The sequence below is a fragment of the Osmerus mordax genome, chromosome 18 (assembly GCF_038355195.1).
Source record: "Osmerus mordax isolate fOsmMor3 chromosome 18, fOsmMor3.pri, whole genome shotgun sequence".
In the NCBI taxonomy this organism is placed as follows: domain Eukaryota; kingdom Metazoa; phylum Chordata; class Actinopteri; order Osmeriformes; family Osmeridae; genus Osmerus; species Osmerus mordax.
Window position 1 is genome coordinate 10575406 of NC_090067.1, and position 136971 is coordinate 10712376.

General features: G+C 43.8%; 14 protein-coding genes across 32 annotated transcripts in view; 7 read left to right on the top strand and 7 right to left on the bottom strand.

The window, feature by feature from the left end:
• The window catches only part of LOC136962634 (juxtaposed with another zinc finger protein 1-like), an 11434-nt gene extending 10865 nt beyond the window's left edge, over positions 1-569 (bottom strand). Inside the window, exon 1 of the mRNA XM_067256469.1 lies at positions 365-569. Within this exon, the coding sequence (XP_067112570.1) occupies positions 365-479 (115 nt within the window). The 5' untranslated portion in view covers positions 480-569. The remainder of the gene's footprint in view (positions 1-364) is intronic.
• Positions 570-3496: 2927 nt separating this feature from the next.
• On the top strand, positions 3497-15203 carry LOC136962420 (cyclic AMP-responsive element-binding protein 5-like). Of its 4 annotated transcripts, none has more exons than XM_067256200.1 (11): positions 3497-3620; positions 6431-6497; positions 6597-6690; positions 7909-8018; positions 8505-8722; positions 10150-10276; positions 10656-10727; positions 12611-12937; positions 13042-13293; positions 13464-13572; positions 14250-15203. In XM_067256200.1, exons 2-11 carry the CDS (start codon positions 6444-6446, stop codon positions 14396-14398), a joined length of 1512 nt encoding a protein of 503 aa, XP_067112301.1. In that variant the 5' UTR covers positions 3497-3620; positions 6431-6443; the 3' UTR covers positions 14399-15203. The 4 variants fall into 4 exon arrangements, with proteins under 4 accessions (XP_067112301.1, XP_067112300.1, XP_067112298.1 ...); XM_067256199.1 differs by lacking the exon at positions 3497-3620 and adding an exon at positions 3736-4423 and having other exon boundaries at positions 13072-13293; XM_067256197.1 differs by lacking the exon at positions 3497-3620 and adding an exon at positions 3819-4423.
• Positions 15204-15520: 317 nt separating this feature from the next.
• Positions 15521-18657, bottom strand: tril (TLR4 interactor with leucine-rich repeats). Its single transcript, XM_067255908.1, has one exon. It carries the CDS (start codon positions 18637-18639, stop codon positions 16162-16164), a length of 2478 nt encoding a protein of 825 aa, XP_067112009.1. The 5' UTR covers positions 18640-18657; the 3' UTR covers positions 15521-16161.
• A 7935-nt stretch (positions 18658-26592) lies between these two features.
• On the top strand, positions 26593-38981 carry osbpl3a (oxysterol binding protein-like 3a). Of its 4 annotated transcripts, XM_067256466.1 has the most exons (22): positions 26593-26689; positions 30997-31192; positions 31338-31454; positions 32067-32120; positions 32204-32317; positions 32399-32551; positions 32712-32802; positions 33068-33171; positions 33377-33478; positions 33648-33816; positions 33929-34053; positions 34159-34290; positions 34460-34553; positions 34735-34982; positions 35061-35198; positions 35478-35541; positions 35711-35789; positions 35882-36026; positions 36619-36763; positions 37087-37213; positions 37605-37727; positions 38129-38977. In XM_067256466.1, exons 2-22 carry the CDS (start codon positions 31025-31027, stop codon positions 38223-38225), a joined length of 2589 nt encoding a protein of 862 aa, XP_067112567.1. In that variant the 5' UTR covers positions 26593-26689; positions 30997-31024; the 3' UTR covers positions 38226-38977. The 4 variants fall into 4 exon arrangements, with proteins under 4 accessions (XP_067112567.1, XP_067112564.1, XP_067112566.1 ...); XM_067256463.1 differs by having other exon boundaries at positions 33929-34290; positions 38129-38980; XM_067256465.1 differs by having other exon boundaries at positions 26670-26689; positions 31002-31192; positions 33929-34290; positions 38129-38981.
• A 586-nt stretch (positions 38982-39567) lies between these two features.
• On the top strand, positions 39568-49865 carry gsdmea (gasdermin Ea). Its single transcript, XM_067256301.1, has 21 exons — positions 39568-39671; positions 41075-41314; positions 41404-41596; positions 41767-41935; positions 42039-42159; positions 42262-42420; positions 42797-42924; positions 43127-43298; positions 43380-43450; positions 43577-43803; positions 43997-44052; positions 44524-44670; positions 45664-45888; positions 46100-46295; positions 46540-46705; positions 46878-46956; positions 47047-47151; positions 47330-47460; positions 47644-47767; positions 48040-48110; positions 48386-49865. The coding sequence occupies exons 2-21, from the start codon at positions 41104-41106 to the stop codon at positions 48608-48610; spliced, it is 2976 nt and encodes a 991-aa protein (XP_067112402.1). The 5' UTR covers positions 39568-39671; positions 41075-41103; the 3' UTR covers positions 48611-49865.
• Positions 49866-51296: 1431 nt separating this feature from the next.
• Positions 51297-55549, top strand: LOC136962633 (uncharacterized). Its single transcript, XM_067256468.1, has 10 exons — positions 51297-51352; positions 52339-52560; positions 52784-52979; positions 53217-53382; positions 53496-53574; positions 53679-53783; positions 53961-54091; positions 54264-54387; positions 54692-54762; positions 55038-55549. Exons 2-10 carry the CDS (start codon positions 52353-52355, stop codon positions 55260-55262), a joined length of 1305 nt encoding a protein of 434 aa, XP_067112569.1. The 5' UTR covers positions 51297-51352; positions 52339-52352; the 3' UTR covers positions 55263-55549.
• Positions 55550-55921: 372 nt separating this feature from the next.
• pals2b (protein associated with LIN7 2, MAGUK p55 family member b) lies at positions 55922-72854 on the bottom strand. 3 transcript variants are annotated; one of them, XM_067255470.1, is made up of 14 exons: positions 72790-72854; positions 67858-67930; positions 65627-65906; positions 62711-62811; positions 61745-61897; positions 61286-61438; positions 60827-61054; positions 59899-60030; positions 59576-59672; positions 58877-58945; positions 58598-58759; positions 58150-58352; positions 57603-57731; positions 55922-57403 (listed from the first exon to the last, which is right to left on the bottom strand). In XM_067255470.1, exons 3-14 carry the CDS (start codon positions 65760-65762, stop codon positions 57227-57229), a joined length of 1740 nt encoding a protein of 579 aa, XP_067111571.1. In that variant the 5' UTR covers positions 65763-65906; positions 67858-67930; positions 72790-72854; the 3' UTR covers positions 55922-57226. The 3 variants fall into 3 exon arrangements, with proteins under 3 accessions (XP_067111571.1, XP_067111572.1, XP_067111573.1); XM_067255471.1 differs by lacking the exon at positions 65627-65906 and adding an exon at positions 67556-67589; XM_067255472.1 differs by lacking the exon at positions 65627-65906.
• A 1224-nt stretch (positions 72855-74078) lies between these two features.
• On the bottom strand, positions 74079-75248 carry npy (neuropeptide Y). The gene is made up of 3 exons (XM_067255483.1): positions 75061-75248; positions 74218-74307; positions 74079-74103 (listed from the first exon to the last, which is right to left on the bottom strand). Exons 1-3 carry the CDS (start codon positions 75246-75248, stop codon positions 74079-74081), a joined length of 303 nt encoding a protein of 100 aa, XP_067111584.1.
• Positions 75249-82994: 7746 nt separating this feature from the next.
• fam221a (family with sequence similarity 221 member A) lies at positions 82995-85092 on the bottom strand. The gene is made up of 7 exons (XM_067256302.1): positions 85028-85092; positions 84528-84701; positions 84137-84327; positions 83957-84030; positions 83715-83847; positions 83546-83599; positions 82995-83107 (listed from the first exon to the last, which is right to left on the bottom strand). Exons 1-7 carry the CDS (start codon positions 85090-85092, stop codon positions 82995-82997), a joined length of 804 nt encoding a protein of 267 aa, XP_067112403.1.
• An 816-nt stretch (positions 85093-85908) lies between these two features.
• On the top strand, positions 85909-90045 carry ccdc126 (coiled-coil domain containing 126). Of its 3 annotated transcripts, XM_067255849.1 has the most exons (4): positions 85918-86213; positions 88000-88167; positions 88319-88580; positions 88745-90045. In XM_067255849.1, the coding sequence occupies exons 3-4, from the start codon at positions 88343-88345 to the stop codon at positions 88987-88989; spliced, it is 483 nt and encodes a 160-aa protein (XP_067111950.1). In that variant the 5' UTR covers positions 85918-86213; positions 88000-88167; positions 88319-88342; the 3' UTR covers positions 88990-90045. The 3 variants fall into 3 exon arrangements, with proteins under 3 accessions (XP_067111949.1, XP_067111950.1, XP_067111951.1); XM_067255848.1 differs by having other exon boundaries at positions 85909-86213; positions 88000-88580; XM_067255850.1 differs by lacking the exon at positions 88000-88167.
• Positions 90046-90247: 202 nt separating this feature from the next.
• On the top strand, positions 90248-95898 carry tra2a (transformer 2 alpha homolog). Its single transcript, XM_067256224.1, has 9 exons — positions 90248-90416; positions 92383-92516; positions 92622-92787; positions 93253-93312; positions 93738-93926; positions 94470-94585; positions 94745-94978; positions 95087-95157; positions 95291-95898. The coding sequence occupies exons 1-9, from the start codon at positions 90381-90383 to the stop codon at positions 95299-95301; spliced, it is 1017 nt and encodes a 338-aa protein (XP_067112325.1). The 5' UTR covers positions 90248-90380; the 3' UTR covers positions 95302-95898.
• A 5876-nt stretch (positions 95899-101774) lies between these two features.
• Positions 101775-116160, top strand: igf2bp3 (insulin-like growth factor 2 mRNA binding protein 3). 9 transcript variants are annotated; one of them, XM_067255557.1, is made up of 16 exons: positions 101775-102022; positions 102818-102878; positions 107887-107935; positions 109571-109640; positions 110220-110283; positions 110880-111158; positions 111396-111530; positions 111650-111772; positions 111880-112015; positions 112172-112303; positions 112619-112690; positions 113767-113889; positions 114133-114207; positions 114576-114707; positions 114817-114930; positions 115228-116160. In XM_067255557.1, the coding sequence occupies exons 1-16, from the start codon at positions 101848-101850 to the stop codon at positions 115327-115329; spliced, it is 1842 nt and encodes a 613-aa protein (XP_067111658.1). In that variant the 5' UTR covers positions 101775-101847; the 3' UTR covers positions 115330-116160. The 9 variants fall into 9 exon arrangements, with proteins under 9 accessions (XP_067111658.1, XP_067111663.1, XP_067111657.1 ...); XM_067255562.1 differs by lacking the exon at positions 112619-112690 and adding an exon at positions 112471-112476 and having other exon boundaries at positions 109589-109640; positions 113770-113889; XM_067255556.1 differs by having other exon boundaries at positions 109589-109640.
• A 2418-nt stretch (positions 116161-118578) lies between these two features.
• Positions 118579-123407, bottom strand: gpnmb (glycoprotein (transmembrane) nmb). Its single transcript, XM_067256048.1, has 12 exons — positions 123333-123407; positions 122368-122505; positions 122076-122234; positions 121623-121796; positions 121352-121513; positions 120918-121235; positions 120653-120712; positions 120363-120575; positions 120094-120199; positions 119734-119951; positions 119447-119537; positions 118579-119304 (listed from the first exon to the last, which is right to left on the bottom strand). Exons 1-12 carry the CDS (start codon positions 123400-123402, stop codon positions 119151-119153), a joined length of 1863 nt encoding a protein of 620 aa, XP_067112149.1. The 5' UTR covers positions 123403-123407; the 3' UTR covers positions 118579-119150.
• Positions 123408-124630: 1223 nt separating this feature from the next.
• Positions 124631-127262, bottom strand: LOC136962587 (uncharacterized). The gene is made up of 4 exons (XM_067256394.1): positions 127159-127262; positions 125693-126850; positions 125196-125364; positions 124631-124955 (listed from the first exon to the last, which is right to left on the bottom strand). The coding sequence occupies exons 1-4, from the start codon at positions 127172-127174 to the stop codon at positions 124826-124828; spliced, it is 1473 nt and encodes a 490-aa protein (XP_067112495.1). The 5' UTR covers positions 127175-127262; the 3' UTR covers positions 124631-124825.
• Positions 127263-136971: the final 9709 nt, after the last annotated feature.

A 136971-nucleotide genomic window follows, 5' to 3' on the forward strand; every position in this document is an offset into this window, starting at 1 on the left:
ACACTGCCTCGTCTCCTTGCAAAAAACGCTACCAGCTAGAAGCGAGCTAAAGCTTAGTTTACCACTTTGAGACATTATGCACCCATGTCAAACAATATTAGCAGAAGAACAATGCAAAATACACACATAATGTTCGAGCCTCGTACCAATTGTAGCTATCTAGCTAATTAGCAAATAATTTTGACGCAGCGAGTCAGGCTGGTCCGTAGTCTAGCTAGCTAGCGGAATGCAGTTTAGACAGTCGGTAGTTTGTTGCCGTGCCCTAGCGTAATTTCGCCTAGCATTAGCCTCCGTTTATTAGCTACGGTGCGTATCAAGCTAGCCACCTAGCTAGAAACCTCCCTCTCACCCCCTTCAGACTCACCGATGTGATTGTCCTCGATATGGACGATGAGCTCGGCCAGAGACTCGAACTGGAGACCGCAACCCCCGAACCTGCAGGAGTTGGAGAAGAACGACGCAGCGGCGATGCCTGTCATATTTGCAAGCTAGTGCATCCACTGGAGTTCGGTAGCCGGGGCGGTGCAAGGGAGGCTTTGGGTCTGGGGTAAGAGTGGGGCAGAGCGGGGACCAGCAGAGCAGACACCGGGCAGCCAGACAGGACAGCGGCGGACGCAGCTGGAGCAGGCGGGACTGTGGGGGTGGGGAAGGTTGGGAGGAGGGGACAAACGCCTTTACGTCATGTTTACCTGTTGCTGTTGCTTGTGCTTGTCTCCAGGCAATGGATTTAGTTTGCATTCCACATTTACTCAACCTCTTAATACAGTCTGAGCCGACCGACAAACAAATGTGTCATATATAGGATACCATGTCTTTCTAACTATGACCTGATCCTATGGCACTCTACAGAGGGATCACCACATTCAGGTGTCCTATATTTTGTCGGTCTGATGAAAATGTCTCATAGTAGTGGAATGCCCAACTTTCCCACTGTAGACCTATAATCTTTGAATATTTGTTTTTAATTAAAATGTTTAAATTAATTTAAAAATGTGTATTGTGTTATAATGAGTGTCAATGTGTGTGTGTGTGTGTGTGTGTGTGTGTGTGTGTGAGTGTATGTTGGCTCCCAGAGAGAGAGGAGAATGTCCCAAAATCACAGAGCTGGCAAACCAAGGCCAGTTTCTTCTGTTCAACCGTTAATGGACCGTTAAGCCGGCTGTCATAAAGCACTGACCAGTGACTTCAGTAAACATGGACAGGACCAGAACACACAGCCCTCCTCTCTCCGCACAGCTCTCTGACCACCGAAGCATGATCACACACACATGCAGCCAACGTGAACAAACATTACAACACACCCAGACACTCGCGCGCGCACACACACATACAAACACACACGCTGACGTCACGGACAAACACACACACATACACACGAGTAGAAGAAACACACAGCTAAGACACACGTAAACACAGACATGTGCACACTCGTTATACATTCCCAGCACGTGTGCATCAGTCAGAGTGAAGAGCACATAAATGAGAAATGCTAGCATCTGTGAAGAGACGTCAGATGGGTGAGCGGTTAGGGAATCGGGCTAGTAATCTGAAGGTTGCCAGTTCGATTCCTGGCTGTGCAAAATGACGTTGTGTCCTTGGGCAAGGCACTTCACCCTACTTGCCTCGAGGGAGAATGTCCCTGTGCCAACTGTAAGTCGCTCTGGAGAAGAGCGTCTGCTAAATGACTAAATGTAAATGTAAGAGTCTGGAAAGACAGATGTAGGAAGAGAGAGAAAGGCCATCAGATTTAATTGAAGGTGAACCACCTCAGAAGCCTCTCTGATGGTTAGAAACCGAGTGACAGTGGATCCTGGCCCAGATTATGGTGTGGGATAGATTACTGTAAATTTGGATTATCAGGATAATCTCAGATCGATTTCAGGGCAGTTTTAACACGGCCAAACACGTTCAGTCAGATAAGGTCTAAGAGCTTAGAGAGTTTTAACACACAAACACACACACACACAAGCCTGACTAGAGTCTCTGGATTTGAGATGTGAATAGAGGTCTATGGCCTTGTGTGTGTTTGACCATAGCTCTCCCTTACATGCTCTGACAAGGTTGTGCCAGGTTCTGAGCTGGCGTCTAGGAGTCATAAAAAGACGCCACGTTGGCTGTTAAAAGATGAACCGGGGTGAGGATGGCAGGTAGTAATGGCTTGTAATTACAGTTGAGTTATGAAAGAGGTTCTAATGTCAGTTTCAGAGTGTCCTCTTGGGCACCAATGGGAGTCCTACTGTCTGCCTTGATTCTGTTCCATTATTGTTCCATTTCTTTCACACTAAAACCATCTCAGTCCATTGGTGTCTGTCACCATACTCCCTCTCTCGTGTGTGTTTGTGAACCCATAGCACCTTGTCGAAAAGCCGACATAAAGACACGTTTCAGTCAAAAGACGTTTGATTGTCTTAGCGATCTGTATGAAAACACAACTCTTGCCAACAGAATCTGACTGATTCAGGATCATGTGTGGATGAAGTGCAACAACTCAGTGATGTCATTGTCACTTCCTGTTTTCTTTGTTTCTTGTTTTCCTTGTCTTGGCGACTATTGGCGTATGGAAGGTGAGTCAGAAAGGGTTTGGTTTGGGTACACTTCTTGCTACACAACACAACCAGATTCCTGTCTATCTCGGTCTCTGCGGCCATCTTTGATAAGCAGAAAGGATGCCCTGACCAAATATGGCAAACAGTGGTTTAGATGATGCTTATTAAAGTATTGAACAGATACAACATTTGAAAAATTCTGTTCAGTGTCCACAAGCAGATCAGAGAACACATGAGCAATGGTACCAACTAGAGACTTTCTATATAGGAGCAATATCCCACAAGAGCACGTCCATAAGGGCTTATAAAACAACTGACCTAGAGGAATCCTGATTTGTTGTCTCAAACAATAGAAAGTTCTGGGCAGACCCTTGATTTAATTTGCCAATGCAGCCTACCTCTAAAGAAAGGTGTCAAACTGCATCACTTAGCTACAGCTGTGGCCAACTGGAAATACTATGCAGGTAAGAGTCCATCCAGGGATTATCTGTCGTAGCCTATATCTTAACCTGCGGCATAAAAGGGTAGCGTTTTGGCTATTTGTGTATGGAAATTAAAGCCTAGCTCATCGAGACTCCTGACAGTTACTTCTCAGCTGTTTATTCACACAACACTAACATGTGGATAAATACCAACATTCAAATATAAGACTGCTCATACAGGTATACTCATTTGATTTGAGGCAATCCCTTTGGGACGTCCTGTAACTGTTCAAAGGGGGCGGGGGGAGACTCGTTCTCCGTTTTCCTCTCACCCCCGCCTCTACCTCCGTCCTCAGTCTAATCTGGTGTCCATTCCCTTCCCGCGCACCGCCGCACAGTACCAAGGTGGTTAGGCACCAGCATATAGACTGTAGGGTCCTCTGCTCTTCCAACCTAGTCCAAACTACCGGGGCGAACGGTCGTTAACCCCGCCTCCTCCAAACGGGACCGCAATGATTTAGAAGTTCAGGAATCCCACGTGACGTCACCAAGGGGTGATGTAATGCTTCTGTAAATAGAATGTATTGTAATCCTGCCTCAGTCCAACGTGGTTCCTCTCTCAGCAGTGCCGCTTGTCCTCTACACTTGTTTGGTAAGTTAGCAGAACTAACTTTTCTTATTAAAACTGTTCCGTTTCAAAAACCTTGACGTCTCTGACAACAACTCTTTATTTTAGACGTTGATAGGCAAGAATCAAGGTCTTACCAAGCTGCGGAAAAACTTATTCTGGCTTCGTCCCGCTTTAGTTAATCAGTCAGACGTTCTGTGTCTATTTGGGGGGTGTGACTGCACTCTCCAGTCGTGTTGCGTCGGGTTGTTTATGAGGTGAGCTTGCTTTTTAACGTACAAACCGGGTCATGTTCTTACAGTAGCGGTGAGAGTATCTTAGATGATCTTAAAAATTTAGACTGCATGTTCAAGCTGGTTTGATAAGCCACACATCGAGAAGGTAAGGAACCGACAGAAAACGAAGTTGATGTAATCGAGTTTATTTACTAAAAGCGGAATAAAATGCGTGCGTATACTATGTCATTGTGTGTGAAGGTAGAAGCTGTGGAGGAGGATGTTCTCATGTGTGGGGCTGCGCGGTGACAGGTGACATCATTTGATTCACTTAAGTTGGTCTTTTCTGCCACACAGCAATTTCAACCGAAAGTTTATCTTAAATAGGCTACTATTAGTCCAGCTAACTGTCAAAGATCAACTGTCAAATATCAATACGTCAAATTAATTGTCATTTAGTCTACTCCGTTAGTTTGTTCGGATGGGAGTTATGTCTTAAACTGACGTCATCCTGCAGGCCTGTTGATGTGATTTAAAGATTTCTGCTGAGTTGTGCTGACTGTGCTTTACTGATGTTGGAAAAATGGCAGGCAGACCAACAGGCACTTTGATGTGAGTTTCTTGTTTTCTTTAATCAAATAAATGTCTAGTTTATACCAAACCAAAGAGCCAAAACGATGGTCTTGAGTGGTGATAATGAACACGAGTTTGACTTCTTTGATTATTTATGCCATACACACACACACACACACACATACACACACACACACACATGAAGTCACCTCTACATGTGGAGGAGGGGTGGGGTATAGGGACTAAGGCTGCAGGCAGGTTTGAACCTGTCATGGGCTGCTCCTTTGTACAGAACAATCTCTCTCTCTCTCTCTTTCTCTCTCTCCCGCTCTCTCTCTCTTTCTCTCTGTGTCATTCTCTCTCTCCCGCACTCTCCTGTTCTCACTCTTCTCATTCTTTGTCCAGCTCTTTTCTTTTTAATGGTTCTTCTTGTCCTCTGTCCTTTTTTCTTCCTCCCTTGCTTTCCTTGACCCTCTCTTCCCCCTCTCTCTTCCACTTTCTTGCTCTCGCTCTTTTCACCCTAACATCAGGACCCACTTACAGTTTTCTCATCCCCCCTCACCTCACCTCACTAACCCATCCCCAACCAAAACATCTCTCTGCGATGAAAAATAGGAGGAAGGGGGATGTGTTTCAAGGCTCAAAAAGCCAAAACGGTCATCATTCTCGTCATCATTACCCTCATCATCATCATCATCACCACCAGAGTAATCACTATAATTACTGCCCCATCCTCGACTTGTCCTCCTGGTGCTTACTGCCAGCATCACAGGGGTCAAAGCGGGCTGTCAAGTCAGGGGCATGGCAGGGGGATGGGTGGGGTCAAGGGTGGGGGCGGGGTCAGGGACGTGGGTGCATGAGTGAGGCATCTTATGATTGGCTCGCTCGTCCTCCTGACAAATCCCAGTATGACACTGACGGTTCCACCACTGCTCTGTGGAATGCCCTGGGGGGTCAGCGGGTTCATGTGTCCCGGTCTGATGTGGAAAATGAAGGGCCAGCACATCAAATAAGTCATAATTACTCACCCCCCCCCCCCACACACACACACAGACACAGACACACACCATCCTGTCTTCATAATGCTGGTGCAGAGCTTCAGGGTCAACTGTGGGTTAGCGTCTCTCACACTGTCTCCAACTTTGATTCTGTCTCTCTACCTCTCTCTGCTTCGCTCCTTCTCTCTCTTGATCACTATCTATCTATCTATCTATCTATATGCTTTTCCTTCTCTCTCTCTCTCTCTCTCTCTCTCTCTCTCTCTCTCTCTCTCTCTCTCTCTCTCTCTGTCTCTCTCTCTTTCTCTCTCTCTCTCTCTCTCTCTCTCTCTCTAAATGTCTCTTTTTCTTTCTTTCACTCGATCCCGGTCTCTGTCGCTCTCCCTCTGTCTCTGTCAATGCTTGTGTTGTTTAAATCTGGCCTGAACTCTGTTGAACAAGACCGTAGCACAGTGCTCGAGCCAACAGTACCAAGCAGAGTTTGTGCTTTTGCAACCCTCTTCTGTGTTGTTGAGATGCACTTAAGATTCTAGATTGTGACTAAATAATTAGTGGGATCAGTCTCAACAGGCTAAATAGGCCTTAATATTACAAATATACAGTTGAGATTTGCAAACCCCTTTTCCTAACGTTAGACCTTTCCTTCAGAACCCTAACTCAGCCAGCCTGAACTTGAGACCATGTGCGTCACATTCACTCTGACCCTGACGGGATCGCTATCCCAAAGATAAGGTTCCGTCCAAGCATGGCCATCCATCATCCAGCGAAGTGGCACCTGTCTGGATTCAGACCTCTGACAGGACCAACCCAGAACCAACCAATAAAACAAGCTGGATGGAGTTTTAGCCAGTGACTGGAACATTATTTTCGTACAACCCTGACCCCAGGAAGTAGATCTCAGACACGGAATGGCTGAAAGGCCACGAGAGGACAAAAGGTTTTCAACGATGAGTAACAATATGTTTCTCTCCTCTACCTCAACCTCTCTGCATCTCTCTATTTCTTTGTCTGTCCTCCTCCCTTCTTCTTCTTCTTCTTCTCTGTGTAGGTCAGTGAAGGAGATGAACAAGGACCAGGACCGGCCCTACGTATGCAGCGCGCATGCTTGCTCTCAGGTCTGACCGCACGCTGACAACAGCCACATCTCTTGTTCACGTCTCTCCCTGCTGAGATGAGCTCATGTCGTTGTCTGTCTCTCCTCTGGTGGTGGACAGAGCTTCCAGACTGAAGCCCATCTGATGATCCACAGACACAAGCATGAGATGACCCTGAAGTTCCCCTCCATCAAGACAGACAACGCCTTTACAGGTGAGTGGGCATTTGACTGCATGCATGCATGCAGGTGTGGGTGTATGTGTGTGTGTGTGTTTGCATGAGATATACAGAGAGAGAGATGACCCCCTCCTCAGGACCAGTGGTTGATGAAAAAATGATGATGCCTGTCTACAGTATGAAATCAGATAAGCTGTATTTGATCCCGCACACTCTCACATAGACCTGAAACAGGATGCCTCATGTACCCAAGAAGCATGGACGGTGTACCCACAGAGGAGCTAGAAGGATCATGCTGAAGTAAACAAGCAACACAACAGACTGAGATTCGCGCACCAGACTGTGACATGTACTTGGCCATAGATGATATATGGCACACCCGTTGCAACATGTAGCTAGCTGTTTTCGACACTTTGGTCTCAAGAGCTAGACAGTTTAGTTTTTATTTGTCCCTTCACTTAATTGTATGTATCAAATTCCCTTTGATTGAGCTCTGACTGGGTTAGGAATTGACAGGCTGTTACTGAGACCAAGGAGCATAAGGCAGTAAAAATGTATTGGATATATTTGGCAATGCAGTTACATTACATTTGATTCATTTAACAAACATCTAACATGCAGACGTTAAGTTAATGTCATGTTTTTGTTTCGATAGAAAGGGGATCATCTTGGATAGGGATCTTATGTCAGATGTCCTCATCTACCGTGGTTTGATCATATATTACAAATTTAACATAACACACATAATATAATACAATATAAAATATATATTTCATTAATGTGATGAAACTACTAGCCTTTGTGTTGTAGACTTGGCGGAGAGATGGGAGGCAGGGTGGCTGTGTTACCATGGCAACGGCGGTGCGTTTCACTAGATGTCAGCATCAGTCTGACCTCTGAACTCTAGTCGGCCCCTCCCCCTGGTGCAGGAGTCTGCTGCCTGTCATGCCTTCAGCAGGAAGTCTCCTGTCCAAACACAGACGAGCCCCGACCTTTCACCTCTGCTAGTTTAGACTACAGAGAGGGAGACACTCTGATCTTATCGCGCAGACAACCGTTGCCATGGTAACTTGACGGTCCCGTCAGGTAATTGTGTTGTGGTGCTGTCAGAGAGATGAAGAGATTGTCAAGAAGTGTTCTCAGTTCAAAGACTTGCCCCACAAAAAACTGATTGTAGATTTAGATGTGTACCATATAGACACAATATACTGTGTACTGTTGAAGCATGACTCAGGACGTGTGTATGTTTTCTAGACCAGACTCCAACACCGACGCGTTTTCTGCGAAACTGTGAGGAGGTTGGCCTCTTCAGGGAGATCGAGGAGGAGTTCCGTGAGGAACAGGAAGAGGAGCACAACAAACAGGTAATCCTGAAAAAACGACATTTAACATAAATCTCATCCAAATCCAAACGACAGCCAAGACATGAGAAGTAGAGCTAATGAGAAATACCAGCAGCTACATGACCATTTCTATAGATTGATAAGTAGATATTTGATTATCACATCTGACAAGTCAGTGTTGAGTGACAGGTCAACATGAGATAAACAGGCAGACCCAATCAGACGACTACAGATATCTGACCTGCTAAAGGAAAGACACACCAGGCGATCAGATTCTTTCCTGCATCTTAAACAGGCTATCCACACACAGAGACTTGAACGTGAACACACACACTCAAAAACACACACAAACACACACAATCCAGGGGATGGTGATGGACAGCACTTGATCATGTATACTAGACCTTAAAAACCGTTGAGAGTCTTTTATGTACACATTTTGTTTAAGCCTATCCAGAATGTTATTACGAATGCTATTTGTTCAACTGTCTCCTCCTTGCCTTTCAGAATCTCCCTAAAAATGGACCCTTGTGTCCAAACCAGGCTCAGTCCCGTCACCAGCCTCAGATCCAGGCCCAGCACCATCACCCCCAGACCCAGCACCATCCCCAGACCCATGGCAGCATGATGGGTCCTAGCTGCAGTCTGGCTGCCCAGCAGACTCTGCCCTCCTCCCAGGCTGGCTCAGTCATCACCCAGGCCCCCTCCACTCTCACACACAGCGGGTGAGTACAGATATGACTGGGAACTTACGCACAGGACACACATATTTATACATGTTACAAATACGGTAAATGTACACATTTACATTGTATGTATTTACATAAAGTACGCATACAGGCCTGCACACCTTTTCTCCTGTAATCCTGTAATTGTTGCTTTCATCCTTCTCTCTCATTCCTTCCCTTGGCTCTCACCCCCTCTCCTGTCAGAGCTGTAAGTCATTCAGTCTGGAACAGACTGTCACTCCCCAGACAGTCTAATTTATCAGTGCTCTAATGAAATGAGAAAGAGGGGGAGCGAGAGGGAATGGAGGGAAGGAGAAAAAAGTGGGAGTGAGGGGGAGAGAGAGGTAGACAGACAGACAGACAATCAGACAGAGGGATGGAGCCAGTGGCTATAAAATATATAGCCTTCCCCCATCCCTCTGCCCGCTAGCCCACCTCTACCCCCCCTCCTCCATCCCAGCTTTCTCCCTCCTCGCCCTCCCTCCCCCCCACTACTCTCCAGGGTTTGACACAGAGCAGTAGTGTGAGGGCCAGCACTAGGGTCTCAGGGCTGGTGTGGATTACATGGGCATGGTTATCACAGAGCACAACAGAAAGATTAGGAGGTCTCTCTGTCTTTCCTCTCAACATCTGGACCCTGTCTACAATGACTACACGGTGTTCTGGCTTGTTTGCGTGTGTGTATGTGTGTATGAGTGTGGGTGTTTTCCAATACACTATGCAGATGTTTGAGTCCGGGGCAATACAGGAGGGAAAATATACATACTATAATTTAGCGTCAGTTACATACTCAGACTATCTCATTGGTGTCTGTGCGTATCTCCAGCTCGCTGTACCAACTTGTATCACGTCTCTGGCATATCAGTCTATTTCTTTTTATGTTTACCCTCCTTTTCCATGGCAACGATGTATGAGTGCCTGGCTGTGAGCCCGGTTCGACTGTTGTGGTTACATTCAGACTCGTTGTTTTGGTTTGGGCTGTTCTCTCTCTTTCTCTCCGTTTAATTCGCTGCGTGCGCCACAGTCAGCGCTGACATCACCAGCGATGACCTCACCACAGCGAGGGAGGCCCACGCCGTCTCGCTGGATGAGCGCCAGAGCGTTAGATCATGGCATGGCACCCTGGCCCCTGCATGTCTTTCCCTCCTTTTAATCCCTTCCCTTTTTTCCATCTTTTCTTTCTATGTCCCTTTCTCATCATCCTTTCCATCTCGCTCTTGTCTTGTCTCTCTATCTAGCTTGGTCCTCCCCTTTACTGCTCACTCCAGACGCCATTCTTGAGATCTCTCTCTTCTGTTTTGGAGCTTTTTCTCAGTTCCAAGGCTGAAGGACTATGTTTTTTGACCTGTCTGACCCCCAGACTGTCAAGTGGTCAGTCAGAGCAGATCTTTAACAGTGACCTTCTTTTCTTCTCCTGATCTCAGACCAGTCCCTGGGTCGCTGTCTTCCTTGCTGCATCTGAGGAACAGACAGAGACAGCCCCTGGCTGCCTCCATGCCCGGCACTCTGCCAGACCCGGCCATGCAAGGGGCATCTGCACAGCACATGACGGTGGGTTGAGTCGCACACACACACACACACTCACATACACTCACACACAGATAATGGATGCACTATAAGCATAGTGGTCAAGAACATTGAGACAGAAATATTTATGAAACAGAAAAACTCACTTCACAGTTAAAAATGGATCATTCATAAGACATGAATCCGCCTGTATAGATATGATTCTGTTAGGATGGAACACTACTGGAGCTCCTATGCACGGACAGATCCATGCCCTCACTGTAGAATTACACAGGACAAACTAAAAAGTAACTACACATGTCACAGATTTTAATAAAATAGTTACATTAGTACTACTTAGTTAACTTAGCTAACTTAACTACTTCAGCTTTGTGTTGAAACTTTGTCTTTGTTTTTTTTTCAGATGGAGGGACAGATGTCCCGAATGATGGGGATTCCAGGCCCCTCCCATAACACATCCTGCTCCTCCCCCCAGGTAACAACCAATCAGATGTATGCATCCACTTCCTGTTTATAACTGGGTGCCCTAAAACATGTAACATAAAACAAGAAGAGTAGATCTCAGCATCACGTGGTTCATATTATAGGGGTTTATACAAATTTGTGCATAAACTGACAATGACAGAGACAGATTGACAAAAACACACACCAACATACCCGTGCGTGCGCACACACAAAAACACGCACGCACACACACACACAAACACACAAAGAGAATAGGGTCTTCTCTCCCTCTGGCTAATCTCATTCCTTGCAGATGGGAGTGGAGAGGAAGTAGTGTAACTCTACACCTACTACACATACTAGCCTTAACTAGAGGAAAACAGACTTGTTTCTCTCTTCCTTTGTCTCCGTGTCTGTAGTCTCTCTGAAAGTACTCCAGCCCCTCCATTTTTTTACACAACATCTCTTTAAATGTTCTGACATCTATGGATGTGTCTTAAAACAATAGTGCTCGGAAGAAAAATAAATACCACATGTTCAAGCAAGCTGCGTAGAATACTTTAGAGAGAACACATACAGGATATGACCTCACGTGCCGGCCCTCCGCTTGGAGAAGAGAGCAGATCAAGTTTCAGGGGTACACTGGTTGCTAGCTTGAAACTGACCCTCCCACACACACAGACTGGCCATTGTCATTGTGCTGAGATGGAGGAAAATGGAGAGATAGGGGGTGGAGGGAGAGAGGAAGAGAGTGTGTGTGTGTGTGTGAGAGAGAGAGAGAGAGAGAGAGAGAGAGAGAGAGAGAGAGAGAGAGAGAGAGAGAGAGAGAGAGAGAGAGAGAGACTCCGATTCTTTCACCAGAAGTTGAAAGGTTTAGTTTGGACTTGAGATGTATTTCACAAGAGGACTGTAGGTTTTCTTGGTTTTGGTCGGATTGTTGTTGTCTGAGGGAAAGTAGTGACAGAACTGTCTACTGAAAGTGTGGTAAAACTTTTATTCTACACTTAAGTACATGTATGAGTAATTTGTAAGTAGCTTTCTTCAGAGAAGAGCCAAATGAGTTTGTGTGGGACAGTAGGTGTTATTTGAGTCAAGTACAATATGTGCATGTTTTCATGGAGTGATCGCTTCTGTCAGGAATATCTACTTGAAGCAGTATTAAGGTACTACTTAGTGTTATGTCGTTTTAGAGGTAGAGAGTTTCTATGAACTGAACAGAGCTTAAACATTCTTGTTGCATGGGATTCTGTGTGTGTGTGTGTCTCTCCCTCCATTTCTCGGTGTGGTGTGTGTAGCTGGCTGGCTGGCTGGACTGGCACAGACAGCTCCATGACCTCATTCTTGGCACCTTCTAAATGTACTCCCTTTTTTCATTGGTGAATGGAGTGGAAAAAAATAAACTACTTCTCTTAAAGAAATATTGCGTAACCGGGAGCGATAGTAATGCGGGGAGTGCTATGATGTCATGCCCCAGAAAGGGTCCAGCCTCTCTCTGCTCTTGCTGAGTGTGGAGGAAGAGAGAGGTAGTTGCTGAGAAGTATGTGGACGGTGGAGAATGTGCCGGAGAGTTTTTATTTAGCTCTCTCACTTTGGGCTTATGCTTTCTATCTAGTCTTATGTCCTACACTGACACACTCTAGGTATTCACTGTTAAAATATTAACTTTCCACGGTGGATTAGCATGGTTTTTGACACCTCCATATATGTGAGTATTTTCACAGCTGTACTCGACCACAGGCATGATGAATTGTGAAGCTTTACGAGTGAAAAGAGGATTGTGGAAACAGGTTCTTGTTGACTGTGTGTAATGCTAGAATAATAATCTGACCATTGTTTAATCTTTAAATATTGTTCACATTCAGATGATAATATGTTAGCAGGATTTATTGTTAACCAATCAATCGCTCTCGACAGAGGTCTAAACCAACCATGGGCCACCATCACCCCCATCACCACCCAGCAGTCGCCAACAGCAACAACATGACACCGATGGGTCACATGATGGAGATGATGTCACAGCGGCAGCATCACCACCAGCAGCACCTGCAGGCTCCGCCCCTCCCCTACCAACAGCACTGCCACGCCCCGTTACAACACATGGGGAACGCCCACAATCACCAGGGCCACCAACCAGGGAATGCGATACACCCTCAGGCCCACCAATCACCACCGTCGCACATGCAGGCTGGCCACACCCACCAGGGCTCCCCTCACCTGCCCCTCCTCTCCATACCAGGACAGGTAAACCACTCCATCAGTCTCCATAGATATTGTTGTCATGACGAGCACTATGTGTTTCAAAGGATAAGTTTTGTGTTTCTTTCTGTGTGTGTGTGCGTCTGCAGTTGTCTCCAGCTGCGCTGTCTCATTCCCAGCATGCAGTTCTGTCCAGCGGCAGCAGCAGCAGCAGTGGCGGGGGCGGAGGCAGTGGCGGGCGTCGTAGGAGGTCGATGGACCAGGACCCGGACGAGCGCAGACAGAAGTTTCTGGAGCGGAACCGAGCAGCGGCCACGCGCTGCAGACAGAAGAGGAAGGTGTGGGTGTCCTCGTTGGAGAAGAAGGCTGAGGAGCTAACACACACCAACATGCAGCTACAGGTAGGACCAGGCCCCAAACACACACACACACACATAGGTACACACTCACAACTAAGCACACACAGGTTCACACACTCACAACTGAGCACACACAGGTTACGCCAACATTCGCTGTTGTGTTGATAGAATGATAGGGTGCCACGTTGAGTGTGTCTTCTGTGTTGTTCCAGAACGAGGTGACTACTCTCAGGTCAGAGGTCGGCCAGTTGAAACAGATCCTGCTGACCCACAAAGACTGTCCTGTCACCGCCCGGCAGAGAGAGGCTCAGGGGTACCCCAGTGAGTAACACCTCTAACCCCTCACAACCCCCATGTCCCCCTACACCCCTACCCCATCCCAGAAACACTCAGGGATTTCCTTAGCGCCCCTGCACCATCTAAAAAAGAACCACATCCAAATACAGGGGTATCTCAGTCGCACCCCCTGACCTAAATACCCAACTCCCCAGAAGAACACCCAGGGGTGATATACTGTGCCTCAGTGAGACATATTTAGTTATATAGCCACTGCCCATGTATAGACCCCTGGCCCATAAAAAACACACACACACACACACACACACTACTCAGGGGTTAGCAGCATCATACACTCTCAGTCGGTCTTTCTGAGAATGAGAACTACTTTGCACCTTGGAGATGATGTTTTTTTCTCATATGTAGTGGTATCAGTTAAGTACATAGTATGACGATGTGCTTATTTGTGTTTCCTATACAGTATATTTCTATTTTTGTTGTATTTTGAATTGTATGTACAGTATGCATATGTCCAAATAAAATAAGAGCTATTTTACTTAATCTGAACTGCACCGAGTTTTCATTCGTTGTTTTCTGGAGCTTGTTATTATGGGAAACACCCACACACACGCACACACAAAAAAAACACAAATAGCCGCTCCTTCCCCCTCACACCTGCTCGCTTTCAGGTAAATGTGATTGACAGCTGTCTCTGTGTCCAGATCCAGGGCGGAGCCCGGGAGGAAGTCCCGCCCCTTTGTGTCCGGGGTCTCGTCAGCAGGCCATCCAACACAACAGCGTCTCCACCTCCTCGGCTGCCGGGGGCAACGCAGCGCGCCGCGACCACACGGACATCAACCCGGCGCACTAACACAGACACTAACGTTCTGGATCTGCAGATGCATCTCAAAAGTCTACATGGTCTCCGTCTCCTGGTCTCTAGGTGCTGACGTGAAAGGATATCTCTCTAAGCCTTGAGTCATTGGCTCTTTAACACTGTGATGGTCACCCGAGAACTGGATCATGTGTGTGTGTGTGTTTGTGATTGTGAGAGTGTCTTAGACCATTTCTGTTTCCATACATGGTATGTCTAAATGGAAATGAATGCCCCAGGACTTTGTATTTGCTAACACGTTCATTTTGAATATGTAGGAGATTTCAGCAGCCAGGTCTTTATCTAGCACCAGGAGAACAAGGTCTGCAGGTGGGACTTCATGAGGGTGTTAGAGTGATTGTATAGTGTGCAACACAAAGCCTTCAGGAAATTCACAAAGTGAATGAAAACAAATGTTTCAAAAAACTTTTTTATACAAAAGAAATTAGAAAATGTATACCAAGACCTGCAAAAAGGATGCCCTTAGTCTATAATTGCATCTTGCAGACCCACTTTCTTGTTCTGGAGCATTTTGGTACCAAATTGTTCAGGACGTCTGTTCAGCACTTATATTTTTTACAGTATGTTTGTATCTTTGTGAATTGGACTAACATAGTTACGAAATGATGTCCATTTATGTGTCTGTTTTGTTTTGTTTCACCTTTTGTTTTTGTACAGAAATTGACAATCGCAGAAAATCAAGTGCATAATAAAAACACATATTTTGGTGTGTGTGCGAACATATTTTGTAATGATTTGACTCAAAATTGTTCAAATTAATTATTAAAACTGGACAATCGTTGATATTTTGTGTTATGGGTTTTGTAAGTGTGCATGTAATTGATAACTGCTCTTATAGAATGAATTGATAAAAGGAGGAAAGGGTCTAATCTGCCCTCTACTGACAATGTTTGGAACTAACATCAATAGACACAAGGTATTGAAGAATACTTCCAAGCACAAATCCTTAACATATAATAATTTTTAAAAATAAATTATTACAAGTGTGTGTTTACAGCTGTTAGTCTGTGTGTGAGGTGACCCTTACCCTAACCCTAACCAAGATCCAATAATGTCTAACGAAACTCACACACAGAGAAATACATTCATATGGTTTGTTTATTTTCATTGTCAGAAAAACACTGAACTTTCATGATTGCACTTGCATTTGAATTTCCACATAAAGAACCATAGGCTTATTAGTCATACTGTGAGAAAACGTTATTCTTATCCTCATCCAAAATATAGCAATACATTACAAAATACAGTATATGTTCAGTATGAAAGTATAAAAGCACCACAAATTATACAAAGTATTTTTCTGCCACCCAGCAGATACAATTATCAGCAGGTTACATTTATTCTGTGTACAAAATAATATAAAAAGACATTTTGTTCAAAAGTTCAATAACAGCACCACCGAAATCAAATCACATTCACACTTGCGCACACACACGCTCTCACAAACGTGCATAAACACTCACAGGTGCAAGGAAATGAAAGAGGATACAAAAGCCTTAGGAAGCAGAGGAAGTCTGAGGGATGGACTTCCTGTAGAGTGAGAGGGCTCTGATGAGCTCAGCTGTTTAGTCAAAACCTAACCTAAAGCCAACAGCAACATCACATGTGATCCTGCTGTGGTCAGGAACTTGTCCCAGTGGCCCATTGTCCATGTGTGGAGGGGGGGGGGGGTGGAGGGATTTGAGTGTATCTGTCACGACAAGCTGTCACGGTACTGTTGGGTTTGATTGTTCTAGGTTCTAGTCAGAGAACCTCTGCATGTCCTCCCTGTGGGTGGTGCTGCTGTCTAGAAAGCGGTCGCAGGGGAACTCGATGAGGTCCCCCTCCTCCAGAGGTCCCAGTCGGGGCAGACGACTGCTCTGGAAGCTCGTGAAGTCTGAAGACACGGCTGCCGTTGCCATGGCTGAACGAAACGGTCGCCGGGTGGAGTACATGTGGCGGACATGTACCGCCGACTTCCTCCTCTGCAGCCGTCGCTTCAGGCTCCGCCCCAGCCACGCTCCGCCAATCACCAGCAGGAGCACGCCGTTACCTGCCAGGGTTGCCACGGTGACCAGCTGGAGGTCAGAGGTTAGTCCCTGGCCTGAGCGACGCCCCTCCACAAGGGTAACCAATCCAGCACAATGGTCACGGGGCGCCACCTGACACACTGCCCCTCCAACCACACCCTCCACACACACCATGTAAGTGACGTATGGAATAAGCTCCCGCAGCATGACGGAGCGAGCGGCACCACGGGCGTACACGTAGCGGGGGAAACGCTCGGTGGTCCCAAAGCGATCAAACAGAACCCGGTAGTGGACCTCGTCCAGTCTCGTTCCAAGTCCCGATGTATGGTGGTTGTGGTCACGGGTGGTCCAGTGGACCGTGGCAGTGCTGGAGGTGACTTGATCCACGGTCACATTGGTGATGAAATGACGGTTGAACACGCAAGGGTCGGTGACCACAGGTAAGACGTCGTCCTTCTCAGCCCTCAGCATGTCAAAGCCCTCGTCTCTCTGGACTGCAGGTGTGGTCAGCTCTGGGACTGGGCTGTGGGGCTCTGGGGCACTGCTGGTGGTATGGCTTTGGGGTTCTGTCGTGGGAGTGTTGCCGCCCAGTGTTGAACCCTGTCTACCTTTCTCACCCTTCCCAGCAACCTCTGCAGCGGGCAGATTTTTCTTTTTCTTTCTCTTCTTCTTCTCATTTGATGGAGATTTGTCCACTGTACCTCCTTGGTCTCCCTGGATACCGACCTCTTTTTTCATTTCTTTTTTCTCCTCTTCTCCCTCTCTCCCATCTCTCCTCTCCACATCTACTGTTTCTCTATCCTCTCGTTCTGTCCCTCTCCTACCCACGTTTCTCTCCTGTCCTCCTCCTCTTCCCCTCTCCTCCATCATTCCATTCCCCTCCCTCCTCCCCCTGTCCTTCTCCAAGACCCCGCCACCTCTGCTCTCCTCAGGATTAATTTGGCTCTCACATAATGTGGTCCAGTTCCCAGGGGGTTGCAACTGGGAGTTGTTGACATAGTCCAAATACTTGCCCCTCAGGGTTGCAGGGTGATGACACTGCACGAAGACAGTCAGCAGCTTGCCTTGAGAATGCGCTGAGGTCATCCACCGCTTCAGTTCCCCTAGGCGACAGTCGCATGTCCAGTTGTTGCCATGGAGATCTAAATCGTACAGGAGACTGTTGAGGGCAAATATATTACCGGAGAGACTCGTCAGCCGGTTGTCTTTTAATTTCAATGTCCTAAGGTGCTTCAACTGTGTAAATGCCGTTGAATCCACTGCAGAAATCCGGTTGCGACTTAAATCCAGCTCTTCGACGCGCACCAGCGAGTCAAGAATTCCCGCTGGGATTTCCTCAAGCTCATTCCCATCAATCAAAAATTCTCTCACGCTCGTGAGACCATTCAAAGCCTCCTTTTCCAAACGAGATATTTTGTTGTTGCTGAGGGAGAGTTTTGACAGTTTCTTAAGATTTTGGAAGACGTGATTACCGACGTGTTGAATTTCATTATCGGACATAATGAGCGTTGTCAGAGCCCTGAGCTGGGAAAATGTGAAAACATTACGCACAGCTGACTGCTTGTTGTGAGACAAGTTTAAAAAGCGGAGTTTGGTGAGCATCGAGAATGCATTTTTATGGACGTGGTGTAGCTGGTTCGATTCTAGATGGAGATAATGCAGATTTGTGAGCCTTTTAAAAACAGAGTCCTGCAACATTTCTATTGCGTTCCCATCCAGACGCAGTTTAACAAGGTTCCCCAAATTACCAAACAATTCTGGAGAAATGTTCTGAATATCATTGTTATTACTATATAAAGTAGTCAATTTATTCAGGTATTGTAAAGTTCCAAGGGGTATGGTTGATAATAGATTATGGCCCAAATACAGCTCCTCTAATTTGGAGAGTTTCTCGAACGCTTTTGGGTGGATAGAATGTATTTGATTGTACTGCAGATTCAGTCTTATTAGATTACTGTACCGCGTGAAGTCAAAAGCGGAGATATTACCGATGAAGTTCCCACCGAGGCTGAAGATGAGCACGTCCTGGGGGACCCTTGAGGCGACTTTGGGCACCACGCGCAGCCCGCGGTTTGTGCACAGGAGGTGCTGCGCGTGCTGGCAGTCACAGCGTTCTGGACAAAAGTCGCTGGCGGGTGAGGATGATAGTGGCCCGGCGCACGAAAAAAGCAGAAAGCAGATGACCGCTATGAAATTACCGGTATCCATTCCCAAATGGCAGTTGGCACAGGCGTCTGAGGCATTCCCTTTGTGTCGATCAAGTGCAGCTAATGCGACTCTCCAATCTCACGATGACGTCTGACATTTCCATGATTCACTTGATGCTCTGAGAAGTGCATAGGAAAATTATATTTAATGTACCGAGACTGGATCCATTTCTACTCCATAGAATAAGTTAATTTGAGCGCTGCGCTCTCATGTCGTGTGAGGAAACGCTCACCTCCCTAAAAACCTCCATCCCCAAGTGGTCATCTGGTGCAAATTACAGACCTCCGCAAAAGAGTTCAGGCGCAGAGCGCATACACAAACACACACACTCTCATACACACCGCCTCTCCCCGCCCCTCAGTCCCCACCAGCAGCAGATGTGGACAGCACTTGGCGCACAGGACCTAGTAGTGCGCGCGCTGCGGGTAGCCTATACACACACACATACACACTCACGCTGTAACTAATCAAAAGCTTGGGATGTATGTACACACGTCATATCTAGTATCCAATACTCTCTTTTTGGAGAGGAACAGAGAGAGATGTCTGAACCCTTTGACCGAGTTATCCGCGCGCCCCCGCACCCCCGGGGGTCTCAAGCTTGGAACAGGCGATGATATGGAGAAAGCAGACGGGCGGATTTCCTTCCCACGCGGGTTCCATAGCGACCCCGCTGTACTCGCAGAAGTTATGAGCAGAAGTTATGAAGAAAAACGCACACTACTTTAATTATCATAGGCTTTCGGCATAATTAAGAAATTATGATATAAGACGTTACTGATGTTCACCATTTCAGATTTTGGATAATGTGATATGCTTGCTTTAGGCTATGGCACTGTAAAAGAGTGCATACTGGCTTTCCCTCCTGAGGTATGTAGCCAGGTGTAACCAATACAGGTACAACCTTAAACAGAAACACACTGAACAGCTTAAGACTCAAACAACATAAGAGTCATTTGCTCCAGTCCTTATCATGGAACAAAAAGCCTGCATAGTTGGGACAAGTCAGTCACGGCTCACAGATGGTTCACATTTCTCCAAGTGGAATTCAGATCATTATGTGTGTGTTAAGACTGCAAAGGCAGGGTGCCAAATCATAATTTAGATCTAGACTTGAAAGAAGGGGAATTAAATACTTGTAGGCAATGTACGTTATGTCAGGACACATTGTGTAGCTCACTGGAAGAGTAGTGTGATTTTGTGTGGGTCTGATGCCCTTTGAGAAAGTGTGCCCTGTATGGAAGTGGGTCTCTGCCAAGACATATGGACCTTTATGGCACATGAGGTAGAGCACTTACCCACAGTCATCCTCTCTACCACTGGACCTACACCAACACAGGTCGCCAATGAAGGAGGCCCAAGGCACCTGAAAGTAGCTTTGTCATCAAGACATTGTAAATCTTTTTTAAAACATGATCAACTACGTTTGATTGAAATTCCAGTCATACACTAAGCTTTGAGAGGGTAGGGGTTGTGTGTCAACCATAGGGAGGACAGCCAGTCAGTAAAGAGCTACATGCAGCCACCTCACACACGCACACAGACAAACATACACACACACACACACACACACTCAACGATGTACACACAAAGTGATTTAACCACCTCTGAGAATGAAAAACGCGGTGTTTTCCAAAGGGTTCTACTGGATTACTCTTGTAGATCCTAAAGGCTGTTGCCAGAACTGAGGAAGGGCCCAGTTTTTGTTCTTATGCATGTCTATCCATAGACATCATACTGTCACTAGTCCTCCCAGCAGTGGGAATAGGACTGTTTATGTGACTGTGTGTATGTGACATAGAGAGAGGGAGAAATACAGAGAGAGAGAGAGAGAGAGAGAGAGAGAGAGAGAGAGAGAGAGAGAGAGAGAGAGAGAGAGAGAGAGAGAGAGAGAGAGAGAGAGAGAGAGAGAGAGAGAGAGAGAGAGAGAGAGAGAGAGAGAGAGAGAGAGAGAGAGAGAGAGAGAGAGAGAGAGAGAGAGAGAAATGTGGACCCACCAGGGAACCCCCCTGTTTCAGCGAGGTCATTTCCTGTCTAGCCCTTCACATGAATTTCTGGTCTCTGGTATACCCCCACTCCCCCTTCCCCGCCATCTCAATCATGCTCACTCCTTAACTATTTGGTCTCTCAGTTGGACAGAAGGGAAACATTTATTGTCCCTGTCGTTGCATCTCAGAGTTAACAGTCAGTCCGTTGTGCAATAGAATAGAATTTTATAAATATTTATAAAAGTCCAAACCAGGTGTCTGTCTGACCACTGGAATATACAAGGAGGTATTGTTATATTTTAGCCGAAGAATTTGGACGGGTGAGTGACAGGAAGAGAGGAAAGAAGAGAAAGAGATGAAGGGAAAAAAGGCATGCATGACCTGTAGAGACAAATGTCTTTCCCTCTGTCAGTGAGAAGAACAGGAGGGCTGAAGAGATGGAGAGAGTTGGAGAATGAGAGAGGGAGCCAGACTGAGAAAATGTGCAAATGCATACATTGAAAGTGTCTAGAGAGAGCAAGAAAGTGAGAGGGGAAAGAAAACTGAATGGGCAGATACAATTTTAGACAGAGGATTGTGTTATGGGACCTCTGGAGCTGACCCACTTTTAGACTTTTACAAAGGGAAGCATTGAGGACCCCAGACAGAGCTGTCTGTCACGGTGCCTGAACACAAAGACAGACCCAGTCTGGTTTTATAAGACCATCTTCCCATCGTCTTAATATCGTCCCTCACTTCGCCAACACTGTAGGATTGTTCCAATCAACACCAGAGCACACTCCCTTAACATAAAGAGAGACCCAATTCTGTCAGAGAGAGAGAGAGACAGAGAGAGGAAAAGAGAGAGAAAGAGCGAAAGGTTATATCTCTCTTCACTTGAGCATGCCTGTTTTTTTTCCGAGCATGTTAATGTTACAGTCTGTGTGTGTGAGAGAGAAAAAGAGAGTTGGCACCGTATGTAGGTCATCTAAGGAGTGTTAGGTTTCTGTACTGTTGAGTTCTGATGTTGAAACCCCTCCTCTGTTAGAATTCTAGTGTGTGTGTGAGTGTGTGTGTGTGTGTGTGTTTGTATGGGCTCATGTATCTCCAGAAGACTATCACACTATGCATCAGATAGTTCTACATTGTTGCCAAGCATTGCTTCAGAAAAAAACTTAATTACACCACAACACTAGCTTAACATACATGACCAGCCTGAGCAGTGGCATGACCATTGACATTAGTCATTTAGCAGACGCTGTTATCCAGAGCGACTTACAGTAAGTACAGGGACATCACACCGAGGAAAGTAGGGTGAAGTGCCTTGCCCAAGGACACAACATCATTTTTCACAGCCATGAATCGAACCGGCAACCAGTTCTATCGTGTTTATATGTCCTACCATAGGATGCACATCACAGAGGCTGGGAGACTTGCTCTCTATGACAAATCAAGTCACACAAGCACGTTTCAAATATGCAAACACACAAGCACAGAGGGGGATGCAATTAAAGCTATGATTCACCACAAAGGGCTGAGAGGGGTTCTGACAAATTTACACGCACACACTCGCACGCACACACTAAAACACAGCAGGTCTCTGGGGTAATGATCAGCTTCACACAAAGTGACGGAAGTCGCCTTATTTGAAACACATGCCGGTTATTGTCTGAAAAAACATGCAATTGCAACAGCCTGCTTTTGTGGAGGACCTCTAGCTAGTCAACAGGGATTAAGAATATGTGAAACAGACTCCCAGGCAAAGCCAAGTGAACGCCACATGAAAAGAGAGTATATCTAAAGCTCATGATACTAATCAAGACAAATAGTAGAAGAGGGGGAGGCTCAGCTGGCTTTGTGTTTTACATTGATCTTTTACAGTTAGACTCATCAACAAATAGTCACTAATACAATCCTGTTTGTGTGTGGGAAAGAGAGAGAGACAAAGCAACCTAGCTAGGTGAAAAAGAGCAAAGAATGAAGATGAGGAGATGGAAGAGTGAAGGAGCATTTGGGGAGGCAGGGGGTAGAGAGCTGACTTGAGCAGCAGCAGCTGTTTAGGTCATTATCCGCTCCTGAGCCAGACATCACAGATCTACACAACATACAGCATTAACTCTATCTGCTGTGTGTGTGTGTGTGTGTGTGTGGGGGGGGGGGTTGTGCAGACCAAGCATCCGTGAAAGTGACTGTGCTAGTGTGCAGGCATACTTGTATGTGCACAAGCAAGTGTACAGTATAGGCATGTAAGTGTGTCTGCCAGTGAATGTTTTTGTGTGTGTGTGTGTGTGCGTCAGTGTGTGTGGCTGTCTGCAGCAGTGTTGTGTTATGGGAGTGCAGGGAGCACCTGGGCCACATGCCTGCAGCCCCCCTCTCTTTCCCTCCCTCCATCCCACCATTCCCGCTTCCTCCAGTCCCTCCCCCAGCTCAGCCCAGCTGGTTCCCATCGAGGGGAGAAGACAGAGGAGAGAAAAAGAGAGAGAGAGCGACAGGGAGAGAGAAGGAGGGGAGAGGGAAATGAAGAGATGGAGACAGGGGGAGAGAGGGAAAGGAGTGAGGGGGATAGGGGTGTAAAGGGAGAAAGAAAGAGGGAGAGAGGGAGAAGGAAATGGGTATAGAGGGAGAGAGAAAAAGGGAGAGGGATAAAGAGGGAGAGAAGGGGAAATGAGGGAGGATTGTGTCCCAGACGAGACCTTGGCTTCACACCCTAGCTTCTGCTGCTACTTATCAGTTTCAACATCACACAAACAACATTCCACAACATTTGAACAACATTGGACATGTATAAATGTGCCATTCTAATGCTCAGATCAACCTAACACTGTGAGCACTAGAAATTAGTATCCTGTCCACAGCACTGGTGAGAGGAATAAGAATGTTTGGTAAACGCATTTACCCAGCTCCAGTGTCTGGTGTGGAGGAATTCCTCTCCCTTTGACCCTCTGAGTTCTATTTTGCCATTGAGAGAAATAGAGGGGTGGGGGAGGGGTCAGGTGGGGTTAGGGTTTTGAGAGTTTGTGTGAGTGGGGTGGCAGTTGGTGGGTGGACATCTGGAAGTAATTAAAGAGAGTACAATTTCATTGTTCAAAGGCTAAAAGCAAGATACCGAGTATCTGTGGGGAGTGGTAAAAAGAAAGGGGCGCATGTTTGCACAGGGAGAGGGAGAGAGAAGAGAGTGGTCAGGAGCAACAAGGGAACACAAGCCATTCATCTCCTGGGATTGATTAACTTATTCATCCTCATTCAAACAATAGAGGGAAAGTGACAGTGTGTTCACTGTCAAGTGTGCAGTCCAATGCCTTCTGTGTGACATAACAAACACACACTCACACACAAATGTGCCATATAAAAAATGTACACGCAAAACTACTTTTACAGTCCTAGATTTCAAACATACAGTTTCACGGATGCACGTACAACATTGGTTGTGTACAGCTCTTGGTAACAGAAATAGGAGAGAACAAAAAGCAGAGTTGATATCTGGTCTGGTGTCGCGTTTAGTGCTAGTCATCCATCAACCCAACTGTAATGTAGGTTAGAGACAGGACCATACACATCTGAACTGCAGCTGGGGAGTTCAGTCTCTCAGTGACTGACCTGGTGGTTCAACAGCACCCTCTGCTGTCTACTACCACAGGGAGGCACTTGTATCCCAACGCCTTTGGAAGGGAAAGTAGGCAACACAACACAGTCATCGCTCCTTTTCACCACCAAACATTCCCTTTGACTAGCCTTCTTGGTTGACACCATTATTGTGACTCATACCCTCAAAATAATATATTGTATAGACAATATACTGAATAGACAGTATATAAATAATAATAAACAGTAAAGTTGTGTCATACAGTTTTATATACGGTTGGGTCCAAAACTCTGAGACCATAAGGGGGAATTGAAAACAGAGAAAGCCAAGCATTATGTGATATATCACAAAAAGCTCTTTGGAACACAATCAAATTATGTTTGGATAACATGGGTCATTAATTTGTGAAATCAATACGTGCTGTTATTAAAGCTTTTTGCTTTTTGCAGCAGGGGACAAAGCAAATACTAAGATATTCTGACATCCATGTAAATTTGTCAAAAATGTAACTTTTCACTCAAATTGTTAAGCTGCTATTATTGTTTGTAATTAAAACATAATGTAATACATTCGAAACAAATGCAAAATAGAAGTATCTTGACTAGTTGTCTCAGACTTTTGGACCCTACTCCATTTAAAAGTTTAAACTATAACTGGAAGTCAGGCGGCTGAGCGGTTAGGGAAGCGGGCTTGTAATCAGAAGGTTGCCAGTTCGATTCCCGGCTGTGCCAGATGACGTTGTGTCCTTGGGCAAGGCACTTTACCCTACTTGCCTCGGGGGAATGTCCTTGTACTTACTGTAAGTCGCTCTGGATAAGAGCGTCTGCTAAATGACTAAAAATGTAAATGTAAATAACTTTGTTGTTTAACCAAAGTTCCAAAAGGGTTTTGGCCTCACCCCAAACAGTCGAAAACAACATCACACAGGACATACAATACAACAAACAACATCACACAGGACATACAATACAACAAACAACATCACACAGGACATACAATACAACAAACAACATCACACAGGACATACAATACAACAAACAACATTAACAGGACATACAATACAACAAACAACATTAACAGGACATACAATACAACAAACAACATCACACAGGACATACAATACAACAAACAACATCACACAGGACATACAATACAACAAACAACATCACACAGGACATACAATACAACAAACAACATCACACAGGACATACAATACAACAAACAACATCACACAGGACATACAATACAACAAACAACATCACACAGGACATACAATACAACAAACAACATCACACAGGACATACAATACAACAAACAACATTAAAGTACACCACATACAAACTGTTTTCTCAAGTTCGTCATAGTCAAGATAAACAAAATCAATGTACCAAGTCATAGGTACAAAGGTTTATTTATTCAGCCATGTAATCATGTGTCTGAAAGAGCATTTTGTATGTTGTCTTGTCTGTTGTTAGCTGTGGGAGAGGGTGTGTGTGTCAGGTGTTAGGTCAGGGCGTGACATAGCATATCAGCCTTATCTGGCACAGTGTGATCTAATGAAGTCTCTGATTAAACAAACACACACAAACACATACATACATACCTACATCGATATTCTGACGACCCTAAATATAATAGGTATAATTATATAAATTATTGATATACCACTTCATAGTCTTACAGACAGTGTACATTCCTTGAGAATCCTAAATACATCTGCACTTACTGACGTCGAGGCAATAGCCACACCCAAGACAAGCTCGCTTCAAAGAGAAACTTTGGTTCTTTTTGTTTTGCCTGTATCTGTTGGCATGCCAACAGAGCTAAGGCAGGAAGACTCCTTCTCCATGCAAAGAAGGAAATTTGCTTCATTGAATAAACAAATCGTGAACAAGGCTGGGCCCTTCAGACATGTACAGTTGGACCGGGATTCTGCGAACGGATGAGACCAGGAGTAAAGCTCTAAAATCCCAAACAAGCACACACATGCTCGAGCACACGCACGCACACACACACAGAAGCGAATAAAATTGTGCAATTGCAACAACAAAAGATTTGTTGATATAAATTCGATTTTAAATTGATATAAAACATTATTAACAGCGTTGTTTTGTTTATTATCATTAACACAGAACATATGGTATCAGGTCCTATGTTAGGCTATATCAACAACGAAATTCGAAGACTTTGTTTGTCTTCTTAGTACCTGCCTCTACTCGAATTTTCGGTACCTTTTCACCTGGAATTTTATGTAGGCTACTGTAGGCACGTCAGTAGATGGTCCATTTCAAAAGCACACGCCCCCTTACCTTAGCTGAGTGACGTGTCACTTTATACTCGAGAATTATTGGCTATGATAGACATCAGTTATTTCAACCTACCGGTATGTCACTCCCATTTTACAATGCTTGTATTCACCATACCTACGGAGGAGCACTAGATTTTCACTCAACTCTTTCCTGTTCTGGACATCATAAACTATAGTTTACATCTAAAAAAAGTAAGCTTTGTTTTTCATAGATGTGTTGCTCATATGTTACATGTCTCCGTATTGGCATTGGACTGTTTATTCGTTAGTCAGTTACAGAGTAGTGTTCTCGTCGCATTTCTCTTGGTTTTGGTCTTTGTCATTTCACTGCCAAAATATCTCTTTCGATAGAATTATTAATGGACTAACTCCGTGCCAGGAAGGAAGGGGTCAGCTGTCAGACGACTCCAATGGTCAATTCTTCACTGTGTAATGGATATCTGTTCCGAGTCTCTCGTCTTAGACTACATGGAAAAGCTGTTCATTTTGTCTGGTTGGAGCTGTTAGAATGAGGTTTGCTGTCTGGGAATGAGTGGAAATGGTCTCGTCACCTTTGGTACTACGACTTTCACCTACTGTAGCCTACAGTAGGCTAGTCTACCTAAACATTTGAATACTTTGCATGTCATGTTCCACGCTGAAGATACGGAAGTTGTTGTAATCACTATTTTTACAGTTATAACTGTTTACAGGTCTAAGCTGTGTATGATATTGTGATGCTTCGAAATTCCAAGTAGCCTAAACTATCGAACAGACATTCAACTTCTGAATTTAGCCGCTATGTTGTCAGTCTGGCTATGCATGGTAAACCGTTTCCTTGACATTCAAGTAGGCTACATTCAAACCTAGACATGCGCATGTATTGCCTTCAAATTGCCTTTGGGGACGTTGCACCTTGTAGCCTACATCTGAACTTGCGGTCACCTGCTTATGGGAAATTCTCATTGGGACATTTCAAGTGCTCAAACGTCCAACATGGCAGTGACTCACTTGGAGTGTCTTACTCACGCCTTGTTTGGTGAATACCCACTTAAAGACTTAGGAAGCCCGGTAGTTACTGTTTCCACCAGTAATAGGCTAAAGTGGTGTTTCTGAAAATACCCGCGCTAGATTTCTTAAAACGGTGTTGTCGGTTTATGTGGGGTGTGCCCCACATTCCAACCGAGCAGGTCGGCACCGAGAGAGGAAAACACGTTTCAGTTGGTGACTGCTCGTGGTCTATAAATAGACCCATGTTTTATGCCCTCAGATTTTCCTTGAAGCCCAAACAAACCGAATATATTCCCGCCCTTGCCATCGGTTGTCTCCATGGTAACTCGTTGTGGAACGGGCATGCATTTCTCTTGTTTCAGTTTGCCTGAAAAAGACAATCTTGCTTCCTTATATACAGTAGACCTTCTGAATCTAATGTCCACAAATCCATTGGTCCTGATATCAGCTTGGTCCTTCAGTTTAGGGAGGAACACCTGTTAGCTTCAAATGGTGTGTTGGATACCTTTCACGTGAATATTCATGCACAATTACCTTACATATCACTTTCAAACATTACAAAAGCTGTAGGCTACTGCATGTAAATAGGTCAGTACTTAAGGCCATTGCAGCCATACAGAGACAGGGTCAGGGGTCAAAGGAGGGTTGCAGACCGTATTACCAGGAAGTCACCCACACAGACTCTCCGTCCAGTTTTGGGGATGATCCTCTGGATGATCCTGGATCTGTCGGTTAGACCATCTTATGCCAGCTCTTAGCATTAGAAGCTCTAATTCTAATTCTACGATGCAGCTTTGCGTTCCTTTGCCGTGCTGCAGGATTCTGTTAGGTTGGTGACAGCCAGAGCCACAGATGGACCATCTGTAAAAACCATTTGCCTGTCAGGCAGTCACGGAGGGTGTGTGTGTTGCATGGTTGTTATAGTTATCCTTCAGCCACAGATGGATGGTTTCATACACCAGACTGTCTGTTCTCCAAGGCTTTCATCCTCACTCTAGAAACCCTGGAGTGAAACTGTTGCATGACTGTGGAGTCATGCACAAGCACACCACTCCAGGTGGAGGGTATCACTGGTTGATTCGGCCAAACTCCCAATCAAATTACAAAACGAATTGGGCAGTTGGTTGCAGCTTGATCAAATCGATATAATTCCAATTTAATAGTGAAACAATATGTAATGAAGTTGATAAAAAAAGAACACATGAGCTATACATTTACACATATATTTTACGCTATGTATAGTATACTCTCGAATATAGTGTTGCAAAGTTTTGAGGGAACGATATTGACAAGGCAAGGCCTACTCAGCCCACAGATGGATCACTTTCGACCAGCTGTGTCGATGACTATAGCCAAGCTCTGCTGTGCTGGTCAGGTCCAGGGAAGGAGCCTGTGTAGCTCACCAGGTGTCACTGATCCTGTGGTTCTGACTTCTGCACTGATCTTTTAGACCAGGAGAGTCAGGTGAAGCACACTGATCGCCAGGCTCAGATTTCATTTCACTCTGGCTCGAGCCAGCTGGTGTTCTCACTGAAGAACACTGGGAGCCACTGCTCTGCTTTGTGTCTTACCTTCGGTAGGCGTAATGTTTTGCATGATAACATGTAATATTGGTTCCGGTGTTCTGTGTTGCTACCCGGACAGTTGAGCAGTACATCAGTTGAATGTGTAGGTACTAGATAAAGAAGCTGAATAAATAAAGACTTTCTGTCGTAATATTAAGAAGGATAAAAGTAGGGACTTTACCTCTGTACTCTGTTCAGAAGTCACCTAGTCATTTCAGTTTCAGTATTCATCACTTGGTGATTTCCTTCAGGCTGTTCCAGTTTCCTGTTCCAGTTTCCCACAATGCATTGGTTTATTAACAGACAATGCATTGCTGGAAACTGTATTCTGTATTCATGCAGCTTGCCTTGCCTATGCATCTAATAGAAATGCTAATGAGCAATGCATCTTTGACCTTTGGAAAGGAGACTTGAATGCCATGAAGTAGGAAGGCCACAATTTCACAAACTGTTCAATCAACATTTACGGGTTGGAACAGGTGTTCTGACCGTAATGTTCCACAAAAAGACCTCTTAACATTTATACCCCTTGTTTAGTCTTTATGTAGACAGCGGCCCTGATCCTGTGACAGCTCACCTGGTCAGATCCAAGGTGTAGTGGTATTAATGATTAACTATATTACATAAACCTGAAGGCAAACCCAGAACTTAGAACACAGACCCACCTAAGTGATGTACCAAATTCAACAAACCGCTGAGGTAAGTTGGTCACCCTTTCACTAGGCTTTTCTACATGTTATCTGATGGTATTTTAGCAGTTAGCATGCTAAAGTCGACACGAGTAAATGCTCAGGGTGTGTTTATGCTGACTTCCGTCAACATTGTAAATGCTTTTCGGTTAAGGCTTCTAACTTTAGCTGCAAACACTCCAAGTGAGTGGTGTGTGAAATACAAATGATCTTGTGGAAGGCCAAGGTTTACGGAGTATATGTTCTCTAAGTGGACAGAGCGGTTGTTATCCCCCTTCCTCTCCAGCAGAGTTTACTTAGGAGATGGTATCTGGAGAGCAGTTTGGGTTGTGTGTTGGATTAGTCGGTTATGGAGGCAGAAGCAATGTTGGTTAACACGCTGTTATTGTTGCCTACTAGTGCAGCAAAAAAGTTGTCTGTACAATGGCGAAAATAGTGTTTAAGTCTTGCTTTACTTTCTAAACACAGGGCACATTCCTTCCTGTTGATGAGTCATGTCCTGAGCATGGTTCTGACTCTGAGTGAGGCTTAAGGGTAACCAGACTATGAACACACCCACATACTGAAACAGACCAACTGCATGATTAGACCGATGTATCCACTCCTCACTGTTTCCACATAAATGTAGACTGTGAACCACTGGGAGTGGTTCATCTCTCTCTCACACACACACACACACACACACACACACTCACACACACACACACATACACAGGTAAAGACATGTCTCCTAAGGAATGTGTAGACCTATGTGTTACATCACATCAGGAAGAAACTGTCTTCTGTGTTAATTGTGTATTGCAATAGTGTTTCATAAGTTCCCCTTGGATCATTCTATTGAGCTGAATCCATTTCAATTAAGGACGGCATGTTTCCTAATGTTTTGGGGTGTAAGAGACACAGTAATAGATGTTTGTGGGCAGTCATGTCTGTCTTCATGTTGTTAGCTAAAGCTTGCCTCACAGCTGCACTAGCTATCGCCAACTGAAACTGTCCCTGCACAGTTCTGGGATGTTATTTCATGCTGACCGGTAGTCCTCTATCGCAGTTTGAAAGATTGTAGCTGATTATGTAATGCTGTGTTATTGACTCACTGTTGGATGGTTATAGCCATGGTCAGCAGTATAGACCTTGACATTGATGGGGCTCATTTACATTTTACGGTGTGCAGTGGAGATTATGGATTCCCTATAGTTTACACTGTTCTTTGTCTTTATTCTGTGACACATTTCTCTCTTTCCCTTACTCTCTCAAGTCCAGGTCGTTATGGCGATGCCTGCTTGATGCCAGAGTCAGGTGATGCTCCAGGACATCCCACCATGACCTCTGTTGCTTTAGATTCCAAGGAAACAAGATTGGACAAAGTTAAACCTCAGAGTCACAGAAAGATGACATCATTATCACCGACCCACAGTGATAGCAGCGGCTCCCCCAAACATGACGGCAACCAGGTTTGTGCGTGTTCGTATGTGCATGTTTGTGTGTTTGTGTGTGTGTGTGTGTGTGTGCAAGTATTCATCAGTGTGTGTGTGTGTGTGTGTAGCCCTTGCACTTGTAAGCAGCACATTTATTTCCTCTCTCTGTCTCTGTGTACAGGACAGCTGGGAGATTGTGGAAGGGTTGAGGGGGGTGCCAGCCAGCATGCAGGAACCCGACAAACAGGAAGGTCTCCTGCTGAAGAGGAGGAAGTGGCCTATGAAGGGATGGCACAAGGTAGGCCTATCACCTCCCTCCTTCTCACCTCCCCAAACCCTCACGCTTAACTTGGTAGCTTATTTCACCACTTGAAACACATGAATAAGCTGATGGTATGCTAGAACCACACAGTGGTTAGTTAGTCGATACCGGCCCACCACTCAAGGTCTTGGAGGCAGCTGACAGTGTTTTGTGGAAGATACGGAAAGAAGAGAGTCAGGTGGCTGAGCGGTGAGGGAATCGGGCTAGTAATCCGAAGGTTGCCAGTTCGATTCCCGGTCATGCCAACTGACGTTGTGTCCTTGGGCAAGGCACTTCACCCTACTTGCCTCGGGGGAATGTCCCTGTACTTACTGTAAGTCGCTCTGGATAAGAGCGTCTGCTAAATGACTAAATGTAAATGTAAGAGGGTTTATGTCTGTTGCTTACACAGTGATTATATACACTCCTGATAAAGCACTTAAGGGTAGCATGTGAATGGAATGTTTTGAATGGCATCGTCTTATCACTGAAAGACACGTTCCTCATGGAAATGTGAAGTCATACTGTTGACACCTGTTCTTGGATAGGTGAAGGGTTGGAATGAGGCGGGCTGTTTAGATTAAGCCCTGTTTTCTCTGCTCTATTCAGAGGTACTTTGTTCTGGAGAAAGGTATCCTGACGTACTCGAAGCGAGGGACAGATGTACGTATATTGTCTTATTTTACACATACACACACACACACACACACACACACACAGACTAAACTTTGACAACTACCTTTCAGCTCAAGAAGGGAAAGCTGCATGGCTGTATCGATGTGGGTCTGTCTGTTATGTCAATCAAGAAGAAAGCCAAGTGCATAGATCTGGACACTGAGGACAATATCTATCACCTCAAGGTAACACATGGTGACGCACTCACTTACATGGAAACACACAGAACAGAAGCATTTACTCGGTTCACTCTTGTCATGTGACAGGTGAAGTCGCAGGAGCTGTTTAATGATTGGGTGTCCAAGCTCCGACATCATCGCGTGTTCCGTCAGAACGAGATCGCCATGTACCCGCACGAGAGACACCTCATCCCCTCCCACCCCGGCTCCTCACCCCACGACGCTGCATCCATGAGGAAGGTAAAGAACGCTCTCAGTCATCCAATCAGATTCCGTCTTTTTTAGATTTTTCCTGTGTCGGTTGGCTTCTGTTGTTTTTATGAGAGTCATGGTTACGTGGTTGTTTATCTCTCTTTTTCATTCTCTCACCCTTTCTTTTTTCTCTCTGTTTCTCCGTTAGAAGTTTACTCTCACCAAACAGGCTTCCCTCCACCAGGCTAAGGTCAGCGTGTGGCTCCACTCCTCAGAAGACATGGACAAATGCTGCAGAGGTAGCCATGACAACGACTCAATCCATTTATCTTTCCATCCGTCTGATTGTGTCATTCCTTTCTTTCTTTTTGGGGGGGGGGGGCGAGTTAATTTTATCTGTGTATTTCTCTGCAAAACCCTCTTTTTCCTTTCTCTCTTTTCTTTCTCTCTTCTTTCTCTCTTTTCTTTCTCTCTTCTTTCTCTCTGTCTTTTCTTTCTCTCTTCTTTCTCTCTTTTCTTTCTCTCTCTCATTGACTCTTTCTTTGTGTCCCACACTCTCTCCAGATCTCGAGGAGTGCGAGTCTTATCTGTTGGAGCTAAACCTACTGCTGAAGAGCATGGAGGTTCTCCATCGAACTTACTCTGCTCCAGCTATAAGCGCACTACAGGTACATAAAAACACACACACGTATATACAGTACCAGTCAAAAGTTTGGACACATTTTCCCATTATGGGAAATTACTTTTGACTGGTACTGTGTGTGTGTGTGTGTGTGTGTATATATATATATAAATATGTATACATATACACTGCTGGGGTCAGCTCACTCACCACAACTTGTTTGGTCAATATAAACATGTCTCCCTTCCCAGGCCTCCACTTATGACATTCCGAAGAAGGAAAAGAGGGGCCCAAGGAGGTGGCGTTCCAAAAACTATGGAAAAGACGGCAAAGACAGCAAATCCATGCTGCAGGTAATGTTGCCAAGCAATGTCAGGTCTTGATGTAAACCGCCACTGGGCTGATATCTACAGCTACTGTATCGATGTCTGCAGTTGCCGTATTGATGTCATGTGATGAGGTCTACAGGATATCTCAGGAATCCGTTAGGATGTTCATTAGGCCCCTCCCTCCGTTCCCCAGGTCCCCAGCTGCATCTCCTCATCAGCATCAGGTTCCCCTCGTTTCCATGCCTCCAACCCCAACCTCTCCTCCTGTGAGCCCCACAGCCAGGAGGCCTGCCTCGAGTCCCCAGACTCGCCTACAGATGCATCCCGCCTCCAGGAGGACTTCTGCAGGCTCGCCAATAACAGTAACCCCCCCCCCCTCATGCCAAGGGTCATATTGATTTCTCTCACTTTTAGTGAGGAAAAGTGCTCATTTAATCCCTCTTCTTTTCTCTGACTCATTTTCTCTGTCTTTAGTTCACTCCACCCTGAAGTCGGCCTACTCCTCTCTGTCAGCAGAGAGAGACAAACTGAAACACACTGTGGACATGCAGGCTCCTCCCCCTGTACAGGTTATGGGCCTGAAAAACTCCTACGCCTCAGTAAGGATGCGTATGGCTCTGTGTGTGACGTGTTTAATATTTTATTCTGTATTGTGGGACAAGAGCACGACAATCACACTCATAGATGTTTATTCCTCCAATAAGGACTCCCCAGATGGTTCCCGCCCTCTTGTCCACCAGGAGTCCAATGACAGTAGAGGATCCATCCCTGAATCTTTGTCTGAGTTTTTTGATGCCCAGGAGCACCTTCTCTCTTCCAGCTCTTCTGAGAACGAGGTCAGACGCCTCCCTCTTCCTGTACCCCAACCAATCAGCTCATGAGCACACCCATCGCACAAAATACGTTTCTCAAAATGCTGAAAAGGAAGGATGTGGGTTTTTGTGTCCTTTAAATACATTGTGCGTGCACTCAAGCAGCGGTCTGCCGCCTGTGTGTTGTCTATAGGTATCGGATGACGACTCGTATATCAGTGATGTCAGCGACAGTGTTTCCATGGATACCTTCAGTAATGAAGGAGGCAGTGAAAGACACGACTCGGGTACCGTGTAGCTACAGTGTACCATCTGACACACACACACACATCTAGTAAATGTATCGATCTGGGATTAAACAAAAACAACAGCAAGTATTTTCTTCCTTTTTTTCCGGACTACCCAAAACATGAATGTAACCCACCTTCCATCTCCTCTACCTGCTTCAAAACCCTCCCTCCTTCCCAGTTTCTGGGGGTACCGGTCTGCCCCTCCAGCCTCGCCGGCGCTCTGCCCTGCCAGCCCCCAGCCCCAGCACGGGAGGGGTGAGCCTGTGGAACATCCTCAGGAACAACATCGGCAAGGACCTGTCCAAGGTGGCCATGCCCGTTCAGCTGAACGAGCCCCTCAACACCCTGCAGAGGCTGTGCGAGGAGCTGGAGTACAGTGAGCTGCTGGACACGGCCAACCACACCAAGGACCCCTACCAGCGCATGGTGAGTAGCAACACACACACACACACACTCAGACACGTACACAGAGAGAGTCTCATTCGCTTTCTGTCTTCTATGCAGGTTTATGTGGCAACATTTGCAGTGTCTGCCTACGCGTCGAGCTTCTTCAGAGCGGGGAGTAAACCTTTTAACCCTGTCCTGGGGGAGACGTACGAGTGTGACAGACCAGATAAGGGCTTCAGGTTCATAGCAGAACAGGTAGAGGACTAGAAACATCTCCGGAACATTCACAAGCATGTCATAGGAGCCTCCTGAACATTCACAAGCTTGTCATAGGAGCCTCCTGAACATTCGCAAGCTTGTCATAGGAGCCTCCTGAACATTCACAAGCTTGTCATAGGAGCCTCCTGAACATTCACAAGCTTGTCATAGGAGAGGGTCTGGACTACATAATAGTTAACAACCTAGGATATCGTTCTGTCATGGTTAATCCTGTCGAAATCACTGTCTTTCTCGTTCTTCCTCTCCTTCTCTCAGGTGAGCCATCACCCACCTGTTTCTGCATGTCACTGTGATTCTAAGAACTTCACCTTCTGGCAAGGTGAGACTGAGCAATGTCATGTTTATGATAAGCAGCTGCTAACCAGGCCTGGACTCTAGCATTACTCACAGTGCAGTCAGATTCAATCAGTTCTTCCGAGGGTGTGTGTTCATGCCTGCTTGTGTAATACACCTGCCTCAACCTTGCTGTTTTGCCTTTTGTCTCTCAGATGTCCGATGGAAAAATAAATTCTGGGGGAAGTCCATGGAAATCGTTCCCATAGGAACCACCCATGTCACCTTACCTGCGTAAGTGTTTTTTTGTGTGTGTGTGTGCGTGTGTGTGTGTGTGTGTGTGTGTGTGTGAGGTAAAAGAATAGTGTGTTTTTGGTTCTCCTCAGGTTCAAGGACCACTATGAGTGGAACAAAGTGACTTCCTGTATCCACAACATCCTGAGCGGCCAGCGCTGGATCGAACACTACGGAGAGATGTCAATCAAAAACATAGACAATGACGTTTGCCAGTGCAAAATCACCTTTGTCAAGGTAAGTCAGAATGAGAGGGCACTTCATGTTGTGTATGTTGCGGTTCTTTCCGTCAGGGCTTGATGTACTAGTCAGCCAACCAGCACCATCTGCTGGGAACCAAGGGAATTGGTTCTGGTAAAAACTAATCTAGAAAAGATAGCAGAAACTGGGAAATTAATTAAAAGATATTGGTGTTTGGAATAAATAAACTTTAAGTAACAACACATATGTGAAACCAGCACAGTTGAGACACTATAAAACATTGAAAATCTCTTGATCACTACATGACATAATCACATGTAAGCATGACTGTTTATGAATAGATCAAAGACATGTATTTGATAATAAAGATACCTATCATGACTGATAGTTACATGACAGTGCTTAAGTGTAATCTATAAATATTAACGGATGGACGTCTCCTGTGTTCATGTTACACAAGGTCAAGGAAAACCTCTCAACTTCTCAATATCAACAATTGCATATAAACCTTGCAGGTTCCAGGCGTTAGATGCCGTCTATGTTGGTCATGTGGCTCTCAGGAAACTCAATGTTGATCTTAATAAATGTTTTCATTTTGGAGTAATTTGTTGTTTTTTTCGATTCAAAGGCAAGATCTTGGAACTCCATAGTGAACGAGATAGAAGGCGTGGTCACGGACAAAGAGGGGCGTGTCCTTCATACCTTATTTGGAAAGTGGCATGAGGGCGTGTACCAAGGGGCCCCTCCTTCTGCAACCTGCATTTGGAGAGCAAGTGAGTGATTGCACCCTGGAATTGTCATTCATACCAAGGCACCAAGGCCAGTGATGTGACAGTGATAAGTTGTGGTAATATGAGATTAAGTTGTCATTATTAGGAAGTCAGTTGGCTGAGCGGTGAGGGAATCGGGCTAGTAATCCGAAGGTTGCCAGTTCGATTCCCGGTCATGCCAACTGACGTTGTGTCCTTGGGCAAGGCACTTCACCCTACTTGCCTCGGGGGAATGTCCCTGTACTTACTGTAAGTCGCTCTGGATAAGAGCGTCTGCTAAATGACTACATGTAAATTATTGTTAACTGTGAAGTGCATGTGTGTAGACCCTATGCCAGTGAACCAGGAGCAGTACTATGGCTTCACCCAGTTTGCAGTGGAGCTGAATGAGCTGGAACCTGCTGTAAAAGCTCTGCTGCCCCCCACTGACACACGCTTCCGCCTCGACCAGAGGTACACACACATCCTCTGTCTCTCTCTCCCTGTCTGTTTCTCTCTGTCCTTGTCTGTCTCTTTCTCCCTGTCTGTCTCTCTCTGTCCTTGTCTGTCTGTCTCTCTGTCTGTCTGTCTCTCTCTCCCTGTCTGTCTCTCTCTGTCCTTGTCTGTCTGTCTCTCTGTCCTTGTCTGTCTCTCTCTCTGTCTCTCTCCCTGTCTGTCTCTCTGTCCTTGTCTGTCTCTCTCTCTCTCTGTATGTCTGTCTCTCTCTCTCTGTATGTCTGTCTCTCTCCCTGTCTCTGCTTCTCACCTGTCCATCTCTCACTCTGCACCCTCATGTGTTACGAGGCACTCATTTATACGTGTGTCTCTCTCTCTCTCTCTCTCTCTCTCTCTCTCTCTCTCTCAGGTGTCTGGAGGAGGGGAACGTGGATGGAGCCGAGGAGCAGAAGCAGAGGATCGAGCAGCTCCAGAGAGAAAGGAGAAAGGTGCTACAGGACAACAACATGACGCATCAGCCACGCTTCTTCAAGTAGGTCACGGCTCCGTGTCTGTGTGTTTGTGCTGGAGGGAGGGAGAGAGGGAGAGAGGGAGAAAGGGAGAAAGGGAGAGAGGGAGAGAGGGAGAGAGAGAGCCATTGTGTGTGTTTAGAGAGGGGCTCACATACGAGCATAATGTCATGTGCATGACAAACAGTTAGTGTCACATGTTAATATCTGGCTACATCAATGCAGCCTAGTGCATGGCTGTGTTCTGTAGCTGGTTTCATAGGTTTTTGTTGTACCTTAGGATGTGTATTACAGCACACACAGATTCTACAAATAAACACTTCTGGCATGCAGGCTATACTAGTTAACCACTGGCACAAGTATTACTGAATGATGTGAGAATCTGTCTGTGTTAAAACGTATTGTGTGTTTGTTATTTTGACAGGAAATCCAAGGATGACACATGGGTGAGCACCAACACGTACTGGGAGAGGCGGAAGGACCCAGGCTTCTCCAAGGTGGACTTCCCTGTGTTGTGGTGACCTCACACCCATGAGCACCGCCCCACCTTATTCCGCTTCTCAAAACCCCGGCCTGCGCCTGTGGACTGCTACTATCCAATCTGACCCAATGGTCAACGGCTGCCCTGTGTCAGGGTAACCTAGGCCAAAAATGGACCTACTTCCTGTTTCAGGGTTGAGTGGATCTCCTTACAGCTAAGAGGAGGACTTTTTCATTATGTTGTTGCTTAGCTTTCGGGGGTCTTTATTTCATTCTTTAACACATTCTTTGTGTTATCATTGTATGTAGTGTTTACTTTCATTTTCTTCTTCGCTGATTTAAATGTTGTCATATCATATGTTCTGATGCAGTCCAGACACCCATGTGCCTTGTTATATAGAGTACTATACTCAGAAATCAGTAGTAGCAAAATATGCTAGCACACTGTTATTTCCAGATGTCGTTTTACAACTTTTTATTATTTCTAAGTGCCTTGGGGCACTTTTATGATATGATGTCATGTCAAGCCTGTTCCTGTGTGATCCATGTGGACGTACACACGGTTATGAGTGGACACTCTTTTATGCTGTCACAATCCAGAATGTCTTAATCCTAGTCTCACCACAGTGTGACGGGATTCTAAGACGTCTAAGAAGTATGCTGCCTTGTTGAGATCAGTCATTATGAATGTCGCTGAAGAATATAGCAATAATACTCTGTCTAAAATAAAGATAGGCAATGCAAAGTAAAACCGTTTAATTTCCGTGTGTGTAGTTCATCAAACTGATTGTTGGGTATATTTGAATTCATGTTTGTGTATACGAAAGAGCAGACATGAGATAATTAGGCATGTACCACTTTTGGTTAGTTAGTAGTTCAGTTCTATGGTATGTTGAGCAAGGGATGGACAAGGTGTGGTGACTGGTGAAACCTTAAATGTTGTGTTTTTTTTTGTTTTTTATATGTGACTAGTCATTCTGCGGATGATGTAAATACGATTTAAATGTAGAAATCAATGGAGGGACAAGTCTGTTCTTGTTATGTATAACATAAACACACACGCACACACCCCACTCATATGATAGTAATTACCTCGCTATTGTGTGGGGGCGTGGCACCAGAGACGAGAGCCAGTCGCTTTCGAAGTGTCAGCCCACAATGTGACTGACAGCTATTTGCACCAATTGATCTACTGGACAAACGGAAAATACCCAATCAGATTGATGCCTCGTGGATGTGTCTTCAATGGATTTTCCAAGCGAAAACATCCACTGGACTCTATAAAAGTTGACATCAGAGTCAAAGTTAAGCCTAGTAATCTTCAGTGGCAGTGGAGACCAGTCTTCAAGCATAATCGAATAAACGGGTTTGTTGAAAAACATTATTGTGTCAGAACAATAAGAACGGATTCGTCATTTGGATGCAGGGGAAACCGAAGTGCGCGGTCTGTTAATGCGAATGACTTTTTGATCAAGATTTATTGACAGGTACAGTGACAAAAAAGGCTGATAAATTTAAGTTGGTTTTGGGTATAATATTTTTGTTATTTATCTCTATGGCAGAATATAAATGGTATCTTTTTATAGCACGTGTAGCCTATTTGGCACAGGTCAGTTATTTATCTCATTTTAATATTGTAATGAAATACATTTTCATGTCAGCTCAAAGAAAACTATGCCCAGCGTTGTAGTATTACATAGTTGCTTGTTCATGAGATTCATGATTCTGTTTATGTACTTTGGGGGCTATATAATGAGTTAGTCGAGTCATACACAGCGCAAAGACTACTTAATGACCTACGCCTTAAGCACGCAGGGTCTCGAGTAGCCAACCAATCACCGGAAAGGGGGCAACGGCTACCGGGAAATCATGAATATTACATTACCTGTCACAAATATTACAGCCCGCTTTTTATGGTTTGTTTAAAATTACAGAGGTAACATTTTCCTTTGTGGATGACAATATAATGCTGTTTGGTTTAGAAAGTGGAGATCTAAAGACATCTTAATCAATTGACATTTCCCAATTTGGTTTTGGTAGGTAGGCTGTAACTGAGATATAGGGAGAAAGCACACGTCCTTTTAGAGGGTGAGTTGGAAAGGGAGGGTAGAGTGTGTAGGCCTACACTCCTTACTCTAAAACTGTATGACACTGGGTACTTTTTATCTATCTTTATGTGCCTTCCCTAACTTTCTTTTCTACATCCTGACTGATTCTTTTTGTGTATTGTGTATTGTTTTAACTTATTTTCTCCCTTGGCCCTTTACCTTTCTCTCTGTATTTATTCCACATGTTTAATCTCTTGTTCGCCTATTTACTTACAGCATTCCACATCCTCAGTTGCATACCACGCTCCCCCTCTCCATCTCTTCATCTGATTAAGTGTAGTCATTACTCTGCTTGATAGCTTTAAATATTTATGGCATGACAACTGAGCTGCACGAATTTGGAGTGAGAGAGATTAAATGAAGAGGAGCTTGTGTGTTACCAGTCCAGACTGTTATGGTTGCTGTGGTTACTCTTAACTGGCCACAGCAGGGCACTTCTCCCATTCTCAGTGAGTCGACCACTGCTCTGGGCCAGGCCACAGTGGTGTTGGGTGGCACATCCACACGTACCTGGAGTTAGTCTGAGCACCTGCAAGCTAGCATACTGGAAGACTTGGAGGGGAAACTGGGGGAAGTTTCATGGAAAGCCCCCCCCCCCCCCCCCCCCCATTTAATTTAATCAGTAGTGTGATTTTTTTTCTTTCAAAATTCTAGGTACGTGGAGGGATTTCAAGTTCACATAAAAACATTTAAACACAAAGGAATTTAAAGACTGAGCAGTATACACACATATTAACATTCCAGCAGATGAACAGGGATAAATGACGTCTCCTTTTCCACAGGCATTGGCTCCACTTCGCCTAATTGGGTTATGTTTGCCAAGGCAACAGCAAACTTTGTACGCCAGATCGATCCGGACGGAACCCTGATCCATGTCTCTCGCATTAATGACTCAGACAAGCTGGTTCCCACGGCGCTGGTTGTCAAGCGCAACCGATTCTGGTTCTGGCAGAGACCCAAATACCAGCCCTCTGACTTTACCCTTGGTCACCTGCTACTAGGAGACACACCCCTCTGTCCAGGTGAACACACACGTGTAAACACACACATACACTCACACACTTACAAGCCAATGTCAGTTGACCAAGTTTCTGTGTGCATTGTCTCTAAGTTGTGTCGGAGTCAGAGTTTCTCACCTACGAGGGGAAGTTTGGGGACACGCTAAGCAGCAAGCTGGATGCCAAGGCAGGAAACCTCAGTGTGAACCTGGAGGGCCGGGGCACCACTAAGCTCCAATCATCATTCGGTAAACTGAGGAAACAGGAAGTAGACGTTATGAAACTGCTGCAGGACTCCAACGAAAGGTGGATGAGCAACTGATCACTGTACAGACTTCACCCTCAAACATTACTAACACACTCCCTCTCTCTCTCACTAACCTTCACCATCCAGGATAGTCAGGAAGAACCAATTATATATTTTCAATGCCATTTGCCCCGCCCCCCCCCCCCCCCCCCCCCCCCCCTACCCCCAGGATGTTGGACATGCAGCATGTGCTGGTGCAGCAGATGGAGAAGAGAGCAGAGGTGTTTGCGGTGCTGAAGGAGAGGATCCTCACCACCACGGCCTGCAGTATCACAGAGACACACCAGGGGCAGAGCTCCTGCGCTGGCATCCTGGAAGTGCTGGGAAACCCTGTGGAGGTCTGTGTTTTTAGTGTGTGGCCTGTTTTAACGTTTGTCAAGTTGACTTCCTTATTTTATTGGCTGATTATGCAACATACGTGTGTGTGTGTGTGTGTCACAGGTGTGTGTGAAGGAGAATGGCAATATTCAGGTGGACAGCGACGTTGCATTAGAGATTCCCCCTCACACTGTCATCGCGTACAGCCTCATAGAGCTGGAGGTCAAGAAGAGTGGGAACTATGGTGAGTGTGTGTGTGTGTGTGTGTGTGTGTGTAGAGGTAGACCTGGCTGATTGTGTGTGTGTTACAGATGTGTAATGCCACTGTGTGTCTGTGTGTTCTCAGAGCTTTGTTTACAGCCAGATACTCTTGGAGGGTTTGAGGCAGACTCTGCGAGGTCCTCTCCATCCCAGGCTTCTATTGACACTCTCTGCATGGTGGACGGAGGACAGGGGATGGAGGATATGACTGTTGGGAGAGCTGCGCTTAGCTCGCTGCAGAAAGGCAATAGCTCTTATTCACTGCTGCTGATTTGCCATAGTGGTTATTTTACACACTAATGAAGCCTTGTAGATTAGGTCTGCCTCACTTTGGTGTCATTTTAGTTTTTTTGTACCTGTGTATATGTGTCTGTGAGTATGTGTGTGTGTGTATGCGTCTGCTTGTGTAAGTGTAGGTGTGTGTGTGTGTGTGTGTGTGTGAAGATATGTGCTTGAAAACTATTTTGAAACATCCAGTCATTCTTCCTCTTTTTCTTTTGTCTTTTAGTTTCTCATTGTGATATAAATTGTATTGTACACAGCGAACGTTGCCTTATTTGAGCGGAGGGCCATTCCTTTACGCTCACTCTCTCTGTGTTTCTTCTGTCTCTCCTCTCCAGACTTACTGAGTTTGGACGTCCATCTGCGTCCGTTCCTGGCGCTACCAGAGAACACTCGGTCTGCACTGTACCAGAGGCTCTGGGAGGTCATGATGGACAGAACTACACTCACAGATCTAGAACAGTTGGTAAGAGACCAGGGGTAAATAGAGAAGTATATAATACGCTAGGTAAAGCACACAGCCCCAGAGGGGTACCATGTGCGGCCGCAGGATCTCTTTCTGTTCTTCAGATTAGAGATCCTCTTCGGATCCTCTGCTCTCTCTCCTCTCCCCCCCCCCCCCTCACATACACACAAATGCACAAACGCTTTCCCTCTTTGTCTTTCAGCTGGACGGCTGGTGTAGAGATGAGATACATGAGGTTCCAGTTCGATGGAACAAGTCTGCCCGCACCCTAGTTGACCTTCTCCGCCAAGGTGTAGCCTATCAAACTCCGAATACCATTTCGAGCCCGCCCCCTCTCCTGATCGCCGCCCACCTGCTGGTCAGCGCCTTGGAGGGTGAGACATCTACAATCGTGTGTGTGCGTGTGTGGAGCGAGGCATCTTTATGTGAGACAAACTTTGTGTGTGTTCTTGCAGCTTTGCCTGATGATTCTCTAAGTCTTCTGGTAGAATGTAGCCATGACGACTTGGAAGCGCTCAATACCTTGGTCAGTCTTACTGTTATCATCATTCTCACTCACTATCCACCCCCCAGCCCACACACACCTCACTCCTTTTCTGTCCAATGTCTTTATATGAAGATGTCTTGTGTACGAAACCTTTATCTCCAATAGGTGACCAGGCTGAAGATGAACCGTCAGGCCCTCCCACACGAGTCCTCGCTCCTCCTCCGGCACAATGACACAGAAGAACACTGGGCAGAACAGCTCAGCTCGTCATGTGTGATACTGAGGAAAGAGATTGACGGCCTGTGGGCAGATATACAAAGTCAACCAGGAAGTCTTCCATTGGTCCTGTGTGTTTCTGTGCACGGACTTACTTCTCTGGGTGCTGGGAGGATGTAGAGAGAGAGAGGGAGAGAGAGTATCTGTTTGTTTGTGGCTATGTTGCACACATATGTATAGAATGAAGTGTTTTTATGAACGATTCCTTGGAAGAAATTACATGCAATTTTTTCTGATGAAGGACTAGTGTAGGGTATCAACCCAGTTTAACTACACTGATCCTAATAATGATTAGAATTGGGGTGCTAGATTTGGTCATGAGAATGACCCAGGACAACACATGATAGCTCTTCACAAGAACGCTGGTATAGATAGGACTTGTTCTGCTATGTTATTACAGTATTACATGTGACAATGATGGCACAGCGCACATAATGAAGAATAGACTCATTTAAAAAGAACATACAGAATTTCTAATACAGGAGGGTGTAGCTCGGTTAGAGCACTTTACTGTACACCATGAGGTATACGTCATTTGCAATAAAGGTGTCTGCTAAATGAATAGGCCTGAATAGCCTCTGCTCTTTACTTTTGCTGCTCTAAATGGTCATTCTCAGCAGTTTCTTTAATGCATGTACATCGTAGGATACTGCGTTTACATCAGCCTTTCACGCTTTCAGCTACCAAATCTCACGCCAAGGTTTTTGGAAAAGTTGGCAGCCCTGGGCTGGTTGTGGAATCGATGACTTAAGTAATTTACTACTGTCGAGAAGAGCGCCAAAACGTACAGACAGTGATATTCAAAGCATCGTACGTCATCAATCACGTGGTTATAGTCAGAGCCATAGATTTTTCATTTTTCTATGGCTCTGGTTATAGTACTTTGACACAAGCTCCGAAAACACTTCGGAAAAGTCCTATCATTAAAGAGGAAATCTCGGAAACGCATATGTCAACGACGTTCATCTCAGTAGCCTTCCAAGGTCGGTAACATTATTAGCCTACTACACCCTTTAAAATATTTTAGAAAGCTCTCTTAAGCATAGGCTATAGCACACTTCCTAGTTAACAAGCGTTCTTGTCCCAATCTTAACATTTTTTTTCTCAAGACAGCAGCAGCTAGGCTACTATGGAAGAACATGACCCGTAATTTGTACCTTACTGTACAAGGTTTACTGTACAACTGTACTGTACACTTACTGGCTTACTGTACAAGGCTACTTTGCGCACACGTAGAATCATTTATTTTATGCATTCTATTGAGCAGTCAATAGCCGGATGGCTTTATTTTGTTACTTCCTTACAAAAACTTAATTTCCTTCAAAACCATGCAAAGTAAGCATTTTTTAGGTCTCGAAAAGAGGACATGTCCGGGTAAAAGAGGACGTCTGGTCACCCTACTTAAACTCAGGACTCGCGCATATTAATAGGCTATTGGAACGCACTGGCCAGTACAGGGTAGTGAGACGCATTCTCAGCGTGAGAAATACAATAAGCTTGTTGCGTGAGAGGGGGTGAACTGATTCAAATGCGTGTGTCTCACGGCCACTACCTGAGAGTTGGCAGCCCTGTAGCGATTCAGCTGTTGGCATGCAGGCCTACGGGCGTGGCTGTAGTTAACCCTTGCTAGACGACGAATGGATAGATGTATGGTCTCAACATCACACCATAATTATTGTGAATGCATAAAAAGGAAAATCAAAATGTGTTGGTGTTTAGTGAATCACATTTGTGGAACGTGATTTACATTTGTGGAACGTGATTTACATTTGTGGAACGTGTTTTACATGTGAGGATTGGTACTTATTTGTATTGATCATGACATTAATGTATTGATCGTGTTTTCACAAGTATACTTGTGAATGTATACATGTACTTTTGGTGTGATTTTGAGTCCATGGGATGCTTAATCTAATCACCAGAAGATACATATGAAAACAAGGATCAACATTGTTATGTCTGTTATCACCACTCAGATTTTATTGAAGACATGGACACGTTTGCTGAGGCAACCAAGAGGTTTGTTCATCAAGTGAAAGGGGATTTAATTCCCAACACTGTATTCCACGACTCCAACAAACTGTTGGATCCCACTAGACTGGTTGTCAAGATCAAGCCTAGATTTCGATTTCAGAAGCCTAAATACTGTGTGTCAGACTTTATACTGGAAGACCTTCTAGGAGATCTACCATATCAAGCAGGTAGGTTTTTACAGTACAAAATGCGGAATATTCAACCCCATGGTTGTCGAAACGATTAAGCCTTTTTAGATTGAACTTTGTAATTGTAACTGTATTACACCTTAACGCACACCATCTGTATGTTTGTGTTGAACATGGATGTATTCTAACATAAACCTAACCCAATGGCTTCTGTTTGTCCATCTCTCTATCTGTGTCTGTTGTCTATCAGAGATTAAAACAAGCATCTTTATGCATGACTATGTCCTTGAACTTGAGAAGAACCAGAAAGGTAATGTGGGTGGAGGCGTATCGCAGTGTGGTGGGAAAGTGGAGGGGCGAGGGAGCATCAAACTCCAAACTACATTCGGTAAACTAGACCGAATGGAATTGATCAATTTCATGAATTTAAAGACTTCCATTAAAAGGTATGAAAAACATGGTTCATGTGAACCTTTACCTTGTTTTTTTCATAGCTGGTACATGTGACTGAAGTGCTGTTTAAAATGTGCACGTCTTTTCTTGAGAATCTTTTGATACTTGATACATATTTATCTCTCTTTTTCTTTCGCTTTATCTCTGTGTGTCTGTCTTTTTTTGTTCTCTCTTTCTCTCACTTCCGGTTTCTACCTGCCCATGTCAATTGTGGGCTATATCCACCAATCCTGTTAGGAAAACAATGATTCATGACCCGGGGCTGAAGAAGAATGAGAAGTTGGTTATTGTGAAGGACAGGGTAGTGACAAACAGCTCATTCTCCATCAACTGCTCTGACGAGGTGGACGCCTCGATTACTGGAACAGTAAATATCCAATGGATGAAGATGCTTATAGCTGGAGTGAGTATGACAGTGTTTCCAACTGTTTCATATCTACAGTATATTACTCATTTGAGTAATTTGAGTTTAGTAAATAAAATGAATCTTAGAGCCTGTGTTGAGCAATGAGTGTTGTTACAGTACTGCTATCATGCACTGTACATCATGACTTTTATTTTGTGTGTTGTGTCAGGGTCATTTAAGGAAAGACAGTACATCCATGAAGCTTCCTGAAAAGACTGTCCTTGCCTACACAGTCAAAGAGCTCATGGGTGCGTGCATTGGCTTTCCAATTGTTTTCTCATTGATTGCTGTTCACCCTACAGTGTGCAACTACTTGTTTTTTCTCTCTGTTGGTTCAGAGCTGAATGTCAAGGATGATGATGAGTTAGAGGCGGATTGTGGAACCTTATCTGCAGAATTAATATCCGATGAGTCCATTAATTGCCTAGCCAAAGTACTGGAAGGTATGTTGAGTTTTACAGGATGGTGGATGTTACTTCTATCTCCTTCAATGTCTCTTTCTCTCTGGCATGTGTGCTTGTCATAGCTTAGCATGACTACTCTGCACCTCCTTGTTGTGTCCTGTCCAGTTTTCATACGTGTGTATTGTAATTAACTCTTCTCTCTATATATATATTTCAGCCATAGAAGAATATGGGAAGCTTCTCCAGCCCTTAGCTAGTCTTCCAAAGCAGACCAAATCATCTCTGTTCGGGGAGCTTCGTGGAATTCTAAAAGACAGGCCAACCTTTCAAAGGTTTCTAGAAGACACGGTCAGAGACAATGTTGTTCATGCAAAATATCAACATTCACTGATGGCATGCCAGTTGTTCTGTGCATGCAATGTTCCCTTTGTAACCCTTCCCTTATCTCTCTCCCTCTCTCCTCCCCTCTCCTGCCCCTCTCTTTCCCTCTACCTCTACCTACACTACTGGTCCGCCTACCCCTGCCTTCAGGTTGAGGACTGGAGGCAGAGTGGGATCCGAGATGAATCCGTCTGCACCCTTTTGGATCATCTTCCTACGGAACCCATAGAATGTTCTTATGTTGCCACCGAGTTACTGGTCAGCGTCTTAGATGGTTAGTTACTGTACCACATCTGGCAATCTCAACTTGAATCAATTCTCCTTTGTTATCATTTCATAGTTTGTATTCCTCCCAGCCAATGGTCCTGTGTGTGTGTGTGTGTGTGTGTGTGCGTGTGTGTGTGTGTGTGTGGGCCCTGCACAGTGGATCTGTTGGTGAAGGTTGGTATCATCCACATGTAAATGCATTTAAAAAATGTGTTTCTGCTATTTTAATTGTGTATGTGTCTTTGGTGTCCATACACACGCATGTGTGTGTCTTTCCAGCTTTGCCAAATTGGGCTTTAAATATGCTGGCCAACTGCAGTTCTAGTGAACTTCAAACTCTCAACAAACTGGTCAGTCTATCTAAACTTCCTATTAACTGTACAGTAGAATTTGGCTGGTAGACAAGGTCATATATGTCCACTCTTTTGTACATCAATCTGACATGTTGAATGACAAAATGTATTGTGTAATTAGCATACATATTAGAATTATTATTTGAACAGTACAATATTGTACATCTAGTTAGATTTCCTTTATATAATCAAAATGGTCCCAATTAACCCATAACAACCATGTGTTTGTTTTGTACATGTCTTCTACTTTCCCTCTGCCATCTGTCCCATAGGTGGAGGATCTGAAGACCAATCACAGCAACCCCCTCCCTTCTGAGACACTGCCCCCCAAACTGCAAGAGGGCGGGGAATATAACTGGGCCACACAACTGCTCTGCTCAGCCAGTGAAAATCTACATGATGATGGAAACCTGTTTCTTGAGACAGGAATCCAACCAGGCGGGCTGCTATTGGTCCTGTGCATTGCAGTTCAAGGGCTCACATTTTTGGGGAGTTAGTGTATGATAGGTGTGGAGGTCAAGGCTGCATAGAACAGGCCAGAATAGTCTTAACACAGACCATAAGTGTGTTGCTAAATGTCCACCGAGCCCCCCCCCCCTACATTTCCAAAGCAGTATGCATGCCAGTGCCTTTTTGTATTTTTGTATTTTATTACGTTATTACAGGAATTACATTCCAGGGATATGAGATTATTATTACAGGTGAAGGGTTGTGCAGTGAAGATCAATTGCAATAACTACACATTGTGTTTACCTTTTTTTCTGTTCCTTAACAAAGTGAGCTCTTACAGACCCATCACATAAGCCTATTTCATATATTATGCACTTGTTAAATGTGTACTGTCTTTTTAAGAAAATCAGGCATTACATATATTCTTATGGCCTTTGGCGGGAAGGACTTCCGATAAGGATCCTTGTGCTCTTTGTTACACCGTGGTGTGATCAGTCTCACCCTCTGCTTTGCTTCACCACAACCAGTTTGTTTACTCTGTTGGCATCGCCTGCCTTGATGCTAGCAGCACCCCAACATACCACCACATAGAAGAGGGCACTGCTGACCACAGGTTGGTAGAAAGTGTGCAGTAGTGAGCTGCACGCACCAAAGAGCCAAAGTCGCCTCAGGAGTACAGAGTGAACAGAAAGGGGGACATGACCCATGTGCTGCTCATCACTCGAGTCAGAAACACAGCTCTGCTGCAGCACAGATCGCACAGGCCACAGGAAGTGGTTCGGTTTTTCACTTCTCTGATCTCCAAACCAAGCATCTGGGTCGGTTCTAAAATCTGATATACAGAAGGGTACATTTACATTTAGCAGACGCTCTTATCCAGTGTGACTTACAGTAAGTACAGGGACATTCTCCCCAAGGCAAGTAGGGTGAAGTGCCTTGCCCAAGGACACAACATTATTACACGGCCGGGAATTTCACCAGCAACCTTCTGATTAATAGCCAGACTCCCTAACCGCTCAGCCATCTGACCCTTAGGATATAGGTTAGCGGTTAGAGTAACTCACCTGCAGATCAGGTCGCTATTTCACTTGGCATCTGCTAAATAAGCCTACATTACATCTACAAATATAGTTTACCTGTTTACCTTTTCTGCTCTAAATTGTCTTTCTCAGGTGTGCCTGTTATGTTCGGATAGCGTTTACAGTTGATAATTACATCAATGCTCTTCAGCAGTAGTTGAACACTTAATTGCAATATGAAAATTGATCCATACTACAATAAAATACTTAAGCATATCACACACTTTGGTGCATGTTTGTTTTTCATTTAACAGCAACGGTTTATCTTAATGAAACATAGCCTACAGTAGATATGTCCGAATGAGCAATTGTGGTTGAGGAATCGATGAAAATAGGTATTTACTTTTATGGTCCATAAGAGCGCCAATGATGGGCCGTTTAGGGCGTATTTCAAACTGTTGTTACCACGGCCCCTCATACGCCAAAACTTTCATGCAGACAGTGATGTTCATCAGTCACTTGGTTATCGTAATTTCTCACAAGCTCCGAAACGAGACATGGATAACTTGCAGACCTGTAGCATGTCTGAAATGGGTGCGTATAGGGAGAAAGTGGTAGTGACAGGCATTGCCGCGGGAACCGTGCTGCTGACAGCACGAGAATTAAAAATGATATGACTTGAAAATCCACCACCGCCCCGCAACATTGTGTCCAATAAGTTCCGGCGGCTATGCTTGACACACTACTTGCGCTGCGGCTGATGACGTTAGACGAAACTAAAGTACCCTACAGACAATAACGCAGACTGAGAAAGACCTACTTTTCGGAGTAGTTTACAAGTAAGTGTCAACGACGTTCATCTCAGTAAGGTCGGTAACAGCCTACTTGCCTGCGCTCTTTAACTATACTTTTTCCCGATGTGTAGCCTAAGCTAGGGTGACCAGGTGAGGTGACCAGTTTGTGAAAAAGAGGACACTTCGTCGCGTCGACAGGGGTGGGGGGGGGGGGGGGGGGGGGGTGCTTGGGGGGTCGTGTATTGCATGCCGCGCTATCTGATCAAAATGACAGTTATCTCTACAGTAGTGATGGGTCGTTCGTGAACGATCCGGCTCTAAGAGCCGGCTCTTAAAGGTGAACGTCGGGAGCTGGCTCGCATATCTGAAGAGCCGACTCTATTTTTAATAGATTAATACAGCCTATAAAAACTAAATGATTATGAAATAACTAATTTTAATTGTATTTAAAATAATTGACTAATTCAAAGAACAACAAAAAAATAATTGTAGGCTTAAAGGCGCACACGATCATCCTCACATTCTGTTCCTGTCAATCCTGCATGAGGGAGGGCCGAGCCAACTCACACAGTCAGAGAGTAGTCAAAACTCGGAGGAGAGCCATGACAAATCAATGCATTTTTAAAGATATGTGGTTACAGTCGAGTATGATTTCATTTAATAATTTAATTCAAATTGTTTTCACACCCATCATAGTCAAATTCATAGTTAAAACATGTATTTTTTAAAGAGCCGTTCGGGAGCCAAAAGAGCCGGCTCTTTTTGGTGAGCTGAGCCATACGAGCCGGCTCACGAAAAAGAGCCGGAATGCCCATCACTACTCTACAGTCAGAGCTTGCGCAAGAAGGTGGAGCGTAAGGGAGATACCCTGTCCAAAACTTGTAAGGGCGTAATAGTTTGTGAAAGACCCAGAGAAACACAAATATCCACCGAGGCAAAATCCCGGACAAACCACTTTTTATAACACACTTCAGAGGTAACAAGTGTTGCTATTCCGATTTTAGCATACAAAATAGGTGAGTTTTTTTACTCAAACGAGCCGCAGCCGTTATGAATGGACTTGACCGCACACATAAAAATGCATTGGATGCATTCTATTGAGGGGTCTAGTCTATGCATAGTTAGGCTATATTTTGTTACTTCCTTCCATGAACTGTATTTTCCACTTCCTTCCAAACCATGTAAAGCATTAGGCTACTGTCTACAGTATAAAAAAAATACGACAGAGAGTGAAAAGTGTGCCAACCGACCAAGGTCTTCCCACTTTTTTATTTGTAGCCTATTATTTCTACATTTTCGTACAAGTCCTGACGAGGGTCCAGAGCTAGTCGAACGCGTCCTACTCTGAATACTTCTCAATCTTCACGGATGTGCGTTAACACTACACCGTAGCCTATTGTCTGGTGCGTTTCGATCCAATTCCTATACGCGAGTCTTTATAATTTAAGGAATTGTGTTAAAGTCTCAAACAAACAAAAATTGCCTTGATTTATATGTGCGTAATTATTTGTCCATAGCTACAGTAAAAAAAGCTATAGCCTAACAAAGATGTGGCCTACAGACTGTAGACCTTGGGAGGGCACAGCGATTCGGGCGCCTTAGCGCCTTATTTAGCTGTAGGCATGCAGGCCTACGGGCGTGGCTGAAGTTAGCCCGTTATAGACGATGATAGAGAGATGTATGGGCTCAACATCACACCATAATTATTGTGAATGCATAAAAAGGAAAATCAAAATGTGGGTATGAATCACATTTGTGTTTACATGTGAGGATTGGTACTTATTTGTATTGATCATGAAATTTCTGTATTGATCGTGTATTCACAACTATACTTGTGAATGTATACTTGTACTTTCGGTGTGATTTTGAGTCCATGATCTCGAGATGGTTAATCTAATCACCAGAAGATACATATGAAAACAAGGATCAACATTGTTATGTATGTCTGTTATCACTACTCAGATTTTATTGAAGACATGGACTCGTTTGCTGAGGCAACCAAGAGGTTTGTTCATCATGTGAAAGGGGATTTAATTCCCAACACTGTATTCCACGACTCCAACAAACTGTTGGATCCCACTAGATTGGTTGTCAAGATCAAGCATTGGTATTCGTGGAACCCCCAATATCGTGTGTCGGAATTTAAACTGGAAGACCTTCTAGGAGATATACCACGTCAAGCAGGTAGGCTTTCACAGTCAGTTAATAACATGAATATTAAACCCTATGCTTGTCCAAATGATTAAGCCATTTTCAATTGAACTTTGTAATTGTAACTGTATTACATCTTAATGCACACCATACACCTGTATGTTAATGCTGAACATACGGATAGATGTATTCTAAAATTAAACCTAACCCAGTGGCTTCTGTTTGTCCATCTCGCTCTGTTTCTATTGTCTTTCAGAGATTAAAACAAGCCTCTTAATGGATAACTTTGTCCTTGATATTGAGAAGAGACAGACAGGGAATGTGGAGGGAGGCATATTGCAGTATTTGTGCAAAGTGGTAGGGCAGGGCTGCATGAAACTCAAATGTGAATTAGGTCCAATATCCAGAATGGAACTGATCAATTTAACGAATTTGAAGACTGACATTAAAAGGTATGAAAAACATGGTTAATGTCAAACCCTCTTTTTTCATGGCCAGTAGGCCTACATGTGACCCGTTTAAAAAAATGCACGTCTTTTATACTGAATCTTTTGATACTTAAAACAGATTTCCCTCTTTTTTTCCTGTCGTGTTAACTGTCAGTGTGTCTATTTTTGTTCTCTCTTTCTCTTGCCCCCTATTTCTACCTACCCTTGACAATTGTGGGCTATATCCATCAATCCTGTAAGGAGGAAAATGATTTGTGACCCGGGGCTGAAAAAGAATGAGAAGTTGGTTCTTGTGAAGGAGAGGGTAGTGACAAACAGGCCCTTCTCCATCGAAGGCTCTGACGAGGTGGACGCCTCGATTACTGGAACAATAAATATTCCTCCAGGGCAGCTGGGAGCAGTTGGAGTGAGTCTGACAGTTTCCAACTGTTTCATATCTACAGTATATTACTCATTTTGAGTCATTTGAGTTTAGTAAGTAAGATGAACCTTTGAGCCTTATTTTGTGTGTTGTGTCAGGGTAATTTAAGGAAAGAGAATACAACCATGCAGCTTCTTGAAAAGACTGTCCTTGCCTACAAAGTCCAAGAGCTCATGGGTGCGTGCATTGGAGTTTCATGTATGCATTTTATTTCCTCACTGACGTGTGCGACTGCTTTATTTTCTTGTTGTTTCTATCATTTTTTCTCTCTGTTGGTCCAGAGCTCAACGTCAACGATGATGATGAGTTAGAGGCGGATGGTGGAACCTTATCTGCGGAATTAATATCCGATGAGTCCATTAATTGCCTCGACAAAGTACTGGAAGGTATGTTGACATTTACAGGATGGTGAATGTTACTTCTATCTCCTTCAATGTCTCTTTCTCTCTGGCATGTGTGCTTGTCATAACTTAGCATGACTACTCTCCACCTCCTTGTTGTTTCCTGTCTGAGTTTTCATGCACGTGTGTATTGTAATTAACTCTTCTCTATTTATATATCAGCCTTACCAGATTTTGAGGGGGATCTTCAGCCCTTAGCTAGTCTTCCAAAGCAGACCAAATCATCTCTGTTCGGGGAGCTTCGTGGAATTCTAAAAGACAGGCCAACCTTTCAAAGGTTTCTAGAAGACACGGTCAGAGACAATGTTGTTCATGCAAAATATCAACATTCACTGATGGCATGCCAGTTGTTCTGTGCATGCAATGTTCACTTTGTAACCCTTCCCTTATCTCTCTCCCTCTCTCCTCCCCTCTCTTTCCCTCTACCTCTACCTACACTACTGGTCCGCCTACCCCTGCCTTCAGGTTGAGGACTGGAGGCAGAGTGGGATCCGAGATGAATCCGTCGGCACCCTTTTGGATCATCTTCCTACGGAACCCATAGAATGTTCTTATGTTGCCACCGAGTTACTGGTCAGCGTCTTAGATGGTTAGTTACTGTACCACATCTGGCAATCTCAACTTGAATCAATTCTCCTTTGTTATCATTTCATAGTTTGTATTCCTCCCAGCCAATGGTCCTGTGTGTGTGTGTGTGTGTGTGTGTGTGTGTGTGTGTGTGTGTGTGTGTGCGTGTGTGTGTGTGTGTGTGTGTGTGTGGGCCCTGCACAGTGGATCTGTTGGTGAAGGTTGGTATCATCCACATGTAAATGCATTTAAAAAATGTGTTTCTGCAATTTTAATTGTGTATGTGTCTTTGGTGTCCATACACACGCATGTGTGTGTCTTTCCAGCTTTGCCAAATTGGGCTTTAAATATGCTGGCCAACTGCAGTTCCAGTGAACTTCAAACTCTCAACAAACTGGTCAGTCTATCTAAATTTCCTATTAACTGTACAGTAGAATTTGGTTGGTAGACAAGGTCATATATGTCCACTCTTTTGTACATCAATCTGGCATGTTGAATGACAAAATTTATTGTGTAATTAGCATACATATTAGAATTATTATTTGAACAGTACAATATTGTACATCTAGTTAGATTTCCTTTATATAATCAAAATGGTCCCAATTAACCCACAACAACCATGTGTTTGTTTTGTACATGTCTTCTACTTTCCCTCTGCCATCTGTCCCATAGGTGGAGGATCTGAAGACCAATCACAGCAACCCCCTGCCTTCTGAGACACTGCCCCCCAAACTGCAAGAGGGCGGGGAATATAACTGGGCCACACAACTGCTCTGCTCAGCCAGTGAAAATCTACATGATGATGGAAACCTGTTTCTTGAGACAGGAATCCAACCAGGCGGGCTGCTATTGGTCCTGTGCATTGCAGTTCAAGGGCTCACATTTTTGGGGAGTTAGTGTATGATAGGTGTGGAGGTCAAGGCTGCATAGAACAGGCCAGGATAGTCTTAACAAAGACTTTTGCCAATTTTCTTCAGAGTCCCGTCATTTAAAAGCAGTATGCATGCCTTTTTGTATTTTTCTTAAAATGTGAAAAAAGAAAGAAAAAAATAAATATATATTTTTTTATAATTACGTTATTACAGTAATTACATTCCAGGGATATGAGATTATTATTAAAGGTGAAGTTGTTGTGGAGTGAAGATCAGTTGCAATAACTACTTATTCTGTTTTACCTTTCTTTTCCTGCTCCGTAACAAATTAATAAGACACAGGAAGTGGTTTGGTTTTAAACTTCTCTGACCTCCAAAACAAGCATCTGGCCAGATCAAAAAATGAATTTGATCTTTTTTTTCAGGAATTTTCTTTTGTTGTATTTTAACCATGTTAAAATGTATTTGTAGAAGGTGTCTTAGAACACAGTGTTGTTCATACAAAATAAAATCATTCACTAATGACATGTCATTTGTCTGTGTGGTATGTAAATGAACCCATTTAACCTCTTTCTATATCTCGCTCTCTCTACTCCTTTTTTTTCCTTTTTTTTCTCAGTCAGACGGAATTCTTGACAGACAAGAAAAAAGCTTTTGAAAGATTTACATTTATTTATTGTAACAATGGTTTGCTAATAGCAATGTGCTCCTACAACACAAGTCTTTTGGACATTGGTTTAAAAACTCATCAATACACACTGGATAGCTGAAGGGGGTGGTAGTCTTCTAGAGTTTAAAGCATGTGCTGAAAGTACATCTACATCAGTAAAAGATCTTAGTAAGGTCTAAGTTCATCCTGTAACTTTCACTCTTGGCTGTCATCAGGTCAGGATATTATAAACTTCAGAAGAACGACAGGAACATACATGGTGTAAAGGGCGTTGGTGCATATTGAGACACTGAACAAGAGGATTATGGGAAATGTAGTTTTGTGCCACATTTCCAGATATGAACAACTTCAATCTTGGTCTAGTGGAGAACAGAGGAGATGGGAAAATATGTTCTGATGGCCATTCTTTAGAAATACATCGAATGTGTGGTGACCGGAGGTTTTTTGTCGTTTTTTGTAAAAACACACAAAAAGTAAAGGATCATCGATGACAAAATGCAGCTAAAAGAAAATCACATAAACAAAAGACATTAAATCCTACAGTAGTAAAACAAAACTAGACATGTCTTGAAAAACTTTGATTAAACATGGACACAGTGTATGATCTTGATATTAAATAGAACAGTGTAAAGCTCTTGACTTGAGGAAGAATATATGAGGGTATTTTAACAACAAATTCAGCTCAAGACCAGAATGAGGAATGGTAAGGGATCTTCTTTAGAAGAAGGGAGGAGAAAGAGGGGCTTTCTTTGGAGTGTGCGTGGCAGCAGGGGGTTCTAAGGAACTTATAAGAGTGGGTTTTGGTTTCGCAGGGTTATATGACACTAGTTGTCATGGCAATGACACAGTGCCATGAAGCCATATCCTTGGCAGCACTGATCAAAGTTCTGGAACTTTACACAGTGTCTTATCTTCTCTGTGATGATAGTATTCAGTCCCCAAACCAGTATACACAGGCTCTTAGGAAATGGGAACAACCACTGTATAAAATCAAGTATTATAACATGTCAATAAATTAAAAAATATGGCCAAAATATTTGGCCTGATGTTTCTTTTTATGTGAATGCCACATTGGTACAAGTAGAAATATTATTTTTCCGTAAAAAGTTACAAATACTAAAATAAATAAGCACTCTTTCCCTTTGAGGTGTAAAAAGTTGCATTGTGTGCCTGGTAAAGGGTGGGAAAAGGACACGGAAGTTGTTTTCGCAGTAACAGCACAATTGTATTTTTGTTTTGCAGAAGTAACTTCTCTGATCCCTCTGCCACGGTGTTTGAAAACCACACACAATCACGAACAGTCACTGCAACCCACCAGGTCAGTAGACCCAGTTGACTGGAACCCACTGCGGTTCAGAGCAGAGTTTGTCCACGGCGGCCTGTAGTATCTCAAAGGCATGGTCCAAGTTGTCGTTGACGATGGTGAGGTCAAAGTAGTGGCTGTAGGCCCTCTGAATCCGTGCGCTCTCGTCCACCGTCCTTCTCAGGTCCACGTCCTGACACACACAACAGGAAAGGGGTGTGTGTGTGTGTGGGTGTGTCTGACTCACAGTACAATGAGATACTGCCAATCCAAGTGTGTCAGCATGACATATTGCAATAACCAAGGACATTCCTTATTTTTATGCTGTGTCAGTTGTTAGTCAGGTTATTTTTTCATTGTTAGTACATGCAGAAGGGGAGGCATGGGCTTACTGTGAGCTGTTTGGAGGTGATGCCGGCGTCCACCACAGCTTTGTGCATGGACTTGAGAGTCTCAAACTCCGGCGCAGCGATAAATACAACGTATGGCATGAACTCTGCTGTTTTCAGGACTTTCAGGGCCTGCACACAAGAATGACGGACACACACACACACAGACAGACAGACAGACAGACAGGGAAGGAGAACAGTGAGCTGGACAATTTAGCAGGATACACAGTCAGACACTCTAACCTAGATGCTTCATACTGAAATTATATATAAACTGTTCCAATGTAAATTCTAGATTAGTATGGTTTGATTTCACTGAAGCATTGAAGCACTTTAAAGCTATACCCCAAGTGATTGTTTTCTAGTATGTTTTTAACTTTAATTTGAGAAGTAGTTTGTCTTCAACAAATACGGAACCTATATGGATAATAATACCTATGATCTAAGCAGCATCCATCCCCAAAAAATTTAATCAAAAAGTCCTGTCCTATATCTATCCTATCTATACGTTTAATTCAATTTCAAATGATGAATCACTTCATTGTCCAACCTGTGGGTTGACATCCAGGATGCAGGTGCGTCCTGTGTCCACCACCTCATGGATGGAATCCATCTTGGTGCCGTAGAGGTTCCCGTCGTACTCGCCGTGCTCCAGGAAACGGCCCGCCCTCACGTCTGCCTCCATCTCCGGCCGACCCACGAAGCTGTACGAGTTGCCGTCCAGCTCGTCGTCACGGGGACGCCGTGAGGTGACTTAGATATGGGATGAAGTAGAGATTGTGAGCCATCTTTTAGGATGTACCAAATAAATCATAAACAAAATGTATTATCATTACAATACCTAGGGAAGGGGAAGAAAGAGGTAGAGAGAGATGAGGGAAAGACATTGTGTGTGTGTGAGAGAGAGAGAGAGAGAGCGAGAGATAGAGAGAGAGAGAGATTATTGAGAAAGAGAGAAAGCATGATGGAGCTACACAGGAAGGGTACTGTGCTCTTACAGGGTATAGTGGCGCCGAAGCGGGTGGGGTTGAGCACCACCAATCGGTTCTTCAGGCTGCGGCGGCCCACCCCCTGAGCACCAATCAGAACGAGCGTCTTCCTCTGGAAGGGTGGCATCTTTGCCACCTCCTCGTAGATCTGCAGCTCGTGCCTGTCAAACTCTGCTCTCAACCAATCACAGACATTTGGCATTTGTCAATCAGAGAAAATAATTCTAAGAGCTTAGCTGCCAATCACAAAAGATGGGCAAATTACTTTAATTAGATGTAAAAGTTCACCTGCGTTCTTGGCCGTTAAGTACATCATTTTCTTCTTCTTCTTTGCAGCAATTGTCCCGCAAAGGATCCCTGTAACACACAACAAAGGAAATTAATGTGGGGAGTCAGGTGGCTGAGCGGTTAAAGAATCGGGCTAGTAATCAGAAGGTCGCTGGTTCGATTCCCGGCCGTGCAAAATGACGTTGTGTCCTTGGGCAAGGCATTTCACCCTACTTGCCTCGGGGGGAATGTCCCTGTAATTACTGTAAGTCGCTCTGGATAAGAGCGTCTACAAAAAAAATGACTAAATCTAATGTACATAATACAATCTGTGTATAATAGTAGCCCTCTGGAGCAATTACAACAGATGGCCACAAGGGGGATACCTAACCCACTGTAGGGGGTCTGTCCATGACTTGTTGACCTTATCCCTACCAAGAGGACGGGCTTGTCCTCTCACACTTCCTGTGTGCAACACAAAGAAAAGACGCCCTATGAAATTTATCAGATGTGTGAGGAGGTGGGGGGTCAGATGGCTGAGCGGTTAGGGAGTCGGGCTATTAATCAGAAGGTTGTTGGTTCAATTCCTGGCCGTGCAAAATGACGTTGTGTCCTTGGGCAAGGCACTTCACCCTACTTGCCTCGGGGAGAATGTCCCTGTACTTATTGTAAGTCGCTCTGGATAAGAGCGTCTGCTAAATGCCTAAATGTAGGAGGTACCTGAGCCGTCAAAGTCTCGTGGGACGAAGGCTTTCCTCTTCTCCTCCAGGAACTGACTGGGAATCAGTCCTGTTGCCCCCTCAACCAGATGACACGCCTGGAGGAGCACACAACACAGTCCTGAACACAGCAAACCACCGTCCAACCATCACACACTCCCAAACCGCTAACCTTTCAGTACACTGCCACCTTTATCACCTTTAACAAGGCAAGATAAGCACACACACATCCTTCCATGACCTTTGATCTCTTGTAGAGCCTTCTAGAAAGAAACAAAGTGAGGGAGGAGATGTGTCCATTAGAGACACTGCAGGGCTGCTCACCTGCCACCAGTTGGGGTCCTCTCTGTTGACGATCTGAAGAACATCCCCACGCTTGAAGGCAAGCCCCGCCTCCTGGCAGGGGATCAGGCTGTCGCTGGCCGGGTTGTAGTCAAAGTGTGGCTGCACGTACACCTGAGAACAGAGATGCACTCGGTTCACAAATACTGCTTACTCAGCCAAAGATGTATGGACAAGACAACAAAGTCTGTCTTGAGGGTTGGAGATAAGGTAGATGTTTTGGGTTTAAATACCATAACATACATTGACTGTTTAGACAGTACACACATGCTGAAGCGCATATTTAAAAAGGTAAAGGTCAAAGACACATACAGTACACACGCTTTTTTCATCACATGCCAAGTGGGTGACTGGTCTGGGTTTTGTAAGCTTACATAAGCAGGCAGACAGAGATAAACAGAGTGTAATATGTGGTAGTCAGTTTGTCTGTATGTATTTATGTTTGTGTGTTTGTGTGTACCCCTCTTGTCATATGTTATGTGTACTTTTCAAAATAAAGTTATATAAACAACAAAACAAGCTTATGAAACTCGACACACAATCAACTAAAGACCAAGCCAGTTAATTCTATTTCCATCCAGCGAGGAAAAAGGTACACATCAAATTGATTGCACATTCTTAAATTCTTGATTCTATACTGTTTTTGGCATCAATGTATAATCCTTTACAAACGTCTGAAGAAAAACACAGTCAATGTGCTCATAGTGATTACAGTAAGTATGTGTGTGTGTGTGTGCGTGGGCCTGTCCCAGATACCTTGTGGAGTGTTATTAATAGGGCTCTAGAGTTCAAATTCCAGTGCTCGGCATTCTGGGATAGCCCAAGGACATTTCACCAGTATCTCACCAACACCAAACATAGCAGATGTTTTAGAACCTAATATTGTCTGTGCGTGTGTGTGTGTGTGTACCTGCGGTGGGGCCGGGGCATCTCTGTAACTGGGCAAGATCTTAAGGGTGATTCCTCCGCTGCAGTCCTTCAGCATCTCCTGCAGCTCAGTGGGGTTGTTCCCTACGTCCCGCCCATTCACTTCCTTGATGATGTCACCGACGTGCAGCAGCCCCTGTCTGTCAATCATGGCGCCATGCAGGATCCTGGCGATGACCAGGTCGTCCTTCTCCACGCGGAACGTCACACCCTGGACAGAAGGATGCCTCGCCGCGATAAGATATAGATCGATAAAACCATGACAAGATTCAATTTGATATGCATCACTGAGCTGCATATTCCATGTGTTGTACCGTCTGGTATTGCAAAGTAAATCACCTGCAAAAGTGTATTCACTGTAGTATTTCACAACAGGAGGCCCATACTATCGGAAGAGTTAAACTGGTAGATTACACATATGCACACAGGCACACAAACCCACCAGCGGTTCGCCGGCCTTCTTGCGGATGCCGATCATGCGCACAGCATCGGCCTGCATCAGGGCACTGTTCACCAACGCATCATTCGTCATATCGGTAGGGGGAGGGGCCTCGTAACCCTTTGACGCCACCATATCATGGGCCTCCAGAAGCGACTGACAGAGGACAGGCGAGAGATCAGGAGAGAGGGACAAGCGGGGACGGGGGGATGGGGACGGGGGGGGCGGCGACAAAGATAGAAGGTTAAAGATAGTGCCGTTTGCGATGCACTCTAGCAATCGCCATATGACGCAACTGGTCCTTTCTTCCTCTCTCTTTAGTAGGTCAAGGGATCCTTAGCCTTCAGCTGAGAGCTGAGAGAAAAGCCCTCTCTCCTTTCATGAGGAGACATGGGTTGCATACATATTAGAATAATGTTTGTGAGCGAGTGAGTGAGTGAGTGAGTGAGAGAAAGATGGTACCTGGAAGTGGGGTTCCTGAAGGATTCTGGAGAGTTCTGCAGCGCTGTCGTCACGGACGCTGAGGCTGCTGATGTCTCCCAGGATCTCAGTAACCAGCTCCACGTTGTTGTCCTGGACTGCCTCTAACTTCACATCCTCCAATCGCTCGTGAGCCTGGAAAGAGTGGGCGGGGTCACAGGATTCAAGGTTAAAAAGAAGTCAGTTTCACACCCAGAAAGAGGAGATGTTGATTCTAAAAATGAAGATAGGTGATATTGTTATGTTTATCTTTGCCATATTGCCATTTAGTAGAGTAGAGTTGTGTTATCTTGGAGTGTGAGGCACTGGGGCATTCTATGAGGCATGTGTGTTGCTTTCAAAGATGCTAGCACTAATGTCTCAACACAGCATTCAGCTTTAAGCAGAACTACAACTAGGCTTTTATTGCTCTTAGTCTTTTTATTCAGTGCAGGGGGCAAACCCACTCTTCTCGACTGCAAAATGGCAGCTAGCAAGACATGGTTGAGTGTGACAGAGTCATCTTGGGCTCTGTCACCACAGAGGGTCTGTCACCTCCAGGGTCAGCAGTCACCCCTGCCGCCGCCCTGCCCTATCTGGGCTGTGACTGTCACTTCCAGGCCCATGGCTGGGTGGTCAGCTCAACTGGGCTCCTGACTAACTCATGGTGACATGGTCCCCATGTCTAGCCGAAGCCCAAGCCCCTGGGCTGACGAGGACACACTGACCTCACTAGTGGCTGCAGATGTTCTGTGTGTGTGTGTCTGTGTGTGTGTCTGCAATATGTGTGAGCCTCCACATTGATGGGTTAGTGCCCATTTCCGTCATGTGTGTGTGCTTGTGTGCGTGTTACCTTGAGCGGAGTCGACCTTAGCAAGCGCCTACAGCCGTGGCTCTGCGCTGTCTGTGTGTTAGTCTCTGTGTGTGTTCTCCTCTATGTGTGTGTGCTACCTTGGCGAGTGAGCGTACAATAGGACTCTCCATGATGCCTCGCAGGAAGATGAGGTCGATGTCCTTGGCCCCCGTAGAGTTGGGCAACTCGCCCAGGTTATCCAACACCTGCTGCATCGCTATGGAGACGCAGGGAGAGGGACAGAGAGGGAGAGCTAAGAGTTCATTACAATACAAATGTACACGTGCTCAGCCAGGGAACTATAAGGAGGCGATAGCTATGCTATGCTGTACTTTGACACCCACACATGCACACAGTCAAATAGGTAGGGGTTACAGACATATGGTGTGTTTGAAGGAGTTAGTCTCACAGACACAGACCCATTTGTGTCATCCTCAGACACAGCCTACTGTAATTCAACGGTATGCTAGGCAGTGCAGATTTGAGTTCTGAGACTGGCAGTCATGATTGTAGTTCTGTCCGTGTTACCAGATGTAGTGCTTTGGACCGGTATCTGATCCAATCGAAGAGAAGGGTTATCCAGAGGAGAAGGAGTTCCGTTTCTGAACGGTTGTTTCGGATTATCTTCGTTTCAGTCCAGTCCTCTGCTGCACACTCCTCTGAGTGTCTCTGTCCTGACGTTCTGTACTGTCCTCAGTGTGTGTGTGTTGGTGTGTGTGTGTGTTAGTGTGTGTGTGTGTGTGTGTGTGAGTGTGTGTGTGTTAGTGTGTGTGTGTGTGTGTGTGTGTTAGTGTGTGTGTGTGAGTGTGTGTGTGTGTTAGTGTGTGTGTGTGTTAGTGTGTGTGTGACAGCGTGAGAGAAAGACGGTGGACTGTAGGTATACGCACGCTAACACCTTAAAGCCAGGGTCTCAAAGCCCCTCTAAACCCCTGTAATACACTTACAGATCTGCATGGGAAGAAAATGTGCATGTGTGTGTGTAATGTATGTGTGCGTTCACCATCATCTGGTTCTTCCTTCTTCCGTAGGATTTATTTGCCTTCTCTTCTTTTTCACTTTTACCTGTCTTAAAGCTAACTCTCTCTGTCACACACACACACACAAACATACAGTACTGCTGAGCTGAGAGTTCAGAAGCTTATATAGTCATGTGACTGGCAGCTAGAAGTGTAGCAGGGGAAGGTGACTTTTCAAAAGCTGAGCGGGACACACAAGAAAACACACACAAAGATATACACACACACACAAACAAAATTGGTTTGTGAACATACATTTCAGGCCTCTGCAAGTCAATACATTTAGGAAGAACTATAAACATCTTTGGAGTTTAACTCAGAGCATATATACTTAAACAAAAACACACACTCACAATCCACCACCAACAAACACACTGTTTGAAACCATTTCTAATTACAGCATATACACCCACACATCTATACATGAACACAAAAACAACCATTAAACCACCCCTTTGATTACAGTTCAGTCACTCATACACTGGGTCTGGGTAAGGTCATCTCTCTTATAAACTCTGCTATACAGAGGCCACACACACACATGAAAGTGCATGTAACTGAAATGATGTGTCACTGCGACGCACGCACTTAACACCCTCGCATACACATAGACATGCCAAAGGAAAAGATATTGAGGCCCCAAAACTATCTCGTGCTCCCAAATTCCACAGAGGAAAAGTGTGACTTCACACAGACATGTGGGTTTCTGGTTCTTGTGTGTTTCTAGGGTATGTGTGTGTCTGTGTGGGTCTGTGTGTGTATATGTGTGTGTGTGTCTATGTAAGAGAGACAGAGAGAGTGACATAGAGACACACAGATAAAGAGTGTGGGTGTGTGTGTGCTTTGTTAAGACTTCATGAAACCTTTTGTCTATGCCTTCCCTCAAAGCTGTTTTATCGATCATAAAAAACAACAACGTATGCCTGAGGTGTCTCTAGCATAGCTACTGTAACAGGCGAGTTTTGATAAGGAGACTTGCCAGACATGGTCGGCATCCTGTCACCAGGGATTTTCTGTTTAAACTCTGTTGTAGAGCAGAACCAGACTGACCAAGGTACAAAAAGCCCTATCGATCATCTCTGAGTTGACCGTTGCACTCTGGGTCGAGTTGTTGTGTCATTCTGTCCTCTACTTAAAGATGGGAGAAGAGGTTTGTACACCTCGTCAGCCAGAGTCTACAAGCCGCTGCAACGTAAGTGTGTTGACTATTTTTATCAACCATAGAATTGTCAAAATATGCCATTGTGTGGTGAGAAAGAGGGATGAATTTAAGCCTTATTAAAACTAGATCCATTCTAATCCTAGCTTGACATGCACATACACACACACTCACATCGACTGTACAAGCCAACACTCACATTCACTGCAACCACACACACACAGACACACACACGAAAGCACTCTGCAGCAAATGAAAAAGGAGCCTTCTCAATAAGCAAATCATGTGAAAGGGGAATGACATTTTGTTCTATTTCATTCACTCCATTTACATTTACATTTACATTTATTCATTTAGCAGACGCTTTTATCCAAAGCGACTTCCAAGAGAGTTTTAAATTCGGAAGCAGAATAATTATATTTTCTATCTCTTTCACATTCGCCCTCTCTCCCTCCTATAAAACCATGCATCATGTGGATTTTCTCCTGTACTGGGAAACTATCCTCCCCTCCTTTTCCAAGACTTAAAAAGGATCACATGAGTAATCTAATAATCAGAAGAATCTTGCAGCCCGTTACCCCCTCCAATACCTCACAATCTCCCACCCAGGGATGCTGTTAACTATTCTGGCAACCCAAAACTACCCCAAAACATTCTTGGAGTAGCACGTCTCCAAATCATGACGGTGATAGCTGTGTAATAACAAACGATACATCGAAGGTCTGTTCCCTTGAAATGATCTGGGAACCCGTGTTCTACCCACACGATGAACTAAGAGACAGCCTGAATGTGGAGAAACAGCTGGAGAAAGTGCTGCGTCTTCTCATTGAAAAATATCTGGCAACCTGGTCTCTCACCTCCTGGTGTGTCGGCCCCCAGCGCGGGCTCCTCGACCCCCTCCTCTCCGGCTGCTGCCGCTGCCTCTGCCGGCCCGTCTGGGGGGGGCTCCACCTCCACCCCGTTGGGACAGGCGTCCTCCATGGCTAGGACCATCTCCGAGCACAACGCTGGCCTGCACAATGCTGCTGGACCACAGGTATGCTAGGCTAACCGCTAGTCGACAGCAAGTCAACCGCCGACGAGTTTGCCTGCCACTGACTGCTCTGCTACGGAACCGAACAGCGCGAGCAATAGCCTCTAAAGTTAAAGATAAAATAAAAAGAGAGAGGAGTGAGAGGTCTTGAGAGAGAGGGAAGTAGGGGACAGAGGACAGCAGGAAGACAGACACAAAGATACTGGACACTGTTTTTTTACTAACAGGAAGGAAAGGAGGGATGGGAAACAAAGAGACTGAATGGGTCAAACGATTGAGGGAGAGGTGAAAAGAAGCAGACACAATGGAAAGGGAATTGAGAGAGAGAGATGGAGACCAATAGCTGACGTACACAGATGTGGACACATTCAGTCACTCTCAATCCCCTCCCTCCCTATTGCCTTTAATACCGCCCCCATGGCCCCCTCCCACTCTCCCCCCGAACACAACAGGCACACACATTTAATCCCACAATTCTCTCCTGCCGTTGCAGGTTTGTGTGAGTACCCCTTCTCTTGCTACCCTTACACCCCTCTCCACCCCATACACACAGACACACACACACTCTCAACCATCCTTTCCCCCCTCCAAAAGCAAGCCATGCCTTCCTCACACACACATCTCACACTGTAATTACATAAGTCATCTTACATAAGTGCAAAGGGATAGGCCTGACCTTAAATTCCAACTGGTCCCTTCTTCCTTTCCCCCTACCTTGCAAACAAGACCCCTGCCCCCCTTCCATTGCCCTCTTCCCATTCTTGAGGAGAAACAGCAGGGTGGGGGGGGGGAGGGATCGTCATTCCTTCTCTGGGGCTAGACAGAGCACTCTGGGTAAAAAGGACCTCAAAGCTGTCGCCTAACACATCTGGGTCTCAGCAGCCTTCTCCTAAATTGTTGTTGAACCCCCCTCTGCCACATGCTAAGACCCACAGCAAGTGTCAGCATGACTCACCACTTCAATACTCTATATCTGTAAGTGCTGCCACAGTTGAACTGTCCCCAGGACACCATGCCTCTCTCTGTCATCTTCTTCCCCTGGACCCCTCTCTGTCTCTCTCTCTGTCTCTGTCTCTGTCTCTCTCTCTCTCTCTCTCTCTCTCTCTCTCTCTCTCTCTCTCTCTCTCTCTCTCTCTCTCTCTCTCTCTCTCTCTCTCTCTCTCTCTCCACATCAAGTCCCTCCCACTATGTCACAGCTGCACTGTAAGAGGATAGATAGAGGATCTGCCACGCTCTAATCTGCTCCCCCCCAGCCCACCCCACAGCCTACCCCCATCATCTATACCCCTCCCCCACTCAGCCCCCCTGCAGCACACAGAGCAGGATTATCATCCGGTCGCTAAAAACCCAGGATTACGGAATTTACTCTGGATTCTCGCTGCCTCCCATATTCTCTCTTTTTGGCTCTGTCTCTCTCTCTTTTTCTCCCTCTCTCTGTCTCGATTTACTTTTCTTCTCTTTCTTTCTTCCCACCACAGTTCCAACAACAAAATAATTTGACTAAAGGACAGACCCTAAACGTAGTGGATTATCCATAAACAAATCTAATGATACTAGAGTAGGATAGACAAGGTATTTTACTGTAGATTACTATGACCCATAAGCAAAACAGTACAATTGCTTTACGTCAGAGTGGTATCTAGATGTGATGTTGTTGTGTTAAGTAGTAAATACTTTAGCTGTAGTTTCAAAACATAGCCTGCCATGTTAGAGTTCAGGAAAGCTGTGCACAGACATAATCTAATCTTCTAACCTGTGATCATGGTTGTGTGTGAGTCAGGGTTGAGCTGTGAAGATAATAATCACTGTCAGTCAACTCAAACAACTCAAGTCAACATAGTAGTCATTTCTGGAGCACGCTGCCTTACTAGGCAACGACCAAGGAGTCTCATCTCATTCTATTCAGACACACACAAACACTCAGGTTAAGTGCACATTCTTTCCCAGAGGACAGGTGACAAGCGCACAATTCTCCCCTTCCAGCATTCTAAAGATGTAGACACACAAGAACAAAGTGTGTAGTGAGTAGAAGGCAGGTGCGCTCGTTTTGTTTACCTTTGCCAGACGGTGTGCCCCAATGCTCCCTGTTCTTTCTTACAGCCAGCTCATCCGTCAACGCAACAGAAGTCTGAGGAGAAAGATGGAGACGACATCCATCTTATAACAGGGAACACACACACAAGACATTCTTTGACATTTCTTCACTTTGACACGTGCCACAAACTTTCTCCTTCACAGTTTTGTCTCGTTCCTGTCCCCAGCACGCTGTGGACCTATGTCACAGACAGCGGCCATTGTTCATCTCTGAGGGACAGCGAGGACCATTGTGTTAACATCCATTCAGAGCTGATGACATCATCATGTTGCGGCATTGCCATGTCATCCTACTGAAAATGACATAGCACTAAACAATAAAACCACGTGAAGATTTCTTTCCTTCGTTTTACACACACACAAACTTTCAATATATTTGTCTCTCTCTCTCACGCACGCACAGACACACACACATAAAGCACACACTGTGTAGTCCCTCCCTCCATCATCGCCTCTTCTATTGACAGTAAACTGTAAAACTGAGGTTTTCTAATAAAGTCAAAGTCTGGCAGCATTATGCCCTCCTACGCCAGGTATAAACCAGAATGAAATGGACCATGGGGAAAAGCCATCTAAAAATGAACTGTTTTAATTACTAGTAAATAAACTCTAGCATGGATAATCCCCTCCCCTCCTCTTTACCTCTCTCTGTTTTTCTGGATAATTTCACAACTGATGTAGTGTCATTTGGACATTAATATGTCTGTGATAAGGAAGTCCTTATCCAGTAATTGCAAAGGAATGATCATCCACACTTAAGTTAACCCAGTTTCTGGTGCTGAATCTCCCCCTACTGTGGCATATGAAGGCACTGCTGTCCTCTTATCCCCCTGAACCTCAGCTTTTCTCTGAGGCTTAAACCCAGCTTCCACATACCCATAACTCCATCTTTCAGAAACATCCACAAGACCATTATAACCAGCGCAGGAGACCGCTGGTTTAACCAGCACACATTATTCCAGGCCACCCTTTCCTCCTTCAACATCTCTCTATCAGGAGCTCTCATTTGTTGCCCATCAGTCACATTCGTGCTAATTGGTCCATTACGGCAGCGAGAAACTTAGTGCCCAGTTTCATTACGCAATGCAGATTACCGTCACTGGGCGAACGCTCATTGGAAGTGATAGATATCCCTTGAAGAATGTTAATGACCAAAAAGGCCACTTGCACAATTCCTCCTCCCATCATGCCAAGTCAATGGAGGACCCGGGGCCCCCGAAGGGCCTCTCTGTCGACATAGTAACGGAGGAGAAGAGGAAGAGGGGGCAGAGGACACTCGGTCCGCGGAGAGCGCACGCTGTGGTTGAAGAAAAAGAAGCTAAGGATAAGAGACAGGAGGGGAGGGAGGGAGGGAGGGAGGGAGGGAGGGAGGGAGGGAGGGAGGGAGGGAGGGAGGGAGGGAGGGAGGGAGGGAGGGAGGGAGGGAGGGAGGGAGGGAGGGAGGGAGACTGCGGAATACTAGAAAAAAGAGAGGCTGCACACAGGTCTCAAGTCAAACTCAAGTCTTCAAAAGAGGAGTTGAAGGGAGATATGTAGTAATAGAGAGACAAGAGAAGCATGCACTACATACAAAAATACTTCAGTTATGGAGAGTAGACAAGAAGTTGAATAATGAAACACCATGCTGCCATTGGCCAGCAGGGGATGGGGATGAACCAACCAATGCCCTCCCCATGTTCCTGGTTGCCAAGCAGTCAGATGACGGACAGGTTGTGAAAGAGGGATTACTACGGATCAGTCTCTCTGGGTTTTGTGCAAAACGCAGCAACATATCATCTGTCTTACACTTGCGAGAGACCTTGTGTGTGTCTGTTCGGCATCTGAGCGTTTGCAAGATATAGCAGATATAGTGCTGTTGAAAAGAGCCCCCTAAGCATTTGTCAGTTGTTTTAAAAAGTAGCTTACGTCAATAAGTGTGTGTGAAGGTATAGTAAAGGGATAGATGGTGGTAAATAAAAACAAAAACACCACATTCAAAAGTCACCCAGAAACACACACACACACACACACATAAAACCCAGTCATTGGTGGACAGGCACACAAACACACATGCGAGTGTCCTTATTCTCCAGCTCCTTCTCCACAGCACCGGAGGCACGGACGCCTGGGTGAAATGAGATAACTGAGCCGACACACTGGGTTTCTTTAAGTCAATACCATTCACAACAGCAAGGTCGGCAACCCAGATTGCCTTTGAGCCGCCATGTTCTCCTGAGCCTCTGCTGCCCCGCTGAAGCTCTCGTAGGAGCAAGTAGCAATTAGCCAAGTTTGCGGAAGCACTCTTGATGACCATGCCGTGAGTGACTGCGAGGGATAGTGGAGGGTAAGCTTTTCTACAGGCAAATCCCCCTTCACACAAACACACACAGAGATTGCATACTGCCCCCCCCCTTCCCCCCACCCAACCCCTGGTCACTCACACACACACACATGCACACACACCGAAGCAGCCCCCTACCCCCAGTCATAACATATATCTAGGTCACTTTATGTGTACACGTGCCTCCATATAAGAGGATTACACTGCCAAGACCAACTTCATTTTACGACATAAAAATAATACAAGTAATAATCAACATGATCAATACAAAATGCACATACTTCTTAGATTCTTATTTCTTAACTATTTGAAAAAAATAAAATTTCATTATTTATTTATTTTGGAGATTCTCGTTTCATTTGGCCAATTACATTTGATTACATTCGGTGACCACAGCACATCGAAGCCACCCGGTACCTAACGAGAAGCCATCTTAACGAGCATCCTGTGACATAACTCATCGCATCACATGACCAACCCTCTGCCTGTCCTCGATGTCTCCCCTCCTAGGCTCCTCTCACTGTCTTCGCAGACTTACAGAGAAGCGAGGGGATGGGAGAAAGAAAATGGGACGAGGAGAGAGAGAGATTGGAGGAGGAGTGTTATGCAAGGAAGTGGAGTCGAACAAGACGAATTTGATGGCTCCTGTACATCTCCATTAGTTGGTTGGCGCTGGCGACGTCTGATGACCTCACAGTGCCATACAGTAAAACCTTGCTGACTGAGTGGGCAGACTAAGAAGTGTGTTTCCACAATCAGAAATGAGGCCAACTCTAAATGTGTCTGGTAGTCCATAGTGAAGATGGGTCTGGAACCAGTTCTAAAATAGGGAGTCAGGTGGCTGAGCGGTTAGAGAATCAGGCTAGTAATCAGAAGGTTGCTAGTTCGATTCCCGGCCATGCAAAAATGACGATGTGTCCTCGGGCAAGGCACTTCACCCTACTTGCCTGGGGGAGAATGTCCCTGTACTTACTGTAAGTCGCTCTGGATAAGAGCGTCTGCTAAATGACTAAATGTAATGTAAATGTAAAATGACAAAAACAATGTCTGCCCTATGATGCATCTGTTGGTTATCAGTAGGATGACGGTGATGCTAGATAATTCCTCCGTTTGTTTGTGTTTGAGTGTAACAGCTGATAGGGACAACCAACTTGACTTGATATTCTTAACTGGATTGAAGAGGACCCATCACCACACTGTTAAAAGTATCTTTGTCTGGAATGATGTGCTTTACTTGTATGGACATCAGCAAATACCAAGTTAAGAAAATATGTTCCTTTGTCGAGGACTACATAGGCCAGCACCACTCAAAGCCAACTGAAATATCCTGTCGACATCGACAAGAACTGTGCTTCCAACCCTCTGAAGGTTCTGGAGTCTGAACCTGCTCTGAGGTTTGAACATCACTTGCCTTAATTAACTTTCACAAATCGAATTCAGTCGGATATGACTGCTTCAGGGAAGACAGGAAGGAGAGATTTATTGCCTTCTGAACATTGTGGGAGTCTATTGCCCACTTTGGAGCCTCCACTGGCCACTCCCCGCAAAGGATCCCCAAGGAAGTGTCCCATCTTCAGGGTTTCCCCATTTACGTGCCCCAAACGAATTACCATGTACGATAGGCTACTCGAGACTCGTGTGCGCAACGACAGCAGACTGAGTCCATGCCAAAAAGCATTTTGTAAAACATAATTACTTTATGTTTACTATTTAGACGTCATCTGAGATGGTATCGATAAGTGTATGGGTAATGTGATAGCAGGTTTCGACAGAACGCTCAGATGAATCAGAAATAATCAATAACTGCGTCTGCCTTCTGGCTCTTGGCGGACTCGGGATAGACAGCCTCTGCCCAGTCCCCAGACACCCGATCCACCCACATCCATTCATGTATCTAAAGTTGTTTTATGAGCGTGCTCTGACAGAAACACAAACAAAAAAACTTATTTTTCAGACACACGGTTCATATAATCGCGGCGTGCGACACTGCTCAGCGCGCTCGTGTTTTGCAATTGCTTCTTCTGTATTGATGCGCTGCATTGTTATGGGACATGGTGGTGCTGAAACCACTTCCTTGCGCCTGTCCTAGAGGCTCAAGACTATACGCAACCGATCCCGTTCTTGCTCATCCTATAGATCGATATCCTGGACAGGAGTGCGTGGGGTCTGCGCGTGTGTCACACTGTTTAACCGATTTAGCCATCAGTTGCGCGTAAATTACAATGATCTCGTCACACGTGCGGCCATTTTTGTTACCCATCCAAGGCATTGTAGTCTACACACTTTGGGGAGTGTGTAGGATATAATCCAACTATTGTATTGTTTAACGCGTCATCCTAGAGGAAAGGAATTGCATCCGATACTAGAATAATCACGCACGAGCAAGGCTCCATTGGAGCTGCGTTAAGCCTTTCCAAATAAAGCTCCCATAGCCTACTCAGAAAATCGAAGGGGTTGTGCAAAGTCTTGCATTTCAAAAACCAAAAAGTGTTGTTTTTTCTTTTGCGAACAGATTAGTTTGTTCATAAACTTGATCTTTTCAGCCTACATAGTATTATTTAGTGATGACTTACCCGTTGGAATAAATTCGCAGTCTCACTTGCTGTCCCGGTTGATATTCAAACCCCTCGGCTCAGCAGTCGTGGTCCCGCAGCTAACTACCAGTGAATATACTATGCCAATCACACGAACAAACCACGCCTACAATGATGACAAAGGTCTGAATAGACGAATGATAGCCGTTTCCCAGAAAACAAGGACGATTACAGTGTTTTACTCTGAATGTATTTCAAGTCTAAATGATATGTTATACTTTAATTGTCATCCCCTCGTGAGAAGGGACTTTGAGTTTTAATTAGCCTACAGTAAAATGCGTCAGTGTGTCGTCAAGTGCGTGCTTGGTTAGCCTAATGAAATTAATTTGGTAGAAAATTATTAATTTCGAGATTAACAGGGATTGGTTTGGTTTTAAAGTCATTTTCCACTCAGAAATTTTGTGTCAAGCATATTAACTTTGCATCAATTAGTCCTATCAATTCATGGGTGGTCATTCAGATCGGTCTCTACTTTTTTGACGACGAATACAGGGTACAGTAGAGGGTCATGCGGGATTAAACACAAATATCAAACCAAAATATATCGTAATAATAACATAAAAAAAACAAAGACACTGTAAAGGGAGCAGAGCACGAGTGTACGCAGCTTTACAATCATCTGCCCATCATGATTTGTGGTCAATGTACACTTAACCACCAGCAGAGAGCGCCCTCACCTAACATATTGGTGCAGTCACGAAACTGCACTGAGAATGACCTAGGGTCAGTGCTTGAAAAAAAAGGGGGCAGTGCTTGGTTAAATGTCCAAGTCAAATGCTGCCCTTCTGGTTTGCAAAGTATCTAAAAATCTTGTCTAAAGTATCTTGTCCAGCAAATTGAAAGACACCTCGCTTTCACATGTTCGTGCAACTCTATACAATGTTGTCATAGTCATGCGCCAATCCTATTTTGTCTAGCCTATACAAGTCTCAGTTCAGTCAGATTCACCAGAATAAAAAAACGGATTAGTTGTTATGCTCCCTTTTAGATAATGAATCTTTAATAGCACAGTTTTACAATACAATCAATATGACTCTCTCTTGAGATGACTATATACGGATAACAATCTTAAATAAACTATGTACATTTCAATGAGTCATCTTAACATAGAGGTTGGGGGAGTACAAAGGAGTGGGTACACGTATACTCAAACCATTAAAGACACGGGGGGGGGGGGGGGTAGTTAAGGGTTAGAGGACTCGGAGATGACGTTGTTGAGGTCTTACTACCATCAGGGCAATAAGGTCAGGTGGGTCAGGATGTTGACATCACCAGTTCGACGGATCATTGTATCTGGTTAGATGGGAAACAGGAAGATGCTGTGACTAGAGATAGGCTATTTATCAGTGGAAGACAGCATACAGGCTATGCACCCACTGAAAGAGGCCAATGAACACACACACACACCTGGATTGTGGGAGGGTATCCGTGCTGTCCTTCATCAGCAATTCTGAGATCAGTGTGTCCAGCGTGTCAGGACTGGATCTCTTGCCATACCTGAGAATAACAGGGAGGGAGCGTGGGTGATAGACCCTTGAAGACAAACCTCAGAAAATTAAATGCGCATGCAGAATACGGCGAAAGACCTGAGGTAAAATACTGGTGCTCCTGTTTTACATTATGCTTTTCTTCGTACGTTCTACTTAAGCGTGCCTATTTTTTTATGGCCGTGTCCTAAGGTTTTGGCAGTCAACATCTCCAAGTCAACAAAATCAATTATTGAAGATAAACGCCAGCTAAATGCACTTGCCGCTGATTTCTCGATTGGTTTTCTAAAGAGCGTGAGCAAGCGCGGGGAGAATAATGAAATCTGTGAAGCGCGGTGTGGGACATTGTTAATGAGCATCTACGGGATTTTCCACTGGGATTAACCCTGCATTTAAAATGGCCAAGCATTCAAAAAAGAGAACCTTTGATCTGTTTGGAGTTGTACGAATCATTTAGCCAACCAACACAAACAGATAATTCATTTAAGCACCGTGTAAACTTTTAATATCTTAATTAAGCAATAGGAATTTCTATTTAGCCTATATAATAAATGCAAAAAGTAGATTCAGTAGGAATTTTATGGACGCAGTAGGAATTTTATGGACGCGGCAGTAGCCAAAGTTTTGGTCCAGTGTTTTGGTCAACATTTTCCTACAAAATAGCCTATAAGATGGAACACAATATGGTTTATCAAGACGTTTCTATTTTCCCGATCCGTCGTGGGGTTTCCGTTCCAAAGTACATCCATAGGCTACCATTTACCTCTGTCGTGTAATGAGGTTAATGTAATGTCTAAGGGCGGAGTAATATTTGGCAAGTTCGTCCGCTGGTGCATCCTCTCCCGGGTTTTCAGGTTTGACTGGGTACCCATCAGTCAACGTCCCGATGCATAGGAGAGCCCACATGATTAACGCCAGAGCACCCAGCCAGGTTCCAAAATTGTGCTGCATCTTCACTAGTACAGAAATAAGACAGAAAAAACTACTTACATTACTTCCATCTCACGTTTATTCTAAACATCAACTTTTTCGAACCTTGAAACAGGAGATTTAAAGGCAGTCCATGGCGCACAAAGACAGAACAAGTAATGTCTTCAGTGCAATTTAATTGTATTAAAATAGCAATTAATATATTATATTAATGCTACTAGCTTAGTTTAAGTTAAATGTTTTTCTGATCTCAATTGGCAACCACACATAAATATGTATTTAGTTGTAAAGTAAGGTAGGCTATCACAACAGGTGATAGCCTACCTTAGATTATCCGAAATCTGGAAACCAAGCATCTAGCATTCATTGTAAAGTATGTTTTTAAGTGTTACTTACATTTGAGAAGGATAGTTCGACTGCTGTTCTTGGATGTTTCTCGGCTCCTGACTGTTCAATAGTGGGGTGCGATTTATATATCGGGGTCGCAGATGGAGAAGGCGTCACAGACGCGCACCATTGAGCGCAAGTCTCTTTGGCTGAGGAAGTTACGCGTCACTTGTGGAGCTGTCATCGCCCTATTTTGACGAATTTTAGACTATTGTGTATATATATATAAATATATATTTTTCAGAAAATCAAATGCTGGAAATAAACAATAGTAGCTGTAATCATGATCTATTAAAAGAGTTGTCCATTGCCATGTAACCCTCTGTTTCTCCCTCAGACATGGGTGTTTGTATGTGTATGTGTGTGTCTGTGCGTATATGAGTGTGTATTTCACAGTTAATTGGTCGTTTTTCTACCAGATGCATGAATGTTTAATAGCGCTGGCTGATAGAGTGAAACAATGGACAGTAATGACAAGTGTGGAGAAGAGAATGCGGTTTAGAAATGCGAGACAATAGTTAATCATCTTCTCTTAATGGTTACTGATGACTTTATCTACGTGTGTTGAAATAACATTCGGATGAATTTAATCAAACTTGCAATGAAAGCCCGCCTAAGGCCAAAATAGACCGTATAATCACATTCATTTGAAAGTAAAAAATGCACTGGATGCGTTTGAGATTTGATGAATCAATCGCAGCACTAATCGGGTACAATAGGCTATTGATATAGTAAAGATCAATTAGGCTACTCAAAATACCTAAAGTTTAGTGTGATATGTAGATGTCACCCAAATATCCACCAAGGATATATATTCACTTAGGGCATCAAGATAACCAATACAGGCAAACCTTTAAATATCTCCTTCAAAATTACTGAATAGGAATTTTCTTTGACGTACCAAGCACTTCATTCAAAATCTATTCATGATACCTTCATCTCTCACTCTTTGAGAGCTTGAGATTCAGCTGTCTTGTAACGTTTTCAGCCAAGATGTTTTAAAGTGCTTGTATGAAGTGAGATTGCAGAGACGGATGTGGCAAAGCAGCTCCCACTACAGTAAGTGGAGCAAGAAGTGTGACCGGATTCCTCCACCTATTCATATTTCTGTTTTCCCTGTCATTCTGAGGTTTGCGGGGTGTTGTTAGTTTAATTTGTGATAATATATAGTATTTATAATTGGCCTTTACTTTAGTGCAGTGGCAGGAGTTAGTTGTATGAGGGTATAAGTAAACTGGATCACGACACAGAGTAGCACAAAGTCACATATGTTACACACTCCTCACATGGTGACACGCAGGCTACAGATGGCACCCCTGTGCCCGGAGGGAACGTGGCCAACACAATAAACAACATGCCCGTACTGAGCTGCAGTAGATGGCCTCAGGGAGGGCCGTCAGTGGCAGTCCAAGATCACAACTCTGGCTAACCTATAGGTCAGTAGGCATTAGTCTCCATCTACCCACTCCATCTTTCTGTAGATACAGTGATTCATGCAGAGAGAGGAAGATTGAGCTGTACTTTTAGAAGCTTCAGAGTGGATGGAAAGTGTTTCTCAAGATGTAATAAAACAAATAAAAGATAAACATTCTCATTATCTATCATACAAGAAAACAAACCATGCTGTCTGTTTACTCAGTGCTATACAGTTGTGCAGTATCTGGTATCCTGATACTTCATACAGTAAGCCTTTCACCAATGATTACATGTTCATAGTGAAATCTGAAATCCCTTTCCTTAATGCCAGAATTAAAGTATTGTGTATTAGCCAGCTCAAGCTGGTTGTAATGCAAATGTTATTCCCCTTGGCGCTCGACCACTCATTTTTGAAAGCTTGTATCCTCACTTCAAGATGTATTGTTGAAGTGAATGACACATTATTGATTGCACTACATTTCTTAGAAGAGTTGAAATGGCTTTTATGTAACTGCATTTGGCGAGTTGTTCCTATTTGGTCCCTGCAAATGTAACAAGAAAAGGCTGCGACTATCTGGCAGTCGCTCTCTATCTCCTCTTTTCTTGTGTCTATAAATGCTTACTAGGGAAAAAAAAGCTCAACATATCCAGTTGCCTAAAGCATATATTTAATACAAATGGCATTTAAATTACTGCTTTTAACCATACTGTTGTCTTTATCTGACATGATGTACAAGCTAAACACATTGTATTTCATGCTGTTGTTCAAGCTGATAAGACAAATGTTGGTGTTTTAAGTTTAGATAGTAGCTCAACGCATCTGCATAGAAAACAACCCCAGTACCACCATCATTGTTACCTCTCCACCAGTACAGGCAGTCTAACCAAAAGAAGACAAAACCAATACCTCAATAAAATCAAGTAATCAATGTCACAAAAAGGTTTCACAGTTGCCTGCAGATCAGCACCGACAACTAACCCAAACCCCCAAAATGTAAGTAATGTTCTATATCTAAACCTAACACTTTATATATTAAAATGGATCATTGAAGGTAACATTAAGGTTTGGTGCTGGTTTTCCATGTAATTTTGCCTTTCAATGAGCAGTGCATTAAATAAGATGTGAAGGCCAATTATCAATGAAAATTGACAATGTTCTAGGAGCTTAATTTATCTGTGACACAGTAAAATGTTAACTTCCCTTCAGGAAATTGCAGGAAATGTAAATCCGTATGTTCTGGTTCACATTATTATTTGTCTCCTGTTAATTAAGAGGCCGTTAGTCACTGCTGTTGTGAAGGCAAGTCAACCCATCAGTTCTTCTGAATGTTGTCAGTCTATGTTGTTGACCGTCTCGTCCTCACAGGACCGTATTCATAATATATATTGGGGGACACACATCCCTCCCCAGAAAATATAAATGTGCTACGCTACGACAGGCAACCACGCACGCTGTCCGAAATGATCATAAAAAATCATATTCATAACTAAACGTAAAAAAAGAAGGAAATGACATTTCCCCAGCAGATTTCGTCCCCCCCAATGTTAACTCCATGGTTACGGCCTTGTGTCCTCACTCTGTGTCTGACTGCATGTCATTCATACAAGAAGCATCCTACTTTGACAGACTGATTTGAAGAATGACAGCAAAGTCATGTCATGTGTCCAGTGCAGTTGTGACCTCAGGTCAGCATTCACTGCCAGTACTGTAAAGAAAATGAATAACACCTCCAATAAAAGGTGTGGACCAATAAAAACACCAACAATCAATCACTGTTAAACCAATAAACTGTCAAAGTGCATATCACTATTCCAGTCACATGGACAGTGTATGATGATTGTGTGTGTGACAGTGAGGTAGTTCATCTTGTGTGGTCACCTTTCATACAGCCCCTCAGTCAGTTTGGGTGGGTTTTGTGCGTGTGTGCATCCCAGACAGAACACTATCAACAGTCTAGCCTAGACAATCATTTATGTTTGACTTGTTTAAGTAATTTATTTCAGTTCCAACTACTTGGTTGAGCATTGCTGCCTGACATGGGATTGGGCACTTAATAAAGCATAATTTAAGCAACCCTTATTAAGATTCCATCTGAAGCATTAAAAAGCACTTTGCTATAGTTGTCCGGCAGTAGAATGTGCAGCTTTTTAAAGACATTTCTTTCTACTTCAACATTAGGGTTTGATAGTTATTATTACTAATGTTTGTGTGATGTTACGTTGAGTTCCTGCACACTCCACACCGCCCAGACACAGGCATGCACAGAGAACAGCGTTCAGTTTTAATCATCTAGTACTTGGTATTATTCTACTTCGCTGCACACAAGCACACAAAACCCACTGACTCACATCTTTATCACCTTCCCTCTCTTTCTCTCTCTCTGACTTTAAAAGAAACTCAGCCAGTTCCTGTCCCTATCTGTCTCTTGCTTGTTCCATTTCCTTCACCATTCTTCTCACGATTCAAGGGGTCTTAAGAGGGTGTTATGGGGAGAGAAAGCTTAAACGGTGATGAGGAAGAGAACGAACAGAGATAACAGCAAATCAACAGGGTCCTTATCAACAGGCTCAGACGGCTCCTTAAGAAAAGTTATGTCTCTCGACCTTTCTTCCTCTCTACTTCTGGCATCGCAGCCTGTCTTAACCTCTAAATGTAAGTCTTTGTCTATCCTCTTCAGTCAAATTGTTTGTTTTCTTTTCTGTTCTGCCAGCCTGCATCTTTCTGTCTCTCACTCACTTCTTGCTCACTTCCTCTTTTTATGTTTCATCATGAAGTATCACATCCTTTGATTTTGCCTTGAGTGTCTCACCCAATCAGGGGTCCCTCGATGACTGCAAATAGTTCACTTTGAAAAGACAATCAGAGATCAGGAAAGAGTTCCGTTCTCATTTTTGGTTTCTGCTTTCCTTTGAATCCCCTTGATTGTCTGAGTATGATGGAAAGTTTGTGTGCGTGTGTGCTAGCATGTGTGTGTGTGTGTGTGTGTGAAGAGTTTTAAATAGGGTTCGAAATCATCTTCGATAGCCAAGCATTGTTATTGATTTTTTCACAACTGCACGACATTGCCTTCTATTTGCTATTTGAACGCTTGGAGAATAAAGAAAATACTCCCCTCATCCCTTCACTTGTCCCTTCCCCCCATCCTAACATCCTTCAAAGATCCTAGTAACATAGGAGGCCATCGAAGTGGAAAACAAACAGGCTCCATGAAATCACAGCATTTTCGATTTCCAACTATTCCAAATAGAATACAAAGACATAACAAAAGAAAAACCAAAGCTTTGATGTTGTATTGTTTGGGCTTTGATTCCAGTGGTTCTGATGTATTTTCTGCCTGTGGCATGAAAGTAAAACCAATTGATCGATCTTGTTGGGAAAAGGATACTGGTTGTTCTCTACTCCCCTCTATTTATCATACTGAGACTCAAGGAGAACAGCAGCCAAGATCCATTTAAGAAAAAACCTCACAATTAATCTTTTCAAACATATACAACCAAATCAAGTTATTCATCTTAAATATTTTAAAGATGGTTATGGCACCAACATCTTAAGATACTTACTTCCTGAGTCCTGTCTTTGATTCTTTGTCTCTCTCCTTTCTCCTATTTTAGTCAGATTAGAAAAAATGTGCTCTACTTCAATTTAGCCGATCTGTCCTCACACTACACGGTACTACAGTAATGAAGTGTTTGCGCACAACATAATTGCCCTCCTAATCTCTGTTCTTCTCTCATTCTCGGTTAAGCACCCTGTCAAAAAAGATGGGTGTGGTTCCCATGGCAATGCTGCAATTGAGGTAGTAATTTTCTTGATCAGATTCCCAAAGTTAATTACATTTCAGGCCAAAACTGGGTTGCTATGGTGAAGCAATTATGCACAACAAGCTAATGGTGCCAGACTATTTTCTCTGGTCTTTTCTTATAGAATGACTTTTTCTCTTATACCTGTCTGTGAGACTGATGTGGAAAGTTCTAGAACTTTACACAATTTAAAATCAATAAGACACAGAGGCTACAAATGTCCTAATATCTGGATGCTTGGTTCTAAAAAGAGTCTCGCGTCTCTCAGTGTGTAGTACTGTGTACATGCGAGTGTTGATGCCATAGCGGCAGATATTCCCATCATCACACACACACTGAATGTGAAGTGTCAGCCTTCAGACAAGATCCATTCCACTGGCTTCCCTCTCCTACCCTTGGCTGGAGGGACGCAGGTGCATCCTTGCCACCTCTGCAGCCCACCTCCTGTCCCTCTCCCTCTAGACCACCTGTTCAGCACACACTCACAAGATCAAAAACGGTTCCCCAGGTGTCCGCTGTGTGACGACACAGGTGATGGGACTACGTTCACTGATGCAGTCCCTACAGCATGAGGATGATCCACTGTGACCTGACGTGGGGAACATTTGTGTGGGAGTTTATGTTTACATCCTGTCTACTATGATTCATTTAAGAAACTTAAAAGTGTACTGCCCAAGAAAGAACATTGCATGTTCTATTCTTTTTTATTCCATTCCTGAGGATTAACACAGTTCTCATCAACACTGATCTGCCATGAAGAATTGGATTAATCAATCCAGACAGTACACTGATCTCCATATCGAAACCTTCAGATTTTCTTTATCATCATGTAATCCGTGGTACCATATTTGGTAAACAACTTACATTTGTTCAGACGCACCACACATATAAGATACATGCTTTCATCTTTTATGTAGCTTATCCCTTTTGAGATCAAACAAACAGGCTATATACATTTAACCACTTAACTTCTCATTATCTAGTTTACTTTGGTTTCCACAGTCCAAGTCACTGAAGCTGCTTGGTATATGGTACCAGGTTCTTCTCCTCCATAGTGTTTCATACAGATTCATTAAAAACATTGTGTAATCAGTGTTTCCCCTACCATTATATTAGGGGCACCCCGCCCCCCCCTGTTTTAGTTGGACAACCACTTGGACAAAAGCCCCACTAGGCATTCACATGAAAAAAGGAATATGATGAATGGTTTGTGATTAATGGTAGATTAATGGAAGCTCCCAATACCCCCTAGTGGACGATATGGCAGGTCACTATAAATGACTCTTCCTTCGATGTATGCTGTACCCGACCTACTACAGTTCTCAAGTGCAGCCTGCAGTTATGCCTGCTGTGTGTTCATCTTTGGCTTTTTGCTGATTGGACTAAGTCACTGATTGGCTAGAGGTTGACTGGCCTCTTCAAGTATCCCTCGGTTGTTGATTACATTGAGGTCACACATAGGCAAGGTTGTACACATAGGCAAGTCTCTGTTTGTATATGTACACTGCATGTTGTACTGGGCCAATTATTTGATGTCAAACACAATAACATGCAGAAAAGTCTATATCGCTGTTCAATAACAGGCCCAATTTGATATTAAAGTAGATCCCAATTAAATAAAATCAAGAAGTTACAAAAAGGCTAACTTTTCAAAACGAGTGAGCATTATTCAATTCAATGACGGTATTTCATTTTTGGATTATATTACACTTGGACTGTTTGAGTGGGAAACGTTCCAAGTGTCTTTGACTTGTAGCTATTTAGATAGTTGCTTGCAGGGTTATTTGGGAAGGCGCTTGTTGGGTGCAGTTGCAGGTGGTTTAGTGGACAATGATGATGTGCTACCTCTTGTTGACGAGATCTTCTCTCTGGCAGCCAGTCTCTCCGCCTTTAGCTGAAACAATGGATAATTACACTATTTATCTATGAATGATACTGCAGCTTTAGACATTACTCATGCCTTGTACATTTTAGATGCTATAAAAACACAATAGAACAGAAATAAAATCTCTTCATGTAGGAAACAGTTACAGTTTTGGCATGATTGTAAAGCTGTTGGCACTCTATCCCTCTGCCGATTCCTGCATTTGACCAACCGCAACAGTTCTGCTGTATGCTTATCTGTGCATCACTGAACAGCGGTCGATTGCTCTGCACTGCCCTCTAGTGCCACTGAACATTCCTCACCCTCTCCTGGTAGCGCCTCTCAAAGTACGCCATCTCTTCCTCCTCCTTCATCCTCAAGTTCGACAACACCTGGGTCACTGATGACTCAGCTGCACATATCAGAAAACAGTAAATGTATTTAATGTTCCTACAAAGATGTTGAAGGGTATTGTTTATTCAGTTCACTATACAGTGCCCCCTGCTAAATTGTAAGAAGAGAAATGGAGGGCACCTTACAGCCTCTGTTCTGACCTGTAGGTCCAGAGGTAGGACCATCCTATGTTCTGGCCTGTAGGTCCAGAGGTAAGACCATCCTATGTTCTGGCCTGTAGGTCCAGAGGTAAGACCATCCTATGTTCTGACCTGTAGGTCCAGAGGTAGGACCATCCTATGTTCTGACCTGTAGGTCCAGAGGTAAGACCATCCTATGTTCTGACCTGTAGGTCTAGAGGTTGGACCATCCTATGTTCTGACCTGTAGGTCCAGAGGTAGGACCATCCTATGTTCTGACCTGTAGGTCCAGAGGTAAGACCATCCTATGTTCTGACCTGTAGGTTCGGAGGTTGGACCATAGGCCTTCTCAAACACATGCTGTAACGCCCCTGATGGTCCAGAGGTCAAGGTATCGAGGGGAGGAGCACCTACACATACAGACACACATATATTTGGAACATTTCATTGGAATCCACATGGAAAACATCTGTGGGGATGTCTCACCTACACCGCTGTCATCGAGTCTCAGGTACCCCTCAGCCAAAGAGCTGAACCCAGTGAGTCCCCCCATTGCAGCATAAGGAACACACAGACCAACAGGCCGTCCTCGAGCCTCCCGTTCCTCTATTGTCTCAACCTGCAGGAGGAGACTGATGTACTAGACAGTGATGCTCAATATCAGGTTTCTATCAGGTACTGCTGAATCCTTGGTCTAGTTCAAACTGAAACTTTGACCTGAATCTCACTTGAGTCTGGTGGGCTGAGCTGGGCTCACCACACCCACAGGTGACGGTGCTCCGGAACCCAGTACAGGATGTACCTGAGAACAGGAGACAGGAAGTTCAAAATGGAAGAAAAAACCCACATGGATGAGGGTTCTTCGGTACATCTCTCCACCTATTATTGGGGAAGTCAGCCAAACTCACATTTCCTACACAGGTGTTTGGAGGCTGCATTGTGATCGTGGGCAGAGTGTTTGCACCTGCAGCGGATAGGTTGCGACCCGTTCAGAGGAACGTACTCATAAGCAGCACATGGACATCGGAGGACCAGACATCGGAGGACTAGAGGCCGTTCAGAAGGAACAACCTCAAAGTCTGTCTGGTGCTGCTTGTACCTGGAGAATTGAACACAAAACAGCTGTGAATATACTCAGGTAAATAAGCCATCTAGAACCAAGCCGAGCACTTGTAATGTAATGTAATGTAAACCAAAGGTCTGTTTTCTTCCTCTTCGGGTAACAGTTAAAGTGTAGGCCTATTTATAGAATAACAACTCAAAGTTTCCCAAATGACAGCATAGTTGACTGTACTGTACCTGTGTGTGCAGAAACATGCTGTCTCTGGGCCTATGAGCTTGCAGTCTTTACCCCATGGCACTCCAAAGCTCACATACAGCCTGTTCTTGAATCTCTGAGGGAGGACCTTCTTCTTGTACTCTTCATATTCTTCTGGGGAAAATAGTCTGCCTCCATCGTACTCACCAACAATTCTTGGAGAGAAACATAGAAATGGGATACGGCTACAGTAGTGCTTAATGTGTAAAAAACAGTTTTGCGAAACGTTGCCTACTGTAATGGTTAACTGCCATAAAATAATTCCATAATATTAGCTACAACAACGGATTACATTCAGGTGTTTAGAAACTCTGAACCTGTCTCAATACATTATTGAGTTAGCAGTCTAGGTCGTGTTATCAGCGAGCTTTGGCTAGGCTACACTCCCTAGCTAGACTATTAGTTAGCTAGTCTAGTCTACTTATTCTTTTGAAAAGCTTAGGCTAATTTAACCCTGAAAACAGTCAACCCTTAGTCAAACCTTCTGTATTCCAGATAGTCATCTACTGCTGTTAAAGCAGTCTTATCGAGACACAGTCTTTCCATAATGAAACCCTCGTTTCAAATAGAAACTAAACAACTACTGCTACGACTAGTATCCAGTTAAAGCTACTCCCGCGGGCCAGTGTTCACGTTGCTAAGTGATGGGAGAGGAAACCCTAGCGCTTTCCCCTCCGCAATATTATAGAATATATTATTGATGTGTATGCCTATTCTGTTATAGGCTTATCTGTTCTCATCTCCCCACTCCTCTTTCCTCTCCTTTCACTGTGTATGTGGGAAAAATTTAAAAAAATTAAATTAAATAAACAAAAATCCACAAACATCTTTGCAAAGTGTGATGTTCTCACACTCTTTTCAAAGCGTCTTATTCATCCTTATAAGACTTGAGCGTTTCATATATGAGTGTGTGAATGTGTTTCACATGCGAGCATTTCTTATGTAGGCTATGTAAATGTTCAGTCGTATATGCCCGTGTGAACATTTCACGTGAATGCGTTTCATGTGTCAATGCAAGCATTTCACATATGTGGATGTGAGTTTTTAGTTGTATGAATGCGTGCATGAACATTTCACATTCATGTGAATGCGTTTCGTGTCTGCGAGCATTTTACATGTGGTGGATGTGAGTTTTCAGTAGTATGAATGTGTGTGAACGTTTCATATGTGAATGTGTATGTGTTTAATATGTGTTTGTGTAAGGACAGTCTGAATTAAACGGCCCCTCATAAGTATGCATTGCATTGCAAGGTCAGACTGGCCAGTGTTAATACGTAAAATACATTTCCCAGAAGCCACGCAGTCCGAAGGATGGTGACGCAGTACACATCATTTACTATCGACTTCTGACAGTTCGAGACTGAGTTCTTGGGGAAGGCTGTTTTTCATAAATATTCTGAGCAAAGAAAACGACAGTCTGTGCTTTTTGTGAATGTCAACCTGACAAGTTAGCATGCAATATAATTGCAGCTATCAGTAACGTTAACTTGTTTTGTAAGCAACATCTGGCAGCGGGCTAGCACTAGCATGGTGGTGTGGTGATGGTGTTTATACACTACGACCCTCATCGGTTGAGCTTTCTAGTTTTTGCACGCTTACAGCTCCATCTTATTTGGAATGGGAAACCAGTCTGACATCTGAAACACCACGGACACAAAGTAACAAAGGTACGTTTTAAGGAGGGGTTTCCCTTTAATCCAAATATGTAAAACTTTTTCAGGTGAAAGACGCGTTTTCAACGTTTGTATCACGAGAGCTATTTAACGACCGTTGGCAGCTGTCTGAAAACTTGTTAGCTCGCTCGCTAGCTACGCTAGCTCCCGACTACTGCTGAGATAGATTGGTGCTATGCTGCAAGCTAGGAACGTTAGCTAGTTGTGGTGTTCCAAGTAGTACATTTGTTATGACTATCGTTTACAAACAGGTCTCTTCTCGATCTAGTGAGTTTGAATGGTTATACATTATTTCAAACGTCTTGTTTTATCATTTCTGTGTTGTAAATGCAGGGTCAGGATTTCAACAGGCAATCTTTCCATCAGTGTTTTAGCTAAAGCAACACTGGCCAGATTACAGAGTTGGATAAATATTTGACTATATGTTGTTTTCAATTCGTGACTAACATCTGTGGTGTGGAGATATACTGCAGGGATATCGCATCAATCTGCTATACACCCTCTTTTTTTTATTACACCAATTTGAGTCACACTCGCTCTACATATGTTGAGCTCATGCAGGTTTGTTAACAGTGGAGTTTTAGTGGGTGAGTCATTTATGCTGCCGAATATTTATATTGCCCCTGAGTTGAGTTGAACATATTGTTGGCACTCAAAGTCTTTTAGACATGCATATTCTTCTTACACTACCAGTTCAATGTGTAACATTGACATTGATACTTTGGTTCTCAGACACCAAAAAGACCCCCCAAAAAGTATTAAAAGAAAACTGGACAACTGTTTAGAAGAAGAGACTATATGTTGCAAGAGAGTGAGGCAACTGTTGAAAACTTTCAGGAAGCAACATCTGATTAACTGTTTTTACTCTCTTACACCACTCTTTTCCCCATCCAGTTGTTTGTCTTGTTTATTGTTCAGTAGCAGCAAAGTAGTGAGAGGTCACTTTAAGTGCGTGTGTACATAAGAGGTGGGGATGCATCCGTCTGGATTTTGTTACTCTTCTTTTCATAATTGATTTCCCTCAGTCATTGTCCCTTATCTGACCTCCATAAGATGTGCCCACACCCATAGGACTGCAGAGAAAGAACCCAATGACAGACTGATGAAAGCAATAATATATTCCTTGAGCCTCGGCATTGTACAGTTTTTATCTAGTCCAGATAACAATTGTATCATGTTATATGATTAAGGCCCAGGTTCATGCTGGTACATGAACAAACTAGCCTATGTTGTTCTGTGCTATTTGAATTGGTAGCTAATAGGGGTGTGACAATATATCGCAATACAACATTTTGACAATATGTATCGTAGAGTTATGGCAATATTTTAACAATATGACGTCCGTTTGATCCTATTGGTTGAGTTACCACCGCACGACCTACTCTGCACCTGTGTCATGCATGCATGCATGCATTTATTGCATTCACAGAAATCGCGTTAACTAAATTGTATGTACAACAAATACATTTTTTGAAAATGTTTAATGTTTTGGAAATAAATCTGTTAATTGAATTTCAGTTTCATAAATCTGTTAATTGAATATCAGTTTCATTTTTGTTCAAAATATCGTGATACGTATTGTATCGTACACCCTGTATCGTGATACGTATTGTATCGTACACCCTGTATCGTGAGATGTGTATTGTTACATCCCTAGTAGCTTATTGTGTGTCTGCACTAAGCAAATAAATCATTCTAGAAGTATTTGTTTCCTGACGCCATATTTGATGATTCTTAGACTTAAACTCATCTTTTTATGGTGTACTGTGTTTGTCTACAGGTCTTATCTGACATCCTGAATGAAGGATGTTACATAAGGGATGTGTTCCTGTGGTTTGATGCCAGGCTTCCTGCTCCTTCAGCTTCTCGTGCTCCAGCCCTTACCCATTACCCCTTAACTCTGTGTGCCGTAAAGACGTTCCCAGTTCACAAGGCTTCTCAGAACAAGGTCCAAAGCCACCTCCAGGCCAATCCAACAGACTCCCAGCTTCCCGCCTCAGACCGACTCCCTTTCCACCTCTTTACATACAACCCCAGCAAGCTTGCTCACCTCCTGCCTAAAACTTGAGTCCTTCTCCCTTCCTTCCTCACACTCCCAGACCTCCAGCCCCAGTCCCTGTACCATGCTGGGTGCACTGCTGCGGAGGAACATGTCCCAGAAGCTGAGCATGCTATTGCTGGTGTTTGGGCTGGTGTGGGGACTAATGTTGTTGCGCTACACAGTGCAGCAACCACAGCACCAGAGCAGTGCCGAGCTTAGGCAGCAGATTCTTGAGCTAAGCCGTCGCTACGTCAAAGTGCTCACAGAAGAGAACCAGAATGCACCTGGTGGCCCACAGGGCACCTCTATGGCAGGATATGGTAAGGGCTCAATTTAGTTGCCTTTACATTTACATTTAGTCACTTAGCAGACGCTCTTATCCAGAGCGACTTACAGTCGCTTTTCTATCTTTAACGTAATTGTTTGTTCAGACTTGGTAACTTCCCTCCCTACTTGTCTCTTTCTGTTTCTTGCTCACCTCTAGCTGATCTGAAGAGGACCATAGCCGTGTTGCTGGATGATATTATGACACGGCTGGTTAAATTGGAGGGGAAGGTCGATCTGGTGGCGAACTCCTCCGCCACTAACACCTCCCATCCTGCAGGGGGTGCCCTTTCCTCTGCTCCTGCTGCCTTACATAAAGCCACCAAGCAGGGGACACCTGACAGTCACCTGGAAACACCACAGCTGCCTGCACATACACCTAATAGAGCCCACCAAGGGGTATAGTGCAAGAGACTACCTGCTCCTCCCTAGTAAAGTAGTTTAGGTCTATTTTTTTATGAGGAAATTTCTGCACATTTTTATATTTTCCATCATTGACTCTTTTAGGCTTCAATTCTAGCTGAGTGCTTTGGAATCTATAGTGTTTTGACAACAAATAAAATGGACAAACTGAAACTCCATCCAATGGGATTTACCTCTGACAAGACAGCCAACTACACATGAGTGGGCCTATGAATTTGCAATACTGCTTTGCCATATCAAAATTCGGAACTAATTCATGCAGTCATGGTAGATTGGAAATTGTGTCATGTAGCCTCGGTTTTCTGCAGCTCTGGTGCTTACATAAGGGGAGTCGCTTCTTAGATAATATATGTGAAGACAGCAATTAAGCTTTAGACTTTAGATAGAGATAATCCAAAGAATTATATTTGCACTCTGAAAGCTTGATGAATCTTATTTTTACTGAAAGATTATTTTAAGAGGACTAAATAACGTGTGGGGGTGGTTCAAATTGTTGTATGTCATTGCTATGGCTCAATTCTCGATTGATCTCTCATGACCTTACCTTAGGTTGAAGTCTGTTGATCATCCTTGCAGATTCTGAGTTTGAATATGTCTTGAGTTGAACCCAATTGGTCACTTTCACCTTTTCTGTCATGGTTTACATCACAGATTGATTAGTAGGGTCCTATTATCCCTTGCCAAATGTACATTATCACTTGAGTGTGGTAGTTAGTCGTTTGTACTCGATCCTACTGGTCAGCCATTACATCAAGAAACGTTGATTGGTAGAAGGTTATTTCATATTTTGGACACTGATTGATGCAATTTCAGGGAAGTGTATGTAAAGTCAGGCTTACAGTCTGATTATATATACAGTACGTGGATATACATTGGAGAGGAATTTAGAAAGGCAATGTAGCTAGTGATTTGTGATTACCATTGTTTGTCTCATATGGTCGTCCGACCCCACCAACAAAAAAATAGGTATACAATAATTCTTATCACATACTGTGTCTCCGTTGGGCCCTGTAAATCTAATACACTGGTCTATCGGAACTTGTATTGTGCCTTGTCTAATGCTTTATTAACTCTTATGTGATTGATTCGATGCGACTTTATGAATATTTGTTATTTACCCGTACCTGCGGCATGTTTTGGTTTAAGAGACAGAGCTTGGAGTAACATCCGGTCGCAAGCGTTCGCAGATGACGTCTACAGAAATTCTGCAGCGACAACCTCTGCTTTACCTCATCCGCCATCTTCCCAGAACTACCACACTTGTCTTGGCCAGCACAAAAGAAGGCAGAGAAACAGCTGCTGCCTGCCAGCAAATATCGTTACTTCAAAGAGCCGTTGCTATCTTGATAGTACTACCAAAATCGTAATACAAAATGAGTGACATTGAGGATGGAAACTTTGACGGACCAGTAAGTATTGATGTTGTTAGCTAATTTAGCTGCTAATGTAGCTAGCTAGCTAAATCGTCTTTCCATTTCTATCCTCCCGAGTCCTTGCTAACAAGAAACGTTAGCTAGTAGAGCTAGCTCGATTAGCTAGCCTATGTGTTGGTAGGTACTAAGGTAGCCTAGCCAGCTAGTGCTAGCTAGCTCTACAATAAAGAGCTAGCTAGCACTTTATTGTAGCTAGCTCTAGCTGTCTGAGATTGGCCTGTCCAGCGTCGCTAACGTGTTCATATAACATATCAACGTATGTTTCAGATGGGTACATGGATAGCTATCTTGTTATTCGTTGGAATTAATCAATTATTACCGGGCGACACAAACGTTGAAGTAGGCTACAGTAGCACAGTGCGTAGCTAGCCTACTCGTGTGGCTTCAGCTACTAATGACATGTAAATAAGGATAGCTGGTTCACAAGTGTTTGCCTATAAATGTTAGCTAATGAACTCAATTTGCAAAAGAGATAAATCCAAACTATACATGGCGAAACCTAATCCATACGATGGCCATTTTAAACGTTGTTTATACCAGCCTGTTGGCCTGTACGTGGTACTATAATAACGTCGCTCATGCGTCCTAGCTAAACAAAAGATTGATAGCTCGCTTTCAATGAGCTTGAATGGCATAAAATGCATGCTACGTTTTATTCGATATGCTTTTATGTTAACTATATGTTTATTGAAACGTGGATCCAATTGAGTTTTCGAATTAGCCAGCTGGTAATGTACTTCGTCTAACGTACATTTAGGCTAGAGCTACACTAACTACCATTACTACCAAATGTTACTGTGACCTACTATTAGCTACATAAAGACACATCACATTGAATGAACGATTGTATTAGTTTGGATCTCCCCATTTTAGACAGCAAGGCCATTCGGGTAAATAGTAGACAGTAGACATGGACGGTATTGATTGCTCAAAAAATCAACTATCTTCTAGTTCTAACATGGGTAACGCGAGCCAGTGTAGTAGGGAGGTTATATTTCATTTTCTTTTAAACTGCTCTTCCTTTCCTGCTTCCAAAGCTCTGTCATTCTCAAACTATGTAACACATAGTGCAGCTTTATACAAAGCCACAGTAGATAAATGTTTCTCATTTGAGTAATTGTAACTTTAATTCAGTAAGTAACCCCTTTGCCAGTCAACCATTGTAATTGTTCACCTGTAGAAATAGTTAATTTCACATTATCTTTTTTTTTTAAACCCATGATCTTAATTATTTTGAATGTTCTTTTTTCATTAAGGTTATTGATCGTGAAGGATTTGAAGAGTTTTATCCAAGAATGTGGAAGAAACTATCCAAGATTAAAGAAGGCTAATGAAAACATTTACAGAGCAGAACATAGAAGTGGGAAGGGAGAAAAAGAACGGAAGATGGGTCAGATATAGAAGCACTTGCATTGTTATGGCTAAAAATCAGAACTGGTTTCAATTTGGGGAAGAGAGAAAAAAACCGGAATCAGAAAATGAAAAACTGAAAAAAGAAGAACGAAGAACAGTAGAATTCCTGAGAAAAGGGAGTAGCGTAAACAGAATCTGGAAGAATGAATGTATCCATAGGTTAAGTAAATGTACGGTTTATGTTCCAAACGTATCTTTATACTGCTATGCTCTCTTTCTCTGTATGTGCATGTTAACTGCAGATTGTGGCCCAGGTGGGGGACAGGAGAGACATGTTGAATAACACGGGGGGTTCTGAATGTTAAGAATGCCACCGTAGGCCATACATAAATATTTTGTTCTCTGTTTGCGTAATTTGAGCACTAACTCTTTCCTCCACAGTTTGAGCTGTTTTGATGAGGTGTTGTATGAGGACTTGTTTACATAAGTTGCGTTTGTGTTACCTGCAATATGTGTGTGGGTGTGTGTGTGCGTGTTATGAACTGTGTTGCGGTGTGAGAACTTCACTGACAAGCTTCTATGCTACTAGGACTCTCGCTCCCCATCCAAATCGGACCGTGGCAGTCCAGTTCCAGTCAAGTCTGAAAGCCTGTCCCACTCGCCCAGCCTATCCCGAGCTTCCAAACACTCAGAGTCTCGATCCCGTTCACGCTCAAAGTCCAGGTTCGCTGAACACATCAGTTGCCGTTTCTAACCATACCCACGCACTCATTTATTGACGTATCATTTTCTGTGTGCATTCATGGGCAACATCTCCACCTACTTCAGGTCTCACTCTCGGCGGCACTCCAACCGCCGGTACAGCCGTTCCCGTTCTCGCTCCCCGTCTGACCAGAAGAAGTCCCGCTCGCGCTCCTTCAGCCCGGAGTACCGCCGGAAAAAGAGCGAAAGCACCTCGCCCATGTCCAGCCGCCGCCGCAACACCGGCAGCAGAGTGAGTCTGATGGGAGTCAGATGGCTGAGCGGTTAGGGAATCGGGCTAGTAATCTGAAGGTTGCCAGTTCGATTCCCAGCTGTGTGAAATGACGTTGTGTCCTTGGGCAAGGCACTTCACCCTACATGTACCTTTTTGTATCAATATCTGCACATTTTGGTAAAGTAAATCTTGTTGCATATAAACAATAGGAACATGCATGTGTCTTTCAAACGATAGGACTAGGTGTTTCCATACTTTTGACTGGCACTGTATCATGTATAGATCATTGAATGTAAGTAAATATAGTTTAATTTACAATTAGACTGGGTAGCTTGATTTTTTTTTTGTGCCATTCCCTGTGTTTTTCATACCAGCTCCCTCAAATGTAGGTAAGCCAGTTGGTGGTGGTGGTGATGATGATGATGACGTTTTTATTAACCCCTTTTATGAACCCTGCTCCCCTCCCTCTTATTACATCAACAGAGCCATGACTTCAAAAAAGAAACATTCAGTCATGATGCAAGTGATGGGGGTGAAGCCAGGGTATGTGGACCTTCTTACCTACTACAATCAAGAGAGTATCTGTGAAATCGGGCCAAACTAGGCCAGGGTACTCTGTGCGAGGCCTTTAAGCTTTTTGAATGGAAGGAGTAAGAGGTCCTTGAGAAGTTTAGTCTCAAAACTTTATGTGCAAACATTGTAGACTAAATAGTTTCCCTGTGACGTTCTTTGAAAATCTGCGCAAGAAGGGGTTATTAAAAACTGTCATACAGTGACCCATAGAATACTATTTGAAGAATTGTATTATGAAAGGATTTAACTACTTAATGAGTGGGACAGTATTTGGAGCATTTTGTGACCAGTGTGTTAGTGACTCAGATGATCTGAAACCTTGTGGATTGTATGCATACATCTGTGTGGTAGTGCTTACAACACACGGTCGCTAACGGTGACCATAACTTCCCCAGGCTAATCCTGACCCCAACACATGCCTGGGGGTATTTGGCCTGAGCTTGTACACCACAGAGCGGGACCTCAGGGAGGTGTTCTCACGCTACGGGCCGCTGGCGGGGGTCAACGTGGTGTACGATCAACGCACAGGTCGCTCCCGAGGCTTCGCTTTCGTCTACTTTGAGAGAATTGATGATTCCAAGGAGGTAATCAAGAATTTCCTCGGCCTGTGTTAGACTGTGACCATGACAATTACATATTTGTCGTGACTAGCAAGGACAAATGTAAGTGAAACATTTTATGTCTTCATTTTGTGTGGTTACACTCTATCATCACTAGGTGTCAGTCTTTCCAAGCACTTAGAATCCAATGTCTCAACTTCATCCTTTTTAACCCTTGTGTTATCTTCGGGTCATTCTGACCCATCAGTCATTGTGACCCACCGTCGTATTGCGACAAATTTACCTTATACAAAAACAAAGTGAAGCATTTTCTTTTAAGTGTCGGGCTGTCTCAGACCCCCCACATTGGAATGGTTAAAAGAAAATTATTTTTATTTGTTTTTGTATTGGGTAAACACAACAATGGTTCGTTATGAACCTTTGGGTCATGTGACCCGAAGGCAGCACGAGGGTTAAGTAGTTGACAAGTAGTATGATGCCAAATTGAGCTAAATGGTTTATATAGATAAGCTACAGATACCGGATCATTTTATTTAGTTATGACTGATTTTGAACTCTGCCCTGAAGGCAATGGAGCGTGCCAATGGAATGGAGCTGGATGGGAGGCGCATCAGAGTGGACTATTCCATTACCAAACGCGCCCATACCCCTACGCCAGGCATTTACATGGGACGACCTACATAGTAAGACCAGACAGATTAATGCTGTAGATGTTTGCATGTATCCAATCGGCAAAAGGTTCAACAACCTTTTGATAGGGTAGAAAAATTCACTTTTGGCATGATTTATGTTCCCCTAGAAATAGTTAGTTGTTGACCAACATTTTTATACCGTGTCTTCAGTAATGGAGGTGGTGGTGGTGGTGGTGGAGGTGGCGGGAGCAGCGGTAGCAGCAGTGGAGGCAGAAGGGGGGGTCGGGACTACGACCGCGGCAACGACCGTGGCTACGACCGCGGCAACGACCGCGGCTACGACCGCGGCTACGACCGCGGCTACGACCGCGGCAACGACCGCGGCTACGACCGTGGCTACGACCGCGGTTACGACCGATATGATGATTACGATACCAAATACAGGTGAGTTGAACGTTTAGCCGGGACGCCCAATCTCTGTTATTCATGAACAAGTCTGTGGATGAGGAAATCTAAAGGGTGACTCTTACGCCTGTCGCTCTCTCTCACCAGTCGCAGGCGCTCTCCTTCACCATACTACAGCCGATACAGGTCTCGCTCTAGGTCCCGGTCCTATAGCCCAAGTAAGTACACACGCTTGCACTGAGCTCTCATCCTTCCCACCGAGCTCTCATCCTTTCCACCCACTACAGTGTCATTCTTCGTGGCCAGTCGTATAGACATGAAGCTTTACTCCAAGTTCTTATTTTCTTGTAGGACGATACTGAGAAGCTCATATCAACATCTCGTAATTTCTTCATGGAGGTTGGATCGTAGGGGACCATCTCTCGAGGCGGGAGAGGGGACACAGTCAAGCTAACACAATTGTATATCAACGATATTCTGAACTCTTCTATGACTTGTGTAAAATATGACTTAAGAGGGAGTCATTTGTTTATGTGCTGTAGATGTCTTAATTTCTAAATATTTGGATGCATCCATGTGTGGATTGAACTGCCAGGCCCTGTTCTAAAACATAAATGCTCCCTTCTGTTGATCTTTGCTTTGGCTGACCCTACTGATTTATTTTTTTCATCGATCTGTTATTGACTGGCCAGGTGAGGGTGTGTAGGTCACCTACCTCCACCACCAACCCAGCATAAGTGATTCTGTTGAAGATGCATCTCAGTGTGATTTTGTGGATTTTTGTTTGGGGGATGGGGGGTTGCGATTTAAACAGTAGGCCTATAGTTGATATGAAATGGTATTTGGGTCTTCATTCAACGAACCCTTGAGTCTTGGGAGTATAATTTGAATACTTCCAGAGAATTTTTTTATGTATTTTCTGTTGTTTTTTTGACAATAAAAAGAAAATCTCTGATGTGTATTGTTTATTTGTTTTTAGAAATGGATTGCGCTCTTGAGATACACTTAGTACATTTTGACTGAGCAGTGCCTTTTAACACAATACTATGTCAACCTTTATCTGCAGCTGACCTTCCACTGTCTCCATTTAATCCCAGCATTCCTATTTACAGATAACTCACTAACAATGCATTCACCGGGATGGGTGTGATGTGATCAAATGCAAAGATTTACATTCCGCTATGCATTTAAAGAGGCTAGCACCTCAAGCTGCCTGGCTGACCAAAAGAATGACATTTATCAAGCAAAGAGATTATAGTCCTAAAAATAACACTTCAGTACCAGACAGGGTAATGGGTGTGCTCAAAGTCCTGATGTTTGAAGACAGAAGAGTGGCACATTCACATGCCAGATGGTTCTACAGATTCCTTAGGAACCGTTAACGACAAGGGACAAGGGTTAACGCGTGGTCTATCAGCAGAGCATTCTATTGTCACATGCTTTCTGTTCATAGTCTACTAATCTGACTTGATACAAATACCATCCTGGAAGAGGAATGAGCTGAAGATTTTGAGAAGGGAACAGTGAGGCTGCACATGTTGTTAGTCATGACAGTCTCCATGACATCTTGTTTAAGTCTTTTAACTTGGGTAACATCTTGGGTAGACATAGCCATCTTCTCCAAAATGGCCTCGTAGAAGCAGTTTAGAGATGTACTGTAGTTTTTTTTCATGAAAAGTTGACCAGTGGGAGTTTAGGAACAAAATCACATGATCAGACAATGAATAATTGTGTGTGTATTTGAGCTCAGAAACAATCCAAGATGCAGGCGTTGAAATATCATATACATTTAAAACACAGAAGAAAACGCTCCAGCAGAACTTCAGAGGATATAGAATACATGAATCAACGCTCAACACATGAGCCACCGGAACATCCAGTTAAATGTCATGGATAATGAATATAAAGATGAGTATTGGAAATAGGAGGTTTTAGAAAAACGTGACTACCAGTGATGCCATGGGTACCCTCTGATCTTAACATGGTGAAGATGGTTCAGACATGTATGGCTACTCGCTCACCGAGGATGTAACTAACTTCAACTAAAGGATCAAACGTAAAGTCTGGATTAAAGTGGTCAAGTCAAAGTCAAACGGCAGGGCATCACTAGGGAAGAACCCTAGCCTTTGGAAGCATCAACGTGTGGCAGACGCAAGCTGTTACAAGTAAAGACAAATGTACTAAACATGGCTACCTTAAGGAATGAACTGTAAATTTATCTAAGTCATTTTTGCAGCTTCAAATGGTGCAGACTACATAAAAGGATGTAAGGAGAAAAACAAAGACGCTTTAGATGACCCTGCGTCTTCGTCTGATAGTCGGCATGGCAGATATTTTACTGTTTAAAAATTCCAGGCTGAAGAAACACAGAGCCAAAACACAGATGTCATCATTCATATAAACTTTAATACTGATAAAACCAGTATGGTTAAATGGACTTTGTTACAGAAAGGATTGGTAGTCTAGCGATTACAAAAAGGTTGGCATGACATTTTTGTACCTACACCGCTGGACAGTAAACTGTTAACTGAAGTGGTAAACTGCTACATAAAGGGATGCATAATGCTGCTCCATCATGAGTAACTGTACGGCTGCACCCAACTGAAAATACTTCTGATGTGTGGCTAAACAATCAACCAGAACGTACACATGGTTGCCACTGGGCATTAAAGTGCTTAATATGTGCACATTCATGTTACTTCACAATAATATATTACATGCAGAGCAATAACTTTATTTAGAATCATGGTGAATAACCTCTTTGATGCACTAAATTATTGTTTAAAGATTAATTTAATGATATTATCAATTCCCAATCCCTCTGCAGATATTACATAGACATCAGACACATTCCATTTGAAAAAATTCCAAGAAATATATTAGAGCTATAGTAGTGGTTTCACATAAAATGTTAAATACATGTCATTCAATTTAAATGTATTCTTATGAATGAAAGCCAACATTAGATGGAAAGATCCTTCCTATTCTTACAACACTGAATCTTTATTTGACAACTCACTTTGGTGGAGCTATTTATTTCATTAAATGCAGCCCAGATAATGTAACCAACAGACACTGCTATTGGTGTGTGTGTGTGTGTGTGTGTGTGTGTGTGTGTGTGTGTGTGTGTGTGTGTGTGTGTAAATTAGTAAGAAGTAATCATACTGAATACTTATTCATTCATTAATACTCCCAAAACTGTTTGCATCTACTATAAATCTAAATGCTATAAACATTATTATCAAATACCTTTTCATCCAGTCAGCAAATCCTGCTCACATTAAACGTTTTCTCCTCGAAAAGAAACAAAACAAGATACTTTCACATGCACATTAATGCAGTAATGTACCAAACATTACTCCTTTTACTAACCTTGTCATTGAGGAAACACATAACCAACTTCTACATCCATTTAAATCCAATTATTATTAGATTTTTTTTTTTGGGGGGGGGGGGGGGGGGGGGTAGAGTTGCTTCAACTAGTATAATAAATATACATTCTAAGAAAAGTACATGTTATCTGGTCTGAAGTAGAATACCGCCATTTTCTGATAGGAGACTGGAGCGTCTATAGGAGAAATAAGTAGCAAGAATGTTTTCCAATTTGCCTACTTTTGAAAAGAAGTAAACCTAAATGTATACTGATATCTGTTTGACTCGATATGTAGCCTATGTTGTTAGATAGTTACACGGTAGTTATTCAATTCCATATAGTTTCGTTTAATCTTTTCTTGTGTATAGCTTACAAACAACATTTTCCTCAACATGGCGTACACGACGAAATGTTCCATACATTCTAACTAGCCCGCAGCTCTAAGCCAATGAAATGTACACAAAACCTAGGAAGAATGAGAAGAAGCGAAATGTTTGAATTTAGGCTAGTATAAAGAAAGAAATAAGGGTATCTCACCCGAACATTTAACGGTTTTCTTGATTCGTTGAACGGCCCAAACAAATTAATGTTAAGTTTCCTTCCAAAGATAACGACTGGACAAAGTTACATCAAATATAGCCTAGCCTATGCATTAAAAGTTTTATATTTTAAATCACAGACAACTTGGAAACAAACGAATCTCAACGATGTCAGGCTATATTCTTTACATTAGACTCACAGATATAAAGACATCGTTTCGTCGGAATGAAACTTTATTTAAGTCAGTTTACCCCCTATATGGAATGTGGCCAAACCAGTCTATTCGTCCTATAAGAATGGGGGCGGAGACAATTTCTGTACATTCCCCAGCGATTTCTCGCTACTCTAAAGGTATTTGGTCTATTTGTAAGCAACAAACTTGGAATGGGTGAAGAGGATTCGGATTGTATAATCATAATCAGAATCAGAAGGCTACACATAGCTACACATAGCCGCTATACTTTATGCTTTGATTTTTTTAAATAACAAACAAGGCTATATTTGAACGATACTTAACTTTTCAGGAACAGCAACTGTATGAATGGTGAATAACTTCAGAAATAAGAGCACGATTTGCCTGTACTATCGTTACAATGTATTTTATGATGAAGATATATCTAATAGACAACATTTTATTGGCTTGCTTGGTGAGGTCACAACGAAAATGGATATAGTGTAAAATACAAGACAGGGCACTGTTCTGATATTGACCATGTGTGGTCGCTTAGACAGAATTCATTCTGGCGGCTAATTGTAAATAAACCTTTCACTAAATTATTTAAAATAGCCTATAGACACGTTTTATAGAAATGCTATTCCCTTGAGATTTAGACCATTATTAGGCGATTATAACATACAATTGACAACTTTTAACGTAATCCAAGACTATACAACTTCTCAAAAACGTTTTATTTCGAACATATTAAAGGATTCAGCTGCGATTTTATATTTTGATTGACTGCGGGGATTTATTTACCCATATAATATAGAAGGTTTCTTCGCGCGCTGTTTCATAAAGTATAGCGGCACAAGAGAGCCAATGAATGAACACGCTGAAGCCGAGCCAGCAGAAACAGGACGTTGAAAGACGAAGCAATCTAATTGGATACTTTGCTAAACCAATGAGAGAGTAGGCTTCTCTGTGTTTGCCCAGAAAAGTGGCAGTGCATGAAGGTTTGTATTTGGCTATGACTAAATCATATTGTATATTTTAATGCATGTGACAAATGTATAACCAAAATCCTTTAACCACTTTGTGAAAATTGTGAACTTGTTATTAAGTTGTAATAAATTACTCAATAAAAACAGTGAAGCCATTGTGGGTGTATAATGCCTAAATCTGAATTATTATAATACATTATTTAAATGCTTGGTGGACATTTCTTGACCTCACGTGGACAGCTATAAGCCTATTGAACTCAGACTTTACACTTTTTAAACAGAGTCTTAAGAATGTTTTAATGGACTTCAGATGACTTATCTTAAACAGTGATTTTTTTGCCAAAACACAGCTATTGGGCAAGGCCTCCCACAAATCAACAGTGACCTGATCACAAGAGACAAACTACCTACATTGTGTCTAAGCTGCCTGTCTAATATGTGTAAGTTAATATGCATAAGTTTTTAAAATCTAGATTTTTTAACGGCATCCTGGTAGTGCCTTTTGACTTTACAATATTGGCAGTGTGATTATCTATTAGGCTATTGGTACAATAATTAACATTTGAAACTTGCTAGTTAAAATGCAGAGTATCTGCAGTGCCAGGCCCCCACCTTCTCTGCATTCATATGCATTGCCTCCCCACGCCGGAGACACAAGAGTGATTCATTCGCCATATCACTAGTCAGCGTGCAACATGGCAGGCCCAATTTAAGGCCGAATTATTACAATATGTATGCCGTACTACGGGACAAGATCTATATAGCACCATGGTACTCTCTGCCCTTCTTAGCTGTTCCGCGTGTTCATGGACTTTGTAATGTGTGTGGATCCGGGAGGGAGGAACTTCTATCTTGCTGGAGAAGATGGATGCCGCCATGTGGATGAATTTCGTGTTATCACCATGTAGACCGTGGGCCTAAAACAGACGTATAACTCTCCCCCTATATCCCAATTCCTCTAAATGAACATAAACATATAATTAGAATGATAAACTACAACGGTGTGATATAATTTATGAATGGCCCCACCCCCTGTTCTTTCTCTATACTGATCCATACACTCATCCGCCACAAATTCACGTGCGCGCAAGCCCCCGCTTGCTGTCCCCCTGCTGTGGATGTGCGTGAGCGCGCTTCCGTTTTACTATTTCTTCAGTGACCAATGAGAATCGACGCTTTGCAGAGAAAGACACACGAATGTGATTCTAGTAAAAGATACACTTGGTTCTCACGGCATCCCTTTACGCGCAAAGCTAGCCAGGTTTTTCCCTTACACCAATCCACTCTTCCGCTCCTTTTTTCTCGACTCTCCACCTCTGTCCCCACCCCAGATTCCCGTTCCATTTTCCCAATCACTTAATTGAGCAACTGGGATTCCTCACGTGCGGGGTTGATTTGTAGTTTGAACACGTGGCTCATTCAGAAAAGCCGGAATAGCAAAGGTTTTTTTTTTTTGCTTCCCCTTCTTCTTGGTTTTATTGAGGCGGGCGAGAGAGCCTTACCGTCTGTGACATTATCCTTCTCTTTGCTAAGGGGTTTGGTGTAAAACAAAAAGTACTTTGCCCCTTTTTTTCACCCAGCCCGTCATCGTGTGGAGAGACGAATTAATAATTCAAATTTATATTTTTTTTTGCGCGATAAAAGGGGCGAGGGAGCGCAAACGCGACGAGGTTGCCCGTCAAGTATATCTGTGGCTTGAACGACAGGGGAACCACGCCACAGTCACTCCGTTTGATAGTAAAGCGATATATGCAGGCAATTCCGAACCTTGTAAACCCGAGAGAGCGAATAACGGTTTCCTCTTGCGTAAAGATTGTCCATTTCAGCGTAGAACATGAATAAGCTATACATTGGTAACGTGAGTGAAGAGGCGAGCGCGGAAGACTTGGAAACTATCTTTGAGCAGTGGAAGATTCCGCACAGTGGTCCATTTCTTATAAAAACTGGTTATGCGTTCGTGGATTGCCCAGACGAAAAGGTTGCAATGAAGGCCATTGATATTCTTTCAGGTGAGATCATGGGTAACAACCACTGCTTAAGCAATATGTAATTCTCCAGCTTGTTAGTGTTTTACCGTACCCTTTTCGTAAATGCATATGGCCCTGTAGGGTGGGGGTGTATCCAGGCATTTCTTCTTTCTCTCTCACAACCTTTACTTGGCCTCTGACACCGTGGTTGCACACGTCTCATCTAGGTGTACATGGTAATGTGCAATAGGTTTACAATTGTTAAAATATGCGAGTTATTCACCCATTAAGGATAGAGTTGGACTAGCCTACTTGTAACGCTACTCTTTAGTAATTGGGCGCAGTCTGTGGAACTCGAAAGCAGTGGCGTGTAACGAGCATCAAAATAACTTGTGGTGCTAGGCTACTTTGTAACCACATGAACCTGCAGCCGAGTTTGGAGTACAACACAGGTCCATCCTAGTGCCCCCCAACTTATCAGTAGCCTACGTGTGCCCATTCAGACACACCAGGTGGTTAGTAGTGTAGCCTATACCAACGACTTGAGACCTTGTATATGTTAGCATTGAGCTATTGTAACGTGTCAGTGACCATTTTCGTGTTTACTAAAACTTGTGGAAATATTGCAGTAACACACCTTCACATTTCTCGTGTCGCTACCCCGTTGATCTAATTTAATTTGTCCAATAAAGGCCTAGGGTAAGCTATAGGTCTGTCTTATTTTTTTATTTTTTGACCCACAGTATCAACGGTCCATTTGCCTACTGTTGGTTATAAACTGTTGGGATACAATTAGTCGATTAGTAGGCCTAATATCGTATTTATTCTTTCCAATAGGTAAAGTTGAACTTCATGGGAAACTTCTAGAGGTGGAGCATTCGGTCCCTAAACGCCAAAGGTAAATTATGACCAACCGTCTGCAATTGCGTAGCTATGGATATGGAAGGGGCCTCCTAGAATCTTCTTTTAAAAAAAATACAATAAAAATGGATGCTATGAGGTCGTTGCGTAGCCTGTATGCACAGGTCTGATTATCTGTTACCTCAGTTACCATATGAGATACTTTTTGACCTAGCTGGGGATTTATAAAACGTTGTGTTGCGTTAAGCAACTGAATATTAAGATCGTGTTTTCATGTATTTAAATAAGGGTGTGTGGTACCTTCCAAATCACGTCTATAGCGACAAAAACATTCTCCACTCAGTTCATAGCTCCTTCATTTTTTTTCACTGGTGTCATCTGTTGCCTAATGACTCGTATATGCTATTCACGTATACTAAATCTATATTATACATTTGCCATCATTCTCTCATTACTAGTGTTGAGTATGTGGGGCAGTGAATGTAGGCATGTATGAAGGCTTGAATTTAGGCGTAGGCCTCAGAAGGCGTCCATTTGAGAAGGATCTGCCCGTCATTCTCCCTGCCTGCCCCATGCTTCCGCCCTCCTCACTCACATTGTGGTGGTGCACGAGATGGACTCCCAAACGCGATTGGAATGGGCGGTTTGGGGCCGGAAAAGCCTAGGTTTACACAAGACCCTGAAGCACCGTGTTGTCTCTGTACAAACTTAATGTAACGAGTTGTTTCAATAGATCTACTAGTTTATCGTCATTACGCCAAATGTTAATTTGGAGTAGTCGAAATGGGCTACGCAATATGTGAAATAAGACGTTAGAATCTTTAATAATACATTTTAGGATTTTATTTTATTAAAACTGAATATAGTAGATTAATTGGCAAACATTAATACAAGACTGATCAGGCTCGGGGAACTTAACGTTTTTATGTTTAGACAATTAACGATATAATGTGCTTCATACAGACTTAAAATGGTCGTTTTATCATATTATATACACGTAATTCAAACGTGGATAAGTCATGAAATGTAGGCCTATTTCTGCGGCTGTAAATAGATTTAACTGAACGAGATGGCACTTATCAGTCTCCTCCCTCTGAGCATATTTTGGTTAAATCATTTAAAGAATCAGTTATAGATTTAAGTAGCCTAATTAAATGTTTTCAAGTAATTTAAATCCATTCAAATAATGGGTAAAGTGATCTTTAAAAAGGTAGTCTACTGATGACGGTCTTAGTGCACAAATTAAAGACAAATCTACTATTTTAAAATCATGAATAAAGACCCATATTTTTGCAAATGATAAGGTTAAAGTGAACAGGAACAATTGAACCCATGAACACAGGGCCCCGAATGAGCACTTTCTGGTTCCAGTCTATCAGCTGGAGGCTCAGCCAATCACCATGGCTTAACCTTTGAACCTTCAGGAAGGGGAACGGAAGTGTGAACAGGCTAAGGTAGTATATGGGACAGAGGATGTGCTGCAAGGTAGTAAAGGAGACAAAAACAATTATTGTGAACTCATCCTTTATTTTTGATCTGTCTGCATGCCATTACCTTACAGGTGTGGCACTAGCATCTCAGATTTAATTCATTTTAATGTTATCATGAAAGGGATTTTGCAGGGCAAAAGGGGGTAGAGGAAATTGCTTTTTTGATATGTTTTGTAGGTCCATTGTAGCCATTCATTATTTGATCATAAAAAATTAATAAATAATTAATTTCCTCCTGAAAATTTGTATTCAACCATTATTGCCCATAAACTTCTCGAGGGACGAAAGTGCACAGATTACTCCAGGTCACAATTTGACCCATGATTTTGATCTAAAACCCATGGTTTAGGTGGTTAATGGAGGGTTGTTTAGGAGTGTCCTAAAGATTCACTCTCCTGCATGGGGGGGGGGGGGGGGGGGGTAGAATATCTGGAAAAAGGAAAATTATATAATTTGTGAGGCTGTCCTTAAGTGAGCCAGACTATAATTTAACAAGTGGCTGTGTTGCTTCAGAGAGGCCCATGACTGTCTACCATTGGGATAATCTAGTGTGTGTATGTGTGTCTGAGCTGTGAAGGGATTAAATAAGAGTTGTTAATGCTAGGTGTAAATCGGGCCTATGTTGGTTTTTGTGGTTGAGCTTGTTCCCACTTTTAAAATCTAGATATACATGGCTCTGATAAAAAAAAAGTGATTACAAGCTAACCTTTGTACAGATTTCACCTTGTGCCGTCGTGGCTCATGTTTGTAAAGTAGCTCCTGGCTCTTATTAAAGAATTTGGGGTCAAAGGGTCATGGTGGGGCCCCACCTGTAAATATGGGAGGGAAGCACTGGGGTGTCTAAAATTCTGAATGTGGCTCCTTGTCATTCTACTAGCAGGGCAGAGGTGCTCTGCACACTGATGACCAACTCGGTGGGTTTGTGTGAGTGCACCATTTTAAAGGAGCCACTGTCAACGTTTTTAAAATCTGTGAAAATAAGCATTTTTGTAACTTTAAAAACAAACCGTGCCGGGGGAGTGCAGTTAAGACTTCAAGAGGGCAGTGGAAACCAAACGGTGTGAAGCCATTCAGAACCTTGCATTCTGAATAGTCAATGAAGGCACAAGCAAGGAGCCGTGTGTGTGTTCTAACATGGCTGAGGTTTGCAGTGTGGATGTTCATTTCTGATAGAGTATGGACTGCGAGAGCTGTAGTATAGGCTATGCAGATGATGAATGGAGATACAACTGAAATGAATATGGATGTGGCGCAGTCCCATGTTGCTTTTCATAGGATTTCGTCTGTGGGTTTGCACACACACTATAGTGCAGAGGCCCATAGATCACAGCTGGGCTGTGGAGAGGGGGCGGGGGCTGTTGAATGTGTAGAATGTTCGTTGAATTTAAAAGTAAATAAGGAGCCCTGCCTCCATTGGTGTCGTCACATGACAAACCCCCAACCTACATGTTTCTGTCAGTGGACTTGTCTGTGTCCATGACAACGGGGCCCCACCCCCACAGGGCAGAGAGGGCCCTTGTTGCCCTTCCCTGAAACAGGGCTTCTCGTTCCCCCCCCCCCCCCCCCCAACCCCTCCCTTTTCCAAATCAAAGGCTGGGGACTGGGGAATGCATGCACCCCCTCCTCCTCTGCACTCCCTCCCCCGCCTGACTTCCTCAGTGTGTGGAGCTATAGGTTAATCCGGCTGGAAAGTGCTTGGTGCATTTTCACATTTCGCACGGCATTCCCACCGCAATGCAGAGCACACGATTGGGGGGGGAAAGGGGGCCGCATAAGCCAGGAATGGCACAGAGGCCCGGAAAGGGCTGGAATTCCTCAGGAGCTGGTTGGGAATGTTTAAATTTTTTTTTTTTACAATTTGGCCGTTTGAAACGCATTAATATAATTCACATTCTAATGATTGAATTGAAATTAAGGCAAAGCCAGTAAGTCATGCTGAAGGGTCTCGTAGGTTTGAGCGGAATTGTAAATGAACTTCCTTCCTAATGGCCCTGTGCTGCCCTGTAAAACACACCTTCAGATCTGCAGACGTCATATTTTTGGACTGTTTGTGTGTACATGGCTAGATGCGGCATTGATGCATTTAGTGTGGTCTTCCATGTACCTAGTTAGTGTGAAGCCCAGTCTTATGGAGGTGATTGGTCTGTAGCTTGGCTGCTTAGGTTTGGGGGACATGACTGTTCATTGACTGGACAAGGTAAACTCAGTGATGTGTTGCCTATTAGGGTCGGCTATTCAACAGTTTGAAGGCAGAACTTGCATGGGATATCAATTCAGTAAGTTCTGCTTTGTCTACATTTGGGGGGGGGGGGGGCTTGTTGTGTTTATTTGGTCTGTGTGCAAAATGTGTCAGGGTTGTAGCCTGTGCAGTGCTTTGAGGTGTGTTTTGTCAGTGTGTACAGAGCTCACATTTGGAGATAGAACTCCCAGCAGTATGTACATTGTGTTCCTTTAGGTTGGTGTGTAAACAGGTTGTGGACTTTGGTGTTGCCTAGACACATTACCCACTTGACTCATATCAGGGACACCTTTCTGAAACTGGAGGGTATTGTGTAGAATGGGTATCATTCAGTCAGTTGTGCAACTGTGTATTCACAAGGCAGGCACTGGGTCTTGCTGATACTTAATGGATCATAAACTGAATGAAAATGTGAAACGCGCGCTTGCAAATGTTGCTGTCAACATTGCTAAATTGCTGTCTCTAATGGGGAAGTGGAGCCGTGCTTCAATTAGCCGCCCTCTACCCTGCGCTTACTGTACACAGTGCAGTTGCCCGAGTGCGTTTTCCAATGAGCTTGCTCTGTTCCGGAGCCCCATCTGCTGTGACGCGGCCAGTGGAGGTTCCCTTCGTTTTACAACCCGCCCCTCGTTCTTTCTCTCCCGCGCCTTGCCGTCCTTTAGCCCTCTCTGGATCCCCCTCCAGTAAAAGTGTGCTTCTTTATTGATTGAATGTGATTGCTGATGGGGGTGGGGGCATCTAGTCAATATGCCCTGTGCTATCAGCTTGTCTACGCCGATCCTAGTGCTCAGGAGTCCGTGGGGAGGGGCGGTGTGTGCGCGCCTCTCTCTTGTTCACCCCCGTCTCCCCCCTTTAGCTGTCTGTCCTCTAGTCTCCAAGGGTACGCTGTCCACTCTTCTCCGCATCCTTCTCACTTCCCCATGTCTTTCTTCTCCCAGCTTCCTCCCCTCCCTCTCGCTCTCCTTCCCTCTCGCTCTCCTTCCCTGTGCCCCCGTCAGTCTCCCAACCCGGTTAATGTGATCGGATGCAGATTTTGTAGTCTTTCCTGTTTGATTTCCCACCCTCTAAGCCAACGTAGCTCCATCCAGCCGGCAGTTCCATGGGTGGTGCCTGACCTGCTGATTGGGTGGGGAGGTGGGGTGTATATAATCAGTGAGCTTTGTCCAGTTTGTCCACCTCACGACCGAGGTTGAAGGGGGGGGGGGGTGGTATGGGATTGAATGGGTCAGTTTGTCATCTTTCTGAACAGATCACTGGTGCTTACTGTCTTCCGTTTTGCCCTCTCTCACCCCCTCCCTCCCTTCCTCTCTCCCCAGGAGCTGTAAACTGCAGATCAGGAACATCCCGCCTCACATGCAGTGGGAGGTGAGTGTTAAGCGGCGCATGTGCAGGGTTCTGGGGTGGCCACAGGATACAGGGCTCCTATATTAACACTGCATTGGCAGAAAAGATTCTCTTTAGTAGGTTTTCACTGTGGGTGTGATGCGCAGCAGGTTAATGTATAGTTAAAGAAGAATAATCGAGATGTAACAGCCTCTTAAATTGTCTCATTTTGTAGACGAAGTCACTCCACATTCAGGTCAGACGGAGTTTCTTGATTTTCAAATAAGTATCAATCTAGCAGTCATCGTGTGCCTCCCCTGTGTGGATCCCAACCATCATTGTGTAATCTATTTGGCACTGGCTGCATGCCTACCTGCTGCGCTGCCCTTGGCAATGGAAGACATGTTAGCTAACGTGACAAACCTGCTGTTGGATCAGCTAGTAGACCTTTTTTGAAATGTTAAGTTCCATCTAACAACGCTTCCTAAATACTGACCCTGTAACTCAGGAGGAAAGGCCTACAACTGGATCAACCTCAAAGCACAAGATAATGCTTTAGTGTTTACTCGGCCTGCTTGATTTTATTACAATGGTAAAATACAGTATCATTTCATCCGGGAAATTTTCCTTTCCGTTCCCTAAAAAAATAAGCAAGTGTAGTTTCTATTGTGAATCAGGCCGTCTTTGCTCTGATGGCTTTGGCTACGCTAGTTCAGGCATTGTAATGGTGGGTTTGTCTTGCTCAAACGTTTCAATCTGTTGCAGTTCTGCCCACACAGCCATGTTAGTTGTATGTGAAGGGGGGAAGTAAAATGGATGGGTTCGTAGACGTAAAGGAGCCCTTGTGTGTTATCAAGGCAAACCTTGCTATAGACTTGGGTGGGAGCGGGGATATGCGTATGTTCGCTGGCAGAAGTGGCTGGGTGGCCCTGTTCTCTCCTCGCTCCATGTGCTGCAGGATTCACAGAATGTGTAGCATTACTCCTGCCCCTCCCCCAACCAACGCTTCCTTCTGGAATGCACCCCACCCTTTCCTGAATGGCCTCGATTCCTATTGGTCAGCCTTGGAAGACGGGCAGGCCAGAGCAGCCTGTGAGACGCAGAAATGTTCTCGCTGTAGGGGCCTGTCCTATCGGTAGTGGAGCAGCCAATGGCAATGATTAGAGATGGCAGTGGGGCGGGAGGCAGTGTGATTGGCTGGCTCGATCAGAGTGGGAGGCTGACGGATGGTGCGGTTGGCTAGAAAGGGGGTTGAGCTGTTGGGGGCGTGCTGTTAGTTTGACTGCCTACAGGCCAAACACCAAACTGTGCACAAAGTACGAACGCCTAGCTCATTCACCAATGGACTGAGAGGCCAGAGCCAATCTGTTCATTCAAATCCTGTGGCTGACAGATATGGGCGGGTTGCCAGTTTTGGCTTTCACATTGAGCGGTTGTACTCGCATGAATTGATTTTGATTTCTAATGTTTTGTTCCAAAGTAAACGAGAAAATAGAAATGTGTGTATATATATTATTTGCACAATTAAATAAATGCTAAATAAAATGTACATTTACCATTGCATTTGCACAGACAAATTAGCTCTTTCTAGTGAAAACAATCATGTTGTCCAGCTAATTTGTCATCCAGTGGGTTGATCTTGTGTCTCTAACTCTCATCTGGTCTCTCTGTAATCAGACCCTCTCTTCCTCTCAGGTCCTGGACGGCCTGCTCGCTCAGTATGGTGCTGTGGAGAACTGTGAACAAGGTACACACACCTTTTTTATATTCATACACTCTCCTTCCCTTCTTGTCCACCTGCTTGGTATGTGTGTCAAACGTGTCGGTGCGTTGTGCGTCTCAGTTGGCTTTTTAGACGTCACATGTCACTCTCAAACTCCCTTGTTTGTGTTCTGAAAGGACGTAAGGCACATCTTCAAGGCAGCCTTGATAGGATGCCATCAATCAGGAAAGGATGTCTTCTCGTAATAGGTGTCTCGTGACAGTAACTTATAATAAATACTTTAATTTAATTATACAGAAATTACATTATTTTCTGGGTGAGTGGTTGCTAGTCAACATGGACGTCTAAGTCTTCATTGACCTGCATTAATGGAAAAAAATAAATTAAAGAATTGCTAGTTAGGTGATCTTCAATTGTTGTACAACATAGTAGGGCTGTGTTCTACAGAATTATTTCTGTTTCATTGCTGTGTGACAATCCTTTATTTGGTATGTTTTGAGGACAAAACCTAATCTGGGACACATGGTCCTAGTCTGAATTCTGTGTGAGTTGACTTGACACTTCTTTTTTGTGTCCCCCCTGTCCCCCCCCCCCCTCCCACAGTGAACACAGACACAGAGACTGCCGTTGTCAATGTCAGATATGCAGCTAAAGACCAGGCCAGGCTGTGAGTAACCAACGTTGTCTTTCTTTCTCTCCTCATGCATAAACGCACCCAATTTCATGGCTGTAGAGTGTTCTTGTATTGGTTTCCTCACTCTGCTTGACACCACTTTCAAAAGTGTATTTGAGAAAGGCCCATTCTCTTTTTTTGTGTAGTGCAACTGATTTTCTTTTCACACTGACCAGTCATGTTTTATTTCGACATGCAGTGACCTAGTGGGGAAATTGTCTCTTTGCTGCCCTCTGTTGTTGGTAACCTACGCTGCTACGGGGCATCGGCACCAATGGGTTGTGGACACCCAAGCGCTAGAACAGTTTGTTTCAATGCAGAAGGAATCTTCAAGCCTAGGCTTAGAAAAAAACCCTTCCTTGCACACCCTGTAGCATGCCTTGGTTCAACCTTGGCCAAGATCATTAGAACCTCGAGTAGAAGCAAACATTTTAATTGGTGTTCTCACCTGCAAGCCCAACTCAACCTCCAATACTTAGAATCCCCTACTCCTCCACCTTTACCTCCTGAATAGAATCTCTCCATTCACAGAGCTCAAGTGTCTTGCCTGTCACCGCCTTGTGTGACTAATGGGTGCCTGTCGTTGCCAGGGCGATGGAGAAGCTGAACGGATTCCTTATGGAGAACTACGCCTTGAAGGTGTCATACATACCGGATGAAAACGCTGCCCCCGATGCTGCCCCCCTGGGGGGGAGGCGGGGCTTTGCCCCCAGAGGCTCCTCCCGGTCGGGATCCCCGGGCCTGGGGGCACGGCCCAAGCTGCAGTCGGACGTTCCCCTCCGCATGCTGGTGCCCACCCAGTTCGTAGGGGCCATCATCGGCAAGGAGGGGGCCACCATCCGCAACATCACCAAACAGACCCACTCAAAGTAGGAACCACACGCGCATGTAAATGTACACATACTTTAAAGTAGGCCGCTGACACTACTTGGACTATACTCGATGTGCACACAGGCCACATGCACTCAGTTCAAGTGAATACACACGTTTAAGGGGATTATCTGGTCTCTTTGTTTCTTTTTCTGAAATGTTCTTGTCACTTGACATGCAATTGACCAACCCATCTTCCTCACCCTTCCGCTACTCCTCCTCCCTTCCTCTCTAAGGATTGACATCCACAGAAAAGAGAACGCAGGCGCTGCAGAGAAGCCCATCACGGTCCACTCCACCCCGGAGGGCTGCTCCAACGCCTGCAGGACCATCATGGAGATAATGCAGAAGGAGGCCGTGGACACCAAGTTGTGAGTTCAGCAGTCGAGGACACCACAGGCCGCGGGGGGGGGGCAGTCAACCCTACAACCGCTCGACGCATGCGACCGCCCAACGCTCACCCCGTGTTCTCCCTGCCTCCTTTTTGCAGCACGGAGGAGATCCCGCTAAAGATCCTGGCGCACAATAACTTTGTGGGTCGACTAATCGGGAAGGAAGGACGAAACCTGAAAAAGATTGAGCAGGACACAGAGACAAAGATCACCATCTCTCCGTAAGACCAGCTCTCACCAGTCCTTTATTTTTGATGTCAAACAGAGAATTGCTACCGCCGTAAGAACACTGACTATTGACACCGTGGTCCTTATCGTGCCCGTCCAGCCTGCAGGATCTGACCCTGTACAACCCCGAGAGGACCATCACAGTGAAGGGCTCCATCGACGCTTGCTCCCGCGCCGAGGAGGAGGTGATGAAGAAGGTCAGGGAGTCGTACGAGAACGACTGCGCCGCCATGAACGTAGGTCCACCCCTTCGTCACCGAGGCTGTGGTGTGGAAAGGGGCTTTTGCATTTCCTTCCAAAATGGAGCTCCCTCCACAGTACGTGCATGTGTCCTGTTTTCTGATTGCAGATGTGATTATTTCAATAATTTCCCCTGCTCCTCCTCTCTCCAGCTGCAGTCTAACCTGATCCCTGGATTGAATCTGAACGCGCTGGGTCTGTTTCCGGGCGGGGCTCCCGGTATGCCCCCTTCCATGGCCAACGCCCCCCCTCCTGGTGCCCAGGCAGGAGGCTACTCCTTTGGGGTAAGTTTGTGTCCCCGCCCCCCCCCCCCCCCCCCCCTCCATCCTCACCATGCTCTTTCTCCCTGATGGTTACATAGACCGCTATGCTACAGTGGGTGTGAGCGTCGCCTTCTATACAGGCCTTCTATACAGGCCTTCTATACAGGCCTTCTATACAGTCATTCCAGTGCTGGGCGGTGGAGACACCAGACGGGAGAGCGCACGGTCCTAAAATGTGTTTGTCTTAACGAACAGCCACTCTGGGTTCAGTGGTGATTCGGTTGTGGTGTCGTGTTTACCCCCCCTCCCCCTCCCCCCCCCCTCTATCTCCTATAGAGCAGTCCCTTCGGGGGCGAAGCGCCATTTTGGGCGTCTATGCTGTCGGCGAGCAGCCAGCCCCTCTCCGTTGTAAGTCTTCCGTTCCGGCAGGGCTTTGCACGGCTTCTGGATGCCCGCTGAGGGTCTGGGGATGCTGGGGGCAGAGCTTGGCAGTGTCTGGGCCCCCTCCCTCCCAGTAACCTGGGGGGGCAGGGCGGGGTGGGGCTGTATCTCCTAACTCTTACCGGTGTGCTTTCGCTAACCAGCCAGTGTGGGAGCTCGTAGGCCGGTCGAGGTCACAGTGTCAGTCTGCTGGATAAATTGGCTTTGGGTTACTGGGTTTTGGGTGTGAAACGATACTTGTGCAAATGGTTATCGTCAAGGATGGCATTTGTCTTGGTACAGAACCATCGGTCCTGTCCATCCTCATGGATGAAGATGCCCCCCCTCCCTCCCATCAACCTTTTGCAAGATACCATCTTGAATACCTTTATTGTGTTCTAACATGGATGGATGGATGGATGGTGCTATGCTTGACAGCCAGGGCAAGACCTCTGCAGGTTCAACGGATCTACGCAATGCCTGCTTGGGTTTAACCAATGAGAGATTGATTGGAAAGGTTCCCTGTTTTTGGTGGTTTGTCATACATGATTGCAGTTGCTTTTAATATGGAGCATAGTTTCCTGTCCTCAGTTCAGTTTTCTACATAATCCCAGTATATTTATATTACATTTACATTGTCATTTAGCAGACGCTCTTAGCAGAGCGACTTACAGTAAGTACAGGGACATTCCCCTGAGGCAAGTAGGGTGAAGTGCCTTGCCCAAGGACACATCATTTTGCACTGCCGGGGAATCGAACCAGCAACCTTATGATTACTAGCCCGCTTCCCTAACCGCTCAGCCACCTGACTGACTCTGGTGTTGTGAAAAGGTATCAGTTGGGGATGGTGCTAGGTGTTCTACTGCTTATTAACTTACTGATTGAAACCCAGTTTTTCCGGTGTGCTACATCCACTATTACCTGAAGCCTGCTGCTTGCTCAGACTAGCTGCTTAGCGTATTCACGCTGAAGTCTCTCCTGTCAGGTATTATTGGGGAGTTGATCCCACAGCATGGGGATTGAGGGTTGTGTGTGTAACGGTGGTCTTGTGTGGTCATTCCCAGCAGGGCCAGCAGGAGTCGGAGACGGTGCACCTCTTCATCCCAGCACTGGCGGTGGGCGCCATCATCGGCAAACAAGGTCAACACATCAAGCAACTGTCGCGCTTCGCTGGAGCGTCAATCAAGGTGAGGGGTGGGGAGGGATGGATGGATGGATGGGGTTTAAGGTTTTTTTTAAGGGTGGCGTTTCAGAGAAGTAATCTGAAGGCTTGTTTTGATCTTGTTGGGTTTGCTATATGGACCTGAATATGAAGGGAGACTGCTCAAGGAAAACATCTTGAATAATTGATGGATTGATTATTTAGGGATCGTATGTGTGTAGTTTTGCATTGGTTTAATGCTGGTCTCGTTTAATGCCCTGTCCTTCAGATCGCGCCAGCAGATGGGGCAGATGCCAAGCAGAGAATGGTCATCGTTGCGGGACCGCCAGAAGCCCAGTTCAAGGTATGTTCCCTCCCGCAACGTACCGTTTGCTCCCATGTGGCCGCCCTGAAGAGTGGAGGCTCCAGGAGATGGACATCCAGAATCAGAAAGGGATTTATTCGCCATGAAAGTTTGCACAGACAAGTAATTTGCTTTGGCAGGAAGGTGCATACAATAAACATATACCTAAAATTTAAATATGTGGACTAACTATACTAAGGGTACATAAACTAGCAGTACTAAGTGGGATAAATATAAGTTGCCCTAAATTACAATATAAAAATACAATTATTACAAAAAATACAAATGTACAAGATACCATGTTGTGGTGCAGAGTGTTTTAAGCAATAAGTCATTTGAGTCATCCAGTCACTCGTTGTGTTTTTCAGGCTCAGGGGCGTATCTTTGGGAAGTTGAAGGAGGAGAACTTCTTTGGGCCCAAGGAGGAGGTGCGGCTGGAGGCTCACATCAAGGTGCCGTCCTTCGCCGCAGGACGCGTCATCGGCAAGGGAGGAAAAACGGTACACGTTCTAGAGTGTTCGATAACGTGCGAGCGTTTTCAAAATGATGGTGTTGGTTCGTGCTTCATTTTTCAATGTCCTTTCTCGTTCTCCCCATCCCCTCTGGCAGGTGAACGAGCTCCAGAACCTGACCAGTGCTGAGGTGGTGGTCCCCCGGGAGCAGACCCCAGACGAGAACGACCAAGTGGTGGTCAAAATCACTGGACACTTCTATGCAAGCCAGGTGGGTGTCGGTTACCTAGTCCACCACTGTGGTCCACCTTCCCGTTCTACTGAGCCCATGTTGGTGTAAGAGGGCTATCCCGAGCAATTGAATTACTAGCTTTCAGTGGTGTAGCTAAGTGGAATTTGTGACTGGTCATTGCTTGAGTCAGATGACCCTATGCGCGAGTGACATCTGTATAGCTGGCACCTGGGCTACCTAACCCAGTACTGAAGCTGTACTGACACCACTAGCACGATTCTCTACCAGCTTGAGTTTGTACTGAACTACTAACCTTTTGACCTTGTGTGATCCCAGCTGGCCCAGAGGAAGATCCAGGAAATCCTGTGCCAAGTACGGCGGCAGCAGCAACCCAAACCCTCGCCTGGGGCCCAGCCCCCCCTCCCCCGCAGGAAGTAGACGGGCCCACTGCGGTGGCTGGTGACGGAACGCGGCCCGAAGATGGACACGGAACGGCATGCGGCTGAAATGGAGACCAGAGGGGGGAACAGGATACGGGACACGCTCATCTCAGGGGTCAAGGGTTGCTGAAGCCCTTCTGTATAAACCCCGCCCCCCCTCTCTCCTGGACTGACACCTGGGTGGATATGACCCCCCCCCCCCATTCCGCCCTGCACCCCTCACCTCTGCATCTCTGTGAGAATGTACTTCTGAGGGTTAAGATCCACGTCACCCCCACCCCAAACACACACACACAACACACCTCGCCCCATCTCTCCCTTGCCCTTTTCCCATGGGTGTTTTCCGATTCTTGTTTTAATTTTATTTTTAGGGGGGGACGTTAGGAAACACGGGAAGAAACAAGCCCATCTAATCACCTCCCTGGTGTGGTACTCAACCTCACATGTCGACAGACATTTCATTTGACTTTTTATTTCCTTCTGGCCTGAATGGAGTGTTTGTGTAATTGGTTGAAGCTTTGATATTTTGTTTTCTTTTTTTTGGAAATGCATTGCTTCGAGTCCTGGTAGGACTAGGAGAAGGGTTTGGGGGGAGGGGGTGATACTCTTGTGTTTGGGACAGGACCCGCCAGCGGGGATATGAATACGTGGAAGCCTGTCCCTGTATCAATAGTGGCATTTTATAAATTCGGATGCATTTTATAGATATACCTAGAGGGGCGAGGACAGCACCGTTGTTGATACCCAACGGATGTGTTGCAACGGTGTTGGACAGGAAACCAATTTAATATGCATTTTACCGAACTACCTCAGGATCTAGTACCTCAGAAAAAATGATTATATATATATATGAAAAAAAATATTCTTTTGTGCTATTTTTTTTTTTTTTTTTTTTGCTTTGTGGTATTTTGTATACTTTATAAAGCTAATAGTTCTTGAACATTTTTATTTTTTTAAGAAAATTTAAAATTTGGTCGGCTGCCAACTGACCTGCCTTCAACTCTATTCCTCTGGCCGTGGCGCGGTGTGGGCACAGCGGCGTGTAGACGACGCATGTTTGTGCGCCAACGGTGATCAAGACGATCCTGTACATAACGTCTGTCTGTACAAAGAGCCCGGAGTGGAGTTGTTGCCCCTCTGCAGGCGGCTGACAGGAGTTATCAAGATAAAAATGGCCTCATCTTTCCTGAGGAATCCACCATCTTTTGAAATCCATTACAACAACTATCTTTAGAGAACGTTGAATAATGCCAATCGTACGTACTGCAGCTGCAGCTGATTGGGACATACTAACTTGACGGTACATTTCATTTCAAATTGTTTTCCCTCATTTAGCCTTCGTAGTAGGACGGAGAGTGTGGTCCTAGCTTTGCTCTTCTGCGCCCTACTGCTGTAAAAACAGAAACACAAGGCAGTGACCTTATGTGTCCATCTCGCCTGCTTAGAACTTGGAACCGTCTCCATGTGGCATCAGTTTCAGACAGAGGTCAAAGTGCTCTACAGCCAGACCTGTTTAAGTTTTCTTTTTCTTTCATAGAGCAAGCTTTGCCTGGTGTGGTGGTCTGTGTAGGTGTGTAGCCTCCAGGTCAATGTTTGGTGTCATTCACTGCATGGTGAGAATCGGGGGAGTCACACTGATGGATGCTTTAGGTTTAGTTTTTTTGCGATGGGAAATGAGGATAATTTGCCGCATTTGCCTAACCGTGAGCAGCAACAGCAGATGTATACCTTGACGTGAATAATTTGTCATTCACACAAAGCCAAAAGGCTCTCAAAAAAAAAATACAGAATTAAATCTTGTTTGGAATAAAAGAACGAAAGAAATTCTCGAATTATACCAAGTTCTTAAAAATAAAAAAAATATTGTGTTCATGCAGAATGTAAATATGTCGATTGTGGTCGAAGAGGAAGTGCTCGAGTGTATCCATGCTTCCACAGTAGAACGCTTCTACCTCAGCTGAGGGGGGTGTGATAGGCAGCACGCGCCCACCATACCCCCGCCTGGCGCCTACCCGCGCCACCATACCTCAGTCCCCTGGAACACTTCTCTATGCATGGGCGCTGCGGTGAGCACTTGCTCATGTGATTTACCCCCCCCCCCCCCCTTTTCTGACATTGCGCTTTATCTGAGGGGCACAAGTGACACATTATCCTCCCCTCACGCTCCGTTTTGTTGATCTACCTCTTTAGACACGTATTTGAATTAGAGGCATACTTCTATTTGTTAGATTAATAGGGTTCCTTCTTGCCTTCCAACCTCTACACCCCAGCTTTCCCCGATTATTAATAAAAATTTAAAATAATCATGTACTCTTTAGAATTTGAAAGAATAATCGAGAAAATTGATCAGAAATTTCAATTTGCCTGCGTTTATTTATATATAAACTTCTCTAGTTTAATAGAAAAACTCACATGTTGCTTTTCTTTCTGCTTCCATTCTTTTTTTTTGGTGGTGTGGCTTCCATGTATTAAACTTCTTGCTTGGTTTTCTTAAAGGTCAAATCACCTGTTTGCTTTTGGATTCAATGGATTAAAAGTATAAAAAAAATATATATACTGTTTATAAAAAGGGCCTGCCTTTTTGTTTCTGGTTTCGAAGAAGAAAAAAAGATGTGCAAGTCCAGTCTTTTTCTTTCCTATTATGTCTTCACTGATGCTACATTCACCTGCTGATTTCGATTGCAATTTGTTGTGTTAGCATTCTTGGCTGTGTAATATGGAAAATCATGTTGGTGTGGGACGGATGAGGGACTTGGTTTGGGAGTATTTACAGAGAAGTGGTGTGGTTTGGGCTTTGTCTGCCGTCACCCACATCCCCACCCCATAATTGCGACCATGCTTGTGCCCCCTCACCTCCCTGCCCCTTCTCACTCACACAGCTCCACTGGTCAAATTGCCTCTGAAATAAATAAAAAAACAGAAATTGGCTCCTATCTACTCGGGTTCCTTCTTTCCTGATGTTTGTATTTGCTAAATTGACTCTTTTGGGATGTTTAAGTGTGTTCTTAAATCTGAGGATATTTTTACAGGTTGCTTCTTTTTTTGATCTCAGTACATGATTAATTATTCAATTTTTATATTAGGGTTGTACTTTATATGGCATCTGATCACAAGTATGTGAGACTGGTCTTCACGTCAAGTTTTGTGCAGAGTTGGCAGAAAAGGGCCCCCTGAAAAGAGCATGCATGGTAGAATATCCATATGTTGACATGTCGCGGTAGAAACTAAGAATCACATTTGTCACATAAGTTTAATGGTTAGTTCACATTTAGAATCTGACAAACCTCAACAATTCTAAGATAATATATGGCAATCGCCAGTTTAATACATGGATGAAAGAGGTAAAAATGATTACATTACAAGATAGTGTACAGTTAATTTAATGGACAGATGTTGAATAACTTCTCCACACAATCTCAGTTCTTAAATTGATTAATTTTTTTTATATGGGTATATCATCTTGTAGATCATAAAGCACAGCATGAAGACCTCTTAGTATCTAACTATTGCAGCAACCTTGTCAAGTGGACAAAGTGAAGGTGTGCAGGAGATGAAATGGAATAGAATCTGTCTCACCCCTCAAAAGCATCTGCAAACTTAACTCGCACAGAACCCTCTATATCTTCCATTTGGAATAAACTCAAACTTGCTTACTTTCAAGACCCAAAATAAAAGGTATTAGTACTTTATATTTCAGTGTGGAAGTGAACTGAAGCAACTTTTTTCACTCTTGCTCTAGACACAAGGTTGCTTGATTATTTACGTGTGCTTAACATGTAGACTTGTAGGAAAACAAGCCCTGATTTGTATCAGCAGATCCTACACGGGGCGCCTCTCCGTCAACAGGTGACGGCTCTCCTCATTCGAAGGGAAAAGCGTGTCCTTCAGCTTGCCCATGCGACCTCCGACCCCAACGCAGCCACTGGCGTCCTCCACCAGAGACCTCCTTACGGGCCTGTATACCTTGTAGCGCCTGGGAGGGAGGGAGGCCATGTTTTATACGACAAGACAGCAAGAGGAAGTTTAGTGAAAGGTTGCATTCATGGTGAGGGATGAGAAAGAACCGGACACACGTAGATGAGGTGAATTTTGACATGAAAAGAAAGTGAACTTACTTGTAGACCACGAAGGCGATGAAGGCAAAGATGGCCACCAGGAAGGCACTGGAGGAGAGGACCACCTCCACTGCACGGGGACTCTCAGGTGCTGCAGGGAACCGTGACAACGATGGAGATGGAATGAGGATTGAGAAGGTTGAAAGGGCGGGGGGGGGGAGAAAATGGACAATATGAAGGATTGGAACATTCCTGAGAAGTCACGTTATTAAGACTCCCATCCACTCATCCAACGTTTCCTCCAATGCAGGAGGACAACATTTCCGCATGTCGACCATATGACTGACCAGGGATGTCGGAACTGCCGATGGTGATGGTGGTGCTGGCGAGGGCCAGGCTGGTGGCGTCCTCCAGGGTGATGTTGACGCAGTAGGTGCCTGGCTCCATGAAGGTCCTCCTCAGGCGCACCTCGCAGCCTGACGACGGGGGCACGTCGTCACACACGATGTTTCGCACCTGGCGACAGGTGGGGTCAGACACGATGGTGCAGGCCGAGGTAGGGGTGCTGGGCAAGAAGAGTTGAACGTGAATGCTCAACCAGGTCAGTAGCTGTACTTGAATGTATGTTGTTGTTTGTAACCTAAGCAACAGAAACCAACAACTCCCAGAAGCCCTGCTAGCACCCAGGGAAACCCCACCATTCTCACCTGCCCAAACACTTTACCAGGAAGCTGATGTCAGTGTTCGTCACCTTGGCGGCAGATACATCCACAATCCGATTGGATGGCTGGTTGTGGACTGTTTGCTTGGGTTCTGTCAAGTACAAAGCATGTGTAGGTTAGTTTAAGTCGAGTTCTATGTGAAGTGTGTATGTGAAGCCCTATGTGGGAAGTAAAAGGGCTATACAAATTCAAATTTGGTTTGATTGGCTGTGTGACAAGAATGAGAGTGTCTGTGTATTGTCCACTTCACCCACCAATGATGGTGATGTCACTCTGGAAGGTTCCATAGAGATAGCGGAAACACTCTCTGTCTGCCAGGTGTGTGTGCCTAAGCAGGGCCATGGGTGTGGGGTTGAACCCCGGGGTCACCTCAGCAACCGTAGGGGGGAGGGGTTCCGTGGTGGGGAATCCTGTTGTCACAGCACCGGAAAGGGTCGTGGGGAGGGGCCTTGCTGTGGTGACTGGCACTGAGACAGGAAGTAGGAAACACTGATTAAAACAGTCACAGCAAACAAACACTTGACCAGGTTGGGATTTTCCTCACCATGAGTAGTCTCCATCCTGCTGGTGATGGCATGAGTGCCGGGGGGGGGAGTCTGAGCCACTGATGAGGAGAGAGAAAGAACGAGAGAGCAAATAAAGCATGGGTCTACATTTACATTTAGTCATTTAGCAGACACTCTTATCCAGAGCGACTTACAGCAAGTACAGGGACATTCCCCGGCAAGTAGGTTGAAGTGCCTTGCCCAAGGACCCAACGTCATTCGCAACGGCCGGGAATCGAACCGGCAACCTATGCGTGTGCATACCTGTAGTTTGGGGGGACGTGACGCTCATCGGCGTGGGCGGAGCTTGAGGGCATTCTATGCGAAAGGCCGCCTCGACCGTGAGCTTCACGTTGACGTCGCCCAGCGTGCTGTAGGCGTGCGTGGCCACGTTGCTATGGGTCACCAGTTGGTTTCCGTCCTTGAAGTCCCAGATGTAGTCGACGGCGGCCGCGGTCTTGAGATACTCGCTGGGGTCGTGGACCTGGACGTTGAACACCACTTCCTCACCACGCACAAACACACTCTCGGAGAGGTTGGCAGCGGCCTTCTGGGATATGTTGACTGCCAGAGGGATCTTATCTGTAGAGGCCATCAAAGGTAAACTCAGTGTGTGTGGCGTGTGAGAGGATTCGATGTGTGAGAGGATGTGTTTGAGTCTGTGTGTGTTGTGATGAAGAGGACCATGGCAAGCTCACCTGTCACAAAAAAGACTGTGTTGTCGGTGGAGAGGGGGCTGTACTTTCTACGCTCTCGTTTCCTGTACACCATCACCTCCATCATCCCAGCCCCCATAGTGATGTTGGTGGTGTTGAGGGTCAGGCTGGAGGAGGAGCCATCGCAAGTCTCTAAGTACTGGCCTGGGAAGGAGGGAGGGGAGGAGGACTTCTGTGAGGAGGGTTTCTGTGCACGGTTGTGTGTGTGTGCTTGAAAGAAAGAGTGTGTGTGTGTGTGTGTGTCCTCACTTACCCATAGTGTGCCACACGTAAACATAACCCTTGTGTCTCCAGTCGTTGCTCTGGGGGAAGGGTTTGCCATCAGGGAACACGTTACATTTCTTTAGGTCGGTGCACTTCCCAAAACCATAATCATCCAGCCAGGAGGTCCAGTTGTACACAAAGCCAGAACGCACTTGACCATTAGCTAACAGAAGAGATGGGACAGATCAAGTCAGATATTACACACAGGTAAAATATTTAGCAATAATATTTAAGAGGTTGCCTAACCTCTCTATTATAAGTAGGCTATTGATTGAATCCCAAACAACATTTTATTTTTGATCTAAATCTGAATCTCAACCTTTAGTAAATGAATACAAATCTGCATTTCTGGCACAAGTTATGATATGGGAGCAAGTGTTTTGTGTTTTGCCTAATCTGTGATGTAATTTCCGTGTTTAATGCTGTGGTCATTGGGAAGCACCTGAGGCCTCCATACCGTCTTCACAGTGTTCGTCCCACACGAGGTACCCGTTGGCATCCTCCTTCTGGCACTTGGGATACTCCAGCTTAGCGGTGAAGGAGATACACGAGCCGTTTATTGCTGGGCTGTCGCTGGTGAGACGGACTTTGACTGGTTTACCTGGAGAAAATGACAACCGTCGATCAAGTTTCTCATGCATTATCTTGAATTGTGGAGGACACAATTCATGACTTTTGGTCATGTCAAGCCTACAATAGCCAATTTTTGCGTATGTGGACATTCAGTGTTTTACCCTTTCCGTGCGTTAATTCCTTGGGACCGAAAGGCGGGTAGAGGTAATCGTCCCAGGGGTTGGTGTCCGGGTCCCACCCCGGGATCGGAGGGAACTTGACTGACACCGAGTGCTTATGATCGAACATGTCCCTGTATGCTGACAAAGAAAGAGATTCAATTAGTAAGTCAAATTAAAAGGGGATAGCCTTTGTTTTGGGTTATGGCAGTGACGGAAACATTCAGTGTAAATAAACAGACAAATGTAACGCTATTGAGAATATGCTGTTTTTAATTAGTGTTGAATAGGGTTTGTGCGAAGTCTGTAGGCTATTTAATAATAGACCGTTTTATGAAGAAAACAAAGCCATACATTTTGGATATATATGTATCTAGGATCCGTTGTGTCAAATGTATAATGAAACTATAATCGACTGTAATGTAATCGACTCGACGGAATTATGAGTTATTGAAGGCTAAAGGACAAGTGTAACGAAGTGAGCTGCTTAGACTGTCTTTCTTATGAATTTATGAGTTGTGAATTTACTAATACAGTGACTATTGGGTGTCCCTGGCATAAGACAGATTTGCCCCGTGAACGCGCGTTAATTGGGCTCATGAGACTATGACAGGCAGGACAAGCGCGCGGACACTGAACACTAACAGCATTCGCTTTAAAATAAATCTTCTTAAATGAACAATGTCAGCAAATACCCCAGAAAATCCCTTGACTTCATATTTAAAAACACTGCTGTCGACATCCAAAATGTTAGCCAGTAAATGTTAAAACTGAGAAATATATATTTTTAAATAGTTTGTTGCTATTTAGGTATTGTCTATTTAAGGACTAAATTATTTTACAATTATAATTTCAACCCTCAATCGTTTTATTACCGTCGGCCTATGCGCCATCTTCATTTAGCATATCTTGTTCATCACAATGTAGATTAACTTCTAACCAAACATACAATACCAAAAATAACTTACTTTTGCGTCCATCGCCTTGTGAAACGAAAAACGTGCATACCAGCACAAAAATATAGTGCATACCTCCCATTTCCACCCCAAACAAAAAGTCGTTACTCGTATATCCACACCACAGCCCACCAAAAAACAGTGTCCCTTTACGCAGACCCCACCAAGAACTGCTTCAATGCGCCCTGCACCTTTTCTCTCCAACTTCTTCTCCCGCGTGCCCCAAGATTCATAATTCAATAGCGGGACTGCGCGCTCTAACATGTGATGTTTGTAACGAGCTGCATCTCATCCCTAATTAGGTTCCTCCTGGACAGAGATGCTCGAGCTTCCTGTGGACGTACGAAGTTCCCAACTGTTCTCCCCTTGTTCATCTTCAGGCAAAGATATTACTTAAGAAACAGCCGCGCAACGTTGTCCATGTTTCGTGTTTATTTATCAGTTGCCAGAAACTGCAGGAAAGCTGAGATGGCAAAGGGTTTATGCATGCAATGTACACTTAAATCCCGAGATTTGTCTATTATTACTGTATTTAATTGTTTAAATTGGTCCTAATTGCACTGTAAAAAAAAAAACTAATTTTACAGTTAATAACTCTAAATATTTACAGTGGTTTTCTGTTTTGTGAAATTGTATACAAAACTTTGTATAATTATGGATGTTAACTATAAATTAAAAACGTTACTGTTATTTTAAGTATAATGCCAATAATGAAAAATTACATTGATTTCTAATTTTTTTACAGAAAATAACTGTACTATTTATACATCATTTTTCCGCTTTTCTAAAATACATGCAAATCTAAATAAAATTACACTGATTATCTGTAATTAAATATATAGCTTGTTATATTAAGGCTTATTTCCATACTAACAATTTAGCATGTTTCTAAGTAAATTTACAGTGAATCCTTCTAGTTTTAAATGTATGTAATTTTACATTCAGACAAAAATTCAGCATTAACATTTTTGCAAACCCATTTTCATTAAATCAAACAATGCAGTATTTTTAGTACAACGCTGCACTGTTCTTGAGGTTAAAACTTTCAGGCATGTTGCGCGTTTGGCCACCCCAATCAGTGATGTCACACAGATAGAAACAAAGAAGGTTTCAATTATAAGACAATGACGTTGAAACCTTCTGTGTTTCTATCTTCTATAACATTGGGACATGGTTTCAACCTCAAGAGAGCAGCAGAAACTTTCCGCCATGTGTGGATTTAAAATTAAGTATTCAAAATATGCAAAGCTTCAGAAGGGGAGAATAACACAAATGACAGCGAATCAAAAATGATACTTTATTTTGTCAAAACTTAGAATTTTCTATTATTATCAAACATTTCGGACACATACATATTCATGCACGTCCATTACAAGGGTAATCTATAAAACAATGCCTTATACACTTCTGGACAAAGCAGGGAAACCAACGGACCTGAACAAAAAAGCTCTCATTGTGTCGACTCCTGGAGGACATCAAGGTGTATTAATAAACAAAGACTTTCTTCACTCCCTCCACTCGAAATTGGCGATTTTGGAGATCAGGCTCAGCACCCTTGGGTTGACAGCATACTGGCGTCTCTTCTCCCTTGGTGTTACTTTGGTCCCGTGGTCAGGATTAATTTTGAAGATGCACCTGTGGAAAAAATAAAAAAATATTTCAATGTAGAGTCATAATAGGGAAGGATAAGCCAGCTATAAGACAGTGAAACAGCATTTTTAAGCATTAAGTTAAATTTAAGTTTGTTTAAGCAGCATATTCTTTCTTCCTGTTGGCCCGCACAGGCCCAGTTCCAAGAGACAAGATGTTGAAAGATGGTTGGATGATGTTGTGGTTTGCTTGGTGTCTAATGTCTAGTGCATATTGAATAAGTACCTCTGTAAGAACTCCATTGTAGCTGCAAGTTCCACTGGGTAGTCAATGTTTTGCAAGTAATACGAGCAGAACATCATCTGGAATGCTTTGGTGAAGCTGGGAAGCTTCTCGTTGACGATGACCTGGTCCACTGCAACCATGAACATCTTTGCAGTGAGTGGGCTGTTACCTGTGAACAGAGAAAGTAGAGTATGATTACCATGGGCAGTAAAAACAAGCCAAGAGCTCTGTATTGCACAATGCTTAGATTACTTTATTCTTGAAAAACCCATATGGGGGTATTCCAGAAAGCAGGTTGTGCACATACCTGAATAAGTTACACACGTTTCAGCTGGAGAGTGAACTTATTCGGGTATGTGCATAACCTGCTTTCTGGAATACTCACATTCAGTTCTAAGCATGTTGGTTTTTGCAGTGTATGGGGCACTCCATCTGACCCATTACATGTGTTAATAAAGTTATTCAACCTACATGAATGATTTTTAGGCACAACCTACCACAGATCACAATGCAGGGTGTCGATGGCAGCTTGGTGGTGTCAACATCAGTTCCGATGGCAGTGTCATCGACACTGTGAAACATCCTGTCATGCTCTTCTTTGAAATGGGCAAGAAGCATCAGTACAGCTGCACAACTTTCATCACCTCCTGCCAGGGTTTGGTTCAGAACAATGCCTGCTTTGCTGGATGGCACAGTTTGAACAAACTGAAAGTACCGCAGGATCCTTCTGAACTTGGTGGCTGTGGACTCTTCAAAGCTGTCATCGATCTGGACACCTGTTAGTTCTCTGAAATGAAGCCTCATTCCAGTTTCCTCAAAGAGGAAAGGCCACTCTTGTACGATCTCTTCTGTCTCCTTCAGTCCTGACAATATGTCTTTCCTCTGAGAAGGAAACGTCTCCATCATTAGTCTCTTTATGTTCTCTGAATCTTTGTCTTTGTTTTTGAACATTTTTATTAGCTCTTCTTGCTTTTGCTTTTGCAATTGTTTTGTTTCACCAGCAAGAAGCTCTGGCTCTGGATTTATGCACCCATATGCATCTTTATGCGCTTTCTTTGCATTGTCAGGGCTGCCACTTTCAGAAAGCCTTTTCTGGGCAGGAGGAGCTTGAAGTCGTCTGTAGTTATCCATTCGAGATATTAACTGTTTAACAAGTGAGTCATACCCGGTGCCAACAACCTGGCCCTCAATTTCATCTCGGAAGGATTTGGGGTAGCAAATAACCATTTTCCTAGCTATTTCAGTGATGTGCCTCTTTCCTGGTTTCTTGCACACAGCAGTTATTTCAGCAACCACAATCCTGATAATCTCTCTTCTCTCTGCTGCAGACGGCCTCCTCTCTGTATCCAGCCCCTTTCTTGTACTTGAGGGCATCTTATTCCAGGGTACTTCAAAGTTGTAATGCCAGCTACTGTCTTCTCTGGCTGAAAGGGAGGACCCACTGTCTGATGATGTAGTTGGTGATGCTCCAATGGGGAAGGCTTGACTTGACATGGCTGAAGCTGAGCTCCTTGTGGCAGAGGCCTTTGGCGTGGAGCAATTGCTGCTAACTGAATCATCAATGTCACGAATGAATGACTCTTCGCTTGACTCTTCAATTGGACTAGTAGCTATTGAGGAAGAATTATCCTCAGATATCATCACTGAGGGTGAGCCTAAATAACACAAAGATGCATTAATGCCAGTCAATATAATTTACCTATCATTTTTCACTATTATTCTGCCAAGACAGTCAATCCTAACCTTGAAGCAATCATACTAAAACGGTCTCTACAAACTGAGAACATTCACATTATATAGACAGTTAAAGCTACACAACTACATAGGACCATGTAAAACCAGTAACACACATGGGCCCATGTATTGTGTTAGTCTCTGAAAGATGTCATACATACTGCTTAGAGCTGTATACTTTATATGAAATTGAATATTTATCAGCTGCTCTAAGCTATTCTTGACTTACGTTTAATGCAGGCCATAATTTTTCTTATTTCTATCGGCTTCAGGACTCCTGCAAGGTCATCCGACTCCACATACTTCAAGTCCTCAGCTGAACAGACTCCAATGTTTTTGATGACCTCTACTGCTCGCTGTATAGTGTCTTCTTGGCTGAACACAGAGTTCAGGGATGAGGTCAGGTCAGTCACCCAGTCCTCCATGACTGCAAGAGGGGTGAAAGATGTGTTATTGTTTAGTGGATTTCAGATTGTGTATTACACATTTCACCACAATTACTATGTTACCTTGGCTAACATACTTCCCCATTGACATAACTAGTACCGAAAATGAAAACCTCAACACTACACTAATCAACAACACTGTGCTTAAGAGAGATGACTGGGTGTCCATTCAGACTGTAAAGAGGTAATGGGTAGAAATCCAGGCAGTGTTCTGCATTTATGCAGTGCATGTCCTCAGCTGCTTGTTTGACTTCATACAGACCATACTCTGACAAATACAATGAAGTGTGTGGTGTCACCAGAAAACACACCTCTTTGTCATCTTTCACCAAAACAAGCTCAATCTGTCCAAACTTGATTGACTCATCAGACTCCCGTTTTAGGCAGAGAAAAGATCCCTTTTTGTAAAGTGTTCCCTTAAAGACAACCTCAGTGGACACAGACTCTGGTTCTGTAAACATGTGTACTTCAACTGCATTACGCACTGCATCACTGTATAGATGAGCGTGATATGGAGTTGAGTTTTTGGATGTCAGCACAGGTGCAAAAAAGGAGCTTGCGCTAAGGGTTGTTTGGAGGAGTTGGTGCTGGTTTGCAAGAGACTGGCATACATTCTTGAAGTTTTGTGTCCTCCTTATACACCTCTTGAAGTAGGAGTGCTTACTCTCAAATCTCATTGTCCATAGTCGTATTAGGGGGCCCAGTTTGAGTATCAATGCTGCATAATGGAGAAGATAGTGGTGCTTGGGTTTTAGACGATCAGAAGCAAACACTGCTTTCCTTGTTTCCAGATATTCAACCACAACAACGTTGAGGTAAGCGACCTGGGCAGTGGTGATTGTGGGTGCACACACTAGTTCTACAAGTGATTTTAAAGTGATCACTAGTTGCCATGCTGGGTCATGAGGATCAACTTTGTCACCAATAATGACAGGCAGGAGTCTAAGCAGACACCAGTTCTCGGCTGCTTGGCCACCTATCGTTTTGGCCTTTTCGCTCACCTGACAGGGAGGTGAGCTGGAATCTGAGTCCTTGTAGGCAAATTGTTTGATTCTTCTGTTCAGCTGAGTGTATGTGAAGAAATGCTTGACCTTTATAAAGTAGCGCAGGTAAATGGCTAAGTCATAAGCTACAACTCCCTCAAACAAGTCATGACCTATGCATGGAGGAAGGCCTGGCTGACCTACATGGAAATATTTCAGAGAGTTGAAGACTGAGTCACAATATATGCCTTTGATATTATCAACATCACTCTCCTGCAATAATTGCACTGCTTCTTTGTAGGTATCAACTGTTCGTACAGGAAAGCTCAGACCCACATTTTCAAGTTGGTCTCTTTGTACCTCACAATACCTGCAAAAGTACTTGGAAGTGCTGAAATTCTGTGTGTAGCCACCAATGCAATGTGACCCCAAATTGTCACCTACAATAGTTATTATTGTTGCCCGAACTGCATGACCAGCAGTGGTCACAAGTCCGTAGTCTTCAAGCTGTCTCAGGTCTGACAACATTCTAGAAAACACTGTGTCCGGGCCAAAGGATTTAAAATCTGTCTCTTTGCACAACATAATTAACTGTAGATTGTTAATACTAGAACGATGGAATGGCTCAAAGTCAGCAATTGTGAAGTATACTCCCACAAGCTTATGTTTTTTCCTGGATGACCCAAGTGGGTTGACAACTTCAAACGCATCCTGGTACAAGATGAGTTTTAAGATGATGTCACCTGCTTGCATAAAAAGTTCATTGGTTTTGAAGACTGAGCCATCACAAATATCACCTAAAATACCATCAGAAACTACACGATTTTGAGACTTAACACACTCTTGCCACACAACAGGATCTTTAAAAAGGGCTCTTAAAGTGTCAGCCAGGGGTATGTATTGTGCATATCTGTCTCTTCTATGTTCATCGGTGCCCAGGTAAACATTTTCTGGGTGCACATAGCAAAAGTTCTTCTGAAAATACTGCCTTCTGGTATATTCAGTGGAGAGATGAGAGCTACATGAAGCATGCAAATCAGTCTCCTGAAGACTCTGAAAAACTGAATCAATCTCTGTATCTGACATGCAAGTTTTCATTCTAAGTGTCTCTTTAAACTTGTCTTTAGTGTACTGATGACATATGTCATTCAAACCATTGATCTCTTCAACAATCATTTGAATAGTTGATGACGGAACAAGATATTTTGCCTGGAGCTGCATGTAAAACAGGCAGAGATTTCTCATGTACAAAGACCCAATATCAACATCTTCTGTAACCTGAGACGGATTTTCACTTTGGTCCATGCCAATATTAGTTTCATTGGGCTCAATCTGAGAGGACACAGATGGCTCAGAGTATGTGACTCTAGTATTTACATTAGTTTCATGTTTATGTGTTCTTGAAACGTGGGATGTAAAGGACGACTTCACTTTAAACGCCTTGTTGCAATTGCTGAATGGGCAATGTACTAACTCATTTTTACTCAAATGTGCCTTGAGGTGTGCAAGAAGATCTCTCAAATCTGTGCATTGCTTCTTACAATTAACATCAACACACACAAATGACTGTTGTGTCTCATCCAACTGTGAAACAGGGCTATTGTGGGAACGGTAGACATGAGCCTTTAGGGCAGTGTACTTCGTAAATTTTTGTTTGCAATCTGAGAAGCAACATGGATAATAACCATTTGCCTCATGTCTATGCAAAATCTGGTGATCAACATAGCTTTTAATACTTTTAAGGGACATACCACATGAGCAACATGTAAACGTTGACATAACATGTGCCATTGAAAATTCAAACTAGAACAAGTCAAAAAAAACTATGCAAGTAATAACTGCCCTTTCAAATATAAAGCTCTACAGACCCACGGTGCACACACGCACAACCTCAAACTAAAATTTCATGACATACCAACTGCTGTGCAACTCTCCTTGTCGAAGACAGCGCTGATAAGTGGCCTGCTGTGTAGTCTAGTATCGTCACCTGTATAAGGGGAAAATACAGCACGTGCAATTAATCAGTAACAACTTGAAATGAAGAAAAAAAATGCACAACAACAAAACAAAATATTACGTGGAAAAAGTCACTCATAAAACAAACCAAACGTTTAGGCTACTGTACACTGCTAACACGTGGTGTGCACACGGGCAAAATGCGCTGATGCCTAGCTAACTAGCTAGTTAATCGAGATAACGCTAGCTCTACAAATTAAGTCACCATCAAACATTTCTTATAACACGTCTTATATGGACTGTAGTTTGATATATGTTTTACCTTCTCCACTTCGGGAAGTAGGCCGACCAAATAATGTGAAAACTGTCTTCTCTTCTCTTTAAAACTTCGTTCTCTCAAGGATCCGTCAATTGCTCTGACACACTGCCAGCGTGGGTAAAAATAAAGCGCGCAGCGCCGTGGCAGATTCAATTCCTATTGGTCGGTTTGACTATCAGTGAATTTTCAATTGATGCTGAAACAACAATTATCTTTGCACCATAAAAATTGAGTGGGTTAACATTATGCATTCCAATGTGGATTGAAAATAATTCAAATAATCTAATCAAATTGTAATTTGCTTTTACCTGTTAAGAACATTTTAAATGACAATGCTATCAAAAACCATGTTTTCCAAATTCTGTAAATTGTGCAAGGAACAAATATTAATGATACTTTTTTTTTTTAAAGCTCTTTAAACACAACATTGATCCAAAGTGGTTTATTGAGAAAATGGTTAACAGAGATAAGAAAAGCACACATCCCTACACGCTCAAACTCCACACAAACCACTTATCCACAACATTTTGGAGTGTGTCTGTGGGAATTTACATTTACATTTTACATTTAGTCATTTAGCAGACGCTCTTATCCAGAGCGACTTACAGTACGTACAGGGACATTCTCCCCGAGGCAAGTAGGGTGAAGTGCCTTGCCCAAGGACACAACGTCAGTTTGCATGACCGGGAATTGAACTGGCAACCTTCGGATTACTAGCCCGATTCCCTAACCGCTCAGCCACCTGACTCCCCAATTTGTGCCCATTTAGCCGCAAGATCATTAGGGTCTCTGAACTCACTGGACCTGGATTGCAGATGGCAGTACAATTTGTCCCAAATGTGTATGATGATGTTTAGGTCAGGGATCTGTGCAGGCCAATCAAGCCACACCAAACTCAAAGATCTTTGTACAGACCTCACTTTGTTCATTCGATTAAAATCAAGCCACATTAACGGAGGCTATTTTTCGTAGTTTTGTTCATTAGTGTTAATTTTACTATTCGTCTATTCGTGCAAAGCATAAAATGTTATTGTACACAATTCTGTACTTCAAACTTTGTGGCAACATTTTGGGGAAGGCCTTTTTCCTGTTGTGCCTTGATTATTGAAGAAGTCTCTTATTTTACCCAATTGCTGTGAAAGTACCAAGGACCTCTTTATTATACTCCTATGCATGAAGGAAGGTCCATACAGAAACGTTTTATTGAGTTTAATGGGGAAAAACTTAATTGCACTGACTCCTGAACTAAACACCATTAAACATATTTGGGACCCTTTCTAACGCCATCGGCAAGCCTGGTCTAGTCACACAAGAGCAGTGTCCAAATTCCCTAATGCTAAATGGGCACAAAATCCAACAGACCCACTCCAAAATCTTGTGGAAAGACTTCACAGAAGAGAGGCAGCTGTTATAGAGTAGTTTTGGAATGAGATGTACAAGAAACTCATATATGTGTGATGGTCAGGTGTCCCAATACTTTTGTCCTGACCTAACCGTTGCAGTCAACACCTTGGATCTGGCTGGCCCAGAGCAATGTAGAACAATAAAGACGAGACAAGGGGGAAATGGCTTTGCAATGGACTGACTCACTCCATGTAGTTTAATATTAGTCTGAAGTCAAATGTTGTAACTGCTGTGGGTAGAGGCTTAACATGTCCTCAAAGGTATTTGTGCACAGTTGTCATTTTGGCATAAGAGTGGTTTTAAAGGAAAGGTCAAGTATTTGTCAAAATGCAAGACACTCATTCTTTGGGCCACATGAATGTAACTGCAATATCAATTTGCTTTTCATATAGGCCTACATGGAGTGGCATATGGATGCAGTATTTGCTTTGTGTAGTAGTTACCTTTATTACATATTTAGGCACTTGATTTTGTTTGAAAAATCACTTCTAAACCCTGGTTTCTATACATTTTACATTACATTTAGTCATTTAGCAGACGCTCTTATCCAGAGCGACTTACAGTAAGTACAGGGACATTCCCCCGAGGCAAGTAGGGTGAAGTGCCTTGCCCAAGGACACAACGTCAGTACACATGTCTGTGCCTGTGTTGAGGCCAACTGAGGGAAAAATAATATTAATAATGATCTACCACAGCTGAGTAGGCTAAATGTAGAGGAAACACTGCATATGGATCAGTGTGTGTTGGAGTTTTTGAGGTAAAAACAGACTGATACTGATGGATTAATAGACTGGTAGACCTAATGGAATGACCAGTGACACCCCTCTCAGAGGGGCAAAACAATTGACTAAGAATTGACATTGAAATATATATATGGTATGACTCATAGATATGTCTATGGTATGATTACTGTGAGTTTGTAAGTCTTGTATGAATACAACATAACCATACATTATGACATGTTTATTCTTACTAAAACAATTTCTATTGGCTGTCTCACTGCGTTGCTTTGAACATGATTGGTTTATCTGACTGTCATCCATGAAACTGCCCAATGACAACTGCGCGCCTTTTGCCGCTCAAATTTGAAAATAGGTCCGTTGCTGTTGTTACGGAGCATACACAGTTCGCACTCCGCACTGCTACTTGGTTGGTCTACTGCTAATGGGTGTTAGGCTACCTGCCTAACGTTAGATTATTTCACATTTTCCTGCTAAATACAAATTTGAGTCTTGGAATGACTGCAAACACTGCATATGGATCAGTGTGTGTTGGAGTTTTTGATGTAAAAACAGACTGATACTGATGGATTAATAGACTGGTAGACCTAATGGAATGACCAGGGACACCCCTCTCAGAGGGGCAAAACAATTGACTAAGAATTGACATTGAAATATATATGTGGTATGACTCATAGATATGTCTATGGTATGATTACTGTGAGTTTGTAAGTCTTGTATGAATACAACATAACCATACATTATGACATGTTTATTCTTACTAAAATAATTTCTATTGGCTGTCTCACTGCGTTGCTTTGAACATGATTGGTTTATCTGACTGTCATCCATGAAACTGCCCAATGACAACTGTGCGCCTTTTGCCGCTCAAATTTGAAAATAGGTCCGTTGCTGTTGTTACGGAGCATACACAGTTCGCACTCCGCACTGCTACTTGGTTGGTCTACTGCTAATGGGTGTTAGGCTACCTGCCTAACGTTAGATTATTTCACATTTTCCTGCTAAATACAAATTTGAGTCTTGGAATGACAACGGAGAACAAAACCTAAATATGGACACTGAGGAGGAGTCGGGCAAGTTCTGTTTGGTAGCTAGTTAAGTGGATTTTTATTTTGATGACATCAGGTCATAAAACATTTTCCCTGCTATTTATGTAGAGCTACACTACAGTACTGTACTGTAGTAACTAGTTATACTCGACAGTACTGTACTAACAACCTAACAACTTTGTTCTTATCCTCATGTCCTTTACGAAGCCAACTGCCCAGTTTTACCAACGATGAATAATGGACAACCAGCATACAGTAAGGTAAATAGCACGTTAGCCTGGATAGCTATTGTACTAGTACTGGGTAGCACCCTCTATTTTTGTGCTGTTTCATCATCTAAGCTAGCTAATATTTACTAGAGTGTTAAAGTGAGATGCTACAGTAATCGCGATATATTCTTGCGAAAAGAAGGCACCGTCAAATACTTGTAATTTGTCTAGAGCTAACGTTATATGTTTAAAAAGTTACAAAGCTAGCTTTAGCTACAGTAGCATTGTTATAATTTATGTTAGCTAGATTCTAGACTACACACAGGTTAGCACGGTCAGTCAGTCACACAGGTAAAACTGCACTGGCCCCTGCCGCACTAATAACTAATAACAGTAACACACATAACGTTAGTCAGGTTAGCTAGCTAGCTACATTATTCCCTTAGTACCTTAGCACAAGTGTCTTGTTGGCATGTTGTTTTTTAAATAAATAATATCCGCTGACGAGTAATATCATGTCTCTGTCAGTAATTCAATAGTTAATTTTGTTTTGTGTGTGTGTGTTTTTCCTCCCCTCAAGACGTTTTGGGAATGGAAAGTTTCCTGCCGCAGAGTAGTGAGTATATTAAACTATACTGTACAGTATCCAAAGCTATTTTTGTTCAATGCCAACTCGTTTCAGTGGTCCGGTTCGATATCCCGCCACGCCAAATGACGTTGTGTCCTTGGGCAAGGCACCTCACCCTACTTGCCTCGGGGGGATGTCCCTGTACTTACTGTAAGTCGCTCTGGATAAGAGCGTCTGCTAAATGACTAAATGTGAATGTAAACTAGGTAGAAAAATGTGTCACAGCTTGTGGTTGTGTATAAGTATGGCGTCAGATTTTGGTCAAAAGTCGTGAGCGCATAAAACATGCCCAAGACCAAATTATATTATTTCACACGCGCAGATATTAACTTTCCACTCGGAAAATATAAGTACTGGCGCACACACTCAACAACCGAGAGTTGTACAGGTAGCTGCAAGCAAGTGCCAGTCACAATCTCATAGGTTAATTTAGGTTGCACAGTGAAATTCTTCTTGCTGATTGGATTTCTGCTTGCTCAAATGTAGGTTAATTTTGACACTGGGGGACATCGTTGTGCCTTGATTGACAGCTAATAGGTACGGTGGCCCTGAAGTGCAAATATGAAAACACTTCAACAAATCATAAAGCACAACGGCATTAACTTCTACCGGAAAAGATAGGGCTTATCTAGCAGAGGACGGACCCTCCTGATTGGACAGACGGACTGTCTGTCTTTTAACAGGAAGGAGAGGTGACAAACATGGAAAAGCGCCTATTTTGAAAACATGAGTACTCCCTAAGATACTTTCGCAACTTTTAAGAATTATTCTGATGCAGGGCATACATACAATGTGATAGTTGATATGTTGTCAACCAATCACAACATCAAGATGACTATATGCATTTTGAAATCATGTTTGGGAGAAGCAGGGTTTGTACAGAAGGAAAAATTATTCACAACTGGGTGACGTGAGACGTGCCATCCAGGGCAACTAGCCCCACAAACAGGCCACATGATCCTTCTTGAAAACCTGTCTACATCCTGAGTCTCAGGATGTATAGAGGGTCAAGCCAAAGGGTTTCAGCTTATCGTATCCATCTACATGCCATATGTAGTTTGGACCCATGGAGTTATACGTACGCCTCACAAACCTCCGGCGTGTTCTTGTGGATTTAGTTGCTTCAGCAATCTCATCACTGTGTATCGTTTAACACGTAGCTTGTGTTTTTGCTGAAGTACTTGCCACATGGTCCGATAGCCGAATAGTAGCCCTGGCCCACGCAGCTCTGTAAGGATGGCACGTCTCACCTGATCCAGTTGTGAATAGTTATTCCTTCTGTACAACCCTGCTTCTCTCAAACGTGACTTCAAAGTGCGTATACTCATCCTGATGTTGTGATTGGTTGACAACATATCAACTATCACGTCATATGTATGCCCTGCATCAAAATAATTCTTAAAAATAGCAACGCGACTAAAAGCACTTTGATTGCCTGGTTTTCTGTGTTTTCTCGCGTTGAAAGCTCTGCAGCACATGAAGTCATAGTAACGTAGTTAGTTTACATGACGTAACAGAAGTGAATTTGACTGATTCAGTGTGGACAGAGAGCGTCCGATGCTACGCGACAGTCGTACGCTCGCATCCAGTTAGGACAGGGTGTAAATACAATTTGTTTATGCTAGGAATGGCAAAAATGTTATCAGACTATTTAAGAACTTTTCAGTGATTAACACTGTATGTCCTTTTTTCTCTTTCCCCCCTGATGTACCATGCCGGGATGGATCCAGCTGACTGCTAACAATTTGGAGGAGGATTGCTCTTTATCTGCTATGTTGCACTGTCGACTTCTGGTACAAATTCATTTACCTTTTGTGCTATGCTTTTTTACTTAACTTAATTTTAAACTTGTAGATGTATCTGTTTTGTTTAAACAACCACCAACACTGCAAGTCAAGGTTTGAAATAATTGTCATCTGTTTTATACAGTACTTTTAGAGAGTTTTTATTTTTGTCTTCCAAAATAAAACCATAATTTTACAATCTTGAGCATGTGTCAACACTTTATTGAATGTGTTTGATCCTAAAAATGTAGTAACAATCTGTAAAATTAAATCGCTTCTCTGCTATATTTATAGTACTGTCACTTAATTGAAGGTGTTTCATTGTAATAAATGAGGGAAAATCTGTAAAATAACAGTGTTTCTCTGCAAAACTGTTAGGGCTGACACTTTAATGAAAGTGTTTAATCTTAATTAACGAAGGAAACATTGTAAAATAACAGTGTTTCTCTGCTATACTTTTAGTACCCTGACTTAATTAATGGTGTTTGCTCGTAATAAATTAGGAAAAGTCTGTAAAATAACAG

What these genes read in the sequence shown, in the direction of transcription:
- LOC136962420 (XM_067256197.1), top strand. Translation starts at nt 4,395, where the DNA reads ATGGCAGGCAGACCAACAGGCACTTTGAT. An exon ending in TCCACTCTCACACACAGCGG is followed by an intron (nt 8,723 to 10,149) that starts GTGAGTACAGAT and finishes TCCTGATCTCAG; the next exon opens with ACCAGTCCCTGGGTCGCTGT. An exon ending in ACACCAACATGCAGCTACAG is followed by an intron (nt 13,294 to 13,463) that starts GTAGGACCAGGC and finishes GTGTTGTTCCAG; the next exon opens with AACGAGGTGACTACTCTCAG.
- tril (XM_067255908.1), bottom strand. Translation starts at nt 18,639, where the DNA reads ATGGATACCGGTAATTTCATAGCGGTCATCTGCTTTCTGCTTTTTTCG.
- osbpl3a (XM_067256463.1), top strand. Translation starts at nt 31,025, where the DNA reads ATGCCAGAGTCAGGTGATGCTCCAGGACATCCCACCATGACCTCTGTT. An exon ending in CCAAACATGACGGCAACCAG is followed by an intron (nt 31,193 to 31,337) that starts GTTTGTGCGTGT and finishes CTCTGTGTACAG; the next exon opens with GACAGCTGGGAGATTGTGGA. An exon ending in CAGCTATAAGCGCACTACAG is followed by an intron (nt 33,172 to 33,376) that starts GTACATAAAAAC and finishes CTCCCTTCCCAG; the next exon opens with GCCTCCACTTATGACATTCC.
- gsdmea (XM_067256301.1), top strand. Translation starts at nt 41,104, where the DNA reads ATGTTTGCCAAGGCAACAGCAAACTTTGTACGCCAGATCGATCCGGAC. An exon ending in TGGAAGCGCTCAATACCTTG is followed by an intron (nt 43,451 to 43,576) that starts GTCAGTCTTACT and finishes TATCTCCAATAG; the next exon opens with GTGACCAGGCTGAAGATGAA. An exon ending in CCTAGCCAAAGTACTGGAAG is followed by an intron (nt 47,152 to 47,329) that starts GTATGTTGAGTT and finishes TATATATTTCAG; the next exon opens with CCATAGAAGAATATGGGAAG.
- LOC136962633 (XM_067256468.1), top strand. Translation starts at nt 52,353, where the DNA reads ATGGACTCGTTTGCTGAGGCAACCAAGAGGTTTGTTCATCATGTGAAA. An exon ending in AGATATACCACGTCAAGCAG is followed by an intron (nt 52,561 to 52,783) that starts GTAGGCTTTCAC and finishes ATTGTCTTTCAG; the next exon opens with AGATTAAAACAAGCCTCTTA. An exon ending in TTGAAGACTGACATTAAAAG is followed by an intron (nt 52,980 to 53,216) that starts GTATGAAAAACA and finishes CAATCCTGTAAG; the next exon opens with GAGGAAAATGATTTGTGACC.
- pals2b (XM_067255470.1), bottom strand. Translation starts at nt 65,762, where the DNA reads ATGGTCCTAGCCATGGAGGACGCCTGTCCCAACGGGGTGGAGGTGGAG. An exon ending in AGAAGGCCGGCGAACCGCTG is followed by an intron (nt 61,055 to 61,285) that starts GTGGGTTTGTGT and finishes CCTTCTGTCCAG; the next exon opens with GGTGTGACGTTCCGCGTGGA. An exon ending in CTTAACGGCCAAGAACGCAG is followed by an intron (nt 58,760 to 58,876) that starts GTGAACTTTTAC and finishes GGTTGAGAGCAG; the next exon opens with AGTTTGACAGGCACGAGCTG.
- npy (XM_067255483.1), bottom strand. Translation starts at nt 75,248, where the DNA reads ATGCAGCACAATTTTGGAACCTGGCTGGGTGCTCTGGCGTTAATCATG. An exon ending in AACCTCATTACACGACAGAG is followed by an intron (nt 74,308 to 75,060) that starts GTAAATGGTAGC and finishes TGTTATTCTCAG; the next exon opens with GTATGGCAAGAGATCCAGTC. An exon ending in GATACCCTCCCACAATCCAG is followed by an intron (nt 74,104 to 74,217) that starts GTGTGTGTGTGT and finishes CCATCTAACCAG; the next exon opens with ATACAATGATCCGTCGAACT.
- fam221a (XM_067256302.1), bottom strand. Translation starts at nt 85,092, where the DNA reads ATGGAAAGACTGTGTCTCGATAAGACTGCTTTAACAGCAGTAGATGAC. An exon ending in CAAACACCTGTGTAGGAAAT is followed by an intron (nt 84,031 to 84,136) that starts GTGAGTTTGGCT and finishes TCCTGTTCTCAG; the next exon opens with GTACATCCTGTACTGGGTTC. An exon ending in ACTCGATGACAGCGGTGTAG is followed by an intron (nt 83,600 to 83,714) that starts GTGAGACATCCC and finishes CTGGACCATCAG; the next exon opens with GGGCGTTACAGCATGTGTTT.
- ccdc126 (XM_067255848.1), top strand. Translation starts at nt 88,343, where the DNA reads ATGCTGGGTGCACTGCTGCGGAGGAACATGTCCCAGAAGCTGAGCATG. An exon ending in CACCTCTATGGCAGGATATG is followed by an intron (nt 88,581 to 88,744) that starts GTAAGGGCTCAA and finishes GCTCACCTCTAG; the next exon opens with CTGATCTGAAGAGGACCATA.
- tra2a (XM_067256224.1), top strand. Translation starts at nt 90,381, where the DNA reads ATGAGTGACATTGAGGATGGAAACTTTGACGGACCA. An exon ending in CGTTCACGCTCAAAGTCCAG is followed by an intron (nt 92,517 to 92,621) that starts GTTCGCTGAACA and finishes CACCTACTTCAG; the next exon opens with GTCTCACTCTCGGCGGCACT. An exon ending in GCCGCAACACCGGCAGCAGA is followed by an intron (nt 92,788 to 93,252) that starts GTGAGTCTGATG and finishes TTACATCAACAG; the next exon opens with AGCCATGACTTCAAAAAAGA.
- igf2bp3 (XM_067255555.1), top strand. Translation starts at nt 101,848, where the DNA reads ATGAATAAGCTATACATTGGTAACGTGAGTGAAGAGGCGAGCGCGGAA. An exon ending in GAGGCCGTGGACACCAAGTT is followed by an intron (nt 111,531 to 111,649) that starts GTGAGTTCAGCA and finishes TCCTTTTTGCAG; the next exon opens with CACGGAGGAGATCCCGCTAA. An exon ending in GACACTTCTATGCAAGCCAG is followed by an intron (nt 114,931 to 115,227) that starts GTGGGTGTCGGT and finishes GTGTGATCCCAG; the next exon opens with CTGGCCCAGAGGAAGATCCA.
- gpnmb (XM_067256048.1), bottom strand. Translation starts at nt 123,402, where the DNA reads ATGGGAGGTATGCACTATATTTTTGTGCTGGTATGCACGTTTTTCGTT. An exon ending in CACAGTCTTTTTTGTGACAG is followed by an intron (nt 121,236 to 121,351) that starts GTGAGCTTGCCA and finishes TGGCCTCTACAG; the next exon opens with ATAAGATCCCTCTGGCAGTC. An exon ending in CTGGTAAAGTGTTTGGGCAG is followed by an intron (nt 119,952 to 120,093) that starts GTGAGAATGGTG and finishes CTTCTTGCCCAG; the next exon opens with CACCCCTACCTCGGCCTGCA.
- LOC136962587 (XM_067256394.1), bottom strand. An exon ending in ACCCTGCATTGTGATCTGTG is followed by an intron (nt 125,365 to 125,692) that starts GTAGGTTGTGCC and finishes CTCTGTTCACAG; the next exon opens with GTAACAGCCCACTCACTGCA. An exon ending in ACAATGGAGTTCTTACAGAG is followed by an intron (nt 124,956 to 125,195) that starts GTACTTATTCAA and finishes TTTTTTCCACAG; the next exon opens with GTGCATCTTCAAAATTAATC.